General features: G+C 40.9%; 8 protein-coding genes across 18 annotated transcripts; 4 read left to right on the top strand and 4 right to left on the bottom strand.

Moving 5' to 3' along the window:
- Positions 1–13,031: 13,031 nt before the first annotated feature.
- On the bottom strand, positions 13,032–29,298 carry LOC308384757 (chondroitin sulfate proteoglycan 5-like). Of its 3 annotated transcripts, none has more exons than XM_080863340.1 (6): positions 28,640–29,298; positions 22,266–23,046; positions 21,016–21,204; positions 20,549–20,711; positions 16,591–16,755; positions 13,032–13,764 (listed from the first exon to the last, which is right to left on the bottom strand). In XM_080863340.1, exons 1-6 carry the CDS (start codon positions 28,719–28,721, stop codon positions 13,153–13,155), a joined length of 1,992 nt encoding a protein of 663 aa, XP_080719466.1. In that variant the 5' UTR covers positions 28,722–29,298; the 3' UTR covers positions 13,032–13,152. The 3 variants fall into 3 exon arrangements, with proteins under 3 accessions (XP_080719466.1, XP_080719467.1, XP_080719468.1); XM_080863341.1 differs by having other exon boundaries at positions 20,633–20,711; XM_080863342.1 differs by lacking the exon at positions 13,032–13,764 and having other exon boundaries at positions 15,832–16,755.
- Positions 29,299–38,624: 9,326 nt separating this feature from the next.
- smarcc1b (SWI/SNF related BAF chromatin remodeling complex subunit C1b) lies at positions 38,625–46,878 on the bottom strand. Its single transcript, XM_080863894.1, has 28 exons — positions 46,563–46,878; positions 46,145–46,264; positions 45,761–45,846; positions 45,587–45,668; positions 45,405–45,497; positions 45,217–45,286; positions 45,054–45,123; positions 44,908–44,983; positions 44,496–44,621; positions 44,111–44,193; positions 43,916–44,022; positions 43,756–43,815; positions 43,588–43,616; positions 43,357–43,472; positions 43,198–43,269; positions 43,001–43,114; positions 42,562–42,715; positions 42,347–42,457; positions 41,255–41,314; positions 40,860–41,118; positions 40,654–40,725; positions 40,518–40,564; positions 40,330–40,432; positions 40,092–40,234; positions 39,620–39,754; positions 39,314–39,446; positions 39,053–39,139; positions 38,625–38,965 (listed from the first exon to the last, which is right to left on the bottom strand). The coding sequence occupies exons 1-28, from the start codon at positions 46,728–46,730 to the stop codon at positions 38,898–38,900; spliced, it is 2,844 nt and encodes a 947-aa protein (XP_080720020.1). The 5' UTR covers positions 46,731–46,878; the 3' UTR covers positions 38,625–38,897.
- Positions 46,575–50,905, top strand: aste1b (asteroid homolog 1b). Of its 2 annotated transcripts, none has more exons than XM_080863895.1 (7): positions 46,575–46,712; positions 47,352–47,614; positions 48,067–48,333; positions 48,449–49,452; positions 49,549–49,780; positions 49,909–50,101; positions 50,405–50,905. In XM_080863895.1, the coding sequence occupies exons 2-7, from the start codon at positions 47,377–47,379 to the stop codon at positions 50,748–50,750; spliced, it is 2,280 nt and encodes a 759-aa protein (XP_080720021.1). In that variant the 5' UTR covers positions 46,575–46,712; positions 47,352–47,376; the 3' UTR covers positions 50,751–50,905. The 2 variants fall into 2 exon arrangements, with proteins under 2 accessions (XP_080720021.1, XP_080720022.1); XM_080863896.1 differs by lacking the exon at positions 46,575–46,712 and adding an exon at positions 46,935–47,072.
- Positions 50,906–51,057: 152 nt separating this feature from the next.
- Positions 51,058–58,435, bottom strand: klhl7 (kelch-like family member 7). Of its 2 annotated transcripts, XM_080863898.1 has the most exons (13): positions 57,959–58,435; positions 57,728–57,830; positions 57,109–57,202; positions 56,887–57,011; positions 56,631–56,806; positions 56,361–56,535; positions 55,164–55,306; positions 54,658–54,898; positions 54,233–54,434; positions 54,044–54,141; positions 53,742–53,925; positions 53,171–53,344; positions 51,058–51,898 (listed from the first exon to the last, which is right to left on the bottom strand). In XM_080863898.1, exons 1-12 carry the CDS (start codon positions 58,085–58,087, stop codon positions 53,179–53,181), a joined length of 1,836 nt encoding a protein of 611 aa, XP_080720024.1. In that variant the 5' UTR covers positions 58,088–58,435; the 3' UTR covers positions 51,058–51,898; positions 53,171–53,178. The 2 variants fall into 2 exon arrangements, with proteins under 2 accessions (XP_080720024.1, XP_080720023.1); XM_080863897.1 differs by lacking the exon at positions 51,058–51,898 and having other exon boundaries at positions 52,372–53,344.
- A 534-nt stretch (positions 58,436–58,969) lies between these two features.
- On the top strand, positions 58,970–61,461 carry LOC308384615 (uncharacterized protein). Its single transcript, XM_080863154.1, has 4 exons — positions 58,970–59,197; positions 59,541–59,622; positions 59,735–59,956; positions 60,045–61,461. Exons 1-4 carry the CDS (start codon positions 59,144–59,146, stop codon positions 60,440–60,442), a joined length of 756 nt encoding a protein of 251 aa, XP_080719280.1. The 5' UTR covers positions 58,970–59,143; the 3' UTR covers positions 60,443–61,461.
- Positions 61,462–62,378: 917 nt separating this feature from the next.
- On the top strand, positions 62,379–86,174 carry hycc1 (hyccin PI4KA lipid kinase complex subunit 1). Of its 7 annotated transcripts, none has more exons than XM_080863404.1 (13): positions 62,379–62,531; positions 70,521–70,569; positions 74,223–74,304; positions 74,961–75,062; positions 75,445–75,624; positions 76,459–76,539; positions 76,619–76,734; positions 77,386–77,481; positions 78,138–78,254; positions 78,606–78,693; positions 80,924–81,086; positions 82,385–82,728; positions 84,013–84,151. In XM_080863404.1, exons 3-12 carry the CDS (start codon positions 74,254–74,256, stop codon positions 82,681–82,683), a joined length of 1,293 nt encoding a protein of 430 aa, XP_080719530.1. In that variant the 5' UTR covers positions 62,379–62,531; positions 70,521–70,569; positions 74,223–74,253; the 3' UTR covers positions 82,684–82,728; positions 84,013–84,151. The 7 variants fall into 7 exon arrangements, with proteins under 7 accessions (XP_080719530.1, XP_080719532.1, XP_080719527.1 ...); XM_080863402.1 differs by lacking the exons at positions 62,379–62,531; positions 70,521–70,569 and adding exons at positions 62,923–65,643; positions 65,753–66,034; XM_080863403.1 differs by lacking the exons at positions 62,379–62,531; positions 70,521–70,569 and adding exons at positions 62,923–65,643; positions 65,745–66,034.
- A 961-nt stretch (positions 86,175–87,135) lies between these two features.
- Positions 87,136–95,237, top strand: tomm7 (translocase of outer mitochondrial membrane 7 homolog (yeast)). The gene is made up of 3 exons (XM_080863893.1): positions 87,136–87,293; positions 92,488–92,536; positions 94,500–95,237. Exons 1-3 carry the CDS (start codon positions 87,191–87,193, stop codon positions 94,513–94,515), a joined length of 168 nt encoding a protein of 55 aa, XP_080720019.1. The 5' UTR covers positions 87,136–87,190; the 3' UTR covers positions 94,516–95,237.
- Positions 95,238–95,509: 272 nt separating this feature from the next.
- LOC308384046 (interleukin-6-like) lies at positions 95,510–96,944 on the bottom strand (the record flags this gene model as incomplete). The annotated part of the gene is made up of 5 exons (XM_080862356.1): positions 95,510–95,759; positions 96,162–96,314; positions 96,419–96,520; positions 96,646–96,833; positions 96,929–96,944. 5 exons carry the CDS (start codon positions 96,942–96,944, stop codon positions 95,556–95,558), a joined length of 663 nt encoding a protein of 220 aa, XP_080718482.1. The 3' UTR covers positions 95,510–95,555.
- Between the last annotated feature and the right edge of the window lie 17,083 nt (positions 96,945–114,027).

Raw genomic sequence — 114,027 nt, 5'->3', positions numbered from 1 at the left:
AGGCTTTTGTTTGAAACACTGACAAGAAGCAGCGATGCTTCACAGGATCCGCTGCAACAATTGCGGATGCGCACAGCATCGATTTCTTTTTCCTAATTGCAACGCTGCACTGCCCTCCCACTGTCTGACATGTGTAACATGCAGGAGCTGGCCATCATTTAGCTATAAAACAGTACAAAGTGATGACGCAGTTTGTGGCAATAGCTATAGCATACCACGGCTTGTAGGTCTGTAAGACAGCGGCAGGTTCTTTGAAATGGTAATGATATCGTTTGAAAGTCCTGCTCTGTGGAGCCTGCACATCATCTGGCTTTTGTGGGGGTGGACAAGAGGAGAGCAGAGCGGGGAGGGAAAGAAAAAGGGTGGGGTGGTCTTTGCCTGTCAAAGCAGCAGAGCAGAAAGAGAAGACGATGAAGTCCGGCCAGGATTGGGAAGCCGCGGTCTCCCCTGACTTTCACAAGACTCTTCCTTCACCTGAGGAGGTGTGCTGGACTGTAAACTGCTTGTTTATGCAGAGCTTTGCCTGTGAAACAAGACCAGGCTGTTTTTCACATGGTAAGCAGTCCAATAAGTCAGCAACCCTATTAAAACTATATTAGAATTTATGTATTAAAAAAGACCTCCAGTATATGATTATGTATTTTGAATAGTCAATAAATATGCCCGGACTGTGTTGCAAAAAAAATAACATCCACACTATTACACCAACTCCAGCCTGAACCAGTCATACGAGGCGGGATGGATCCATGCTTTCATCCATGCTCTGACCCTAACATCTGAACATTTCAGCAGAAATCGAGACTCATCAGACCAAACAATGGTTTTCCAGTCTCCTGTTAAGTTCTGGTGAGCCCGTGTGTATTGTAGGTTCAGTTTCTTGTTCTAAGGTGACAGGAGTGACACCCAGTGTGATCTTCTGCTGCCGTAACCTGTCATCTTCAAGTCGATGTGTTGTGCATCCAGAGATGTACTTTGGCTGTAACAAGTGGTTATTTTAGTTCCAATCTGCTTGAGGTAATCTGGCCATTCTCCTCTGACTCCTGATATTAAGAGGGCATAGAACTGCCACTCGATGGGTATTTTCTCTTTCATAGATCATTCTCAAGAATTCTCACTCACAAGAAAGCACTTTAAAAATGACTTGGACCTGAATTTATTGAGATTTACTGCTAAACTACGACTTAGCATATGAGTAGAAAATGTGACCTTAAAAAAAGGCAGAGAAAAAAAGACAGCCAAGCCCTGAAAACTTGTCAGTAAATAATGCGATTGGCCTCGGGCTGCAGCGAAATAATTCCACGAGTGATATTTCTACAAGTTTGTTTGATTCATCCCAGAAAACTGTGGGAAAGTTGCACTGTTAGGTTTTGAGAGGGCATGCATAACCAAAAATCACTTGGGACCAAAAATAGTAATTCATTCAAATCAGAATAGTTTCTATAATTGACTAGCGCTGAAAGAGTCGTTGACCGTGCATGTAACTTTGACTAATGAAGAAATTGTGCTCAATTCCACTTTGCTAATCAGGACTTTTGTCTTTATTTGGACTTGATTCAAGACTTATTATTCAACGACTCTCTTAAAACAGCGTACAGGAGTGTAGCTATCGCTGGGGAGAAAAGCGCAAGTTTGCAAATGTAGATATTTAAGTGCTCTGACCAGCCACGCTCACCAGTTTTCTTGCCTGTGTAACAATCCTGAATCTGATCTCAAAATGCACTTCTATTAGTTAATTAAAGAGCTGAGTTTTGGCTGAATCTAAACATTTCGGGGAAATTACTTGGAGAGTGTGTGAGAGGTTTGGCCTGCTACTTTGACCCGGGTCTGACATGATGGATCTCCTGCTCTACTTCTGCTGGCTCAACACATGAGAGATCTGATTTCCATTAGTAAAGAGGGCACACGCACATACACACACAGCCTCTCCTTGTATACACACCTAAAGTGACCATCACTATCTCTTTTGCACAAACACACACTTTTAATGCCTCCTTAGCGAGCAAAGATTCCCTCTCCTAGACTGGTCAGCACTTATGTTGTTGCCTCCTTGCCGAGTTTACACACAAACTCCGGGTCTGACCTGCATCTTAACAACACGCACGCACAAAGGCGCATGTGTGTGGTGGCGTGCGCCGCGCAATATGAATTATTGAGTGTGTTATTTGAGGGACAGCTGGCTCTTGAGCACATTAAGTGCCTCAGTTAGACAGCCAGTTACAGCAGTCTACAGTGACAGCAGTGAAGAGTCACTAAACAGAAGTGAAGAGGGGAAAGAAAGAATGCTAATGCAATTTCACACCGGCTTGTATCAGCAGGCAATTATAAAAGTGTTTATATAAGCTCTCGCGTCAGGGATAAAACAAATGAATCTTTTAAACAGAAACGGAGCAGTAAAATCATTTTCTAATAGTCTAGCTACCATCCTAGTCTGCAAATACATGCATCTAAATGACATTTGAACTTTACAGAGGAAATCATCTGAGCAATGTATCATGGACGCCTTGGCACATTTACTGAGAGAAAACTGCACCAGTTGCTCAGCCTACATTTGGCAGCGTCGTGCAGAACTTCTAAATATAAATATTTGTATATGTGTTGTTAATTATAATTTGATCCAATAAGAATTGATGGCTAAATGTGGAAAGAGAGACGCACCCTGCTAGTAATTTCACATGCACAATTATCGCCGCACATCCCTTTAAGCCGCTCTGCTGGTGGTCCTGCTGGTGCGGGCCCCTCCCAGTTGTGCACACCTGGGTCTCAGGGGTGTGTGTGTGTGATGATTCCCACCCGTGTAGGTAAATTTGGGTTCCTTCCTTCCAGCACCACTGGGTGAGAGCAGGGTGCATCCTTTGTATCCCCGCCTTCCCTCTTCACAGGTGTTCCTATCCTGCTTTTAGATGTGATCGTGTGTGTGTGTGTGTGTGTGTTGCAGTTATGATCCCACAAAGCAGTGTTTATAACTGCCTTTCACCATTCCTTGCTTAGTTTCCCTCAATTCTTTTTAAGGATTCATGGAGGAATGATGGAGACAGAAGGGAAGAGTGGAGAGAGATTTTGGTACTCTGTGTCAACATGTAGCAAAGGGAATACGCCGACAGCCTCAGCATTTTGTGGGCCATCGGTTAAAACCTTAGCAGTGTGCTCGACCACTCAAAATGCAGTATCCTAAGAAAGTTTAAGTTGAGAAACCAGTTACATAAAAGTAAAACTTTGAATTTAATTATTAATTAGATTCTCCTTTATGCTGATTTTGTTAGTGTTCATTAAATAAATATTTACATTTACAGCTCGTCTACAGTTCTGAAACGGCAAAATGTCTTGCTACGTCTCAAGGACTGAGATAAACGCAGAACAAGAAGATGCAGTAGTTTTAACTTAAGTGGAAACTTTTGATGAAACATCAATATCCACAGATCACAGGAAAGAGATTTACAGAGGAATTAAAACCAAAGGTTCAACACAACTGCTGGAAATTATATTTGGCAAAAGATTATCTGACTATACTGCTTAAAAGCCACAAATTAAAACAATTAAATAATTATAATTCATCATTGGTTACAATATATTCTTAGATGAACATCTTTTTTACCCCCAAGGTTCTAACTAATTTTGCACAAAAACTGTAAATAAAAGATGAACACAGCCACCATGCTATCATCTGGTGACCTCTGAACTATTGCCACGCTGTTTTGTTGGGGTTTTCCCTCCCTCTTGCTCTCTCTCAGAGACACAGACTATCAACTATCAGCTAACAAAACCAGGCTGAATACTGAATTCTGTTTTCAACATTTTTTCACATTGGAGTCTGTGGGAATTGACTCACTTTTGTAGTCAGTCTCAAGTGGCCATTGGAGAAGGTGCAGATTCTGGCACTTCCATCTTGGCTTAGTTTCTCAGCTCGAGATGTTGCTGTTTGATTTTAACTGAGAACATAATATAAAGGCAAAATCCCAAAAAACAAAATACAAATAAAATAGAATTGAATAGAATTCCTTTTATTGTCACTATACACATGTACAATGAGATACAGAGCATCTCCTTCCTTCTGCAGACATGTGGGAAAAGAAAAGGGTGGGGGGGGTTGCACAGTTCTGCAGTACTATATATATATTACTACTATATACTATATTATACTATACTATACTATACTATATACATGGTATTCAAAAAATATAAGCTGCATTCAAAAAACATCAAATGTCCAAATATACAATTGGGAAAAAAAATTATGCTTCACCCATCCGGTTCTTCCTTTTACAGCAAAGTGAAAATCTAAACTCCAACATTAGGGTCACAAACTGTGAGTGGTTGCCCGGATACAGGAGATGACTTATCGTCAAAGCATTCAGCCTTTTGCCTCGCTTTTCACATATAGGTAAGTGGTTCGTTAGCCCATTCCCTGTTAAAATGTCTGACATCATCCTGTACATTTCACAGCCACTGCAGGTACCCTAAATGTGTGCACTTCTGTGGGGCTTAAATGAGCCATGTTGAGACTGGGAGGTAAATGTCAGCGGTTTTCAGCCGGAAACCTTCGCCACAAGAATGTGACCACGGGATGTCGAGTAAATCAATATGAAAGCTGAGGGAGAGGGCTGAGAGCGGGGGTAGGGACGTTACTGCAAAATTATCACTGCAAAACCAAAGAAAATGAGAAGGGGAAGCGGAGACTGATGAAGGAAGTGAAAGTTGATTTTCAGAGGTTAATTTAACTTCTTTCCTGACTTTGAGGTTAATCTGTGACATTATACTGTGCGTGTAGGTGTGTAGATGTGTAAGTGCCCTAAAGGACAAGGCTGCTGATAACTCACGACTTTGTTATCCCATGAAAAGCAAACAAACCCAGCAATATGTCAGACTATTTTCTCTGGGGACTATTTTCTGGGAACATTTTGTACATTGTGAGTATAATAGACTGTATATAAAAGGTGGATGTAGCTACTGTGATGTCACGCATTAGTCGGTCTGTGGATGCACACTTTCAATCCTTCACTTTAGCTTCATGGCCTTTGGCATCTTGTTCTTTTTCTGAAAACAAAAGTAAGCATATTCACAGAGAGAGGGTTGAGCGTTAAGTTAACAGCTAACTATAGCCTGTATATAAAAGATGGATGTAGCTTCGGGGTCTGAAAAGCCTTTTAAGCTATGGTGGAAGTGCCTTAAACAGCCATTCTTCCCAACAGCTGGCAGGGATATTTTCTCTGGTTCCAAGTCCTATGATTTATGACTTAAGTTACCAATTTACTGATATGGTGGTGCGGTGGTTAGCACAGCAGGAAAGTCCTGGTTTTATACACATTTTTGTCCAAAGACATGCATATAGGTTAACTAGTGATTCTAAATGAATGGATGATGTGTGTGTTAATTTCAAACAAGGTGATGTCATTAGAGTGAAAACAGATGACATAACAGGGTATGCATTAGTGCGGGTCTGACTTGCAAAGTCACCACCACACGGTCTGCTCTCAGTTCATCAGTCAGATCCACTCCACTGCTTGTGAGGAGCGGTTTCAAAACATCAAGATGCCGATGGCCAACCCGCTCAGCTAGAGCTTTAAAAACAGACAAATGAGGGATGCTGTGTTGGCTATGTGCATTTTTTTTTAAAATATACAGTCCATGCAGCATTACCTGTGTGCATCCATAGACTGCAGTGGTGCATGTACAGATACACAGACTAGCGAGTCACTGCCAACATAAAGTAATGAAAACAAAAACAAAACAAAACTGAGCACTGACTTCTTGGAGGGTTTGTTACAGTTCACCACACAAAAAATCCTGTTATCTGTTGTATAAATTGCATTAAAACTGCCCCCCCAGAAAAGCACCACCATATTTTAATAGTCACTTTCATCCATTTGATGATACTTCATGCCGTCAGGATTTAACTGTAATGAACGACTGTCACCCAGCGTAACAATGAAACTCATCAGCTGTGTGCGCGTGTTTGGCTTGTCCTCACGCAAAGAACACGAAAACATAATTTTATTGGCAGTTTGTGCCAATAAAAATAATTTGGCAGTTTGTGCTGCTCAGATTTCTGTCATCACCCCCTAACAGTGTGGAGATGAAGAGGATTTCATGTGTGTGTGTGTGTGTGTGTGTGTGTGTGTGTGTGTGTGTGTGTGTGTGTTGCTCAGAGCATCAAATGAACTGCATGGCTGGACACCACATGGATAGTTTAAATGGGAACTTTTTTATTTTTTTACAATTTGGATGCAATTACCCTTTATGTGGTCGTTTCTCGGAGAGTACGCACTTCTTCTCTCGCGCACACCCACGAGTACACACAAAGTGATGACATTTCTTACTCCTGAATAGAAAGCCATTTAACCTGACTCACAAGAAGCCGAAGGACACAAAAGCAATGGCACAAAGCGAGCGGGAGAAAGACTGCGAGTAGGGGGTCTCATAATACAGTGGAAGCTTAACACATTAGAAGGCATCATTTTAGAAACTTTAAAAACAGACGTGCGCCGCTTCTGTTGTGGACGGACAACACATGCAATAACTCTGTGTCTTTGTCCAGATTTGTGATTATTAATGTGCGTCAGTTTTCTGTGAAAATACAGTCACTGCATTGTACTCCTCTAATTATAAAAACCTTCATCTGCAGTGGAGGCATCTCAGGAGACCTGTGTGTGTGTGATGATTCCCACCCGTGTAGGTAAATTTGGGTTCCTTCCTTCCAGCACCACTGGGTGAGAGCAGGGTGCATCCTTTGTATCCCCGCCTTCCCTCTTCACAGGTGTTCCTATCCTGCTTTTAGATGTGATCGTGTGTGTGTGTGTGTGTGTGTGTGTTGCAGTTATGATCCCACAAAGCAGTGTTTATAACTGCCTTTCACCATTCCTTGCTTAGTTTCCCTCAATTCTTTTTAAGGATTCATGGAGGAATGATGGAGACAGAAGGGAAGAGTGGAGAGAGATTTTGGTACTCTGTGTCAACATGTAGCAAAGGGAATACGCCGACAGCCTCAGCATTTTGTGGGCCATCGGTTAAAACCTTAGCAGTGTGCTCGACCACTCAAAATGCAGTATCCTAAGAAAGTTTAAGTTGAGAAACCAGTTACATAAAAGTAAAACTTTGAATTTAATTATTAATTAGATTCTCCTTTATGCTGATTTTGTTAGTGTTCATTAAATAAATATTTACATTTACAGCTCGTCTACAGTTCTGAAACGGCAAAATGTCTTGCTGCGTCTCAAGGACTGAGATAAACGCAGAACAAGAAGATGTGTTAGTGAGTGTGTACATTACATGCAGAGGGATGAGCAGAGTGGGAGTAAGACAGAGGGACTTACATCTGTTTTGGGTCAGCAAAAATACTTTATAGCCCTACTTAAAGAGGCAGTGATGATGCTGCCAAAAAGCAATACATCCAAGTGGTTCACCCACACACACCCCCGCACACAAAAACACACAATCCACCCTCCCAGTGTGCTGACATATCAACTGATCGGCCCCGCACAGCATTAACTGCAAAGTATCCTATCCTGCACACACCCGGACACACACACACCTGTGCACTATCCTGGCCCTCATCTCCTCTCTTTGCAAAGCCGGAGATCATCAGATATCGCCCCAAAATCTACACGATAACAAGAATCAATTATCACAGCATCGTGTTGAATCAGCACACATTCCTTCGCTCGACACAGAGTGAATGCAAATGGAGATGCAGATCAGCGGTTTCAAAGTGCCAGCGGGTCTTCGGTGGCGGCGGAGCGCGTCGGATTGCGGGGCAAGGCTGCCGCTCGGTGGATCGAGCAGGAGCTGCGTGCACGCAGAGAAGTGGGGCGTGCTGGTTGAGGAGGTTGTGCAAGGTAAAATCTCAGAGGAGTTAACTGTACAGAGATGAGATGAGATGGGTCCCTCAAGTACAACCCCAGTGCTATTTTTCTAAACACGAAATGCTGACGTTTCTTTTGTGTGAGTGTGTGTGTGTGTGTAGTCGTAGGTTGTGGACGGAAAACATGAAATCAAACTCTCAGCTCAGCTTGTTACAAAAGAAAAACTGGGGAGCGCTCATGAAGGGCCTGTTGTAAATATTTTATGGACCCTCTCTGTAAGACACAGAGCAAGCTTGAGAGGTTATTTTAAAGGAGTCTTTTCAGTCTGTTCAAGCAGATTGTAATGCTCCCACATCTGGCTTTGACAGCTGACCTTTTAATAGGACAAAAACTGTATAGTGGAAAAAGGTCTCTGATCACTCTTTTGACCTGCACTCTAATCAAGTCATGCAGAGAAATCATTACCAGGCTGACCTTCAACTGTACACCCTGCTAAGATAATAGAATAAGTGTTTGCAGCCAGCCAGATACTTAAGTGTATTGCTGGATTAGAAATGAACCCAGGATTCTCCTCTGAGGTGGGAGATTTGCGGTGTGAATAACTCACACAGTGGCAGGAGGACTGTCTCCTGCACTTGTACCTTTAATAGCTTCACTTTATTATCCTGTAGTGTCTGATTCTGGGGTCATTACTTCCCTAACTCTCATTTCTTAATAAATCATCTTATAGAAGCAATGCAGCTTAAATTAAACATTAAGGAAAATAACAGTAAAATAAGAAAGTTAACTTGACCTGAAACGCAGCGCTATCTGACCTCATATGTTTAAGCCTGTTAGTGCTTGGGTGGGTTCTACCACAACTGTGACCATGCCCGGTACAGACCATACAGTGAGGCCACTAGAGGTCAGCAAAAACTTGTGAGCTTGTGCTAGGTTCAAAGGTACAGACGTTTTTTGAAGTCATTAAATAGAAAAAAATAGTATTGTACTCATAATCACACATTGATTAATGTGTAAATACGTCTTCCAATAAATTAATGCATTCTCATAAACTTAGAATTACAAACATAATACGCCAAAGGCGATGGAGAAGAGAACTCCCTGCATCTTCAGACTCAAGATATGAAGGATCATACATGTTTTATCAGCAGAGATGGGGTCCTCTTCACCAAGGGAGCAAAAACGTCAAAACAAAAGAGAGCGCGACTGGCATCTGGATGAAATTGAATCTTCTTCCTCCTCATTGCGACCCCTTATTTCCTGAACTTAAGTCAGGGGTCTAACATACAGAAACGTGCATAAACATGTTTATTTCTTCCTGATATTGTCAGAATGACTTATTGTCAGGACATTAGACGTGACCATCTCATTTTTGGACAGCTGACAGTGAACTGGCTAAACAAAAGTTTCTAAGCTAACATTATGCTAATGTAACTAATGTTAAGCGTGAATGTCTTAAAAAATATCACACTTTCTCTCCGTTAAACAGTTTGAATTCATTCATCACATCAAACATCACAATATATGAGAGTTTATTCACTAAGTTCAGCAATTTCAGTTCCACTTCAAAGTAAATTTCACTAACGCTAGCAAACAGCAGCTAACAGCACCTAACGGGGCTAACAGCAGTGCTTAGCCACAGAAAAGTTTAGGATATCCTCAACAACTCAGTATTGGTGTCACCGATCAGAAGTGAGCTTCAGTGACTCATCGACTCATATCAGACTGTTTTCAGTCTTTTACAGCCTCCTTCAAAGTAAATAAAGGTGGATGCTTCTCACCTGGCATATTGACAGCTAAGATAAACAGTGGACTGACAGTCTGTACAGATAGCAAAACTCTCCAGGGCCACTTCCGTCACTTTGCTATCTGAGTACTTTTCAGACCCGTGACTGGCGTTTTTAAGGCGACTCTGGGGTAAACACATAAAATGCGCCGAAATATTTAATTGATATAGATCTGTGTTTTATTCCTGATTGATTGCTAAGTGTCGATAGACTTATGTGTTAAAATATAATGTGTGTGTGTGGCGGGGTGCTGGGTTGTTTTTCTTAACACAAACAGCAGTAGAAATATCCTATCTAAATTTAATGTTTTGATATCTCCTGGCTGACTAAAATATGTTTTTCCTACAGCCACTGTAGCTAGGATTATGCACTAGAATTGAAAGGGGTAAGGAAAAAGACCTCAGTTGTCTGCAAAACTTACTGACATCTAGATATTTAACACACTGTAACTTTAAAGTTCTATCAACTCCAAATAAAACCATAATATCAGTTTTTTAATTCTTTCACTCATTCTGTGTTTAAATGACCCATGTTCTGAAATATGGTCCAGATCAATGTATCTGACTGTATTCACTTTTAAGGATGAAGAATTAGCCACTCGGTGTTTTATGTGGCGCTAACTTTGAACCTTCAGCATTAACATTTTGGCCCAGTTTGTTCACTTTTGGAGCCTTAAGTAAGCATATTTGGGCAAGTGGTTGCTAGTTTTCAACTAATGCTGGCAAGCTTGATGAGCAAGTCCATCTATGTGGCTGCATGTGGAGTGTATGGATACATTGCACAGATGCAGACGCCTGCTAATTAGAGCTGCTATGTGAAAAAGTAGAATTTTACTCACCATCACTGCAGCACAGACCTCTTGGACCATCTGTACCTCACAGCAATGCAAATTATTTGTCAAATTATTCAGTTAAAAATGTTCCAAACACCACAAATGAGCAGAGGTGAAACCTAGCTGACAGTTCGAGCCTTGTTTGGAACTACTTTGAAGTTCCACTTTCACATCCTTTAGCTTTAATTTATTCCTGGAGTTCAGCTGCATTTAGGCACAACAGAAAGCTATTCAGCAAGGGTTCATTTGAATTTTTCTGTAGAGTTTTCATCATATCTAAATGTAAGGGCAGCTGCTGATATTCTTAAAAGCACATGTGGATGGTTAAGGTCACTCTACTTTAAAGCTGAAATGCAGCTTGTAATAACAGCTGTCTGGCGGTTTGTGGAGGTCAGACTCTTTGGAGTAAAAGACTGCATTAAAGACAGGGAGGAACATGTGAATATGACCATGTAGTCAGTTACTTTCAACCATCCACCTGAGGTATTTCACCATAGCAAAATGCTTTTCTGTCCATGGTTTATGTGATTTTTTTGTATTAGTGTAGAAAAACATTGAAGGTTTCCTTGGTAAGAGAAATTCTTCTTATTGTATTTTCACACTCTCACCTTTTAAGTGTCCTTGTAGGAAAAACTCTCAGAAAATCCTAAATACTTCAAGAGCAAATTAAAAAGTGGAAACCGAGGACGTACAAAGGACACACTGTGGGCACCTTGGAGGCTTCTGAAAATTATTCATTCTGTGCCCATTTCTGACAAATAGAAAAAGAAGGAAGAATAACTTCTCTTTCACCTTCTCCATCTGGAACCAGAAGGTGGTCTTCATCCTTGAGAAACATCAGAGTAGAGTAAAGCTGAGTCGCTGCAGCCTGCAGCTGTTAACTGCTGCTGCAGAAGAGGTCACATTGTGGGAAATTGTAATCTGAATCACCCGAAGAAACAAAAGTACTGCTACTGGAGATGATTGGGCTTGCATCCTGAACATTACAGGGTTGTTCACTTAAACAGCTGAAGCCTGTCCCAGCCGGAAAAAGTGCAATACTAAATAAATTTCTAAATTTTAAGGGGAACATCACACTCTCTCGTTCTGTGTTTGTTTTGAAAATGATATAGACAGAATAAAAGTCTTTAAACTGCTATTTAAGTGCTTTTTTTCACTATATACATAACTGTAGTCTAAATCACAAATATGAGCTGGTTTTAATGCATATTTAGATGCATTTTAATACTCTGGTTAAACACATCTTTTTTCTTTTGTCTTTTTTTGTTGTCATTTAAACAAACTGTTCATTTATGTTTTTCTCCTAATCCTGACATAAGCTGTTCTTAATGCATAAAAAAGGCAGTGTCATTACCCTTTATATCTGCCATATGTATTGACTTTAGTTTGTATTATTTTTATTAAAAAACAACAAAAACAACCACAACTTTATTCACAGCACGAGTCTCCTTATGTAAATGTATAATATCAAGAGTGATAACAGTAACCATCCAGTGGTACAAATGCTACTAAGGCTATGTACTGGTTTGCAAACTATCTACTAACTTTCTACTCATGCAGCACCTTAAATATCAGGAAGCTTAACTGGTGTCATATAAATTTCCAGTTATATGCTCTCTTTATGAGCATGGACACCAACACACCACTTCAGAGAACTATATATCCTCTCTCACCCCGGTTTCATTTAAAATAATGTTTAAAAAGTAATATTTTGAATATTTCAAACAATTTCAAATAATTTGAAATATTTTTATACATCAAAGAAATTGTAATTTTTCTGGGGTTCATTCAAAAACATGAGATTTCCCTGACAGGATCATTTTAATTCTCAAACAAATATTTCTGTATTATACCTTCTTAGAGCTTTTTCTCACATTTATAATGTGCATATTATTTAATAATGCAAACTGCACTATTATAATGCACAATATCGGTCTTACTCTTTGAATAACCTCGTTTTATTTTTATTTTATTTTTGTTGTTTATGTAAAACATGTGGCAGTGTCTCAGTATAAGGATCTATCTAACCACTCCCAAAGACCATTCGTTGCAATGTTTGCATTGTCCACAAGGGGGCAGCAGAGTACCTCATATTTCATGAACAGCCACCACACAGAAAGTTTCTCCATCTTCAGAAAACAGTACTGCATGATTTGTTGTATCCTATTTATTAAGGATTAGAAACACTGAAAAAGACACTCAAAACACCTATGAAAACATGAAAAAATACACATCGAATAGCAAAAGATTTGTATAAACCGCTGATAACACTAAGGCTATGAAACCTTTTATTGACAATATCGTCAGCTGTCGCTGATGTTGGCACCATGCTAAGATAGTGTTGTTCACATATAAGAGTTTATTCTGTGAGCAGAAACCTGAGCCTTGAGATGTTGGGCCTTTTTTTTTATAGAGAGGTGTGAATATGCAGCTGCAGCAACCATGCAGTGATTTATTGGTGTATTTTTGGTCCATCCATGTTTCAATTTCAGTGAATGTGGTCTGTGCAGGGTTGTCCCAGTTATTTAGTTTCCTAGAACAGGTTTAGGTGCCTTCCTTATCCTAAGGGTATAAAAGTGGGGAAACAGGGTGCAAAGATGGACAGGTGGATGAAAAAACTATAAATAGCTAATTTTTAAAAAAAAAAGTTAGAGACATGATGGACACAGATCACTGGACAGAGTAAATCATGACAGATGTTTGTGCGTTTAAAGGGCTGGACTGAGCAAAGGCCTGGTCAGGAGAGTGGTGGCAGGGATCGGGTACTGACCGGGCAGTACTTCCCCCTGGATGGTGATGGAGGAGGCTGGGTAAGATGTGGTGATGATGGGAATGGGCGGATGTGTCCTCCATAGTACTCTCGCCCAGTCTCTGAGGCCTCAGCTTCCGGATCCTGAGACCGACCTCTGGGCCTGCGTAGCTGAGGGGGAGTGGGTGAGCAGGTGGGCATGCACCGGAAATGAGAGGGAGAGTGGTGGGAAGACATACGGCAGATAGGGGAAGAATAACACCCGGGAGCTGAGTGGCGACTTGGTGATGGATGGCGACCGGGTGAGCGGTGCCGGCCAGGTGAAGAGTGCCTCCCTCTCAGCGGTTCCTTGGTCTGTTTGGGGGATTTGTTTGACTTAGGAACCTTGGATGTCTTAGGTGTATTGGGTGATCTGGGAATGGGATGAGTGGTGGGGTAAGAACTGGATGAGTGAGAGGTGAGGCCTTGGCTGGGAGAGGCAGGGTCTCCATTGTTGGCAACCTTGTAGAGGAAGACATCATACTGAAGGGGCGGGTTGTTCTCTGGGTGAAGCTTGGCCTCTTTGGGGAGAAGCACTTCCAGGCCAATAGTCACTCCATCCTGATGTTGAAATATGGTAAGTGGAGAAGATTGCAACAATGCAGGAAGAGTCATGAAGGCAAAAACGTGAAATCAAATTACATTGACAAGCACAGGGGTGACAGTGGGCCCCTGGGATAGCTGAAAGCTACAGTATTGATTTTTAGATTCTTGGTGTAATTAGCTTTTGGGGGAAAATGATGAGAAATACCAAATAACAAATACTGTGCTGATTTACATGTCCGGCAACTACAGAGCAACATTCAATTAATATTCACTCTCAAACTCCTGTGGCTCTTGTTCTCGATAACTCCAGAATAAGATCAGTGTCTGTTTGCTGAAGAAGGATGTAAGAGGCAGTAGCTCCAAAGAGTTACAGACTAGCTAGCTAAGCAGCGAGCTGAGAGACGCTTTGAGCTTCGTGGAGTTAAGGGAAACTGCACAGTTAGGTAATAATTTCCATTAGATACATAATAGAAATATAATGATTATAGCTTAAACTGTAATAAAATTTGGGACTAAGTGGCTATAAATGTTGAGAATTTATTTTAAACTGTTCTGAATATCAATATTCTTTTTCATAATGATGATATATATACTCACTGGCCACTTTATACAGGTACACTGCAGCAGCTCAGTGCATTTATGCATGAAGACAAGGTCTGCTGAGTTTCAAACAGAGCATCAGAATGGGGATGAACAGAAGTTTAAGTGACTTTGAATGTGGCATTGTTTGTTGGTGAACTGGTCTGACTCTTTTACAAACTGATGATTTGCTGGGATTTTCACATACAACCATCCTTGTTGATGTTCTCGGATGTTGGAGGAGAATTGCGACACCGCTTTGAACTTACATGAAGATAAAAGTAATTCAAATAACCACCCGTTACCACCCATTATCTCTGAACTTTATGTTAAAGCTTGAAGCAGGTGGGTCAGCAGAAGACCACACTGGGTGCCACTCCTGTCACCTAAGAACAGGATACTGAAGCTACAATTCAAAGAGCTCACCATTATTGGACAACAGAAGATTAGACCAGCGTTGTCTGGTCTGATGAGTCTTTCTGGTGCGACATTCAGATTAGAGGGTCAAAATTTTGTGTAATCAACATGAAAGCATTGCTCTATCCTGCCTTGAATTAATAGCTGAGGCTGGTGGTGGTGCTGTAACAGTGTGGGAGATTTACTTTTGGTTGCTGACCATGTCCATCCTTGTTATCCTGAAGTGTAACACACCATGTCACAAAGCTCAATCATCTCTAACTGGTTTCTTGAACATGACATGAGTTCGCAAATAGTTGCCACAGTCACCAGATCTGAATACAACAGAGCACCTTAGGGATGCTGTCATTTCAATATGGACCAAAATCTCTGAGAAATGTTTCAGCACCTCGTTGAATCTATACGACGAAGAATTAAAGCAGGGGCTCCAACCTGGCACTAGCAAGGTGTACCTAAAAAACTGTCAGGTGAGTGTATATGATACTTAAAAACACTGCTGTCAGAAGAGGTGTTTAGCGTAGATGAATAAAAATAACTATGGCGAATTACATTCTCATCAGTGTAAGTACAGAGTGGAAGTTGGAATTTGGGGGGTATTCAAACAGGAACATGTGTACTTCTTAATACATGGAAAGTACAGATAAAGGAGCATACTACATCAAAAATTAAAAAAACAAAAGAAAACTCAGAAATCCTGTTTCCCTCTGCCAGTCTGGTTAAAAAGCCTGCGTTAAATTTCTTCATATTGAACAGAACATGTTTCATTTGAACCTTTTATTGCGGTTTCTATTCATTTGAGGGAGCTGTCCATGGTTCTGAATGGGCAATCACTATTGTGTGTGCAGACGGTGCAATCTGTGAGGAGCCTACTGTAGCACAAAAGCAGGGTCAGCCGAGCATTCAGTTATTATTAGCAGGAGAGCAGCTGGGCAGTAGTTAGCTTCATCATAGGCAGACATGCAGAGAAAGAAAGAAAGAAAGAGAAGAAAAAGAAAGAGCTGGACAGAGAGATACAGTCTGGAGGAAAGCTCACAACAACACACGGGGACAAGCTGGGTAAATTAAAAAGATTTATTCCAACAACCGTGAACTGCAATCCTCCATGTATACCAAAAAAAGTACAAAAGAATAGCAAGGTACATTAAAGCATTATAAATCACACTGAAAATCAAGACACAGCGTGTGTAATATATCTATTGTATATAGTATATCAACTCCGAGCAGTTACTTTGACCTCATGTAATCTAGACATATCCACTTATTAGCAAACATTAATATTTCGCAAATACAGATCCACTTAATTTCCACGTACTTCTTTTTATTTTATTTTTTGTTGCAAATATTATGTTTTCAGACACTTTTCATTGATAACACCAATGCATGCGGGCAGAGAGCGACAGTAAGGCGGGGCAAGCAGAGGTAAGGGGAAGGAGGGGCTGGGGAAATGTGAGAAAAGACAGCAAAGGATTTCATTGGCCAAAGACCAAGGCAGGGCATCAGCAGAAAGGAAAGTCAGTCAATAGTTGGTCCAAGCCAGAGGTTTTAGTCCAGCATAAGGGGCGGATATGAAAGGAAGGAGGAGGCGGCACCACTATGTGATCAGTGTTGGCATGGTAGCCTTGTAAACAAGACTATTGTGCTTTTCAAGTTGTATCTTTAATTCATGTTGTGCTTACTTTTTACATTAGGTCTCATCAGACTGCTAGAAATGCACAGTATGCACTTTGCATGGTGTAAACGATGTTAGCCTCGGCGCTATGTCGTTTGTGTGTGTGTGTGTGAGTGTGTGTGCACACTTTAACAGAAGGTGAAGCTTTATACCAGGTTGTTCTGGAGCATGTTTACCTCGGCTTTTTCCTCCGTGTTGTTAGGAGTGAGGCCGTGGTCGTGGACGGCGGAGGCCGGGCGGTTGTTCTCGTGCTTTGGGGAGTGAGAGTTGAGGATGTTCATAGACCCCTCCTCCTTGGGCTGCGGGGACTTGGCTTGGTTCTCCTGCTTCTGCGGCTCATCCTGCAGAGAAAGTTGGTTACGCTTCACAGATGCTTCATATGCAGAGAAAACGAAATTTTAATGACGAGGTACAAAACTATTCTGGGAAATACAACAACACTTCCATGGTGCCAGTCTTACAACTTACAACTCAAAGCTTTATCCATCTCACATCTGCACCTACAGGCACCTTAAAATCCCCAATTAACCTGACGCACATGTATTTGGACTGTGGGAGGACAATCCAGCATGCAAGGTGAGAACAAAAGCCTCTGGAAACTTCCAAACCAGACTTTTTCTTTGCTGTAAGAGAAAACCTTTACACCAGTGTGCAGCTAATATGCAAGACATGCACAGAGAGACTTACCAGAATGTAGTAAATGTGTTTTATCTAACTTAAATCATCAAGTAATTAGTGGAACCTTAAAAATCTACAAGTTCTTTTTATTTTGGGGGGAATTTGGTGAAACATTTGAACAATTTTGGAAGATTTGCTTTTAAAAAAGTTATGTCAAGTGGTTCCATACAACTCTTTTAGGTAGCTCCTAAGAAACTGTTTAAGTTTATCTGAGTCATTTGCTTGTGAAATACTTGTCTTATGTAGATACATTTTTTTGAGTGCACAGTATTTTGTTGAAAAATCACAAACACACTCAAGTACATTTTTTAAAAAACTATTTTGGTCAGTAAATCCAGCTAAACAGAATTCTTGTAAAATAATAATAGTGAGATTTCCTTTTTAAATTACTCTTTTTACTCTCTTAGCTGTGCAGATATGCATCTTTTACTGCTTGGGAATATAGATATGTGTACACTTTTTCCCCTGGCGAAGGTAAAGTTATGTTGAGGTCTAATAATCATCCTCAGGGGGGTCTATTTTGTGTAAGATTGCACCTTTAATTACAGAACTGAACTTTTACTGTACTGTTGTTTGCAAGAGTGTGCAATCACTTGCTCAGGCAGTCATTTAACAGGGAAAAACTGCTTAGTGTGTGCTGGGGAAAGATCTAATATAGTGGCGCATCGCTGTGCATTACGATTTTGCAGAGACAACTTAATCTGAACTGGCAGAAATACACTGCCAGACTAGGAGAGACAGACATCGCAGAGTAACTGGCCTAACTGAACTTAAAGATGACATTTATAACTGGTTAAAACAAAAAACACACAAAAAACCCTTCCAGAAAACCCTTCCCCTCTTGCTTGCTCAAGATAATCATTCTTGAAAGTCACGGAAAAACCACCACCACCACCTTCACATCCAGGCCTTTATCTAATCAGCTAATCATACCGCAGCATAAAAAAAAAAACCTGTTGGACCTATGACATTTAAAAGAAATTGCAATACAGGACATGTACCTGCAGGGGCTTTTTAACCCCCCGACCTGACATTTAGAGGATCCGGAAGATACCGAAAAGTAGCTATAATCACTACACTGAAATGCAAGCACCGCTCTCAGAGTAGCAGCTTATTTTTAAAAAAAAAAATCCTAATTTGATCACTTCAGGTAGTTCAGCTAAGTGTCGCTAATGGACTGAGAATCAGAATTCATTTCTGCAGATCAAATGTGAAGTCAGTCCCAGAGACTTGTTTTTGTGTTTCGTGTCCGTGTGTCAGGCTCGTAATTGTTCAAGCTATCCATTGATTGGCTTTTCACTAACATCTGAAGGTCAAAGTCACATCAGGCGGTAAGTAGGGCACAATCGATCAGTTTCACTGGCTACTGTTGTACGCAATTCGCCGAACGCCCTTTCACATCAAAACAGGTTCCGAAAATTTAAAGTCGTGCTGTTGCTGTTGATCTCCTACACCCCCTACGCCGTTTAAGTTATTCTCCTATTATATCCGTCTTTATTCACAAGAATCCACACTGAATTTTAAGTATGAATTTACTCATGCATCAGTAACCTTCTCTATTGCCTTAGTAACCCAGCAGGCGATTGATGGATGTAAACAGGGGAACAAACACATCTTCCTGCAAACACAACACCCCCACAACACACACGCACACACACACACACACACAAAAGAATTGTGGACAGAAATGAATGCATTACTGCATGCTACAGAATGCACAACCTGTGGAGGGGTACTGGGGAGAAAAGAGGAAACCTGCTGCAGGGGGACCCAAAATGGCTGTTTGAGCTGCATGAAGAGCAAGCAGCTGAGACAAAATGGTGGCTCAATTTCCTCAGCGAGCTTCTCAGGAAGCTGCAGAGGCGCAGGTAGGAGAGGCAGCAAATGTATGAACTCGCTGTTTCTCCACACAGCGATGCCTACATATCTGAACAACTGGCTGCAGGACGCCTGGCAGGGTGTGATTAATCATTACAGCTACATGGAATTCAGCTGATACGAGATCAGGTGCGGGAAGAGGTCGAGGAAGTGACAGCTTGCAGCGTATAAAGTGCAAAAGATTTACAGTACTGTGCAAAAGTCTTGAGCCGCATCTCTTTTCTTGATATTTTGCTGAGATAATGAGAAATAGATGTGGCGATTTATTAAAATGTGCAAGTATTCATGCATATAAGGCAAAAAAAGGAGTTTGTATAATTCTACCTTTAATCCACCTTTATTGTTCAACACAGCCTGAACTCTTTTAGTCAAGCGTTCTTGTAATTTCTTTAACTAATCTTCAGAAATAGTTCTCTAGGTTTCTTGAAGGACATTCAAAGCTTTTCTTTGGAAGAGAGTTATTTAGGGAGGCCAATCCATGACTGATAGTTCTTCACCGTGTGTTTGTCTATTTCAGGCATTTACTGCATTGGAAGTGTGGTCATTGTCATGGTAAAAAAAAAAAAAATGAAGCTGTTGCCGATCTAATGCTTTCCAGATGGTTTTGCATGATGAATTCTGTGTTTGGAATTTCATCAGTTTTGACAACAATTCCAACACCACTGGCTGAAATTAATATGCAACCCCTGACGGAGCCTCCACCATGATTTACAGATGGCTGTAGACATTGTTGTACCTCTCTCCTGACCGACTCTGTACATGCTGATGAAGGTTTGAACCCCCCCAAAAATGCAATTGATCCAACATGATGGGTTTTGTGACAGGCTGCTAGTAACAAAGTGCTCATACAGATACAATTTAAAACTGGTTCTTTGCTAATTGTCTATGTGTTGAATCAGGTGTCTTTTTTACACTTGAATGCCTCTGAAAATGGTCAGATCCAAGGACTGGACTGAAAATGGGTGAAAACGCAGCCAAATGGAAAAACTCTGAATGACCCTCACAAAGCCTGAGGAACTATTGTTCAAGAAAACTTTAAAACACATGGGAATGTCTGGCTACTTGAAACAAAATATAAAGGAGTAATGGGTGGTTCGAGATTTTTGCACAATACTGTAAGTTTCTAGCAGTTTCACAGTTGGGGACTTTAAAGCAAAGCCAGGGAGGAAGACTAATGTAGGCAATGTGGGCATCTCCTTTGTGCTTACCTGGAGCTGATTATAAGAATTTCTGGGTTTATAGTCCCAGGTAAAGCTGGCTGTTGATGGCCTCTGAGGGGAATTGGTCAGGGTGAAAAACATTAAACACAGACATACGCTACATTTTCATCTATGTCTTGATATAACAGGACAACATTATGGTGTGTTTTGGTGTGCCTGCAAACTTCAGATGGCAGTTTAATAACAAGAACAGTGCAGCAGAAACATACAGTAGACTGAATCATCAAGCGAAGCTGGCAGGGAGACAACACAGGAGAGAACACAATGAGGTGGGAAGGGGGAAAAATATATAGAAAAATGAAATAAAACCTAAGAAAAAGGGGGGAAAGGGGCCAAACATGAGGAGAGCTGGGCATACCTGACAGATAATGTTGTCATAGTACGCCAGGTTGTGAGTATGAGCTTGGGGAGCGGGCGGAGGGGTGTCACACAGTTTCCTTACGTTTGGCTGTGAGCCGTCAGCTGTTGTGGAAACTGAGAGGCCGTCCGTCTGTGGCTCGCTGCTCTGTGGGCGGTACTTACTGCAGGATGGCAGAGAGAGAGATTTGTGTGGTAAATATTTGGAGTAATATGGTTGTTTTTTGCATTCATATCTTTAAGAGCTGCATTTTTTCTCCACTACGTATACCAGCTCGCACAAAACACGTCACTTCTGTGAAAACCAAATAATTTAGCAGACTGACTATAGACTTCCTTTCACATGTGCTCTGCTTTGACTGCCATGTGCTTGTAATAAGGTTGTCACCTCGCTTTGCACCGACCAAACTGTGAGTCACAGCTCTCTTTTCAAAAATATTTTCTCACTTCCCGGTCAAACGCACACACCTGCGTTTGCGAAGGCGCTTGTTCTCGTTCTTGAGGTGGTGCAGCCTCTTGGCAAAGAATACGATGATCATAAAAAGCAGCAGGAGGACCACGGAGGACACGCCCACCACCACGCACAGCACCTGGAACTCGGTGACGGCCCAGTCGCAACGCGCACCTTTGTTCCACACGTAGTCCTGCACATTGCACCTGGATTAAGAAGGAATATAAAGAGACCATATTAATTTATTATTATTAACTTTCTGTCTTTCTTTCTATCCTCAAAATAAAAAAGCCAAATGCCCAAGAAGGTGTGTGCCTGTGTGCCAGAATTATGCCTACAATGTGTAAGTGTAAACTTGTACTCAGAGCTATTGACATGCTGTCCTGAGGTCTTTCCAGCAAAGCAGGGATTTGGCCTGCAGCCTAGCCCCTTAATGAGATCAAAGGATCAGAACACGTGTGTGTGTGTGTGTGTGTGTGTGTGTGTGTGTGTGTGTGTGTGCGTGCGTGCGTGCGTGCGTGCGTGCGTGCGTGCGTTTTCCATATTCCTGATCTTTTTCTGTCAAACTACTTACAACTTTTTCACTGCTGTTTGAGCATATGTAAGTGTGTGTGTCCATATGCATGTGTGTGTGTGTGTGTGTGCATATTACTCAGCAGGTATGATAAGATAAGCAACAGTTTGCCTCCAGGCTTACAGAGAGGCTGCAGGAGAGGGCAGATGGTGCCATCAAGGCGTGAATGAATGCTTGTGCATTTGCATGAGCAGTGTGCGAGCGCGCGAGTTTGTGTGACCTCAGTGTATTGTCATCTTTCTCGTACTTTCTATTTGTGCATGCTGTGTGTCTCTGTCAGCTGCCAGCAGCCTAACAACACACACACCCTCTTTTACGCCCTGCCTCCAAAACCCAAAACTGAGATTATCTCTTGGGGACCCTGCTGTGATCTTGACAAACCCTTGTGACACATCAGGCCAGCCTTCTGTTTCTGTGTTTGTGCGTGCGTGTGTGTGTCTGTGTTTCCAGTGTTCATGCTACATCTTTTCAATTGTGTGGGAGAACAAGCATATTGGAAATTATCCCAAGAAGACAAATTAAAAAGGGGAATATTTTAGCACCCAACGACCCTCTCGGGCACCCCTGCTGCCTTGCACATAATGTGCACACACAAATGCCAGTTGCTCACCAAAAAGTCACATCCTGCCTTTAAATTACTATGCATGATGGAAAAAGGAAGACTGTATGATCCTGTGTTTGCATAGCTCTCACCTGCAGAAGGCTCCCATTCCTGGCACTACGGTGCACACCCCTTGATTGAAGCAGAAATTGGGTTTGACGTCACACTGAGATACACACACCCCGGGCCCAGACTGCACAAAGCCCAGCCTGCAGCCACCCTCCCCCATGGCACCTCCTAAGCCTAGCCCCTCATCCTGGTCTTGCCCTGACATGGGAGGAGCTGGTAAGGGTGGCCTGCTGTCCACGTTAGGCTTGACCTTGTCAGGAACAGCAGGAGAACCAGCCAGGAGCGGATTCTCATCCTCCATTTCTGCTGGAGGTGACGGGGAGGGTTCGGGTTCTGGGGTTGTATCGACTGCCGAGGGGTCGTCATCATTGGGGGATAGATAGTCGTAAAAATCAGAAAGGGTCCATGATGTAGGGTCGCCTGCCTTCTGCTTTTGGGGCTTGGGGGCTTTCGCCCATCCCAGAGCAGCATCGGAGGGCACGACGTCGGGGGCAGGACTGTGAAACTCCACGGTGATGACGTCATCGGATAAGGGGTTCCCGGGCTGATCTGGACCCCCACCTCCTGCGGTTAGCTCCTCCGCCACAGGTGGGTCCTCCTCTACAAAATCCAAGTGGACGCGCTTATGTGAGTGGTGGTGTTTGGTGGAGCTGAGTGGGAGTTTGGCACCAAACACAAGGCCTGCTCCAATCAGATGGTCTCTCTCTGCTGAGTCATCACTTAGCACCATCCTGGTGTTCAAGGCCTCCTTGTTGACAGATGAATGGTTGTGATGATGGTGGTGTTTGCCAATTGAATGCCTCCCTGTCAATCACACACAACAAGGGTTAAGAGCTCAACTTTTGACTTTTAACTCTGGAAACTGTGAAGCATGCAGTTCATGCTTTCCATTAAAATCTGTAGCCTCTAGACCCAAGCCATCGCAGCAGCCAAAGAATACATTAAACAGCTGCTTTAAAAGCCTTTTATTGGGTGAACCTACTTTGATGTGTGAAACTGAGGAACCCTGACATATTTACAAATCATAACACCAAAGAATAACAGAAAACTGAATTGTTTTGGCTTTTATTTGCTGTGGTCTTACTCTTCACAAAAAGTACACACAAAGGTTTTTATAGATAGATTTAACCAGTCCGAAGGTGCTGAGTCTAGTTTTGTATGATAAAGACTGAGGCCCAAGGATAAAGTGTGAATGGCTTTGGTAGATCCACTGCAGTCTCCACCACAGCCTTGTGCAGAGGTGCTTTAGAGTTGTATTAGCCTGGTTTTCTAAGAGAATTCACCATCTCCCTGACTATTAACTCCTCTGAGCTTTAAAATATTATTCAATTATAAACCAAAAAATACAAAATCTATTCAATGTGAGTGAAAGTGTTACTAAAAACTTGGCTCCACTTTCCCTTTGAAAAGCCAACTGATTACTTGTCAAAGAAATGTCAACAAGAGCTGAAGACTGCATGATGTAGGATTAGCGCCTGAGTCATGTGCTCTAGTGACCGAGACCGGGTGAGGATTAGATTAGGGGTTAGAGTTGTAGGTTAGAAGCCGCCTGGCTGGAAACTTCTCTTGCTTTTAGCAGTCTACAGAGAAAGACGCACACTCATAGGCAGAAAGGCGAAGATATCACCAGAAAAGTCTTAAAATCTTCCAGCAGGCAGCAGACTGCTAATTGGCCCCTCACTGCATGCTCATTCTCGGCAGCCACACATAATTAAAACCCACAGAACTCTCTTTTAAATTCAAGCGGAGACACGTATTTCCAAAAGAATTTGGTAACACTGCAAAAAAAATGCACTTGATATCTTGACAAATTTCCACTTGGTGAAATGGTGCAGCTATAAAACGCAGAGTCTCTGTGATTTAAGCCAGCGTGAGCATTATATCACCTCAGTAAATCTGGCAAATAGTTTAAGCAAGATAAGGAAATAACAGGATACTATCAAAGGCAGTTTCAGCCTCCTACTTTTGGGCATCTAGGAATAATAAGTGGGTAAAAAGGAAGGTAGGTGTAGTAATAGCTCAGAGGTTAGGAAAGCAGGCTTTTAGTTTGAAGATTAGAGGCCAGCTGCTGGGATCTCCTCCTGCCTGTGAGATTCAGTTTGGGGTTGGGGGTTTTTTGTACATGATGTCTGACTAGACTAAGGTTATTACACAAAAACTTAATTTAGACATTACAAGATTAATTTGTTTTATTCCAAAAAAGTTGGAGTGATTTTTAGAGTGCAGTATGACTGTGTGTGGAGTCCACTTCAGAGCTGTCTTTCTAAAACACAGTGAAACTATAGGGTGGGCACTGGATGTGTGGAAGGTGGGTTGCAGGCTACCCAGTACTACTTCTTCTTTCTAAGTGATTCCCTGGCTCCTGCTAAGAAATTAGAAACAGCACGGTGCTATTTTTCCATTGGCTGAAAAAATTTCACTTTTTGATTGGGTGAGGAGCACACATGCCTGAGTGAGCTCAGCTACTCCCTGTCTGGCATATGATGCTGTGTTCATACATTTAGATTTTCTTTCTTGCCAGGACTCAAATGATACCCCTCCCACACTGAAGACACTCGGGCCAAATTTTAAGGATATCTGTTTAAACTGAAACATTTTTAAAGCATTATTTATACTAAATTGTAACGTTGTCAGCTTGGCATTCATTTGGGCACAGGGAGAGAAATCAAGCCTGACATCTAAACGCAAAAATTCCCCAAATGTGAAATTCACAAATTAGCACATAACAAGGAGGCGCTGCTGATTGCTGCTGGAAACACACCTGACCAAGAACTGTTTGAGCACTTAAAAAAAACACAACATATCGTTTTTACACATATGTTTTACTGCAATTAAACAAACGAGATACCGTAATTTGTTCCCAGAGTTCATAAATGTGTATTTTTTCTGCAGCTGAACAATAACAGGTGAGCTGATGTTTATCATTTTTGTTCTGAGTTAAACTAAAAGCTTTAGCTTTTAAGTTTTAAACAGACATAAAAGAGCACTAAACGAATCCTGAAGCATATCAGAGGATTGTGCAACAGCATTAATGATGTAGAAGTATAACTTTTACAGAATTAAAAAAAAAACACTTTTCTGGATGTAAAGCAAAAAAACTTTTTAAGTGGTTTTCCTGAGATTTTACTGGTGATCCTGTATATAAAGTTTATATGTGTTGGACACAACTAAAGTTAATGTAGATGGTGGTTCAAAGTATTTCTTTCATTAAAGAAAGAAAGAAAGAACTGGCTGCAGTGTTCCCACAGTTCACTACATTTCAAGAAGCCACTTCTTCACACTTTTCCACTGGCTCGTACATCTGCAAATGGCCAAACATGGCTGGGCTGGACAGCTTCTCTCCCACCAGCACCCTGAGATCAACGTGTCCAATGAGATCCCTGCTTTCAGTGTCTGGCACTTCATTCGGGACTAATACAAAAACCATCTGTACGTGCCTCGAGTCACGGAGACTAGCGGTGGCTGAGGAACCATGAGATTCACCTCACACACACATACACACACACACAGTGCAGTTGCCATGGTGAGATGTAAAGAGGTGCCAGGTTGAAAGGAGGAATGGAGCGAGGGAGTTGCAGTGGAAACAGAGAATCTAGTGTTGGTGCTCTCTCTTGTTTTTCGATCAATCAGCCAGGCAGTCACTCTGCGTTTTATGCCAGCTCCATCTCTGGGAAAACTCAGGTGGCAAGGATTGCAATGCCTCACACTTTGGAGGAGAGACAGGCTCCACCGGCTAAATCTGATTACAATGAATTCTGCTTTCATTTAAAGGTTCAGTCTGCCGATTTGTTCTCTGTTGAGATGCGGATGCTGCGTATCCTGTTAGCAGCTGGCAGTCTTCGTGGAGATTACAAGAGCAAAGGGGCACAGGAAGAGATTACAAGGGCAAGATGATCAAATTGAATGCACGAGCCCCAGCTTGCTTAGCAGTCTTAGAAACAGTGCGATTTGTGCCTTTAGCTGCCGCTCGGCTCTTAACCTCTGGCATCACACGGAGCATGTCACCATGGTAACAAGTTTTACCTGAGGTCACTGTGATTGGTTGGAGTGCAGACTCCCAGCGGCCTTACCATCAGGGCACAGTGGGAAGGAACCCTGCACACAAGTACATTGTAACCACCTTTGACCACCAATATAAACCTAAAAGATGCTGACTACAGCTATTATTTTCACAGTCAGCAGTCAGGTAAAGGTGCCTACTGAGCAAAACTGCAACATCCAAATGTAAGAATGTATTAATACTTGAGCCTTATTGATTTATTTTACAATCAAACATTCATTTATGATGAAAACCTGCAGCCTCCGCCCATTGATCCGTGGGCATTCAAGATTTTTTTCCTCCTCCCCATCTCTGCGAAGGAAAGAAAATCAAGGAGATGCTGATGATCTGATGTATTCTGACATATTATGAGCTTTCTGGGGCTACGGGGCAGATGGACCTCACATTATGTACTGGATACACAGAAGCACACACATACTCACATGGAGGAACGCTGGGGTTCTGGATTCAGTCCACATTGTTTTACCGGCATGGCCAACAAGAGAAATCTATTCCCGCAGGAATGTTTGTGTGTGTGTGGATTGACTAGCTTTGAGCTCAAAATGATTAGCCAATTAATCAATCAGCTGACTGCAAGAATAATCTCCAGTTTATATTTGATAATTTATTAAAATCAAGTAAAAGTGACAGATTTTTTTGGGGTGTGACTTTGTATCTTATGATGGTAACTCACCACCACATCACCGTTAGACAAAAATACCTTGACTAAAGGCAGCACTGAACTTGTGAACATTTTATAGACTAAATAAATAAAAACCAATGAAGTCAAATTACCCAGTCATGAAAAAAAACCGTATATTATAAAGACATTAGTCTGCTGAAGCAAACCTCTCTGCGTGAGTAAAAGAACGTATTAAATTTGAGCTGAAAATGACGTTATGACAGCAGGTGCTGCATGTTAAGGGACTCTGCAGGAATACTAAAGCAGTAGTGAATCACTTTACTTGTTTCTTCGTTTTATGTGATGAGCAGGTTACTGTTTAGTGAAAAGCAAAATATCTAAAAGATTTGCATCTCCCCAGGCAGCCAGTGAAATAAGAATCCCCTGTAGGCCCCTGCTACTCTTAATTAAACAAATATCCCCTGGCAAGTGGTCTGCGGGCTTTAAACATGGGGGACAGGATGCCAGGCATATATTTACCGGTCAGTAGATTAGATTAGATTAGATAGAACTTTATTAATCCCTCGGGTGGGTTCCTCTGGGTATGACATAGAGTTAACGCCTCGCTATCCACTGAGGGCGCGAGACAAGGCTGCATGGGGGGGATACAGCTGATGCGCGTGCTCGTGTGAACCCCAACGACCCTCTGCGTGCACAACCCACCCTGTTGCTGGGCAGCGACAGCAGTAGCGCTCATTTTTTATATTTCCAGGATTTTTCACATTTCCACCACTCGGGGGTAGCACGCGGGCGCGTGTCTATGCCACACAGATACACAGACAGACACACGCACAGAGCAGGAACCGTCTGTGTCAGATTTGTGTTCCCACAAATCCCAGGGGATGGACAGTAAACGAGAAGGAGGAGAGGGGAGCGGGGTTGGCCTGTCCAGTCGTCTCGCCCCCCACCCCTCCTTCTCCTCAATGTCTAGAGGAATTCAGTCCTTTCAGCACCATGAATGGGCCTCCTGTAGCCCGGCCACGGTGCACCTAATCCCGCCTTTGTCTGGGGAACGCACCGGCACGGCGGGTCGCAGCTGCAGTGCTGAACTGTAAAATGTGTCTGTCGCTGTGATCGTCCACAGACATCTCATTATTTTTCATTAAAAAAAATGTACAGCCGGGTAGTAGATCTTACATCTTTGAATTAACATAATTACAGGCAGGGGGAGGTCCCCCTCCTACCCGCCTTTCACACGCTTAATGAACCTGATACTGGCTGAACCCTGCCCACAGCCACTGGTTCAAGTGTCACTAGTGATCAGTACATATAGCAGCCAATAGGATGAGAGACAAAAAATATAAGGTTTATCTGCAGAATGTAGTGATTGGTTGGACTGAGAATCCAATTTTGTTCGTGCTATAAAAATGTGGACATTTGGGCATTTCTAATGGCGAATGGCCAAACTAATCAATGCATTGATAAATGTGTCCTCACAAAACAGAATTACCAAGCAAAGGCTTAATAATCATAATGGATAATGCCAACAGTGCCCACATTTTAAATGGCATCTATATTTCCATGGCGCATGCACGGACAATTGGATTTGTCATTATTTCTAATCTATGCCAAAGCAAGTGTGATTTGGATTCACGCACGTGCGCGTGCTTCCTTACAGAAATAATTAAAGGCAGCACGCACGCACAGGGTGGGACACGGTAGATCCGCGGACTTACCGTGAGCAGACACAGGGAGGATGACCATTGAGATGGTCAGGAGCACCTGCCAGGTCCCCAAACGGCTGTCAGCGCGCGCCATAACGTGGGCTTATTCCCTTGGATACAGTGATGCAAACTCTGGTCCTCGTTTCGCCGGTCAGACCGTGGACTGTACAATAATCCTCACAGAACTTCAGAGCTTGTCTGTTTTCGCCATGTCGCCTTTATCCTTCCAAACGCCTGATCTCTCTCTCAGCTGCAGTGTGTGCGCGCGCGTGCGTGTGTGTCAACTGTTTAACGGCTAGGGTTCGGTTCCATTGTCCCGGGCGGGTGTCCTCTTCTCCACAGCTTTTGCGCGCGTGCCACTCCGTCGACAGCTGAAGCGTCACCGCGAGGAGTTGTAGTAGTAAAATGCGCGCGACCAGCGAAGGGTCTGCAGACTAGATTCTAATGAGACTGGGTCGTCGAACTGATACGCCTTTTCCCAGCTTTTGGTTACACCGGCGAAGAACGCGCGCGCACAGTGCGCCTCGGTGTCAGAGTGCCAGGCCGCACGCGCACAGACAATCACTCGAGCAAATGCTCCCGGTGTCCAGTCTCAGCTTGCTGTCGCTCGTGCAGAATGGGGGTGAGTGGGGGATTTAAACAGCGTCTGCTGTCACTGGAAGTCAATATGCTCCAGTTTACGCCACAGCTAATGTGTGTGTGAGCTTCGGTCCAAGAGTCTCTCTCTCTCTCTCTCTCTCTCTCTCTCTCTCTCTCTCTCTCTCTCTCTCTCCCCCCGTGTGGTTTTTATATGTCACCGGGTTATTTGGGCACATAATGCCTTTGGCCAACAGACAGAGAGAGGTTTGCTCTTCTTTAAGAGTGTGCGTTTAGATAATCCTCTTAGTCTTATATTGAGATATAGACTCCAGACAATAGCAGCTGCTGGTGAACAGCCGCCCCCCCCCCCCCCCCCCCCCCAACACACACACACACTCTGACCAAGCCAACATACCCCCTTTGGATCTCCTAAAGTATGATTTTCATAATCCCTCCCCAATTGTATCGCTTTCCCCCTCTATCTTCCTAAATCAGTTGCTTCCTAAAACAGTGTAATCACTGCTCTGTCACACGAATCCCTTCTCCCATCTCTGTGTCTGCACTACAGTCACCAACAGCTCACGAAATGGCCTGCGGAGGGCAGAGTATCTGCTCTACTCCTAAATGGGATTATGTCAAATACATTATGAAATAATTAGGACCAAATGCTCTGTTCCTAGTGAACAAATTACACTTTTCCTCATTACTCATTAAATCAGGAGTGAATTGATCCCAGCCAACACTGTGCGCTCCCTCCTGCTGTTCACTATCAATTACCCTAAAAAACACTAAAATCTAAAGAGTCCAAACACAATCAGTCTACACTCCTGACAACAGAACAGTAGAGGTTTTTTTTTGTTTATTTATTTTTATTTTTTTATTTTTTTATATGAGATGGTGCTAGCAGGGTGGAGGGACAGCCACACAAGAGGATGACAGAGAGAGAGAGAGACATGAGGATTCAGGGGCTGGACAGAGATGTGTGTGCATAGAAAAGGGGTGAACCTTTGGTGGTGGAAATCGAGAAACAGAAAAATGTTCACAGATGCACTGCCAAACAGAGCAGAACAAAATTGCTTCCGCACCCAACTACTGCCCCTGCAAACACACACACACACACACACACACACACACACACACACACACACACACACACACACACACACACACACACACACACACACACAGAGAGAGAGATAGATAGATAGATAGATAGATAGATAGATAGATAGATAGATAGATAGATAGATAGATAGATAGATAGATAGATAGATAGATAGATCAAAATAAATGTACACAAGCACATGCATGTCATCTTTCAGTTGTCCCTCTTTCTTTGGTGATTGAATTCATTCGACTGTTTGGATATTTGCAGGGAGAGCTGTTTGGGGACCAAAAGGAAAGGAGTGTATTACTGTGCAGGGTGAACAGATGGATCTTACTGAGAAACAGAATGGAAGAATAACACACCTTAGTCGACGCCAAGCTCTGTGCGTGCATGTTGCGTTCGCTCCACGTTGCTTTTTCCATCCTGTTCCTGGGCTGAACAGTGAGGGGTGAACAGGATGTCCAAAACACCCTCCAAGTGCATATTCTGCGTGTCACTGTAGATGCTGCAACAACCAGTCTACACAGGGCGAAGACAAGACTGCTTTTTGAATTGCATCCACACCCATAAAGCCTTGGGCTTGGTAAGTAACAGTGTGTGGTCCTTTCAGTGAAGCAGTGTTTTTGTCCTATAGAAACTCATCTATTCAAAAAAACTGGGACCTTCATTATATTACCAACACCTTTGTCATCCATGTTATGATCTGGCTCAAAGAAGTTTCACAAAGAAGAGGTTTTATTTTAAATTACATAATAAATTTGCTAAAACTGTTGGTACCGACAAGAGCATAATGAAAAAATCTGGTGTGCCTCTCCAAAGTCAGCCTCAGACATGCATTTATCTACGCCACACCAGGTGTGGTCAGTTTAGCCCAGTAACACCTGCAGACTCTTGCACTGCCACTGCAAAGAGAATAGGGGTTTCAGAGGGTTGTAAAATCCATAATCCATTAAATTGTATCACGAAAAGAAGAAAGCTCTAACTTTTACCACATTTCCAATGTTTATTGACCTTGACACGGATAGCCAGCTAAGTCATTCAATGCGAAATCAGTAAAATCTGACAGTTCCCACCTGAACTTTGCACACGTTGTGCATTTGTATAAGGCTCACTTGTTTTATTGTACAAAAATCAGCTGACTCTGCAGGGGCTAGGAAGGAGGCACTCATTTGTTTTGCTTGGAACATCCCAGCTCTGTAACCTGAATGCACTAATAACAATGCAGAGATACAGAAACGTGTCTCATGAACACCACCGAACGGGCAGTGAAGGCTGCCCAGCGACATCCTTTAATTGGGTGGCTTTCTTGCTAAGCTGGAGTCCTGGACTTTACATTTTGGCTTGCTTTTCATTTTTTATTTCTCCTACCTTGAGAAACAGCTTATGCCAAATCAAATCACGTCGCATACCCAGGAACTCATTAGCGCCCCTCCTTTTGCTCCAACAAATTGTTCTTCTGATGCATCGTGCTGAGCGTAAGGGGAATAGGAACATGAGGTGAACAAGCTACACATTTTACAGCTCAGTATGCAAAGCTTATAATTTGTGGCCCAGCATAACCGTCACAGTGTGATGAATATTGTTTGAAGGGATAAGAGATAATAAAGGGTAACAACAGGCGTAGTAAATAAAAAAGCACTCACTGACCTGGTTTCTGTGCATAATGATTGGCTTTAAACGACTTCTTAAACAATGTTGTCAAGAATTTATTAGAGATGAGTTTGAATAATATTGGAAAAATGATTTCTATCATGGCATAAACAGTGTACAACCGCTATAACCTTATAGATTTATCAAGATCTATAAAAATATACATACAAACCACTTCTGATGCTCATACTTAGTAACACAGGCCTCTTTCCCGCTGATGCAGTGCAGGTGCCAGTTCTGCCCTGTTGCCTGGCTCTGCCCTAGACTGGTTTTCTTCCTACTTATCAGACAGGACCTTCTCTGTTAGGACTGATAGGTTCTCCTCTAACACTGCTGCCCTGACCTGTGGTGTCCCACAGGGCTCAGTTTTAGGTCCATTACTATTTTCTTTTTATATGCTTCCTTTAGCTAGTATCATTCAATCTTTTAGCAACCTGTCTTATCATTTTTATGCTGATGACATTCAGCTCCATATGTCCTTTAAGCCTCATCAGCTGGATAGGCTGTCCACCCTAGTCCAGTGCTTAACCCAGGTTTCTGATTGGCTTTCAAGCAACTACCTTGTTCTAAATACTAACAAGACCGAGACCATGATCATAGCTCCTCCTGAGCTACATTCTAAAATCAGTCAGGTTCTTGCCTCTTTCTGTCCATCTGTCAAGTCAAATATTCGAAATCTTGGAGTAATATTTGACTCTTCTCTGGGCCTTGACTCTCATGTAAAATCTTTGTCTCGTTCCTGTTTCTATCATTTAAGAAACATATCTAAACTGCGACATATGGTTTCCTCAGCTGAACTGGAAAAACTCATTCATGCATTTGTGTCATCACACTTAGATTACTGTGATTCCCTGTTTACTAGCTTGGATAAATCATCTCTCTCTCGCCTCCAGACAATACAAAACGCAGCAGCCAGATTACTAACTCGCTCTACCAAGCGTGTTCACATCACTCCCATCTTATATTCTTTACATTGGCTCCCAATAGAGTTTAGAATTCGCTTTAAAATTCTTGTTTTAACATACAGAGCACTAAATGGCCAGGCTCCAGATTACTTATCCAAGCTTCTTTTAAAATACACTGCTGCTCGTCATCTCCGCTCACAGACTCAGAGTCTCTTAGTTGTTCCCCGTACACGATTGAAGACAAAAGGGGACAGAGCCTTTCAGTCTGTTGCACCAAGGCTGTGGAACAGTTTACCACTACGTTACGTTTGCTTGACTCTGTGGATTCTTTTAAAAAACAGTTAAAAACTCTTCTGTTCAAACAAGCCTTTTGTTGATCTACATATTTTATTTTATTTTTTTTACATTATTTACATTTGATTTTTTACATTGTATATAATGTCTATTGATTTTATTGTTTATTTTAATATTTTAATATTTGTGTACAGCGCTTTGTGATTGCCTGTCTGCGAAAAGCGCTTAATAAATAAAGTTTACTTACTTACTTACTTACTTACTTCCTAATAATACATAAAGTATTTGTTCGCTTTAGTGTAAATGTTTATGATTTTGAAAGTATGTGGTTCTATGCATTATATGGGTTACATATGAAACTGATGTACAAGGTCATCCTGAGGCTTTTAATTAGGAAGATTCGGTTATACAACATTGCAGTGTTGTTGCTCATCTTGATTTTAGTAGCTTGCCATTTGTGTTGATGTGGCCTGTTTGGGTTCATTGGTGGAGTTCACTTGTTCCCTATTATTGGAATTTTTGTCCTGTATAAAATATTCAAATGAAATTTTATTTAAAAAAAAAAGGCATGAGAAAGATTTGAAAGGTTTTTGTTAACACGATCTTTTTGAAACTTTGCTCTCGGTTTCTAGTTTAAAGGGATAACACAGGTGTAGCCTAAAATGAAATTAGGACACCTGATATGTCATATGTTTACAGACTAATAAGCAGTAAGCAAACTACAACTGTCACTAGTTCATGACCAAAGCTATCTACCAAGCAGCTGAAACATTTCTCAGAATAATGCAGTCAATTCAGCTGAGAGTTCAGTCACTTACGTCACTATTGTTACTGACATGAAGCTATTCTGTGTGTGGATAATAGCCTGCTGCCACAGTCTTAAATCTTTAAATGTTTTGTTTTTACTGCCTTGTGGGATTGCAAGTCTGAATTTATTATTATCTTTTGGTTGTTTTTATGTTGTCATTTTTGGACAGTTATAGCTCTTACTTTTGGAGGCATGACTGTGGAAGTAGCATGTGAGACAGTTCCAACGTTTGAAGCTGTGGCCGTAACAGCAATAACCTCCCTGGTCTTCCTTGGTTACTGCGAGGTGACTGAAGGCATGAAGAGTGAGTCTACATCTGTACACATTTTTAACCATTTAGTTTAGTTTTTGTTTTTTCTCATTGACCCTCGTATGGGGTCAAAGGGCAGCCTCCCTCTGCCAATACCTTGCTGATCAGTTGTTATTTTCTTATTTTATAGAGTGATGACCTGATGCAGGTGTTAAACTGTAGTTTTCTTTCCCGTCTGCCTGAAAGGCCCTGTGATTTGCTTGTTATAAAATCTCCCCATGTAATCATTTTATCTTATTAGACATTTGAGTGAACATTTATTTAATTCACATAATCCCTCACTGGTGACTTTAGTATGTAGACCTCTTCAACTAATCGCCCAATGGCAGCAGCTCAGTGCATTTAGGCATGCAGACATGGTCAAGATGATCTCCTGAAGTTCAAACTGAGCATCAAAATGAGAAAGAAACTGAACTGAGTATTTCAGAAACTGCTGATCTGCTGGGATTGGGCTGATACGAAGACTATGGTCGCTCAAATAACCACTTGTTGCATACCATGCTATACAGAAGAGCAACTCTGAATGTGCAACATGTTGCACCTTGAAGCAGATGAGCTACAGCAGTAGAAAACCACACTGGGTGCTGCTGCTGTCAGCTAAAAACAGGAAACTGAGGCTATTTAATGTGGTTTATAATGCATTATAAAAACACAGATAATAGAATTTAAAATTAATTCACTTTTTTTTAAAAATTGTCATGAAATTGTTAATAAAAATCTATGACAAGAAAATCTAAAGCATTAAATTCACCACTGATCTGAGCCTCTGACTCACATTTTTTACTGGGTCATGACTCAATCAGTTAACTTGAAATGATGAACGTACTCTTTGCCACAGGACAACAATCGTGTCAGTTAACATTAAGAATATTGCTTAAAGAAAAAGGAGAAAATGAGAATATAGAATTTCTTTCTCTTGCTACTTTGTAAAAAAAAAAAGATTTAGTCTGTGTGGGTTCTCTCCAGGTACTCCAGCTTCCTCCCACATTGCAAAGACCTACAGTTAGTGGGGTTAAGTTAAGGTCTGGTATAGGCTCCAGACCCACCGCGACCCTGAATAGGATAAGTGGAAGAGGATGGATATATCCTTTATTTAACCAGATAGAAGCCTCACTGAGATTACAAAATTCATTTTTCCAAGAGAGACCTGGCAGCAGAAATTACAAGTATACCACATAACAATATAAAAAGTAAACGAACAAATACACCTGACATATATTACAAATTACAAGGCAAGTGAATGCAAACATCCGACTCCTACGCACTAACAAAACATCGCAAAAGCAGTTTCACTGATCGAGAGAATTATTTTCTCTAAATGCAAAGAGAGAAAAAAGGTCGCAGCCACTGCAGTGTTGTTAGAGAACTCCTATAGGCTGCATCATTTCTACCATGCAGATGCCTTTAATTGGAAGAGGACGTGTGCACTTTCTTTATGATACACATGAACACAGAACAGCCATCACTGACTCTCAAAGCTCTGCCAGGATTACGGGACTGTAGAATTCAGGTGATCAGGTTTAATTAATACACACATAATTTGATCCAGCTTTTTCATAATTATCAATCATATAAAAACATGTAACATATTTACATAAGGGTTCCTGAAAAGGGTATGCATTCACTGGACACTTTAATAGGCACACCTTGCTAATGCCTGGGTTGGACCCGCTTTCACCTTCAGAACTGCTTAAATTCTTCATGGCAGATTCAACAAGGGGCTGGAAACATTCCTCAGGGATTTTGGTTCATGTTTATATGACAACATCACACAGTTGCTGCAGATTTGTTTGCTGCACATCCATAATGTGAGTCTCCTGTTCCACCACATCCACAAGGTGCTCTGTTAAACTGAAATCTGGTGCCTGTGGGGGCCGGTTGAGTGAACTGAACTGATTCTAGAAACCAGCTGAATTAAACTTTGTGATCTATCATATGTACAGTGGGGCAAAAAAGTATTTAGTCAGCCACCGATTGTGCAAGTTCCCCCACCTAAAATGATGACAGAGGTCAGTAATTTGCACCAGAGGTACACTTCAACTGTGAGAGACAGAATGTGGGAAAAAATAAAAAATAAAAAAAATAAAAAAAATAAAAAGAAAATCCATGAATCCACATGGTAGGATTTGTAAAGAATTTATTCGTAAATCAGGGTGGAAAATAAGTATTTGGTCAATAACAAAAATACAACTCAATACTTTGTAACATAACCTTTGTTGGCAATAACAGAGGTCAAACGTTTACTATAGGTCTTTACCAGGTTTGCACACACAGTAGTTGGTATTTTGGCCCATTCCTCCATGCAGATCTTCTCGAGAGCAGTGATGTTTTGGGGCTGTCGCCGAGCAACACGGACTTTCAACTCCCGCCACAGATTTTCTATGGGGTTGAGGTCTGGAGACTGGCTAGGCCACTCCAGGACTTTCAAATGCTTCTTACGGAGCCACTCCTTTGTTGCCCGGGCGGTGTGTTTTGGATCATTGTCATGTTGGAAGACCCAGCCTCGTTTCATCTTCAAAGTTCTCACTGATGGAAGGAGGTTTTGGCTCAAAATCTCACGATACATGGCCCCATTCATTCTGTCCTTAACACGGATCAGTCGTCCTGTCCCCTTGGCAGAAAAACAGCCCCATAGCATGATGTTTCCACCCCCATGCTTCACAGTAGGTATGGTGTTCTTGGGATGCAACTCAGTATTCTTCTTCCTCCAAACACGACGAGTTGAGTTTATACCAAAAAGTTCTACTTTGGTTTCATCTGACCACATGACATTCTCCCAATCCTCTGCTGTATCATCCATGTGCTCTCTGGCAAACTTCAGACGGGCCTGGACATGCACTGGCTTCAGCAGCGGGACACGTCTGGCACTGCGGGATTTGATTCCCTGCCGTTGTAGTGTGTTACTGATGGTGACCTTTGTTACTTTGGTCCCAGCTCTCTGCAGGTCATTCACCAGGTCCCCCCGTGTGGTTCTGGGATCTTTGCTCACCGTTCTCATGATCATTTTGACCCCACGGGATGAGATCTTGCGTGGAGCCCCAGATCGAGGGAGATTATCAGTGGTCTTGTATGTCTTCCATTTTCTGATGATTGCTCCCACAGTTGATTTTTTCACACCAAGCTGCTTGCCTATTGTAGATTCACTCTTCCCAGTCTGGTGCAGGTCTACAATACTTTTCCTGGTGTCCTTCGAAAGCTCTTTGGTCTTGGCCATGGCGGAGTTTGGAGTCTGACTGTTTGAGGCTGTGGACAGGTGTCTTTTATACAGATGAGTTCAAACAGGTGCCATTCATACAGGTAACGAGTGGGGGACAGAAAAGCTTCTTACAGAAGACGTTACAGGTCTGTGAGAGCCAGAGATTTTCCTTGTTTGAGGTGACCAAATACTTATTTTCCACCCTAATTTACGAATAAATTCTTTACAAATCCTACCATGTGGATTCATGGATTTTTTTTCACATTCTGTCTCTCACAGTTGAAGTGTACCTCTGGTGCAAATTACTGACCTCTGTCATCATTTTAAGTGGGGGAACTTGCACAATCGGTGGCTGACTACATCCAGAAATGCATATACTATTATATATTGTACATATATTTATTAGTTTCAGATGTAGCCATTCTTGTATTTTGCTTGTTTACATTATTGTATTTTGCACAACTCTGTTGCTTGTGAAGCTCGCACACAAGAATTTCACTCACATGTGCTGTACCAATGTACCTGCACATGTGATGTGACAATAAAAGTGATTTGATTTGATTTTGATTTGACTAAATACTTTTTTGCCACACTGTAGCTTCAGTTTCCTGTTCTTGTCTGGCAGGAGTGGAACCTGGTGTGGTCTTCAGCTGCTGTATCCCCTCTGCCTCAAGATTCAACATGTGTATTCAGTGACGCTCTTCTGTATAACTTTGTTGTAGTGAGTAATTTGAGCTGCATCCTTCCTGTAAGCTTGAATCAGTCTGGCCATTTTCTTCATTATTACCTCATTATTCAAAGCAGATGAGGCGTTTCCACCCAGAGAACTGCCACTCAATGGAATTTTTTTTTTTTTAACCATTTTTTGTTAACTCTAGAGACGGCTGTGTGGGAAGACTACCGCCCCCCCCCCAAATTCACTTTAAACTTCAGCAGATCCTCTTGACGATTAGGTGTTTGCGTTAACAAGCCATACACATAATGATAATGATTTCAAAGCTCAAATCACAGGCTGTAATTTAATTTGAAATGATATTCTGGCACATGTGTACCGCCAACATGCCAATCAATGGATTGGAAGGTGGACCCCTGCACATAGCACAAAGTCACAAAGAAACCAGCTGAATGAGGATAAAAGCAACAAAACTGTTTCATAAAAAAGAACCTTTAATGAGCAGAGTTCAGTCTACAGATTTCTCAACTCTGACATCAGAGCACAAACAGTTCACAAAGAGTGGATGAGCTGCACTGTTGAACAAATACACATCAACTGTGTCTACCTGTTTGCGAATCCTTCAGTGTTGAAATGAAACTACTGAAGCGTTGCAGAGTTTAATTGTGAGCAGCTGTTCCAGATGCTTGGTTTAGATTGAAAGACGAGTGATGTATTCACACCTGCACGTGCTGTTTTCTGATTAGTTCAGCTGTGACTGGATGATGGAGGACCAGTGGGAGCTGGTGCTATCCCATCAGGTTGTGAGGGTGGGTCTGAGATAGTGACAGAAGAACTTTGTGTCAGTACACTCCGAAATAATATAAAATAATAAATCTAGGACAACAGCGGAAAACACTCACACATGCCATTTGGAGCTCCAGGGTGTCGAGGAGCCATCGTTTGGGCATTTCCTCCTGCAGGCATCATTCGGTTAGGAATGGACTGGCCTAGGGAGGAAAAGGGATTAAAATTCATTGGCAGACTAACAAACAGCACTGAACCGATTTCTGTGACAGTGGATGCACCTTACAATGTGATCATGTTATGGGTTTTATATAAAGAATTGAAGGGTTAACCATATTTATAGACTGATAGGATGCTTTCAGTGTCCATGTTCAGACCTGAATGCTGCATTGTGTAACCCGGCTGCCCCTGCTGCTCCCTCTGCTGGCGAACCTTCATCTCCACCTGCTTCAGCTGCTCAGTGTGGAAAGTCTGTCTTTCCGTCAGCAGCTGTTGCCGCTGCTGCTCTAACTGCATGGGACACGCATATGCACAGGTGTTAAATACTGTTTTTGGTTTCTATGTGGACACAAACCTTTCAGAGATCTACTGGAGTGTGGAATTATAGCTCACAAATGAGCAACAAGACATGGAGTAGTTAAGTAAAGTTTCCCTGTATAATAGAAGACATCGTTATCACTCACAGCCTCTTTCTCGCGGTCCATGATGGTTTCAAGTTCTTCGAAGTGTCTCAACTTGATCTCCAGCTTCTTCATCTGGGTCTCCACCAGCAGAGCAACCAGCGACTTGATCTTTCTCTCTTCTACTGCTGCCAAATGCTTCAAATACAGAGTAAAAAAAGCCAGTGATAGAAGACAACAGTAGTTGGTATAGTGGTTGTAATAGCTAAGAATGTAGCACAGGTAAAACAACCACAGGAAGCGGAGACAAACACTGGGAAGTATACAGTATATTCTTCATATATCCCCAATCAATTATATGCAAAGTGGGAGAGTTTCCTTCAAGTAACCTTCAAGATATTTTACATCTGTTTTGGTTGCTAGGAAACCTGTGGAATAAATGGAGAAAAAAAAAACCCCAAACCCTCCACTTAAGCATTTCTTTAGTTTATATATGCGCGATTGGTTGGATTTTAAGCCAGTGGGTGGGCTTTACCTTGGCCTTCGTGGCAGCCGAGGACAGAGCTGCTGCTGCTGCCGTGGCAACGCTGCCCTCCACCAGCTCCAGCTCCATCACTCTCCTCCCGTCGTCCCCATCCCCCTCCCGCCGGCCTGCGTTCTCGTCGCCATCTCCCCTTACTGAAGCGCACACGAGAAAATTTCGTTATTAGAGCCGCTGATGCGTATATGCATACATACGATGCAAATTCACTGTAGCGCACATATTGATGTACCATCTCTCTCCTCAGCAAGTATATTTTCAGCATTTTCTCTTTTGACTCCCTCCACTTTTGGCAAGCTGGGTTCCACCTGGAGCCCGTCAGTCCTGACAGTAACCTGAAATGCAAACACACGCTCAAGTTAAGCAGCATACTCCACCAGCACACACAATAAACTCTCTGAGCTCCTACTGGTACATTACCTGATGAAGGTTAGAATTTGGCTCCAGTTTTTCTGCATCTACCGCTTCTATAAGATACAAAGCAATGAAATGTTAGATTATGACAGCACAGTGAGAGAGTAATGTGCAATTTTGCCTTTCTATATTTCAGCATTACCATTCTTTTCTGGCTGGTTCAACATTTCAGAGGCTTTTTCCGTCGATTCCTCCTGCACTTTAGAAAACTCCTCTGAAAGCAGAAAGCAACAGTCACAACACACATTTCCCCTGTTTTGCAAACATTGTGTATACGATATACTATCTCAGAGGTACTTAAAAACTTAGATTACACAGAAATGAACCTTCTTCCCTCTGTAGTCTTACCCAATGCTGCCTTAGCTGCGGCTGATGCCACACGAGGATCCACCACAGATGCCAGAAAGGCCACGGTGCTCATAACAGGGTTCTCTGATTGGCTGAAAGGCACAGGCTGAAATGCCAGTGGACCAAGAGAGGCCGAAGAGTCTTCTAGGTAAGGGTCTTCTATCGGCAGACGGAGGAAGTGGAGGATACATTCGTCCTGCGTTCTGGAGCCCACGTGCTCTGAAACTTTGTTCCAGTCATCTCGGTAAACCTCTAAGGCCTGAGAAACGTAGAGGTGGTAATAGAGAGACCAAGACGAACAAGGCTTAAGGGCTTGGGTAAAAGATCTCATTACATAAAAGATCTCATAAATAAAAAATGCAAAATGCATGTGACGATAAAGTTACTGGTCTTACCTCTAACAGCAAAAGAGTCTCCTGCTCTGTCCACTCTCTTCCTGCGCTCGCTCCTTTAGTCTGAGACAAGTATCACAAATATGACAATAATTTAAGAATAAAGCTTGTATGACACTGTTATAAAACACATTCTGGTCTATTCTATGAGACACAGTGGAAGAGTGTCTCTTTTAAGGAATTTTGAGACTTGCTGTTAAACAAACCTCTCAAATTAAGACGTATCTTCAAGATTCATAACACTCCGCAAAAGTCTTGAGCTACACTTTAATACTTTGCTAGAAAAATGGGATGTGGATGCAGCGATTTATTAAAACATGTACACATGCATGGAAAAACTGACTTTGTACAATTATGATGAGCTTCGAAGTTTATATTCGGTATGACCACCTTTATTCTTTAACACACCCTGAACAGTGTGTGAATGTGAGAGTGAATGAATAGTGGAATTGTAAAGCACTTTGAATGTCTAGAAAAGCGCTATATAAATGCAATCCATTAACTCTCTTAGGCAGCTTTCTTGCAGTTTCTTTAAGTAGTCTTAAAGAATAATTCTCCAGGCTTCTTGAAGGACGTTTAAAGCTCTTCTTTGGATGTTTGCTGCATTTCATTCTGTTCTCTATCAGGCCTCCACTTGTCCGGTTTGCTCAATTTCTTTAAGGACACACTGCACACCATGCTTTGAAACGCCAATTCATCAGCTAAAAGCTCTTTCAGAATCACCTTGTTAGTGTAAAAACACTATTTTATGCCTGTCAAGCTGTGTTAACTTTAGCATTTTTCCCAGATTCGACTAAAGAAATGAGAACAAATTCTGTATTTTTGCGTCAGGCTGCAAGACACAAAGTGCCTGAAGATACTGGTTGTGTCAGACACAACACTGGTTCATCCCATGAATTGTTGAAAAAGTATCCACTTTCCAAAGAGAACTTTGGACAGAAAGTCTGGAGAACTATTTCTCAAGACTTGGCACCATGGAAGCACAACATAAAGAAATGAAAACTGGATCAAGACTTGTACTGAGCTGTAGTTGCTCTTTACTGTAAGCACCATTATAAACTATTTTTTTAACTTTTTGTATTAACAGTGTAAGACCTTAGGGTGTTTCTTGGCATAGATGTCAGTACGCAGACCAAAGTTTTGGCAGTCTGAAGGTTTCTCTCTGCTCTTTTCTGGGAAATACAACATGTGCTGTGAAGCTGACACCTGCGGAAATAAGTAAGAGTTTGTCAGAAGATGTTTCACATGACAAAAACTGTGTTTTAAACTTGTCTGTGCTGAGAGCTTTGCGCAACAGCATCACGACAAACCTGTAGCGGTTTGTGTTGCAGGGGGGCCAGCCCAGATGGCGTGTCAGCGAGTACGTTGAAGTGAGGGGTGGGTGGAGGTCCCATAGGGAGAGGCCTGCTCTCTGCATCCACTTGGTAGTTAATCAAACCCCACTGCTCCAAGAATGCATGAACCCTGGACACAAACATTTGTTTCATATTAATTCTAATCTGCTGTAGCTGGAACAGCCCCCATAGCTCAAACACATGTAAATACATTAACAAACTCAACATGTTTTAGACACAAATACTTATTAACTACAGAATCATTAACGACACATATACCACCTACTGCTCCTTTCCAGCATTAACAGATTTCATTTACTAACACATTCACAGATAAACACCTACACACTAAACCTAATTTAGCAGATGCAGCAGACACACATGACAGCAAACACCCACACGCACAAAGTTATACCTTATGAGGGCACAAACGTCTCCAGTCAGGTTGCGTCTACAGGATGTTGAACTGAGGTATTCCTGGGGGTTCAGCCGGTATGTGTCGATCATGAAGTTACGATATGCCAGGTAGCTGCGAAGGTGTAAAGAAAGCTATACTGAGGCCTTCTCGATCATCTGTAATAGCGGTAAAGTCTAAACATCAGCAGTACTCACATTTCAGGAGTTTTTGACTTGTTCTTCCCATTGAAGAATTCAGGGAGTGCACGTTTCTCTATCGAGTGAATGCTGGACAAGATGCACAGGGAGCTTTTAGGTCTTTTGAATAAAATTAAGAGGTTCAGCATACAGGTAAATGCAAATACATATTCTTACCAGTTGTAATTGAACCATGAGGTGTAGCTCGGTATTATTATGTGATGTGTTTGTTCTGTGATGTTTTCCTCTCCCTCTGATAGGCGTGGGATCTCTGCTCTTCCATCCTCATCTTCCTAAATAGAGATGAGCAATACACAGAGAAATATTACTTTTTGCAAATCTGGAAACTAAACCCAAAATTCCTACAATTAGAAAAGTTTTAAGTGAGAGAAATGACATCATATTTACCCGTCCTGGGAAATCATCCTCCTGGTCATCTGAAAAAAAGACAGTGGTTACAAGGATGTAAAAAAAACAAAAATCACACATAAACATACGAATGACATATTTAAAAAAATTTATTTTAATGTTTCGAGACTTCTCTGTATGCATTTACGATGGCACAAGCATGCCTACCTAGGTCAGCCATGATCCCTCCTTTCACTGGAGTGTTCTCACTGTCCTTCTTAAGGTTGACTACATAGATCGGATAAGAAAATATTAAACACATTTAAACACTTTAGAGGAAATGTACACATTTTTAATGAGTTTTGGACACTGTCTTCAAGAGTTTCACCATTCTTGGGTAGTATGACCTCCTCCATGTTAGGCACAGGAATCGGGTCTTCCATGTCTTTGGTCAGGTCCTCTTCTGGCTCCTCGTCCTGTTGTCCACGCCTTCTCCTGTGTGTGAGCACACAAATCAACAGTGATACCTTTTGTGACAACCCAAAAGCACAGCCCCGTATTAAAAGAAACACCTATGTCTTACCCTTTCTTTCCTTTCTTCCTGCCTTCAGAGGAGAGAGGGGACGGGGAGCGCCTTCTCTTTTTGGAGGGTGTAGACTTTGGATCCTGTAACAAAAAGTTAAAGGCAGATGGAGAAAAACTAAAAATGGAATAGAGACTATTTTGAAACAAAAGAGCAGGATTTGCAACTTTGTGTCTGACAGCTGTTTTTCATCTCTAGGAGAATTGTCTGAAATGGGAAAAGAAGCGTGTCTGCTTACAATTCTGAGAACAAAAGAATCACACAACAGGATCACACCTGCTTTTTGCAGTTGATTAAACTGTTAAAACGTAAGCATGCATTAATAACAGGGGAACTCCTTCCTAAGCCTACAGACCAGTGCCATTTTTTACTACTTCACACAAACCTGGTCGTCTTGGAGGTGAATACGCTGCCGGAGGATGACTGGCACATTCCTTTCGTCCACACAGTAGTCTTCCTCATTCATCCATTCGTTGAAAACATCCGTGTCCAGAATCCAACCAGCATGGACCTGGAGAACACGCACGCACACACACACACCCACACAAATTGAATATTAATGAGTGATGCATACTTCGGTATCTCATCAAGTGTAAGAAAGGAATACAGAGCATGCTAAATGAATAGGATTCAGTCAGCTGTAAAATTTCTGTAAATTTTTTAGACATTATATAAAATCATCTATTATTTATAGTACGCGTGGTTCCTTAATGTCCCCGCTGACAATCACATTCTGTCTGACAAAGAAAACTGAAGACTAACTCCTGACAGCGTGATGTATGTGGTGCCACACTAACCCTCCAGGGCCTTTCTGGATGTGGCAGCTCTTCAACCTCTCCCTCAACATCACTCGATGACAGCCAACTATCATAACTGTAAGAGACAAGAGACGTTGTCACTTCATGCTGGTCAAGTGTTGTGTGTGTGTTTGTGCTTGCTTTACCTGTCAGGGTGCATGCCCCAGTGTACCAAGACATGCTTGTCTTTCCGCATGACAGGACGCATCCATTCATCTAAAAACAGATGTGTATACAAAATGTATTTAAGCTAAGTGGTAGGCATCATAACATCAGCAAACACATATACACATACAAACTTTAACTAACCTTCCTCTGTCGAGGGAGGGCAGGGGTATATGTGATGACTGGCAAGCGTTCTGTCCTCTGTAACAGTACCCTGCAGGGGGACAAACTGTGAATCAGTAGCACTGAAATCCAACTACTGTATCAGAGCTACATACATTTAGTCTCACTCTGAGCTACAAATAATCTTCTACTTATTTGCAGTACTTTACCTGATGTTTGGTGATGATGCCAGTTAGTCTGCTGACCAGATCCTGATCCAGTGTAGGGTCCAGATATACGACAGGCAATGACATGCAGTTGTTCTGTTGTGACAAATATTCAAGTTCGTGAAGGAACAGTCCTTGGTGTGTATGTGTGTGCAGTTGTGTGTATTGAGATTTGCAGTTTTCACCTGGATCAGTGCTTTTTCAATTGTACCAAACATCTCCACGTTCCTCTCAGTCCTTGATGGATTCTGTAAGTCAAACCTTCGCCTGTGTGAAAATAGGTAGAGAACAAAGAGATATTAAGGACACAGGTGGAAGCAAATGAGATCTGTTAGGGATCATATTAGGAAACTACCCACCAGCCCTGATCAAACTTGAACTTGTAAGCTGTGCCAAGAATGTGGCAGAGTCCATCACCTGGTCGCAAGTCAAGGAAGCACTGTGCCTGTAGAGAAATCAACAAGGTTTTCTTGTGGGTTTGGGTCATGGACATGAACAACTTTCATTATTTGGGTGTTGTTGTTGTTTTTAATCCTCTTCACTATTAAGTGTCACGCATACTTAGAGGCAAGCATTTGCTTCCACAGTTTTAAACTCATCAATCAATAATCAGTCTACTACTACTTTAATAGTGAAAGTACACTACAAAGTGAGGCACTTACAGCGACTTACAAGCCAATTCTATCAGGCATTTTAAAGTCACTTGTGACGACAATTAGATAGACAGTGAGAGATAGACTCACAGGCAGCTTGGTGAGTGCAGGGCTGGTAGCTTGTCGGCCAAATGCATCCTCTTGGAACTGGAGAAGCTGCAGGGTGACTGCAGCCAGGACCTGGCAAGATGGGGCATCCGCCAGAACATACTAACAAATAGAGAGGGTTTGAAATTAGATAGGAGTAGAATTTTTATTTATCGTGCCACTCAATACTCTATTATATACACAAGCTTAGGGCTGTATTTACATGTGATACGACTGCGCTAGATTTGCACTTCACGTTTGTATATCTTTCCTTTTGTGCAGGGTCCGCTGACTTAATTTCTCTATATCTAGACAGCCAGTGTGAACACGTAACCGTATGTTTACGCTGTAACCCACTGGGCTTGCTAACAGGGAGGGGGAGCGGCTAGCATCTTGCTTAGCTTCCTGGTCGGCTAACTACCTTTTTGTAGTGCTTCCCGATCCACTGTCTCACCACTTCCAGCTGGGCTAAAGTATCCGGACTCTCCCAAAACCTAGCGGACGGGCTGCTGTCTTTTTTTCGGTGTGCAAATGCACCGGGGGTGGCTTGGCTTGTCCCGGGAATCCCGAGGTTTGTTCCTCCGGACATTGTGGTCGTAATAAAACGTAATTATTTTTCAAACGTGAGAACAAAACTGGCTAGCGCCCTCGCTAGCGTTTGCGTTCTCGTGTTCCCTCGCGAGAACGCAAACGCAATTTAGCGTAAGGTTTTTTCAAATTAATTAAAATTTAACTGTCATTATTCAGTGTTGTGGCTTTATTTGCGCGTGTTCTTTGCTGATTTTTTATATAGAGGAAAATTAGATATTATCGTGTTTACAGAGGAATACACACGTTTGTTACTAGCCGGGAACTTTATTTTGAAGTACAAGGAAGGAACTGCGCAAGACAGAAAAACACTCGAGCAAGTAAAGAGAAGAAAGTGTCATTGGTTAGTAAAACTCGTAAACATTTACTGCTCTACTAAATACGGCTGATTCTGGATGTCATTTGTCGTCAGTTACTCGTAGTTTTATGTTGCAATAACTTCCGATGAGTCTTAATTTTCCAGCCGACAGTCTCTGTGTCTCTTACTTCACATTGGAGCGAACTGTGACTCCTGTCATTTTCTGGCAGTTACCTTCCGTTTATTGCATGATTGCACAGAAACTGTCTTTCGTGCATTTTAACCATCGTGAGTACCATTATCTTATACATCATCTCACTCTAGGAACTCGTCCACGCCCTGAGATGTAATGGGTGTCCATGGTCTGACGACCTTTGTAGAGGGGAACAGACACTTCCTACAAGATGTGAAGTTTAGGGACAGTCGGCTCGTTATCGATGGCTGCAGTCTTTATTTCCGCCTGTACTTTAGCCACGGATTGGATCAGCTGCACGGAGGGGACTACGATGCCTTTGCTTCCCTGCTCGCCCAGTTCCTCACTGCACTGGCAACCTGTAACATCCAGCCATATGTGGTTCTGGATGGAGGTAAAGATGCTTTATACAAGGCCGTCAAGTTAGGATGTTTCAAGTATGTACTTTTCTAGACATTTAAAAAAGGGGACAGCTTACATTATTTCTTTTTCTTTTTATTCTTTTTCTTTTTTTTTTTTAAAGTTCTCTGTATTTGGGTACAACATCATCTAATATCTTCAATTTAAGTACTCACCTCATTTAGTAAACATTCCCCTTAATTTCAATAGGACATCTTAACTTCAGTCATCTTTATATTGCTTTTCATTGTAATAACAAATAGGTCTGCTTATTAAATCATTATATCATTGAACTATATTAGATTTTTTTATCCTTTACCTTTTCATGAATGCTTTTGTTGCTTATATCTTTAATCTGCACAAACCTAAAGCAAAAACCACTTTTCACATTAAATAATGCTATAACACCTGCAAACATCTGTTTTCCTATCTTTTTATTATTATTAGGGATGGACCCCAGTAACAAGAAGTTTGATACTCTACGCCAGCGCCTGCAGTCCAAGATAAAAGAGGCAGACAACCTCTCTCACGGCCGCAATGGCTCTGTTCTCCCCATTCTTACAAGAGACGTCTTCATTCAGGTCCTCATCCAGAGTGGAGTCCCGCTCATCCAGTGTCCAGCTGAGGCTGACTGGGAGATTGCGTGCTTGGCACAAGAGTGGAAATGCCCAGTGCTGACAAATGACAGTGACTTTTATATCTTTGACCTTCCAGGTGTGGATAGTCTCTGGACTTTAACATAGATGCAAAATAGCTCTTTGGTGGTAACAGTATTTTGCAGTATGTATTTTCTCATGTGGTATCTATCTCAATTGTTTTCTGATCTTAGGAGGTTATCTGCCATTCCGTTTTTTCCAATGGACCAACCTTAACGGTAAAGCCTCGCAACGCTACATCTTAGCTCGCTGCTACACCACTGCAGGCCTGTGTCGCATGTTCGGGGGCATGAACCCCGAGTTGCTCCCTTTATGTGCTGTTCTGACTGGAAATGACTACGGAACTCCAAAAGATACTGAAACCCTTCTTTCTCTGTTAGATGCAAGTCTGTTAAGGAGAGGTGGCGGCAGGGGTAAAGGTAGATCACCCCCTTCTCGTATTGAAGGCCTCCTTCTTTGGCTGTCCTCTTTTAAAACTGTGACTGAGGCCTTAGAAGAAGTGAGCAGCCTAATGGGGGAGGAAGCTTGTAAGGGCAAAAGAGGGCAGAAGGGTGGTCTCGCATCCAGGCTGCTGGCATGTATGCAGGAGTACCATATCAAGGCTCCGAGCTCTGTGGCCCGCTGGTTTTCTGGAGGTAAGGCATTTCAGGGAGGGCAGACCTCTGGGCCGGCACAGCTGCCGGAGTGCCTGTCGACAGCAGCACTTCAGGGTCGGCTTCCTCCCTTGGTGCTTGATGCTTTGGTGATGCGCAGGGTCCTTCTCATCCCGCAGGTGGAGAACAGTAAACTAGCTAGCAGCCACTGTAGTTCTAGAGCCATTCGGCAGGCTGTATATGGGATATTACTGCACAGATCTCAAGATAATGTAACTGAAGGAAGAGTTGGTGGTACACAGTCAATGAAGGGGCCAGGAGGTGAAATACAAGATATGAGGATGCAAGAAAACAGACAGGGAATGAGAGGTGGGAGAGGGCGAGGAGGAAGGGGGTGTGGAGGTAGGGGTCAGAGCATAAATGCAGCATTCAGCAAGGAACAAGCAGCTGGGTCATCAACAGTCCAGGCTCAGGGCGCTCCCATTTCTGTGGAAGAGTATGATCGCTTGGACCTGAACTTGAAGAAGATGGAAGTGGAGGCAGTCCCACTCAGAAACCATGTACACCTGGCTGGACTTGGTCAGGTAAACATTTTTCAGAATCAGTATTTGTTTTGCATTTGTCTGGAGTTAGAAGTTTTCCACATGATCTGATTGTATTTTTCAATATTTTTGTTCCAGGCTCCTGCAGCAGTCCGACTTGGTGCCCTGTTACAAGTTTTGGGCGTGAACCAGGCAGCCTTAGTTTCCGTTCCTTTCCACCTGCAGCTGCCTGTAGCTGTGACAGGATTCTGGTTTCGAGAGGCCACACCGACACCCTCACAGCCCCAGGTGCAAGCTTTGGTCCTAGGCATGGTTTATGGAGAGGTCTTCTTGAACACACAGCTTGGAGCTATCCACTATCAACACACTGGTTAGTTGGATTGTATCCCTCCTGGTTTCTTCGACATGGTTAAAAAGACTAATATGCCTTAGTAACATGCCAACCTTTCATTTTTCTTGCCATTACCTAAAAGCTTGTATTTGCTTTCAACACTGCAGTCCCGCAGCCAAACTGGGCTCTGGAACATAAAGTGTGTGCAGGGCTGGATCGACAACGTGTGAGACCAGGTGAGAGACGGGGAGTAGATATTGGAATAGCTCACAGTTTCAGCCAATGGCAGGCCTGCCTTTGGAGTGCACTTTGTCTAAATCAGCTACTGCTGCTGCCGCTGCCAGAACCTCATCTCTCATGGTAAGTACTGTATGTCAGGGACATACAGTAAAAGAAAATGGTACTCTGTATGCATTAGAACTAGAGGTGCAACCAACAAACAGGAGCTGGCAAGGAAAAAGAGAATTATCTCTAGATTTACATGTAGAAAGCTTTAATTACATTTGAAGTGAGTTTGGGGTTTTTCTGCTAAGCTTACACAAATGGGATGATAATAATTATATGTGATATCTGTCCACAGTTATACCACGATGGTAAAGAGTATTTTTTTAGAGTACATTTTTGCATCTTTGTTGCCTTGTTCTCACTCCCTCTGTCTCTCAGGTTGTTCAGTGGTACGCTGGTGCACGGCCTCGTCAGGTATCTGAAAGGAGGCCGAAATGCTGAGTCTCTGCTGCCTGGGGGATCTTTGTCTGCGCAGCTCTACTCCTCCCTGCTGAATGCTATGAGGAACTGCAGTTCCAAAGCCACTCACTCATCCTCAGAATCAGGAAGGAGGGGGAGAGGCAGAGGGCAGGGAGGGAGAGGAAGAGGAAGAAGAGGGAGAGGTGGAAGAGGTGGAAGAGGAAGAGGAGCTCAGGGAGGGGGGAGAGATGCTAATGAGATAAACAACCGGTTTGCTCTCCTTATGAGCGAGGAAGAGTCTGATGATGACGATGAGGATTATTGATAGGGAGACAGAAAAATTAACAGATGGATAAAAAACACTTGCTCGGGGGCCAAATTAAGGAAGGCCAGTCAGTGGTTTACAACAGTTGCTCAGGGAAAAATGACAGCTCTTAATGTTTACCACTGTGTATGTTGCACTAATTTAACTTCCTCTAGTCATAATGTTTAATTGTGCATTGCCATCTTGAGTAATGTCTGTAAAGACATACGTTCATATCAGAACATCAGTTTTTCCACAAATTACACAATTTTAGCATCATTATGCATCATGAGCTTTTATCAAAGTAATCTTACTCTAATGAATGCACTTGTTTTCAGCTTCCCAGTTTTATTTACATATTCGAGCACAACATTTAAACAGTTGTCAGTAACATGAGCAGAAAGTTGTATGGCAGCTAATGAAAAAGTCTGGAGCATTTTATAAAATCTTACATTTTCTTCATTTCATTGCAGCTGCCTTATGTTTCACTAACTTGGTGCTCTTATATTTTTAATCATATTTGTATTTGAAAAGGAATGGAAACGTGTTTTGTAAACCATCACATTGAGCTATGTGTTTTAATTGTAACTGCTTATAGCTAAGAATAAAATGTTAACGCTTTCTCTTTAAAGGCACAACACAAAGCTACTGAACAGTAAGATGCTACACTAGTGTTAAATCAGCACACAGCCAAGAGTTAAGTACTTACAGATGCTGTATCTACACTTTGACACAGAATATTTTACAGCCTATAAAAAAATCTAATTTTACAGTGTTTTGTATAAGGACCAAACCAAATAAAATAAAATATAAACCCAGCCAATATTTGACTGGTTTTTCTTTCACAAACTGATTTACACACATTAAATTCAAACAGCAAAGAAGTTACATCGTAACAAGAAAATGACATGTGAATATACAATATGAAATGCTCACACAGCAGTTCAATGGCTTCTTCACAGCAAGAAGGTCCTGGGTTTGAATTGACAGGACCTTCCTGTAAGCAGACAAACTACAGAAGTGATAAAAAGATAAGCGAACAGAGTAAACCACATAAACTAAGAAAAACATTAAAAAGCATAAGAACTTTTTTTTTCGATGAATTTGGGAAAACTTCCCGCTGGCCCTTGAAAATTTGCACATGTCCCTCAAATGCTATTTTCTGAGCACTGAAAAAGAAAGAAAAGTGTTTAAAATTACAGTTAGGTCCATAATTTGTTGGATAAAGAAACAATTTATGTACTTTTGCTCCTGCACACCACTACCACCACATAAATCAAATAATCAAGATGTGACTGAGGCTCAAGCCTTCAGGTTTAATTCAGGGGGTTTAACAAAAAGTTTGCATTAACTATTGCATTTTTTTTTTTTTTTTGCGCAGTCCCCCATTTTTTTAGAGGTTCAAAAAGTAATTGGACAATTGGCGATCATCTAGTTTCATCACTAGATGAGCCCTGTTCCATTTCAATTTCATGACATGTGACACAGTCATTATATCTAAAGTTGATTCAAAGTCTCAACATTTGTATTTTATAACTCTTCACTGTTTTTACATAATGAGGCCCAAAGAGATGTTCATACTAGTGAAGTATCCAGAAACACCAAAATACACCTATCAGAGAGATGGCAGAAACTTTAGGAGTAAAGTTTCTGCCATCTGCCATTTACGGTAACTAGCATTTGTTGCTGCTGTCACACCTGAAAAAGCATCACTAAAAGACGTTAATTACTTAGGCTGCCATTTTCAGAGGCTCCAATGTATGAAAATGTAAACCCCTCTGAATTATAGCTGCCAGTCTGATCATCTTGATTGTCTAATTCAAAAAATACTGGAGTTATGTACGGAGGCACGGTTACAGTTTGTCCAATGAATTACTGGATCCATCCATCCATACAACATCAAACAAAAATGACCTTACATAAACCCACGTATTTCAGCTACGTTTATATGTCAATTAAAACATTCAAAGACCAAAGTTAGAAGCAACATTTCTCTCATCCAGAACACAGAGCCTGTCTGGGCAACAAGATGCAAACAAAAACTACCCACAGCTCATCACCGAGTCCTGCTGCTCTCTCACTGTTGCTGCCATTCACTGAGCAGTAGGTAGAGACAGGTCAACAGTGTGACAGCAGTAGAGTTGTTGGCAGGCTTTTTAACAGGCCTTCAGATGAATATCTAAATCCCAAATTTTAAATCCTACTACCTATCCAGAGAATGGATAGATGAAACTAGTGTCCAGCCCAAAGAATTAGGACATAAAATTTTGGAGTAGCCAAAAGGAAACTGCCTACTTCACTGGTTAAAGAACATAACCACTTTACAGCCTAACCCTTACTATGAGCTCCTTTCTGAAAAACAAGCCCACAGAAATCAGTTGACTGGCTGTCAGAACTGTCGACAAGCATCACAACTCAATATACGAGTACGCTTAAACTACCTCTACTGCTATGAGGATGATGAGGCTGAGGAAGATGATGCGGCAGTGGCTGCAGCATGTGGCTGAGAGTCTATGAGGTCCATGTCTTCGTCTTCGTTGACTCCGCAGGTGTCGACCACACAAATCAGGCAGCTTGTGACGGGAAACGCTCGCACCTTGTTGCAAGTCACCCACCTGAGCGAAGAAGAAAATCAGAATATTTCGATTCAGCGTTTAAACAAGTTACTACTTAACTGTATAGATTTACAGCCTGCGTTGCCCAGGTGACTGAATTGAACAATGTTTTGTGAAGAAATGCAACTCAAATGGTTTGACAGCATGTTTATGAGTATTTTTTTACTAGTATGATTATTAGCTAATACGCTATTACACCTATTAGCAATATATACCCAGCTACAGTAACCACCAAAAACAACTAAGGAATTAATGAATGAAATAGCCAGACCTGAAAATTTAATGAAAATGTCAATGAAGAAGGTGGTCATGCGGTGTTCACATACTACTGATAAAGACTCTTCAGCAGTATCAATCAAATTGTATTATTTGGGTAGTATTCAGTTAATAACCCAACCTGTCAGTATCAGTGTGGTATTCCAGGGCGTGTCCAAGGCGTCCCACTCCTTGGAATCCTGCCAGCACATAGATGATATCACCAACTGCCGCACACTTCACAGTTACACCTCGCCACGGCATAGGTGAAGCGCCACGCCACTCGTTAGTTGCAATATCATAGTATTCAACCGAGTCCAGTCCACCTAGAAACACACACACAGACAGTTGTGCATATGATTGCATATTAGGGCCACTGAAGGTAGGAAAAAAATGACGGGGAGTGGATGGGCGGTATAAAAATCTGGGGGGACGATGAATTACCTATTGCTCCCTGCCCTCCAACAGCATATATCCTGTTGTTTACAACCACCAGTCCGTGGTTCTTCCTGGCCTCTCTCATCCCACATAACTCCCTCCATCTGTGAAAGGCAAAAATTGAGTGGAACAGGCCAATGGCACTTTAAATGGGCACATTAAGAAGCGTTGTATGTTAAATGTTTGTTGACTCACTGTTGCGTGTTGGGGTCGTAGACCTCACAGTTGTTGAGCACTCTGCCAGAGACATTGTTCCCCACCGTTCCTCCACAAACATAAATGAGCCCGTTGGCCTCCACGGATCCATGGCTGCAGCGCGCCATCAGCATACTTGTTTTAATCTGCCATGACTCTGTCCTGGTGTCGTAGCATTCGAAAAGGTCCAGGGCTGAGCTGCCTGTAGGCACATGTTGGTGGTCGGTCAACCGTGAAGAAATCATTATCTATGCTTTAACAAGACATCTTTACTATTTAAATGTTCCTACTTTTTTAGAGAATGTAATAATAGTAGCACAAACCAGCTTACGTTCCCCATCACATGTCTGCATCTCTTTGGGTAGTTGCACAAGATCCCAGAGTCTCTCATTTTTAAATCTTTTCTCCCCTCACTTCATGCTTACCTACTTCTGATCCCCCAGATGTATAGATCTTTCCCTGGGCAGCGCAGGCAGCCAGACTGTCGCGAGGTGTGGGTGGACCCAGCTTGGAGTACCAGCTGTCCTTCAGGACGTTGTAGCAGTCCATACGCTTGATGGGAAAGAGCTGTGAGCCACCCAAAATGTAAACCACATTGTCCCAGAAGATAGCTGTGGCGTCACGGCGCTTTTCAAAGGGGCAGCGGATGTCAGTCCAGCTAGAGTCCTGTATGGAAAACCATTGTAAACATTCCCAAATATGATTTCAACAGACCTGACTAAACTCAAGTCTCATAGAGTGTTTTGTGAACCAAAGAACAGATTAGGTGCCTGTAAAATTAAAACCTTAAAAAAAACAAAAACAAACAATCTTATCTTTAGCTTATTAATTATACTGTAATACTCAAGAGCACATATCTGCACTCCCTTTAATTGTTCTTTGGTGTGATTGCCCCTGTGACTATAACTCATTAGCATTTGCAGCCCGGTACCTTCGGGTTAAAGTAGCGGCAGGACTGAGGCTGTGAGCCGCCAAACAGAGCAATGCGGTAGTCGTGCTTCTTGCGTCGTGGCCGACTGCTCTCTCCCAGGTCTTCACGGTCTTCCAGGGAGAGCAAGTGGTAACGCATCCCACCTTGGAGAAAAGCACTGGTTATTTTGTTTTGTGTGCGTGCTCAAGTAAAGCGAGCAGCCCTTTGAGGTAATGAAATACCCAATATATGTTATACATCTATCTTTTGCTATCATAATAATGTCGAATGTAGATCATTTAGATTAAGATTCAGCACTTCTACGACTCCAGGGCAAGTCTTTCAAGTATTTCACATTTTGTTTTAGAGGGTGTTAGACTTGGATAAAATTGGAGTGAATTTATTTTCCACAATTAATCAAAATGCAATAATCCACAATGACAAAGTAAAAGGAAAGAGTTACGAAATTTCCCATTTACCGAAGTATTCAGATCCCGTATTATGAGCTCTGGTGCAATCTACCTGTTAGTGGTTTATACAGTTTAACTCGTCCCTCTACAACCAATATAATAATTGGACTGGACACAATTACTAAAGACTCACACCCGTCTGAAAACAAAGAGGTGAAGTTGAGTTGAACTTTCCGCAGACCTGTGAGACAGGACTGTGCCAAAGTATAGATCTGGGGATGGATTACAAATATTTTTAAAGCACTAAAAGCAGCCTCAGCCATGCTTAAATTGAAGAAATTTGGAATAACTAACAGGCTTCCTGAGTAATGTGAAACAGAGCGTCTTAGTTAAACAGGTGGCTAAGACCTCAAGAGTAGGCCTGCAGGGAGTTCACCAAAAAGCACCAGATACAGTAAGTGCAGTGTTTTGGGGAAAGAAGTCACTGAGCAACTAACCTTCTGAACAATTCTGCTGAGAAAAATTAGAGAAACTTCCAAAAGCAAGGGCTCTAGGATAATTCCAAGTAGACTGGACCCAAGGGTGCCGCACGAGAAGTCTAAATACTTACATATAAATGAGATATTACTCCTTTAATGCATTTATAAAACATCCTTAAAACCTTTTTTTTGCCAGTGTGAACTGCTTGTGCTTTTTTTGTCCATCGACATGAACGAGACAGTTACCGGTAACTTTGTCTGCTCATTTTGTTCACTTGAAATGTAGAATTTGTACATGCGTGCACGTGTTTTTGACTCTTCCTGCTCACCGATGACCATCTTGAGGCACTGTGGATTGTCCTGGATGAGGGGCTCGGCCTGGACAGTCTTGGAGAGGAATGTTTTGGAAACCAGTGGAAAGCGAACACACCCCAACACCTCCACCATGTACTGCTTTCTGTTACACACATCATACTTCAGCCAGCGCACTGCAGCATCATAAATCTGAGCACAACGCAACAGAAGAACATGTTAACAAATTTTTGGTGACAGACGTCTTCTTTGGCACAAATATATTTAAAGGATGTATACACGCGTACCTGGGCCTCAGCACGGACGGTGAGTTTGTCCTGGTGCAGCAGATGTGTGAGCTGCGCAACATCCAGTTGCAGAAATTCATCCAATTTATAGACTTCAGTGAAGTGAATCTGAAAAAAATCATCTGCAGCCACCTTCAGCTCTGGACAGTCCATGCAGTCTGCAAGGGCTGAAATGCCTACAGGAGAACAGAACAAGAGTAAGTAAATATCATGTGTAACACAAATGGAAGGTCTGTATTTGTATTTGTGCAATCACCTAGGCAGTTTGTTGCATCAATCTGTCCTTTAAGGAATTCCACACACATCCTCTTCACAGGTTCAATCTGATACTGATTGGCTGCATCCAGCAGTGACTGGACATTACTGCTGTTCACGGAGATTCTGACACACACACAAACAAAAAACAAACATGCCTCTCTCAATAAAAATGCTTCTGTTTTTTTTATCTGTAATAATTAATTTGATACACAATTCTTACCTTGCAGTGTAGATAAATTCAATCAGCAGCTCAATAATCTCAGGCTCAGCACTCCTGAGCTCCACCTCGTGGGACATTGACTCCATCATTCTGGCTAGAAGTGAAGAAAATATAACAAACACAAATATAACAAGTGTACTAGCACTATATGACAACATCACTGTCGGTGTGTCAAGATGGGAAGCAGTAATAAATAGATTATGCATAAAAATACATAGTAATCGTTATAGGGGTGGTTATAAACTTTCAGCTTTTGTGCCATCTTTATTGAGAAACACACAATCAATGTAATTACTTAAATAGACTAATTCCTATGTTTGCCTTTATTAGATTAGGAGTGGGCAGATGACACTAAGTAAAATATTCAGTTTTTCTGCAGTGAGGACACAGCCTTTGGGGTGTGGAGATGCAGTACATGCTCGCCTGGCATATACTTTTACATTTAAATTTCTTTCCTTTTGCTCATTCAACTTTTAAAAGCCAAAAACAGGAATCCACAATTCTCATTATTTATGCAACATACATCTGCATCTACTACCTTCTAAAATATAATAAGAAATCACACTCTTGCTCCCCCAATATGCCGCCATTGGTCTTGATTTGTGTTTGTCAGACTTACTGGTGAACATGAGGCTAAAGAAGTGGCTGGCAGCAGCAAGCACCACTCGGTGGGCTGGGAAGTGCTTTCCCTGAACCACCAGGGTCACATCACAGAGAGTACCCTGCAAATCACACGCAGTAATCAGGTGTCAGAACAGAGGAAATGCCTAATGTAAAGCCCTCTTAAAGATATTCAGCCTGGTACTTTTGGTTCGTGTTCCCTCTCTCTCTCCCGCACACACACTCACACCTGTTTTCTCAAATTGTTCATGACTCCCATGATGCTGGACAGTTGCCTGTACTCCTCTTTGGTGGCACACTTTCTCTCGCCCTTCTTTTTTGAGCTTGACGCCTTCTCTGGAGAAGCCATCCCCGTCATGTCAGTCTGACTACTTGACGGAAAACGAAGGAAAAAATGAAGGATTTTGGCACCAACGCTAACAGTATGACTACAGCGTACAGCTGTAGTCTCTTTGTTGTCGCTTAGCTACAGGCAGTTTGCCTGCAAACCCCGACAGCAGCTTGTTGTGAATGTATGAATTTAAAGGCCGACAACTTCACGGCGGCTTCTACATATGGATAAATTAATTTGTCTGCCAGGGGTTAAAAAACAAAACAAATAAGCACAACGTGTTAGCTTAATTGTTCATTCGTGTAGCTAGAACTCAATTTTTTTCTGGTTGTTGTGATGCTCTTCTTCTGCTTCTTCTTTTTCCGTCTTTTTCGCCTTCTTCTGTGGTCTGCACAGAATGTCGTAATGCTGCCCCCTGTAGCCTGGACATAAATTGTATTACAACTCTGAGACCAAGAAGAGTTGTGAAATAAGCCCAGCAGTTCCCTTTGGTTTTCATAAACAGCAGGTGTGAATAAAACATAAAAGTTTCTCTATAGCTCTATAGTACAGTTGGGATACAGCTAATTTCACCTGGATGAATAATATGTCAGTGTCTCCGAGTGACTGTAGAAAAGGCTGTTTCTTACAGTTATCGGTGTCTCCAGAATAGGTGGGACGATATATATAGGTTATAATAGGTTGTGGACTAATTATAATATAGGGGTTTTTTTTTTTAGTCAGGGTGTTTGTTTACTGCACTAGTTATTGCTCTGGTTGGACTTTAGCTGTATATTAACTGTATATTTCTGCGAACTCTGTTATTCAGAACAAAACTGTAGTTTTATATCCTATTGGACAGGCATATCAAAGCTGCTTCAGCTTTGCGGCATGCAAAGCACCGCAAAGCGCATGCGCTGTAGTAGCTCACCTGTCGTTGCACCTGTTGAATTCTTATCTGTACAACAATGTAAAATACAAAACCAGGAAGCTTTTCTTTCCTCGACTCTCATGACGCTGACGTCACGGAGAATGCGGACTACAATTGCCTTGTTAGAAATAAGTGACCTGAAAACAAACTGAGAGGCCACAGAGCCGCAGAAAATGTTCCGTTTATGCTGTTGCTGCTTCTCTGGCGATAACTCCAACAACAATGAGGTATGTGTTTATGCGCTGCACTGGGTTTTATGGTGTCTTTATAAGAGCGTAAAGTGGCTTCCTTAGAGTTTAGCAAGGAAACTATACAGCTTCGCTTCGCTCGATTTTTCCATTGCAAGTAAAATGATGGGATCCTCTTAACTGCTGTAATGTAGCATTACTGGGTCTTCACCTAATAATCTACTTTTGTTGGGGATTTGAAACATAATTATTATAATATTGAAGCTGAGTTTATGATCACATCGTTGCACTGGTACACGTGATCAAATATGCCTAATATTTGTGGCACAAGAAGAAGAAAAGAAAAACACTATGTAAATAAAACCAACTTTCGCTGTTTCAGAGACGGCCTCTCCTGGATTCCCGACGCTCTGAAGTCAATAGTGCTGAATCCGCCAGGCTGAGCCGTTCATCAGCGGACAGCGGCAAGTCATCTCAGACTTTTTTTTAATACTTATAAAAATGACAGATGAATTTGATCCACCTGTTTTTCTTGCTGTGTTACTCGTGCTTTCTTTTTTCTTTTTTTCTACTCAGATGCACAGACTGTGAGACGGATTGGACGGCTGGTGATGAGGCGAGTGTGCGTGCCTGAGCTGGATCAGAGGTTTTTGGAGATGGCTGAGACCTTCAACAAGCAGCAGGAAGGCTACGAGGCCATGGTGCAGCATATAAGAAACCTCCAGCAGAGCTGTGACTGTTCCCATGATGACACCCTTGCTTTTGTTCAGTGTTTGGGGAAGATTAGAGAGGAGCAGGGTGAGTGACACATACTTTTTAACACACGCTTCATGGTAGCTGATGCCTCACTCCCTCCCCCATTTTTTAAAAACTCATGTACTTCCAGAACCAACATACCAGGTCTCTCTTAAGATGAAGGGCTACGACTTCTTCCTCAGTGCGGTTCCTGTGTGGTCTGAGGGCGCAGGTGAGGGGAAACCGCTTCCTCCACGTCTGCAGAGGGCTCAGAACGAACTGAAGGGTGCTTCTGACAGCACCAGGATGACCATTTCAAAGGGGACCACCCTTCAAGAGCTTATCGGCTGGTTGCTCCGTAGCCATGATAAAATGGCTGAGCAAGTGAAGAAGGCAGCAGAAACTTACCAAGAACAAGGGAGACTTAGTGAGAACCTGGAGGAGAACATGAGGGAAGTGAGGAGGGCCAAAGAGTTGTCTCAAGGATACAGACAACAGGCCACGGCAGTTCTCACTGAGGCTGCACAGATAGCAGGGGCTCAACTGTAGTGCACATATCTTTCTAAAAGTTTTGTTTTAACCGACAGCAATGCGGAAGTACAGCATTTCCATGGGTTATCTCCATAAATATCCCCACCAATCGTATCAAGACTGTCATATCTCCTTTTATTATTTGATTATAATAGAAACGTATTCTAACACTTTAAATAGGTTTAAAGTGGTTTTTTTTATTTTGCGTCATTACATTCTGTCATATGTATTGTAGAGTGGTAGATGCTCATACTTAACCTGGTTTAAGGTTCTAATAATGAACTCTCAATGTGTGTAACTGTGTAAAAGCCAAAAGCTCAAGCTTCAAACTGTGTTAAATATTCCATTTTAGAATTTTTTTTCTTTTAGATTTAGCTTTGATGATGTTCTTCAATGTAAATTGTGAAGACTTTGAATATATCTGTGTATCTACAGTGCATAATGCCATCAAAGGTTTCAGAGAATCTGGACAAATCTCTGTGCACAAGAGACAAGGCTGAAAATCTGAATGCACGGGATTAAACGCACAGTCCTGTCATGGAAATCACTACATGGGCTCATGAAACACTTCTAGAAATTATTGTCTGTAAACATGCGTTGCCATGTCATTCACAAATTTAAGTTAAAGGCGTATCATGCAAAGAAGAAGCCATATGTGAACATGATCAAAAAACCCTGCTGTCTTCCCTGAGGCACTTAACCTGGACTGAGGCAATGTGGTCAGACAAATCAAATCAAAAACAGGAAAGCTCCATCCTCTGGACTAAAGAGACAATTGTTACCAGTGCTCAGTTCAAAAGTCTGCATCTCTGGTGGTATGAGGATGTATGAGTGCTGTGGAATTGGCAACTTGTGCAGTTGAAAATGAGCACTGCAGGTCCCCTTTTCTCGAATACATGTAATTTCCCTAGCCAACATTAGGGGGCAATGCCGCTTCACTTTTATCTAACAACCGCTCATCGTTTCATCCTCATCAGACTTTTAGAAATAGCACCGCAATGACAAAGCTTGTCTGAACTCCAGAATTAAATTTATAAACGTGCCACTACTTTGTGTGTGTGTGTGACTTTTACCAGAATAGGTTCACTGATTTCTGCGAAGCTTTCCCACAACTCTGCCTGGACTCTGCTTTAACAGATTGCGAACTTCATGGCTGGTATGTTTCCCAGACATGACAGAGCTGACATGATATGACATGAAAGCTCACTGCAACAGCAGCTGAAAACTAAACTGGAGGTTTGTCGTGATTGTGCGTGGGATGTTTTACTGTTTCAATATACAGACTTCTATTAACTGATTAAAAACCGCAACTTTCCCACTGTTATTAACCTAAAAGCCCACCAACACATGGTCATATGCCATGTTGATAATTAATTTCCAAAAATCCATTGTTCTAAAGGCTATTGTCACATGGTCATTTATTGTTTACCAGAGAGGGACAGTTTTGGAGCAGTGTTTCTGTCTTTGGCTTTGGATTAATTAGGTGTAAAGTGTGATGTAAAAGAGAAGCAACACCAACACTTCCTTTTTATGAAAATACTCGGCAAATAAAAAGAACGAGGATCAAATAGAGCAAAATCTTGAATATAGGCCGTGGACCCAATTTTAGTGAAATATAATGGTTAAAAATGGTAACTGGATATTTTTATAGTTTACTCATTAACATTCATATATTTAGTAAATAATCAAAATCGATAATTAATATCCTGCAAACTGTATGTTTTCTTATACATACAAATCTTCATTAATAGCAGATTTGACAAATCACTTGGCTGTCAGAGAGCGGCGACTGACTGGGACAACCTACCGTGATCGTGGAAATTATTAACTTGCGGTCCTCGTGTCTAATTTGATTGGATGGTTTAGTTGGGCGTGCGGCAATTGGATTATATACTTCTCTCTTATTGGCTGAGAAGCCTGGCATTCAGTGTAGAGCGCGTCCTCTTCTCTAAAAGGTAGTCTGAGTGGAGAAAGTAATGAAGATGGAAGGAGGTGATGTTGTTGAATTATTGAGGAGATTTATGGAGTAGCGAAGTGATAGCCGTTTACTCGTCCTAGCGGAACGACGGAGGACGGTGATAGCAGGAAGCTGACAGATAGCATGCCAGTAAGTAAACAGCAACTTCCTCAGTTTGCCTAGAGTCGCCCCTTAGCTGAGCCAGCTAACTAGCTAATCTGTAAGCAACCGTAGTGACAGCTCGAAGTCATTCAGCAAGGCGATATAGAGAGAGTGTGACGGCTCGGGATTAATTTTAGGTCTCTGGCTCATACGGGCTAAAAAATGCTCTGAAGTGAACGGCGGGAGAAAGCTAATGTAATTTTTCCATTGCGCTAACAGTTCACCGGGACAGAAATTCTCGGGTTTTTTTTGTTTTGTTTTTTAAAAAAAAGGTGTATAACCAGTATTGAGGGTGTGAGACTAGCTGGTTAGCAGCGCCCAGGAACAGGTAGGATCCTACTTAAATCAACTAAATAATATGATATGACACAGCAGGCGGGGGGGGGCTTTCCAACTTATCATAGTAACGACATATTCTTTGCTACCATTTTGCTTCTGTCCCATCAGTCGTGGAGGCAGACTTTGTACCTGTCTTTATCCTGTTTGGTAGCAGGTGTGTGCACTTGTTATTCCTCAGGTGATTTGTGTTCGTGACAGGGGAAGAGAAACCACCACAGACGGGCATATTGGATAATGCGTTGTTGGGATTTTTCTAATAGCTGTCATGTGATGCAGCTTTTCTCCACACCACTCGTCCTGTTCTGGGGCTTCCTGTATAGGGAGGGGGGGCTGGTGTGAAGCCACAGAGCCTTGCGAGTACGTGCTCGAAGTACTCGAAGTTTAAAGCTGCTCGTTTTACTTCTCTGTGACCTTCGCAAAAAAAGGCTTCTGCTGTTGTGGCAGTTTTTTGTTTTAGCGTTTAATTCGTTGTTGTCCTTTGCTTACCATATGTGTGTGTGTGTTTACCTTTGACCTTAGGCGGAGGCTGTGCCTAGGGTTTGTTGGTTGGGTGCCCTGTCAGTGTAATGTCGTGTGTGTGTGTGTGTGTGTGTGTGTGTGTGCGCGCGCGCAGACACAAGTTTAGGCTTGTTGATGTGTGGCACCCATGGCTGCAAGTGTCTTAGGGCTCTTAATGCTTTTTGACAATGAAGCACAGCAGGTCATGGAGCAGAAAGATCGTGCAGGCTCTGCTGTCATCTGGCATCATGGACAGTCGTTTGTGCCAGAGGGCTCATGAAATTTCCTGGCAATTTGAGTGGTGAAAACTGTTGCAGTCTCTTCCATTTTTTTTTTATTCTGTATCTTTTGCACACACAGGCATGGCATGGGTTAAGCTGTATTTTGTACTTATAAATGCCATTATATGTAGCACTTTAACTCCACAAGAAACCTTGAAAATCAAGCTAATTGTATGCAGGAGGCTACAAGTGAGTTGCCTAACTGTAACAGGATGAGCTGAAACAAAGCATGTGGTGGGGAAAGAAAAGGAAGTGTTAAAAATGGAAGGAAAAACAAAACCCTTATTTTAATCACTTGCTGCGGGAGGATGGAGAATTGGAGGGGCAAGATGAGGGATACATCACTAGCTTAGAGGCAAGAGAGGAGAGCGTAGGCTGCTATAAGAGGATTCCTCGCTGTTGGGTCTCTCTCTCTCCCTCAGCAGTGAAAACCACACACTCTGTTGTCATTTCTACTTAGCTATATGTTTGCATGGATGAAAGAAAATAGAAGCAGAAAAACAGACCTCCGCCTATCCCCTTTCCCCCAAAGCTACACGAAACCTCCTATTGAAGAAGACTTTAGGGGGAGAGCAAGGTGGGAGTCAGTGATGCAACAGAGTTAAGGTAGTCCAAATAAAGAAGATGCCAACAGACAGTGTAAAAGAGAAGTGATATAAACTGAAGAGAGATGTCAAAATAAAATGTTAAAGTCTTCTGAATGGTGTAAATTACTCTTAGCGGGAGGTGGGGTCAAACTGTGAGCTCTGGGCATGATGGAGGCTCTTTCCTGTCTTCCCCTTTTTTGACCACAGTTGCACAACCCTGCCTTTAACTTTGCTTTTACAAACCACAGTGTAGATTAAAGTAGTTCCTTAATAACTTCTGTTTCTGTTCTTGTTTTTTAGTTCCTCTTTTTGATACTAGTTGCTTAGTATAACAGTTAAAGTGTATCTGAAGTCAGGTGTGGGTAATTTGCTACTGTAGGTTTTATTTTACTTTATTACATTCATTTTTATAGTTGTCTTTCATTCCTTTAGCTTTTCTTCCTTGGTGTAGCAGTGTAAGTAGGATTCTCATTGTTTTGCTAAGCAGCAGTTTCTGTAACTAAACCCTGTACCACAGGAAAAAGCAGCTGGGGCAGCTCAGTCACTCTTAAAACCACCCGCTTCGTCATTCTCTTTTCTTCTCCCTTCCATTTAAACGTCCACTCCCATTGGCCTAAACAACTTCCGCCAAAAAAAAAGAAAAAAAAAAGGAGGTTCCGATTCCGAAGTGTGTGTGTAATGGGAAATGATGTAATCAACAGGCAGATATGTATACACGTGTGTGGGTGTCAGCCTAATTCATTCTCACACTTGGACATGCTTCATCTCTCTCACTCTCTCTGCTCCAGCTCTCCCAGACTGTGTGTGTGTGTGTGTGTGTGTGTGTGTGTGTGTGTGTGTGTGTGTGTGTGTGTGTGTGTGTGTGTGTGTGTGTGTTCGTTCCTTTTCTTTTAAATGTGGCTTTTGTATGAAACCATGTGAAGGAAATACTGGGCTATTGTATGTCTGCCTCAGGTGTTGTGCATCAACGCTGTAAGATCATCAAGCTCACAGCAAGGATTAGAAATGTAAACTCAAAGCCTTTGTTTTGAAAGAAGTCCTTGGAAGGAGGAGTCACAAATAAGCTCATAGCTAGGTTTCATTTGACGTAGACGTGACGTCGACGTAAAGCGCGAAATTTGACTGGCGGTCGGAAGTGAAAAAGATAAGCGCAAAATCACAGACAGACAGTACGCAAAATGCCTATGTCCTGTTGTGTTTACGGATGCTCCAGTAGGTCGACCAGAGAAACTGATAAACGGTATTTTAGGGTACCAAAAATAGCCCAACGAAGAGGAGAAAAATGGAAAATTCTAACCGAAAAACGTAGGAAAAAATGGATTTTAAATTTACGTTTACAGTCGGGAGGAGCAGAGTCTGCCAATGCCCGTGTCTGCAGCGACCACTTCGTCAGAGGTAATGTTATGTTTGCAAACGAACTTATTAGCATTAGGTTGTCGTTAAATTCTCGTTTACTTAGTGCTTTTAAGTTAGTAGTCTAATATTGACTTGATTAGGACTATAGGCTGCCCAAGTGCTTTGGATGACGAAGAGTCGGAGGACTGGGCTCCAACGGTCAATCTCGGCTACGAACGAAAACCCAGATCGGAATCAGTTCTCAAACGAGAGAAAAGAATGAAGCTTAAGGCAGAACAGCATCGATGTGCAGAGGCGATTTTGGATATGCAACAGACGGCTGAGAGCCCGGATTTGAGCCTAGTGACAGTGGAGAACCCCGAACTGCAGCTTCCAGCTGAGAATCCACAACCAGAAGACTTCAGTGTGAATGAGACATTCACTTATCCAGGTAAGATATTGTGCTGAGATGTAAAACAAACAAGAATCATGTCAAAGACTCTTGAAAGCTTTCATTTGCTGCCTAGTGTAGTAAGAAGTCTGGAGGACCAAGTAGTTGGTGATATCCACAGCCTCGATAGTAGGCAAATCCTTTACTTCTGTGGTGTATTCGGACATTTTCAAAGAATACGGATCACGTCCGATATATTTTTTAACTATCTGTTTATATCTCTCCCGAGAAACGGGGTCTAAAGTTGCACAATAGCTGCTCTCCTGACTCTCCACAGTGTCCTCCATGTTTACTTCCGCCCTCCACTCAAAAATCGCGCTGCCTCCGCACGTCATCAGAACCACGTGACCGCAACCCAACTATTTAGACTGGCAGCCCAGTGTGTGTCCGTGTGTGTGTTTGTTAGTTCAAGACAGTAGTGTAGGTGTAAAAATCACAGGGAATGAGCTGTCAACTTCTGCTAGCTCACAGGAACAGGTTTTGTCAAACCAGACTTTGAATAAACACACTTGCACAGGCACACTTGTACAATCCATGACACATCCTCTGCTGCTTTCTGCCATGTAGCTGGCTCTGTCAGCTTTTTGCATTTCTATGGTTAAACTACTTAACATGTAGGATATTCCTTGAGCTCGTCTAGGTCACAGGGACATAGCTGTGTATGTACCGTATGTGTGACAGTATCCTTCCTTATCTCATGTGTTTCTCAGAGGCTGAGAGGTTGCCAGGGGCAACAAACATCGACCCCTGATGAAATCTCTGCTTTTATAACCCCCACCAAGGAAGTTTGGCAGTTGGCATGACTGAGTAAAATCTAGCTGTTTCTTATGAAGCTTAGTGAGAAAACTTTAACTGGGTATATTATTTTTAGTTAGTCAGTTTGCAAATAATCCATTGCTGTGCCTCCACATTTCCATGTGAGAAAGTATTGTAATGTTGTAATGAGCATTGTTGTCACAGAGTAATATTTTAAATTACTAATGTTAGATCAGAGGTGTCTGCTCTCTGAATGTGCTTCTAGTGCACCCTGGTGTCGCACTTGTCTTGAGTTATTCACCCCTTGAGATTTCTTTCATACCAAATCACAGATGTCACTATCCCGCTTTTAATTTAGTCATTGATTTCTGCTCTATTTATCTTCCTGGACTGCCCATCTGCAACTCTTCTCCCTTTATCTCACATCTACTTCTTTAGCACATCATCGATTTGTTGCTGTTGCTTGTCAAGCCTGCTCTGCCGCCTTATCTTTGACGCTGGTTTATTCATGTGTTTACTGGTCAGCGTGATTGAGTTGCACAGAGAAAACTCATCAGCTACTGCATCATTTTTGTTCAAGGGTGCTCCCTCCAGTTTGTATTGATTTCTGTCTTGATTAGGGAGCCTGTAATGACACAGAGACCACTAACAAGTTAGCCAGACCTAGATGGAAGGTAAACACCTGCTTAATGACATAATTATGCTCAATAGTGTACTCCCAAGACAATTGCATTTCTATTTTCCTCCACCAGTTGATTGAGTCTGCCTGCAGTTTGTCAATAGAGGCTAGAAGTCTTTGAAACAGGTTATTATTTGCTGTGTGCATCTCTGTCTCTTGTGGTTTTAACGTAGTTTCAGATTGAGTTATCATTATATCTGTGTGTGTGCGTCGCTATAGCATAATATTATATGTTGCTTTGCAATATTATATCAATAAAGGGACATCAAATATCAATATTTTATAAAATAAATAAAATTACTCTAAAAATACCCATCTCATGCCAACCATCCTGAGATAACATTAGCCAAGCAAAGTTGCATTAAGTCAGCTCAGCTGAAAAGCCAACACACTTAACTTGACAAAGCTACCTCCTAATTCAGAGCAAGGTAATAGCTGAGTCACATGAGCAAAAGATAAGATGGCAACCTCTTTGCATCTAGAAAAACAATCTTGTCTTTGTTTTTGTTTTTCCCTATATTCTCCGACCTGTTGCAGTTTGTGTTAAGTAAACGGTTACCCAGAGCTTATGAGCGTTTCACATCCACTACCACTTATGATCGCAACTAGGGCAGGGCAATATGGCCAAAAATATTTATCACTATATATATTTGAAAATTTGCGATAATGATATAATTGATGCAAGACAAAATACTTTACAACTCCACAACTTTATTAGTGCAAAAAAAAACCCCATTAATTTATTTTCACTTAAACAAGCAGCTGTTTTTATGTGCATTAAAGCTGTATAAAAATGTAATGGTACAAATACAAATTCCTTGCTGACAGTTTAACCAAAAGGCATTTCCAGTGGAAATGGGCTGACATATCCTGAGCCTAACCATGTATAACAGGGGTGTCAAACTCAAATACACAGTGGGCCAAAATTCAAAACTAGAACAAGGTCGCGGGCTAACATTAATATTTATTGAAAAATATCTTCCTCCAGATTTAAGAATGAATCTCTTCTTATGGACTCAAACAAGTTTTGCTGAAAAACTGAATGTGGAACAAGCAAAGCTTAATACTAAACAATGTATATATTAGCTGTATAATACCAGTAGGCCAGCTCTAATAGTAATTTGGTATGGCTTCGCGGGCCAAATGTAATTAGGCTGCGGGCCAAATTTGGCCCGCGGGCCAGAGTTTGACACCTATGATGTATAATATCCACAAAAGTTAAAAAGAGGTGCTTTGCAACATGAAACTCCACAGTGCCAAATAAATAAGTCAAATACATATCTTTCGGACCATAAGGTGCACGGGATTATAAGGCGCATTAAGCAAAATAAAGCAGTCAGATAAGTCTACCTTTACTCAACTCATTCTTCTTGCTTCCTCCACTTCTGTACCATTGACTCATTAATGCTGAATTCTCTCACAGCTGCTCTCTTCCCATGTTCTACTGCGTGACTGACTGATAGCCTTGTGTTTAAAATCGGCTTCATACGCATGTCTCTTAACAGGTGCCATTTTGGAGTCCTTATACACATACAATACGGTTATATTATGTTGAAGCGCAGTACGTATTACTCTGTGAGGCTCTTGACTATGGTAGCCGTAATGCTCCGACAATCCATCAAGCGGTGCAGCATTGTAGCTTACCAAAGTTGTACTAAAACATTTTTTGACAGATTTCTGAGCGCTGTGTACCACATAAAATCGGTTTGAGGTCAGTAAGCAAAACAGAATTCATACATAAAGCCCACCAGATTATAAGGTGCACTGTCAATTTTTGAGAAAATTAAAGGCTTTTAAGAGTGCCGTATAGTCCGGAAAATACGGTAATAGCGACGGTCCACTTGCATGTTCTACAAAAAAAATGTGCTTTGGTGGCTATCTGACGGACAAAAACCAAACCAGTTCCACGTATCTGAAGTTGCACGTTTTTACAAACCAATTCTGGTTCATCCGTTTCATTCACTGATCCGCTTTTTCACTTCTCATTCTCCGTAGCCGCTATGCTTTTTCCACCATGTGCGTACCAAAACAAAAGCACTGCGCATGTGCATTTTACCCATATTCTATCGTGATATTTAATTTTCTTGTCATTGTAGCTTGGCTGATAGGAGGCAACCTTTCTGCAAACAGTTGCTGTCTGACTTGGATTGACTAAAATCACTCTGAGAGATTGTTTAAGGTTTGAAAATAATTGCTGTCTAATGTATAAATGCAGATGGATATCCAACATGTTGTCATTAGTCTGAATGAGTCTTTGTTAGTGAGCACAACTTGAAGGGACTTGACGCAACAGGCTGTCAGCTGGTTGCATTCTGATTGTATTCCTATAGAACATTAAGGTTGTTGAGCACAAATGTAATCGTTAAATATCAATGTCTGCCTACGCAGACAGCAACATATGTCTGATTTCTGATGATTTATCATAATTAATTGTTACATTATCAGAGAAATTGCATGTAATTGCCATCTTGACGCCATTTATTTGCATGATGATATCAGATTGATTTAGTGAAATGTTGGTATTCCTGGCAATCTCATTATATCGTGATAAATATTTTTGGTCATATCGCCCTGCTCTACTGATAGGTCAGTACTGTAGATTTCTGGATCACTGTTATAAAATGGCAAGAAATAATAAGCCATGTTGTGAACATGACCCATGTTCACGTTTGTGCATGAAGATGAGAGAAGCACAGGGTTTTAATAAAAATTAAAAAAAAACAGACAAAGGGAGCTTGAAAAGGTCTTTCATATACAGTTTATGAAATAACTGAATTAAAAGCCTGTCACGTCTTCATCACACTGGTTAAATGACACAGACGCAACAGAAAAATGGTGATCAACAAGGCCGATATCGGCTGATGCCAATGTTCACCTGGCGCGTCCATGAGTCCTTGGTATGCTGATCCTATCTTGAACTACGTGAGTCATAAAGTTGAAAAGATTAACAATGTATGACTGATGCGTCATTTGACTGGAAAAAAAATTGACCTGAGTGTTGATTTGAACATGTTATTCATTCATGTTTTGTTTTGTTTTGTTTTTTTCCAGCCTCCTGTTTTGTAACAGTTTCTGTCACATGTTTCTGCGAAGGCTACTTGTAAGTTGAGCTGGCTACTTCCTTATTTGGCTCTTTGGAAATTATAAATGGCCTCTGTTCTCCATTTCTAACTGGTTATTAGACATATTTATTGATGTGGTTTCAATGACAAGAATAATCTGCATATTAAGGGTGGTCTGACTTCTTCCTCTTAGTATTACTTAATTGCGTGTATCCTTCAATGTTGAGCTGATTTGACTCTTAACCCTTTTCCATTGTCTCTACATTATTATTCTTTCTGTGTATCTTGTTACTGACCATGCATCAAACTTTGTCACTGCAGTTTCTTCCTGCTGCTGGGATTGAAGGCAAATATATCACATAGATAGGCGGCAAGGCTGGCAGCTGGTGATTGTAGCTTTCACGTGTCTTTTCTGGAGCCATATGATGCAGATGACATGCCCCAGACGCCAGTGTGGACACAGTAGTTGGGTTAAAAGTGATTCTGTAGGAGGAGGAAGAAGTCCTCTGACAAGTCTGACTCATCCTCAGTGTAATCACACTCTTTATTTTGTTACTCAAGTTAGTCTGCCATTAAACAGCATATGCTGGCTGTCCTCGTTGTCCTCATCAGTGTTAAAGAGCAGAACAACAGGCTACCACAAAGGACTAATTTCTGTAAATGGAGGCTATTCTGCGTTATAATCCTTCCACATTTTATGAGTCACTGGCTCCCCTCCCCCCTCGTCATTCCTGTCATTGGTGGAGTCCATAAATAGACACCTGGCTGCCATGAAGGGACCAAGCACTGAAGTAATACAAAAAGAAGCATTTGAATGGATGAAAAAGGCATCTGGAGGCAGAGAGCATGAGGAAAGAGAAATGATGTGTGGGAGGATAAGTGGATGGGTAAAAGAGGGACAGGGAAAGGAAGGCACAAAAATCAAATAACTATTTTTTTTTTAATTACCATTTTATGCTATTTGTGCTTGTTGGGAGATTTTCTGATTAATATCTGTCCAATAATCTATAGAATGTGGGTTTTGTATTTATTTTAAAGAGTATTTTCTTTAACAGAATATGTTGCGTAATGTTACCTTTCAAAGCCAGCCTTCTACCTGAGGTGAAAGTAAAGACATTTTTAATAACCGCTTGTGTATCTTTTAATCTAAGAAGTGAAACATTGGAGTAGTGTTAAATTGAAAATATGCCATCTTCCCTGCACCAAATTTTAGCACATTTTTCTGTGTGACGGGTATGAGCATAAAAGGACTCTTTCCTTCCCTGTTTTTCTTTTTCCTCAGCCTCTTTCACCAGACATACCAAACATGGAATTTGAGTCTGCATTCAACAGTCAATTTAGCCTTGTACTTGCAGTCTCAGAGTGCGCACACAACACAGGCACCATTCACTGAAAACACAGGATTCATCAGAGAGGCACAGAGGTGGTATCTGGCCTGCCATGGTCTTACAGTGATAGTCACACTGTAGATTTGGTTAAGGGGTCGTCAACATGTACATATGTGTTGCTCCAGTGATACAAAAAAAATGTGACATTTAAGAAGTAAATATTTAAATGTGATTTATGCAGATGCCTCTAAAGAGGATGGTGTTAGGCAGACTCTCACTATTGGTTCATTAGAAAACTGCTGCAGGGATTTCCATCACATTAATGGTCATTGTTAAAATTGAGTTTTTCCTTCCCACTGTCACCAAGTGCTTGCTCAATGAGGCTATCTCATTGTTGGGGTTTCCTCTATTATTGGAGGGTCTTGAAGCAACTGACTGTTGAATTGAAGTCCATGATTTTCACTTACAATGCCCTACAGATATATCAGCAAATATTATGTATTTGTTGATAATAGGGCATCAGCATTTAGAACAGCCAATAAATGAAAATTCAAAGTAAAGAAGACGCATGTAATTAACAATGTTTTGAGTGCTTATGTTGAATAGTTTGTCCACCAAAGGGCATTCGGTGACTTCCCTGTTTGGCAGCACACGTTTGGAATGCCACAAACCTGCTGATCTGAACAGAGTTGGGCAGAGGCTAGACAAATTTGTGACACTAAAAGAAGTTTATTTTTTTAAACTTCATTCTCATGTTTTGTTTTGTTTTTTCACACAGACTCTTAAATAGCAGCACATAACAAATGTTTTTATGGTTCATGTGTAAAGAGGAAAAAATATCTGCTGATTTATCAAATTTTTAATTGGCAGATATTGATTTTAGTCTTCTATTAGTCAGGGTCTACTTGCATAGATTGTGTGTTTGTTTGTGTGAACAACGATGCCAGTGATTTTAAAAAACAAACAAACAAAAAAAATCTAATTTATAGTAAAACTAACAATTAACCAGTTCCTACTGTATAAGCATGCACATGTGACTTTATTTATATAAAAAGTGAATTAAAACTGGTAATAGGATGTAGTTAGTTTGTGACAGTTCTCATTACTCTGACCTAAATTTACTTCTCTTGTATTGAAGCTTGTGTCTTTTGCATATGATTAGGTAGAGTGAAGATTTAAGATTGGATGGGCCCCATGGGATTTTCTGGTCTTTAAGTGGGCTGCAGTACTCTTGATTTTGGGGGTGGTTGTACTAAACTATTAATAGAACAACACAATCGGACTCACATGTACCTATGGAAGCATTAACATCTAGCATTCATAGTTAAATAGAGGTGTTTCTCCATAGAGACGTGTGTGTGTGTGTGTGTGTGTGTGTGTGTGTGTGTGTGTGTGTGTGTGTGTGTTAGACACACACACTGATGTAGATATGATCCTTGAGGAGTCTTATACACTTTTACTTTTCTTTTTTTTTTTTTTAAATTAAACTTAATTAAAATTTGTGAAATTGAGTGAACAAATACTACTGCGTTTTAATTACACCCAAACTGCAGTAGATTTAGAATTGTGGTTAAACTGTCTTTTTAATTTTTCTACAAGTGACTGCAGGTCTTATAGGATGAAAAGGCCATAAATAGGAGTGTGCAGTAGGAGCCATCTGCTACTGTTTCTCAACAAAGTGAGAATTAAAATGACAACAAAGGAAGCAATAAGTGAAGAAAGAAAAGGTGCCATTGGAGTTTCAATAGAAAAGAAGCCACATGCATGGCGTACAGGGTGCTCAGAGTGTGAATACTGTGATGGACTGGAACCGATATCAAAAATAACAAACAGGAATGGAGGAAGCAGAGATTTCATTGCATCATGAAAATGTCAGCTGAAGTAGGAGAGGAACCTGTCTGTCTGTTTATGGACATATAAACTGTAGCGCCTGTTCAGCAAGTATCTGCATTCAGCCATGCCATATTTCTTATTCTCGTCAGTGCTTGAAAAGAGAAGCCAGCCAGGTTTCTCTGTGTGGGTGATTTATGATTTTTATTTTTTATTTTTTTTCGATTTGTAAGCCTAAGTTGAGAAGGCGGCGCCTGCAGAGGTGTGCGTCTGGAGAGCAGTGAGCGGGAAGGAGAGACTTACTGTTTGATGTGTAACAGAATTTTTCTTTTTTTTTTTTCTTTTTTTTTCTGAAAGTTACCAAAAATAAAAAAGAAGGCTGATAGATTTAGTGGAGCTTTGTTCAAGTGTGGACTGTTTGTATGTGTTCTGTATATTTGCGGTCATAAATGTTAACATTTATTATGCAGAGTGTGTGTTTTTGTTTTAATCAGGGTTTCTTTTTCCTTTTTATTTTATTTTATTTTTTTTAGGTAGAGGTAACTCCACTGCAGATGAAGGAACATGTTGGCTATGGACCAAGGAGTGGTGGAGGAATGGCTGTCAGAATTTAAGGTAAAGCTTCATTTTCTGTATGAAAGTGTTTGTTTGGGCAGGGAAAAAAATACTAAAAAAGTCATTTACCTGTGATCTGTATACAGTACATACTCTGCTTCTTATTATTGACAGGATTTATTTCACACATAAACAAACACACTTTGAAGTGCTTCGCTACCAGAAAATTGCACGCTCCTACTCAAATATGAGCATTTGCTGTTAGGTGACCAGTACTAGAGCTGCGGCTTAGTGACGAATATTAATGAAGGAGCAGATGAGATTTTTTTTTTTTTTTTTTTTTTTCTCTCCTGTGTGAATGTGTGAGGACCAATCTGCTGTCATGTCTGTAAAGTTGACCTAATATAACCAGCTCAGTGTGACAGACAGTGATTGTGGTTAAAGAAGCTGTCAGGGTCTCTGCAGGATTTCACTGCTATTAAAACGTCATTTCAGAAGCAGCAAAACCAGACTATCAGTCTGCTTTGCTGCTAAATGGCAGATTTTATTAATAAAAATAAAAAAAGCAATGATATATATATTTTCTTTTTTTTGCAAATCAGTGTAAATAATATGAATTTTTGTTTGTCTTTTCAGTGTTTGCTTTTCAAACTGAAATGCTGTAAGACCTAAATGTGTAGCATGTTAAACTTCAGCTGGTTACATATGTGTTTCAGACCCTTCCTGACAGTGCCGTCTCCACCTATGCTGCCTCACTAAAAGACAAAGGTGCCCTGGTCCCTGCACTTTACAAGGTCATCAGAGAGAACTACAGTGACGTATGTAGATATAAATCTTTTATTAACTTGAAAATTAGATTGTAAAAGTTTGACCACCCAACCTTTAACCAGTACTTAGTATTTAGTCATGTGTTCAGTCCGACCATTTACCTGCTTTGTTTTTGTTATTGTTATATTTTTGCTCAGGCTTGATAATCTTGTGTTTATGGATGTGTCAGATTTGCAAACACACTGCGTCCCTCAAGCAGTGCTGTGTTTATACCCTGATCTTATCGTTGAACCGTAGATGCTAGTTGCAAAATTTGTTGCAAATGAGTTGGCAGTTCTTGTCTCGTGATTTTTACTTTGTTTTTTATTTTAAATGTTGTGGCCTAATTGTATGCCATGTGTTTTTTCTCTTTTGGATATGTGTCCCATGCAGTTACTAGAGCCAGTGTGTCACCAGTTGTTTGAGTTTTACCGGAGCGGTGAGCCGCAGCTGCAGCGTTTCACGCTACAGTTCCTGCCAGAGCTCCTGTGGAGCCTCCTGTCCGTCAGCGCAGCCAGAGACCCCCACACCTCCGGCTGCATCGAGGCCCTGCTGCTAGGCATTTACAACCTGGTGAGGGAGAGGGTGAAGCACTTGTTGCAGTTGTTTTCTAGTTGCAGAGATGAAGATCACGGGTGATCGGTTTTATTTATTTTTTACTAGAGGTGAGCTGCTCTGGTTGACGGCAATAAAATGTATCTAGTGTTTTAAGTGCACAGTAAGGAAAAACACTAGAAAAGTCCTTGATCCTTACCAAGTGGAAATTATCATGCAATTTGCCAACAAAGAGGACTTAACTGCTCAACTATTTCAGGGATCTGCGTCATGAGTTTTGAAAGATTACTTTCTGCCCTTTCTGCCATGTTAGACAGCCGTGACAGGAAATACGGGGGAGGAGTGGTGGAAACAGTGACTTTGCACATATACACTGATGGACAGCACCTTGCAAATGCCTTTTTTCATTTGCAGATAGATGGGAGTATTAGAAGTGATTAAAGTTTGAGTTGTATTTCATCCTTTTCAGCTCCGAGTGATCTATCAGCAAAGTCCACTGTCTCCTCACTTCCTCTCTGAATACCAGAATAGGTCAGCTGTCACTCAACATACTGGCTGGTTCCCATTAATCTGTTTGACATTAACATGCACATAGAGGGGCACCAAAACCCCGCGGTTTGTGCCTGTGTGAGCACGCATGCATACATATGAGTGCACACCAACAAAGTGTCAGTAGGGAAATGAGACCCTCAGGTTTATACACAGCCACCCACACATGACGGATGACTGTGCTCGAAGAGATCAGCACACGCTCTTTAGAGGTTTGAGGGCAGACGCAGATGGAAAAAGGGCTTTTTTATTTTTGCTTTCGCCCACATAAGTTTTCCCTCTTCCTGTCTTTCTCTTTTACAGGAAATAGTTGATAAGGATGGACAGAGTAAGGTGTTATCTTTTACCGTCCCTTCCCTCTCCAAACCCTCAGTTTACCATGAGGTGAGTGTGTCCTTCATTCAAAGTTGTGCCAGGGTTGTTTCTGCAGAAATGTACTTACATAAACTGTATCCACCTCTAGCCTTCAACTATTGGCTCCATGGCCCTTACCGAAGGAGCTTTGGCTAACCATGGGCTGAGCAGAGTGGTGTACAGCGGGCCTCACCTCCAGAGAGAAACCTTCACAGCACAGAACAGGTAAGACAGTCATGTTGGTTTTAAAATGTGCTTTACCTGTAGCAGGATGTCAGTCTGTTCGTTTTCAAAGTGGCAGCAAACACCAGCTAATTAACAAAATAAGAATGCACATAAAGGAAGATGGAAAATCTGATCAAAAAAGGTACTTTTACTTATTCATTTGTGAATGCATGCTTTGTATTATAGCCTAAAAAGGACATATTACCTTTAATAACAAACTGGCTAAAACAGATTCATGATGACTTGTGTACTGATGGGGAATTAAGCTGCTGCCATGGTTTTTATTTTAGGGTAGCTTCAGCTGTGGCCTGTGGCAGTTGTCTCTGCCTTGTTACATTTAAACTTGTTATATTGCCATTAGGGTTTCTTAAATTATTCTAACTGAGATGAAAGACTGGCGGCCATGTTGGCCTGAACTGAACGTCCTCTGCCTTAACCATTTTTAATTTTAACAAATCGCTTGTTTTCCAGTAGGAGAATTCTTATTAGACAAAAAAGTGGTGCATTTAAAGATCCCACACAAATATTATGAATGTTTTGGTTCTTGTTATCCTAATCCTATCATATCCTGTACAGATGGAATTTCAGGTTTTAAGATTTTGGTGTGTCTTGCGTAACGTGCCATTTCAAGGGTTTGTTTGTGTTATTGAGATTTGAGGTGCTGACCTTCCTCCTGCTTTGCTACAACGCCGCTCTCAGCTACATGTCCTCCACCTCCCTGCAGTCCCTCTGCCAGCTCAGCTCCAGGTAAAATATATAAACACACACACGCCCACGAGCATTAGCATTTGTGGGTCACTACAGCTGGGTCAGACGCACACAAACTGCTTTCCAACTTTATAGCTTGTGTTGCTGAAGTTCTAGGTAATATTTTATGGAGGCAACTTACAAACACACACCCACACACGCATGCGCGCACACGCGCGCACACACATACACACACGTTTGCAAGTTGCTGCTTATCTGATCCTCTTATAGACTTTGCTGCCAGAGAGAGCCAAGATATCGCTATTTGGCAAAGAGCTGCAGTGTACACACATCCCAGCTCAGTAATCTGAGCATTGGTCTGCTGAGCTAAAGAGAAGTCATCGGCCTCGATTTCTGCCTAACTGTTTGCTGTGTTAGCAGCGCTGTACAATGCATAAAGCTTCTAATATACGGTACAGGTGTTACCTCATGCTTTTTGACTCCTCTGAAGCTTGTTAGATGCATGGTGTGTGGGGGTGTGGGTGTGGTTTAACTTAGAATCTTGCTTGGTGAGTTTCACATCAGCTCAGCTCGCCACACAGTTAAGTAAATGGCTTTAATGGTGCTGCAGCTAAGTGGCCCACTGGAGTGGTTTCTCTGCTTCCATTCTTACTCATCTAAACCTCTCTAATGTGTTTTTATTGGTTATCTACCAGGGTGTGTATTTGTGGTTACCCACGGCAACAGATGCGGCGGTACAAAGGCATTAACGCACGGCTCACAGTCACATCAGAGTTCCTGGTTCAGCTCATCACAGGGATCCACTACGCCTTGTGAGTACAAACGCACACGCCAGCACACAGTGAAAGTTCTCATGGCGTCACAATGTCAAAGTTGCGTTGTTAAAAAGATTCCACAGAGATTGGGTACAGGAAGCTCCTGATACTCGTTAAGATAATTAGTGCAGACAGTTTATGTTCCAAGCTTACATTTTATAAGTGATGTGAAAACGTAATTACAATCTTTTCTGTTGTCTCAGCTAATTTCTTTAAATTGTACTTATTTCAGCATGTCAGATTAAAATAAAATGATAATAACAATAATCCCTTAATCTGTTTTAGACTAACAAACTGTGTGTGTGTGTGCGTGTGCGCATGTGTGCGCACATTTCTGCTCCTGTGTAGGTGTAATGGTGAAGTTGACCTGGGATCCAAAGCACTGGATGACGTTCTGTATCGAGCCCAGCTAGAGTTGTTCCCCGAAGCCCTGTTGGTGGGTGCAATGATATTTTTCTGCCACTATCACACCTCCTCTAAGTGTGTGTCTGTGTCTTTAAGTGTAAGAGAGAGGGGAGAGCATGTGATGGTTGTGCACATGCTGGGTTCTGGTTTTGTTTCATGCACGGCACAGTATATGGCATTGTCTTGGTGTGTGTGTGTGTGTGTGTGTGTGTGTGTGTGTGTGTCAGTCAGAGTGCAATCCCACGAGATTATTTACATGCTTTCCACTCTGCTCCGTTAAGCTATAATCCTTGCGGCCCAGGGAGTAGAGGATTGAACCCGCACTTACAGTATTACTACACAGTTCAAGGTGTGCTCCTTCACAACAATCAAAACAAACAGCATTTACACTCATATTAGTAACAGTGGTGATGGTTTATTTTATTTTTTTCCCGTGTAAAGGAGTTGCACATGTGATACTGTGGAAAGTTTAAAATGTCAATTTTGTGTTGTCGGTTTCTGTGTTGCAAGTGGAATACACCAGGTGGCTGCTAGCTTAGCGTGCCGTGGTGGCGTGTCCCTCATGAGACCAGTGTGCCGAAGCCTCACAGACAAAAGACATGTTGTGTTGTGATTATGAGTCTTTCTGCCGTGTGTTACGTGCTCGGCTGTTAGGAGATTATTAGTGCAAGTGCCCCGTGAGGAGCACTAGGAACAAAGATTATTGTATAAAGACTTGTGAAATCCATTTCAGTGTGACACACAAGTCTTTGTTTTCCTTCTTTTTATTTTGCTTCTTCCATTACTTAATTCCTGCATGTCTACTATGTGCAAGTGAAATTATTGATGAGATGTTGTTGGATTAGCCACTTGACAGAACATCAGCGTGTACTTCATGTCCATCCTGTGCTTGGTTGATGGGGTCAATTTTCTAATGTGGTTGAAGCAGGGATGCTCTGACATAGTGTCTGAATATCATATGTTGGCTGATATTGGTCACCAGGAGCAGAGCTTCTCCTGTTTCACATCAGGTTTTTGTTGGCTAAGTGAAATACTTAAAACTGATTTATTATTATTATTATTATTATTATTATTATTATTATCATTATTATTACTATTATTATTATGTTAAGTAGAATAAGTTAGTATCAACATCAGCTATCAGCCCAATTGAAGGCTCGGTGTGTATACATCCTAAGTTGTGCTTGCTATACATTGGTACTGTTTTATTTTTTTGGTTGTTGTTGTTGTTGTTGTTGTTGTTGTTGTTGTGTTTTTTTTTGTGTGTGTGTTTTTTTGTTTTTTGTTTTTTGTTCCCAATAAGGGAAAAAAGATATGGAAATGAAAGTAGAAACTTTCTGTAATTTTTGGAGCTGTAAAATGGCATACACTTATAATATCGACAGCTTTGTAACTTAGCTTAAAAACTCTAAATTTGGCAGTGCACAGTAAATCCTCGGCACTTGATCTTGCATAAAAACATAATTATAGTAAACACTTTTAAAATGGTAAAAATTCTGCTTATGTTATTTTTGCACTAATGCAAATTCGCACTAGCTTTCGATAACAGTTAGTTGTAGTAAAGCTGCTTCAGAGTTTTATGCCACCTGAGCCTGAATGCAACATGAGACTGCTGTATTCTTCCATCAGTCTCAGTTCACTTCATACTAAGATTAGTGTGTGTAAAGATGTTGGGGCATAAATCCTTTTTTTTTTTTTTTTTTTTTTTTTTTTTAAATATAAAAAAATGTCTGAATACAGCTGGTGTTAAGTGTAACAGGTGTCTGACTAATGGTTAACCATGACCTGGGACATAAATTTACCATTGCCTTCATAAACCATAACTCTCTTTAAACCCAGAAATTTTAAACATTACCTAAAAATAAAACTTGAACTTTGAAACCTAAAAGAGCAAACATAGACAACAGGCTGTAGTTTGTCTATGAACTTTATTACATTGTTAGATGATTGTAATAATATAACGACATCTGCTGTGCAGCTAAGGAAGCTTTCTGGCAGAATTGGAATCAATTGAACTATAATTAAATTTAAATTTAAAATCTATAATAAAATTATTGGTTTTTGGGTTATTTTTCCATCTTGATGGGTGCATAATTTCAGTGTGGCCTTCATCTGTGTGCTGGCTTCTTGAACTATGCACTCAGTCATCAGAACTTTGAGAACCCCCATGATCTAAGGCTCAATGTCTTTCTCCTAAAATGTGTTACAGAGTAATAGACTGAACTGTGAAGCAGTAAATGTGTGATTCTTGTTATCTCCAGGTGGGTAACGCCATTAAGTCATCACTGCACAGTGCAGCACTGAAAAGCAACAATAAGGAGGGTGCGCGGAGTATTCAGGTGGAGATCACACCTACCTCCTCGAGGATCTCCCGCAACGCTGTTACCTCCCTCTCGATCAGGGGACACCGCTGGAAGAGACATGGTGAGACGCATACACAGGCCTAACGCAAACTTGCCAAACAAGAGTTCCTACACGCTTCTCTCATGTTTTAAAAGAAAAAGGTAAAACCAACAAATGAATTTAACACCAAAGGAGAGAGCAAGAGGTTTAGATCTCATCATGCGCTTTCCCCTTTTTCACTGTGTGACAGTCGACGTGTTGTTGTCATCCCTCATGGAGCCCCTCAATATCATAGATTGCCCATCCTCAGCTTTCTAACTAGTGCCGTCCCTCTCCGTCTTAGAATCTGCTCATTGAAAACCACCGCTTCCTGTCTGATTTCTGAGAATACTCTTGAGATGCTGGCAGCACAGGGACAGAACAGCCTGCCAGGCAGACAGATTCAGCATGCCACATAAATCAGATCAGACAGAGTGCAGGTAGTGTTTTTAAAGTAGGATACTGGTGGAAAATTTGTGTGTGCTTATCTTTTGTGCAGTTTCAGCCTTGTGCCGAAGACTTTTATTAATATTATAATGACCACAGAACAAATGAATCAGACTTCCATTACCCTCTAGAGTAAATGATGGCAGCCTCTTTGTGGTGCAGAATTAGGAGAGGGCTGTTCTCTTTTCCCAGTGTAGCTACGTCTGGGTAAATTACAGCCTTGAGCTAGTTTAATAAGTAGGTTTCACATTGAGTCTAACGCCTGCTTTTTCTGTCACAGATCGTACTTTTGTGAGTGTGTATGTATGTATGTATGTATGTATGTATGTATATATGTGTGTGTATATATATATATATATATATATATATATATATATATATATATATATATATATATATATATATATATATATATATATATATATATATATATATATATATATATATATATATATATATATATATATATATATATATATATATATATATATATATATATATATATATAAAAATAAAAGCTTTTGTTATGAGCAGATGGAGGAAAACGGTATTAAGTATTCATTTATTTGCGAGGATGCACAGTGATCTATGAACAGTATTATTTCATTTAAGTGCTGTGTTCGTATTCACTCCCATTTAGCATGTACGTTGACCATGTGTTATGTTCTGATCACTATGATTTGTTTTTTATTTTTCTGCCATTACATTGATTACCTGTTTGTCTCTGTGTTTTTTCTGTTGTCTGTGATCTTTTTTTTTTTTTTTTTTTTTTTTTTTTTTTTTTGCAACCTTTTTTGTTTTTCATGTACCTCTGCATGAAATGTGCATGTGCGTGCGTGTGTCTATATGTTTGTGTATTGTTTCACTACCCCGTCCATGCACCCACCCACCAGCAGAGAACCAGGAGGTGTGTGTAGACGGTGAAGCTGCGGTGGGGGGCGTGGCCATCCCAGAGATCAATGTAACGGGCGTGAGCGGTGATCGAATGCCCAACGGGGACTCCCTGCGGCCACGCCCCGATGGCCGTTCCCCGGCAGACGGCGACATGATGGGTGCCACCTCTGAGGTCAGCATGGACCCCCGAGGTCATGACTCCAGCATACGTCTGGAGGTCAGGAGGCAGAAGTCTGTGAGGCGAATGGTGGAGAATGAGGGGTCTGGGTCAGCCTCCACAGGGAGGAACCAGTACTAAGGTCCTACCCCTCCTTCCCCTTGCCCCACTCATGGGGTAACCTAGGTAACCAATTGTGGGGTCGTGGTCTAAAAAAGCTGCATGATCTTTTTTTTTTCTTTTCCCCCCCTTTGTACCTGTTTGCGTTGGGTTCTACCCTCCTCTCACTGTGCTGCTCCTCTCATCTGTCTATTAAGCATCATTCATTTTTACTCTCTCCTTTGTGGCTAAAGCTTCTTCATAAAGATCTCCTGCTGGAATTTCTAAAGGGCAAATGAATTATTTAAGATGCCACTGAATAACAGATCGATAACCTAATAAAAAATGCATTAAAGTCAAAGGAATGACATGTGCTTATGATGAGCGAGTTGATGACATTAAAAGCAGAGCATTAATCAGAGAGGGGAATAGTAACGGTGTTAAAATGAGACTTTCCTGATCAGTGAAGGTCACCCCAAAAGCCTATACTCACTGTTAAGTCATGATGACCTTGAATAAAAAGACCTAGATATCTTTGTTAGCATATCGAGGAAACTCCTGTGTTTTCGCCGCAGTTATCAGAGACCTTCTTGGTCTGTTTGCCTCGACACATTACCCCAGGTTGCACCTGGTCACAGATTACTTCCTTCTGACTGGTAGGTAGGAACTGAGAAACGATACGTTGGTCTTGAATTATGTGCTTTCGCCATATTTAAATTTAGAATCCAATGAGTGCATATTTGTTTTGAAGAGGTTAAATCTGAGCACGAAAGTAAGTGTAACAAGACCTGCTTATCTGTTTTTCAGCTGTTCTGGTGTTTGTGTCACAGTGGTAGCATCAGATTAGAAATGTGTGTTTGTGAATGTGAAGGTGGTTGGAAGCTCACACACAGTTGTGGATGCATGAATTCAAGAAAACAGGAAAAGTTTTCTTGTGTATTTAGAGTTAGTGAAGAGAGAAAAAATATTTAGGGTGTGCCTTGGTTTGCTTCCCTTACTTTCCCTTCATGGTCTTTCATAGGTTTTGCTCTTAGATGCTGTCCTTTCCTGCTTTTGGGATCAAACATGCACTCCTCTGCCACTAAATTACTGACCGTTGTCTCACAGAGCTGCTGGGTCTCTCAACCTGTGTACTGTACCCGGACTTACTGTTTCTGGTCAGGTGGTGAAAGATTGCAGTGTGAGGTCGCCACCTGCTGGACAGTGATGGACCTCCTCTGTCATCCAGCAGCATGATATTGCGCAAAATTCAAACAAGCCTCTAAAGGATTGAATGGATTAGACTGGATGACAGATGAGGTTCTTCACTTTTGACACGTGTGCCGTTTTCTCATGTTTCTCTTGTTTCCTCTCCCCTTGTCTATCTCACAGACGCAGTGGATCTGGGTTCCCCGGATGAGCTGATGGATATTTCGGAGGTGGATGAAGGGGTTTGGCCAGGTGGCGCGGGGCCTGACATGACCCCACCCACCATCACTATCAGCAACAGTGTCACAACATTGAACCTGGGGGCCAAAGCCATGAAGAAGTGTCGGCTTGGCGGGCGGACCAGCAAGGACAAGGACAAGGAGGCGGGCCCTCTGATGCCAGGCCGGGCCGCCAGCGAGAACGCAGAGCTGTCTGTTAAGCGGCTAACGCTCACTTCCAGCCAATCGGTGCCCAAAGCGGGAGCCCTCACCAGCCTGACGCGCACCGCCAGCGCCGTTTTCTCACGCTCCTTTGAGCACGTGGCCAGCGGCAATGCCCCTCCCTCAAGCAACCACACCACCTCCGAAGCCGGCCGCTACTCCTGCAGCCTGCAGGAGGAAGGCTTGGCGTACTTGAGTCCAGCGCCAAATCACACACAGCGCTCCCCCAGCATTAGCGTTCATCTCGGCTCTGACCTTTGAACTCAAGTGTGACTCTTGACTCGTCTCTGATCCTGTGACCCCATACCTGTGACCTGGAACTCCAAGCCATGCTAACTGCAGTTGACTGCAAAAGAAACACTCCAGCTGTTTCCCCCTTGTCACTCCATTTCTTTTTTTTTTTTTTTTTTTATCCCCCCCCCCCCCCCCCCCCCCCGTGTCTTTAACTCTGTGCTGTGAAATGCCGAGCGCAGTCAGAGGCACGAGGACGCCGCTTACAGCTTTGTCTGACTTTTAGCAGTGCGCTCATGACCTGAACATAACTGTGGTCGTAAACGAGCGTGCTTAAAATTCAAAATCACTAAGAAACTATGTGGAAAAGTACTTCAAAAGTGATCTAATCTGTATTTGTTGCCCTCTGCATGGCTTTTCCATACATCCATCCTTACCGCCCAGGTTTGTTAAAGGGCACATGTTGAGTGCGCGAGCATGTTTGTGAGTGAGTGAGTGTGTGTGCGTTGACTTTATCTGTACGTACAACTGTTTTTAGATAAAAAGGCTGCTGATTGATGAAGTGAAATAGTTGATTCTCCTAGTTGGAACACTGTTTCTACTACTTTTATAAAAAAAATAATGATTATAATAATGGATTCCTTCCCATAGCAATACAAAACTGTTCTATTCAGTGGGGTTTTTTTTTTTTGGTTTTTTTTTTTTTAATATTTTGGGCTGTTTACTGAATCTTCCTTCTGTTGGCACTTATCAGAAGTTATGCCTGTGCTTTATTCGTCCTAAAGAGAAACAAAAAACCTACAACTAAAACATTAAAAATCAACCAGTATGATAAGAATCTGGTCTTTATGTTTACAATCACACAGTATTCTCATTAAAGATGGAGAAGCAATATTACCCCTGCCCCACCAACCCCCCCACCCCCCTCGCTCCTTCCTGAACTGCTGTGTATTTGATGGCAAAAATTTAAAACGAAGACAAAGAGGATTTGGGTTTTTAATGGATGATGGCTGTGTGTGCGTGCGTGTGTGATTTAAGTATTAAATTTTGCACATGGAAGAACAAATGAGTTGTGTTTTTTCAGCGCTGGTATTTTCTTATTCATGAGAAAGTTTTGACTCTCAAACATCGTCTTTCCCTGTAAGAGAAAAATGCTTTGGAACCTTTAAAAAAAGAGCAACAAAGTGATTAAAGAATTTGGTACTTCACAGTGAAGTTCCACTGACTCTACCTTAAATGTGGAAGATCGTCTGAAGCAACAGGGCATCTTTCCCGTCCTGTGATCCACTCACCATTCCAGCTGTTTGTAGTGCTTTAGTGACGTGTTTCCTGTGTCTCCTCTTGTCGTTCATCACTGCACAAGACATGGTGATATTCTCTTGTACCAGCAAACAAATAAAAACTCCAACCATCAGCTAATTTTGATGTCTTAAATCAAGCGTTCATGCTGCTCGACCCCCAAGCAAACTTGTAGTCTGTTGTCTGTATACTAGAGCTGTGTGTCTGTAGCGTGGTGGGACAATAATCATGTTTTTCTGTGTGTGGTTTAACAGAATGTGAACGGGTAAGCTGTTGTTGTACATCATACTGTTGTACTCAAGACCGGTTATATTGGCCTTTCTACGTCTGAAAATAACTCACTGCTACAACTTCTGGGAATAAAGTGTTTCTATATTTCACTTTTCTGCTCTTGTGTTTGTTTTTTCTGCTCATCACTAAACATCACACTAAAGTCACCTGAAACCCTTTCAAATTTTTATATAAAGCATGCACATACAGGACTGTGACAAGTCTGGAGTCACCCCTCACTTCTTATTTTTAAAGTGATCTTGAGCAGTAGCTCTCTAGCCATGCAGGGAGAAGGCATGCTGAGGTACACAAGAACTGGACTGAAAATCAGTAGATACTGATGACCCCAAACACACTGCCAGTGCAGTGGAAACATACCTGAATAGAAAAAGACACAACACAATGCTGCCAGTGATGGATTACTAAAGCAGTGTGGGATCATTTTGACAGCGAGCAGAACAAAATGTAGCCAACATCTGGAGAAGAGCTTTGAATGTTCTTCAAGAATCCTTAAGACTACTTCAAGAAAGGACAAGTAAGCTTGCCTCAGTGTCTAGGCTGTGTTAAAGAATAAAGGTCCTAGTACAAGATATTGACTTTCAAGCTCTGTTTGCCTGTCTTACTGTATTTCAGTGTGTCTTTAGGATTTTGTGCATCTGTCAATAAATAACTGCTCCCATTTTTTTTCTAGCAAAACTGCTCCATAGGTACAGTATATAAGTTTAAACCATGTGTGTGATGTGATTTGCTTTCTGCTGATCTTTATGGTTGTCTACATCCACAGTGGAGAAGAACATTGCTCCAAACTATTGACTCTGGGAGGGCCTAATGTTAGTTAAACGGTCTTATTGACTTAATAAAGTTTTGGCTTTAATTAAAGCCAAATCCGCTTAAAGAAAACTGGCATAATCAGTAAAATCATCTCATCGAGAACATGCTATCTGTTTCTAAACTTAAAGTGTGGCAGTTTAGCATGTAAACTCCAACCAGCCGCCGCCACACGCCCATCCACAAGGAGGCGTCCTATGACAGCTGGAGAAGGTAAGTGTTTAGCTCTTCAACGTCACTTCCTTTTTCCTGCCCTTGGAAGCAGCACGAGACTGTCTGTTCGGGATCATAACATGGCTAAACTGAGCAAAGAGAGCAAACAGCGGCTGCAGCAGCTGTTCCAGTGCGGCCAGTTTGTCATCCGATGGGGTTTTATTCCAACCGTGCTGTACCTCGGTCAGTATCCGAATAGGAGTGAGGGGTATGCGGCGAGATGATGCTAATGCTAACCGGTTAGCGCAGCTTCTTAGCATTAAACTGTATTTTCTTCTGTCCCGGTGAGGTTGACGTGTTGTATTGGGGCCCTCGTTAAAACAGCATATCAAACATAACATGATTAATAAAATGTTGCGAGCCCCAGTTTTATTTTTAAAAAACTGAAGTGTCTCTAGTCTATCAGCTATGGCTTTGCTGTACGTTGTAGAGGAACTCCTGTAGCATGAACTCATGCTATGGATTTGTATGGCTAATCAGTTTTGCCTCAGATAGACAGAAATATTATAATTCTGATCATTTATCAGTACTGATACATGTGAGACTTTATCAGAGGCGTGAGCATTAAAGCAGATACCTTTGTGTCAAAGTAACTGAGAATAAAACAGAAAAACATGAAGGAGATTTTCCTGGCCTGGATTTTTATAGCAGATAACCTTTAAAATATTCTGCAATATTACATAATTATAAAAAAATATGTCTCTCTTCAGTATTGAACATCAGAAATTAGGCTTTCTGGTACGAGGTGGGTAATAAGCAAATGAATAATGCCGAAAACAGAGATTTGAGATGGGAAGCTGTTCTTGAAGTACAGAGAGAGATTTTTATCGTGGTGGAAGCCAAATAGCAAAAGTCAGAGGAAATTAATGACGACATTTATCAAATTTGAAGCGTAGTTTAGTTTAATACTCAATTCCGATTTTTTTTATCAAATCCGATTTTTTTTTAGTCTGGTTGTTCACACTACAAATAAAATGTGACAGAAAACGTGCTCTAGTGTGAACCCTCAAGCGGCCCGCATGCGCAAAAGAAGACGTCACACACAACACGCTCTGTTTAGACCCAGACCAAACAGTATTGTTTGACTGATGGCCCTAAATATAAAGACTTGTTTCGGACTTTATGTTTCCTAATTTTGCTTTAAATTATAAAGTTATTTACATATGGCCTAATAATTATCCCTATTGCTGTTTTAGTGAGGAGCGGTGCTTCAAAGGATAGTTGCAGATTTCTGTCAGAATCTGCAGATTATACAGTACAAATAAAACAACGTTTCTCCAATGTTGTCTTCCCAACAGTTTCACTAACATCTACACTAGATGGTCAGGAAGTGTTCGGGCGCTTCTCCGGCGCCGATAATTGGCGTCTGTCTTGTGTCAGTGACGTAAAAGACGGATGTAATGTGACACGACCATTCAAGCAGCAGTCACTTTCTAAAACATCAGATATGTATCGGATTCAGTACCACACACGAAAGTGACCTAGGTCGGATTTGAAAATATCAGATTTGTGCTGTTCAAACTATTATACCATGATCAGATATGGGTCCCATAGGGTCAAAAAGTCGAATTTGATGCGCTTTCGCCTGCAGTGTGAACGTAGCCTTTGGTGGGTTTTTTTGGGTTTTTTTTAAACCAATGCTGATAAGGCAGGAAAAGTAGGTATGGAGATGTAGAGCTGCTCTAAACACGTGTAACATATATTCACATAGGCCGTATATAAATATAAATATAAATGTCTCTTCTGAATTTTAAAGCAAAGCAGGCCAAGAAAATATGAGCGATTTTTTTTTTTTTTTTTTTTTTTTTTTTAAAACAACAACCCAAAAGCCCTCAAGCAGTCAGCAACAAAACGGGGTCTGAATTTTAAAGGCGAAAGGTTATCTCTTTATCTTACAAGAAGACCCAAAACACATCGCTTGTCTGTATGTAAATCAATAAGATTTCAAAATTGCCCAAAACGGCAAGTTTACTGATATTGATATATCTGGTATAGGCCAATATTGGCTCTTATTTGTTGCCCACTCGCAAACATAACGCCAGCGGTGGAACCCTACTTGAGGTTTTTAGAAAAAGGGAAGGATGATGGTTTATCATGGCATTTACCACACATAGAGTTGATTGGGTGGCCTGCCCAAGTAAATTAACAGACCCCTGGTATATTTTCTGACTCATATTTTTTTTTAATTTTTATTCTTTTAAATTTGTGGACAGTCCCTTCACTCTTATTTTGAAAGTTAAGTTTATGCTAACATGCTAGGATTCCCATGTTGTGCCCCCACCTCCGCCACAAATGCATATCATTCTGTTTGCAGCACTTTGCTGACTATGCGAGTTGAGTTCCCTTCTGCTTTAGTGATGTAAACTGTGACCTTGTGTGCCTTACGGGTAACACGTCCCTGTGGTAGTAGATTCAAAACAGTTTTTCTTCAGACATTTCTGTGATCCTGAAATAGCTGGCTGTGGTTTGAAGGAGTGTTGGGGAAGACCTGTGCATCACTGTATTTGGGAGCTTTGATGGGGAAGTTGAAACTTTTGCATGGCTGTGGTTTGGATTATGTGGGGGAAGTTGAGACTTGTGCATGTGTGACCATACGCCTTAAGAGATTCCTCTCAGTATATTGGAAACACCAACAGTGATGTCACACTTTCTCTCATTTCCCTCTTGCTGAGCCTTTTCTGCATGTGCAACTCATTTACTTGAGGAAGAATAGTTTTAAATTAAATACATGCTGCTGTTGGGTTACCACCATTTTCTATATATTTCAAGCAAGTTAAAAAACTAGTATATTAAATGATGAATGTTTTCACGCTATGGCTATACCACATATATTGTGTCAGATAATATTACGCAAGAGCAAGAGTTGTGTGTCAGCCTCTGATGACAATTTGGTGCCTAAACATGGGGCTACTTCAACAGCCTCCAACATCTTTGCAAAAGATACAAGAAAACTGAAAGAGGCAAACGTGTTTCACCACTTGAGGCAAAAACATAGTCGATATGCACTACGAGGCTACAAAGGAGATACTAGCAGCTGGTGATGTACCACCCAAATGGAAAACCATTTACAGCACTGCTGGAGCGATCACTAGTTAAGACAGGAAGAGCAAGTGGTGTTGTGAAACAAACTGAAGTAGTTACATGGTGGAAAAGCAGGACTTGACAGTGGGGGAGTCTGGCTAGGCCACTCCATGACCTTAATATGCGTCTTTAGCCCCTCCTTTGTTGCCTTGACAGAATGTTTTGGGTCATTGTCATGCTGGAAGACCCACCCACGACTCATCTTCAGTGTCCTGGCTGAGGGAAGGTGGTTCTTTTCCATGATTTTACAGTACATGGCCTTGTTCATTGGACCATCAATGAAGTGAAGTTGTCCTGTACCCTTGGCAGAAAAACATCCCCAAGCATAATGTTTCCACCTCTGTGCCTGACTGTGGGGATGGTGTTCTTTGCTTCATACTCAACATTTTTCTTCCTCCAAACACAGCAGGTCGAGTTGACGACCACACCACTTTCTCCTAAACCTTCTCTGAATAATTTAGATGTTCACTGGCAAACCTTAGACTGACCTTTAGATGTGGCCTCTTGATGCCAGGAGCGTCTGTAATTGATTGGCTGTGTGGCATACAGAAGACATTCTGTGGGAGCCCGAATTCTGGATGGGTTGTAGGGGATCAGCATCACGGGCTGCTTTTGTGCTTACATTTAACTTAGGCTGTGTCACTGGTGTTGCACCATAATACTGCTGCGGATGCTATCGGCACCTTCTTTTAATAAATTCACACTTCAGATTAGGAAGTGTGTCATCAATGACAGCTCAGTGGGAAATGTCTATCATTTGCTTCCACTTGTGATTGCTGCTGCCTGCAAGCTGCAAGTGGAGCAAAAAAAAATTTTTCTACATTTCAGAAATCTTGTTACGGAAAACTTTCTTGAAATATCGTGATGTAATTTGAAGGCTACGTGGCCCATCCCGGTTTCACACACGAATGAATACCTTCCTGCACTTAGCTCAAATCAGGACACTCTGGATCAGAAACATTGGTTAAGGCGAGGGTGCTGAAGGGGTCGAAGCATACAGGAGCTGTAAAGTTGGTGACGATTTCACCGGACACCTACGTGTTCTGTTATCACATGGAAACAATCACTCTGACTTTGCACTGGATAAATGGCCTGTATTTGTATAGCGCTTTACTAGTCCCTAAGGACCCAAAAGCGCTTTACACATCCAGTCATCCACCCATTCACACACACTCACACACTGGTGTTGGCAAGCTACGTTGTAGCCACAGCCACCTTGGGGCGCACTGACAGAGGCGAGGCTGCCGGACACTGGCGCCACCGGGCCCTCTGACCACCACCGGGCAACGGGTGAAGTGTCTTGCCCAAGGACACAACGACCGAAACTGTCCAAGCCGGGGCTCGAACCGGCAACCTTCCGATTACAAGGCGAACTCCCAACTCTTGAGCCACGATCGCCCCACGATAGATTCTGATACACCCGTATGTAATTAAACTTAGACACAGTGATCACCTGACGGGTCTAAACAAAACAGCCAAAGAAATCAGGTTTTACCCTTGATATTAGGAGAGTGGTAACAGGAGGCTATTTTTCGCCTTCTGGGATCCTCTTATCTTTTTTTTGGAGAATGTCTTGCGTCAGGCTCAACTACTTCCTTGACTTTAAATGAAGGCAGAAGTATTGATATCAGGGGATATGAATTTGTAGTCTTCTGCTGCTTGTGGAATGATCTGATCTAAGCTAGTTTAATGAAAGCAGGATGTTTTGCTGGGTCTGTTTGCATTCTGCTGACACACTGTAATCACTGAAGTAGCAAATGATTTGCTTCATTAGTTCTCAACAGGACAGTATTTTTACTCACTGTGGCTCGAAACTAGTTATAAACCACAATATGAGTAAAACCGGTGCTCAAATTCATATCTCCAAATTTGAGGGACCACCCCCACCCCCAAAAAAATGCTTTCAATAAGGGGGATTTATGTTTAGATCTTGCCATCATCGTATTTCTTTTCTCATCTTTAAAGTTTCGGTATATTCTCTTTTCCTCTGTCATGTGTGCACCAGCGCTTCAGCACTAATCGAGCCCCACTCATTTGAGCTTTAACATTCAAGTGAAAATAAACCTAAATGGTATGGAGCTGAGCAGTAGAATAGTGCACTTTACATGAGTTATTTACACATTATAAAGTGTACAAAAGAAGTTATGTTCAAGGGGTACAATGTGGTTTTGTGTGGGGAAAAATATTGCACACGAGGACTGCACTGAAATTCAAAACTGTTAGTTGGTGTCTTGTACATTTGAGCGTGCCTTACAAGAATCACCTCGTAATTCTTATTTATGGTTTTGACTTACAGGTTTCAAACGAGGAGCAGATCCAGGGATGCCTGAACCTACTTTCTTAAGGTAAGACGAATCGGTCTGAGATATGTGTAATAAAATAAAGCACCACCTGCACTCATGTATATATCTTTCTACGTAGCACTCATAATTCTTATTCTCATGTATATATCTCATGTATATCTCATGCACATATCTTTCTTTCTACATAGCACTTTAATTCTTATTGTCTGCACTGAAGCACTGCAGCAATTTCCTAATGTTGTAAACCTCAACATCTGGCAATAAACCCATTCTGATTCTGATTCTGATTCTGATCCTACTCCTAGATCCAAAGTCAAATAATACATCGGGTTTTTTTGGGGGGGGGGACTCCTGACCAACAAGATTTATGTCCAGTCTCATGAAGTAGGGTCATTGTAGGGATTATTCATGTACACTTAGACCATGTACATAAGGATGAAAATACATTATATGTCAAAACAGTTCATTCTTTAAGTAAAACTGCCCATTTAACAAAGTTGAATGATAGCTTGAAGAGAAAAGGATGTGTGATGTCTTAATACCCGCCTTGGAATACTGATGTGAGGCTATTTTTAGTCCTGTAAGAATCTCTTATCTTTTTTATTTCTGTTTTTTTAATTTCTTTTTTTTTTTTTTAAGAACCTATTGCATCATGTACGGCTTGTCTGTTATCTCAGTATAGATAAACAGGAAAAAAGGTAACCTATATTTACCAGAAACTGAGCTGCTTGTTGCGCCTCCTCCGCCTCCCCAGTCTCAACAGCCCGTTGCTAATAATATCAGTGTGTTTGTTTTTACTTTATATAGAGATTTGATTTTGTTTAAATATGAGAACAAGCAAATAATTCAATATGAAATTATGACTTTAGTTAAGCTGTGGTCATTGTTTTCAATATTTTAGAAATTAACATGTACATTTAGTGTCTTTTTTAGCATGTATGACGATGCTGGTCAGGTACAGGGATGGCACTGAGAATAAGTGAAAAAAGCAACCTATGTCCAAGGAAGACTTTAAAAGACTTTCAAAAAACTTGGAGAACTGTTGCTCTACACCACTTAAAAAAGTTACAAGAAAGTCTGGCTGCTTGGAAGCAAAATATAAAGAAATGAGAGTCGGCACAAGACTTTTGCACCGTTCTGCAAAGCATTTAAACATGATGTACAAGTGGTATGATAGCAAAATTCTCTATTTTGCATTTTAGTGGATTATCTTAAAATCATGAGATGTAAATTTTTTTTGTTTGTTTTCCAGGACTTTAAAGCCCCTTTTCCATCAGTACCTACTCGGATCGACTCGGCACCATTCGCCATGGTTTACAGGGTTTTCCATTAGGTCATAATACCTGGGTTTTTTTTAAGTACCTGCTTGGCCCGGGTTCCAACGATCCAAACACATATTAAAATGTGACATCATCAGACTGTATACCACCGATTGGCTGGTCAGCAGCGTCACTCGATGGAAACAACTGTGTTCCCCGAGTCTGACAAAAAGCCACGGACCGAGCAGTAGGTTTATTCTTGCCTCGACATCCACCTTTTAAATAGCCTTTGTTTTGCATGTTAATTACATCGCGGGACGCTTTGATGCGTTGCTGTGATGACAACCACACACGCTGCGTAGTACTGAATATAAAGGAAAACCAGTCAAGTCGTGGCCGATCCATGGCGAGTCGATCCAAGTATGTACTAATGGAAAAGGGGGTTAACTGTTTCATCCCATGGGGGGATGTGGGGTTTTTTTTTGTTTGTTTGTTTGTTTTTTAAATGCACTGCATTCTGCTGAGCTGCGCTAAACAACATCCTGTACAACTCAAAATTGTTGTACAGGCCCATGTAACATAGTTACATAGTGATAGTTGTGATAACGTTTGTAAGCATGTTTTTTTTTTATACATATATATATATTTTGGCAATGCTGTTAATACATCACACTATTATTTCCTCACTATGTCAGTAACATATTTCCAAGGATGTTTTAATATTGATTTTCTTTGTTGTCTTCTAGCTTGCTCTGGGGCTGAGGAACATCTTCACACGACCAATCCCTAACCATCAACCAAACCATGTGACCCACCTGTGACTGGACGAAATGGACTTCTTTTGCTTTCCCCTCTAAAAATAATAATGATCAGATGATATTTGTACATTGTTTCTCACTATCTGTAAAGTATTGATTGGATGTTATCCATTTCCATGTAGTCTGTAACTATGGTACATGTACAGAGATGTGTGAACAGGTTTGTCCCTTGAAATACACGCTGATTGGACTATCAGTTGGAGGGTTATTTTTTGTTAATGCGAAGCACTGATGTTTGTTTCCTGTTTTTTTCTTAGTTTTTATTTGTAATTTAACATTTCTGAAAATAAATCCTCAAAGAAACGACTCTTTTCTTCCTTAATATAAACAATCCAGTCGCTTTCATGCAGAAGAAACTGATAGCAAATATTTTACTAAGCAATTATAAAGTTTTGATATATCAAATGTATCAATCTTACATGGTAATGATGAGTCATAGTCATAGATTAACGGGAACATTTTCCGTCCACCTTTAAATGTGTGTGTATAAATGTGTTGAGTTGACTGATCTAAATCTAAGTGTCAAGATTCATGCATTTGCAGAATGCGCTGCTGCGTTGAAATGTGTGAAAAGTTGGGGAAAGAATAAGTCCTTGCTTTTTATGCAAATGATTTTTTTTTTATTTCAGCATATGCAAAAAATAAAGTCAGTTGTGTTACATAAGAGATCACTGTACTGTAAAATTCTTTAACAATAAATAGTAATCAGCACCAGAAATGCTAATTACAAGTACAGTGCAAATTGTATTTACACTGCATTTCTCCTGCACAATAGATTTTTCTCTAATAAATAATCTCTACCAATGATAAATAAGATAAATAAGAATAGCACAGCAGGTGATTCTACATACACAGTATGTTGCTGTGGGGCCTGCTGTACCCAGAGGAGGTTATGATCTTGAGAAAGTAGGAGTGTCAAAACCATCCAGTTTTCCCTGAGTTATTATTTCATAACTGAATGTAATTTGAGCATTATTCGTCTTTTTAACAACTGGTATCTGCTGATTGGTTCAGTTGCTTTTCCATTCTACAAACAGCTCTTTTCCCCTCACTCAGGAAGGCTTTGAGGGCTCTCAGGATGCTGTAGGCGTTCAACTTGCTGTGGTAAGGATCAGGGCTGTTGACCTCCTTGAGAAGCTGCTCCTCCTCACTGCTGGTCAGCGGTGTGACTTGATTGCTGTTTTTCATCTGTGGGTCAGAAGAGATGGTAGAATGAGGTGTTATTTAGGAACAGGACGCAGAAGTGAAAATGTGACAGTACTAAGACAACAGGCATTCTGGTGAAACAGTGATGTAGTATGAGAGGTGATGTATTTAATTGAGATTTTGTGCTACCTATCACTTCTGCTCCTCTCACATTTACAATAGAAATGTTGTTACTGGGCTTTGTGACAGCTAAAGGTAGAGAAGTCACCTTTTATTGTGAATTTTACTTTTAATATCTGTATGTAGTGGATTGTTTTTTTTTTCTGAAGTAAATCTACTTTATCTGTCTTCCTAACATTACTGACAGGAAATACCCAAGAGACTGCTGAAAAGTCAAATTTGACTTTTCCTCGGAGGATAGTTAAAGACGCGTGTCAAACCCACCTTTCCTTTGACCATGCCGGCCAGGTCGATCAGAGTGCCGATGTTTGACGGAGCGTCGGAGAAGTTCAAACTGCCGCGGTACTCCTTCTCTACGTGCTTGAGTAAAACCGAATAGATGAGCAGACCCTTGGCCAGCGTCTGGAGACAAGTCTCCTGCACAAAGGAGAGAAGAACAGCCCGAGTTATCGAACTAACCCCAACCCCTCCTTCCGACCTTTGTTAGTGACAGCATTAGAAAAAGAGAAAGGAGCTCTCACCTTTCTGAACTTGGTAATATTGCAGTGCTTCGGGATAGAGGCGGGGGTGTGGGAGTCCAAAGCTTGATCGCGATTCTCCAGAGTCTGGAAATGGTGCTCAAACTAATAGAAAAGAATTAAAATACAACTTAAATAGGCTGGAAGTATTTTAGAATCCCAGGGGTCCGAGGGAACCCCAATCGGACTTGATGACACCTGTTAATCATAGTTAATGAGCAGGCCCTTACCGCTTTCTCGTATTCTTGAGCTGAGTCAAAGAGTGACCTCCATATATTAAAAGGCTTGACAGTGGACATCTGCGCCTCCTCCGTCTCTTCACCTGAGAAGTCACCGGCCACACTTCCGTCTTCAATCGGAGCGCCGGAAGCGCAGAGAAGTAGAGCGGCCAGCATCACCGCAGAGAAAACGTGCACATCTGCTTGGGGAGACAGAACAAGAATGAACGAATGAATGAACGAAAAGAGGAAGATACGCAGGAAACTCGCGCACCACAGCCTGCAAATTACTTACTGAATATAGAGGGCATGGTGCGCTGCTGGGAAGCACTTGTCAAGTTTCCGCTGATGCTGAAGGCTGCCAGGGCCAGAAGGATTTGGCTTGTATCTGAGATGCGCTGTTTTTATACATTCCTCAGACGAATGGGATTTTCCAATCCCGACTTGCAAAACGGAATTAACAGTAACTGCGTCATGAAGATTTGATGAAGATTATGAGTGTCTTCAACAGGACCAGTTGATCCTTATTATTATCATTATTATTATTATAATTTTTTTTTATAAATTACTGTTGTTATTATTATTACTGTTGTTGGTGGTGTGTGATTGCTATTATAATGTTGTGAGAATTTTTTTTATGTATTATATATTTTATATATACCGGTTAAATGGCACTTTTATAAATAATAATAAATACACAATAAATTACATATATATGTATGTATATATATATATATACACACACACATATATATATATACATATATATATATATATATATATATATATATATATATATATATATATATATATATATATATAGATACATATATATATATGTAATTTATTGTGTATTTGAATGTGAGAGTGAATGAATAATGGCATTGTAAAGTGCTTTGGGTGCCTTGAAAAGCACTATATAAATCCAATCCATTATTATTATTATTATTATTATTTAAGTAATTTTTTTAGCAAAGATTGGAGAAGTTATAAAGCACAGAGAATCATCATGTAAAAAAAATCCCTATGATATTTTCAGCTCAAGAATTTAAAGGGAAAATCCTTCTAAAACCAAACATTTGCATAGCAGCATTCCAGTGCATTTAGCTTGTAGCAACTTTATATATCAAATGATATAATGAATAAATAAATAAATGAATAAACAATGCATAATTACATACACACATACATAAATACACTGCACAAGCAGATGAAATGATCAATAGATGTAACCCCATTCATTATCATGTACAGGAATTATACATTTATTTGCATCACATGAAAATGAGTCTAAACATATAAATGTACCGTTGTAACCAATGTAATGGGAGTTATCTGAAAAAAATACACACTCTCTTGTGTTAGATGTGTGAAAGCAAAAGGAAAGATTAGAGATTCACGAGGTAAAGCTATGATTTGGCAACTACTTAAGTACATTTTGACAATTGGTGTGACAAAACTGGGGTGTCACTGAACATAGTATTTATCAGACAATCAACTGAGTACTAACATGCATTTGAAGTTAAAAGGCGTTCTGCCTTATTTTCCCTATAGAATAATTGTGCCCTATATATCTGATAATATCATGCGTCATAATAAATCAGACAATTTACAGAACAGCAATTTTTCATACCTTTAATACAGTTTGCTTTACATGCTTTCAGCCATAATAATTTTAGCAAGACTTTAAACATTAGTAGTTTGCCATCTTTCATATGTACACATGTAGACTAATAAAATTGGTATTTATTTATTTCAAACATTAACATTTTATTTTGTATTACTATAAAATGGGGATTTCACATTTTCAGTGAAAATACACAGTAAAAATCCTGCGAAATAAAATTGCTTTCTGTCTCTAAGGAAGCTGTGCTAAGTCTAGAAATTTCAATAGAGTGACCTCAGTGAAGCAGCTCGTTAAAGGAAGAACTGCTGAGAGATTTTACTGTTATCACGGACAAGTGTGTAACTAGCATATCCTGAAAATGCAATGATAAAGCATGATGACCTAAATATCACAAATATTTCCCATCAGCAGAATATAAAGGTTGGAAAGTTTAAAACCCATTAAATCATTTAGTGCTTTGATAAGACATGTCATTGCTCAGTGATGTTCAAAAACGACAGCTTTTCAAGAAAGCCAAACCTTTTGAAGATAGTGGTGGGAAAGATTTGTAGCTATGCATCGAGTAGATTAGGCTGTGACTTCACAAAAGGCCACTCAGAGGTTATTAATGTTACATTAGACTCACATCCAAACTTTTAGGAAACCTTTTGATTTCAGCTTCTGCGGTAGAAACAGCAATCCAAGATAAATCTACTTCAAATTAAATATAAGCCTTATTTTACCGTCATATTGATATTACACTTTTATTAACTTTACCGAGTAAACAGTACTGTGGAGTGAAGAGAGAGTGTGGACCCAAATGCAGACACTGGCAATGGACTTAACTGAAACGTGCCTTTAATTGTGGCAGAATCAAAACACAAACAAAAGCGAAGAAAGACAAAGACTAAACTGTCAAAGCCTAAACTGGGAGGAAACTAGAAGCAAGTATAAAGAAACTAAAGACATGAGACATGTGACATGAGACATAGGAAATGCAGCGGTTGCAGAAGATCTGGCAACAAGCAGAGGATGACATGGGTTTATATACGCACAGGGAGGACTAGGAAATGAGACACAGGAGGAGAGCACAGCTGGGAGAAATCACATACAATGAGACTAAAAACACTATCATAGCACGAGACCGTCAAAATAAAACAGGAAACATGAGACAGACTTGACACTGAAACCAGGAGAAGCACAGACATAAAATGATAACTAGATGAGACGTGACACAAGGAACACAGGGGAAGCACAGAGACAGAAATCAAGAGATGGAGTGATGAATCCAATTAAGAACTTTTTTGGATCAAATATTCATCAATATATATAATAGTACAATGAGGTACAATAGTGAATGTCTACAGCCATCTGTAAAACATGGAGGCTCTGTCATGGTTTGGTACATATCAGACAGTAATGTTGGAGATTTTGTCAAAATTGATGATAAGAATGGATAAAAGTACCATCAGAGTTTGCATAACTGAACAGAAAACACACAGTGGAGCACTATCAGTCATGGATTAGCCTCCCCAGAACCAAGACCTTAACATCACTGAAGTAGTGTGCGATCATCTTTACTGAGAATAGAATAAAAGGCAGCAGGCATCCAAAGAAGAGCTTTGAATGTCCTTCAACAAGCCCAAAGACCACTTAAAGAAATTACAAGAAAGCTTGCCTCAGTGTCCAGTCTGTGTTGAAGAATAAAGGGGTTCAAGGCAAATGCTGACTTTCAAGCTCATTAGAATTGTACAAACTCTACTGTTGCCTTACATAATGAATTCCCATTTTTCAAAAAAACCACTGCAACTATTTTCCAGTTTCCTCACAAATAATAAAGAAATGACCAATGGTTCAACTGTCTTCCACAGTACTGCATGAGCCTGTACTTACATCTTCACTTCAGAGCTTTGCTGGAGCAAAGTGCTCTAATGGGGTGATACAGTACTATAAGGTCATTAAAATAAGATGGGGCCTGATTATTCAGAACCTTGCATGTGATGAGAAGGATTTCAAATTTAATTCTGGATGTAACAGGAGCCATTGAAGAGATCGCAATATGCTCTCACTTTCTACTCCCTGTCAGTATTCTTTCTGTAGCATTTTGGATCAGCTGAAGTATTGTCAGGGAGGTTTCTTTTTTTAGGACATCCTAATAAGAAGTAATAAATGCATGAACTAGTTTTTCAGTGTCACTCTGAGCCAGGATATTTCTAAATTTTGAGATATTGTGGAAATGAAAAAAAGAAGCCCTACATATTTGTCTAATATGCAATTTGAAGGACATATCCTTAAAAAACAATGGCTCAAAGATTCCTCACACTGTTACTCGAGGACAAGGTAATGCTATCCAGAGTAAGCATCTGGTTAAATACCATATTCCCAAGGTTTTATGGCCAAGTACAATAACCTCAGTTTTATCAAAATTTAGAGACAGAAAATTAGAAGTCATAGAGGTCTTTATGTCTTTAAGACCTTCCTGCAGTTTACCTAATTGGTGTGCATTATCTGGGTTCATGGATAGATAGAGTTGGGTGTCATCTGCATAGCAGTGAAAATTACTTGTAATGATGCTGCCCAAGAAAAGCATATTACGTAAACAGAATTGGTCCCAGCATGGAACCCTGTGGAACTCCATAATTAACCTTAGTGTAGAGGACTCTCCATTTACAAGAACAAACTCTAATCGCTGTAATAAAATATTAGGTAATAAAATAAAATACTAGTATATAAAACACTGTTAAGAAGATCATTTGTAACCTTCACTGAAACTGTTTCTGTACAGTGATTCGCTCATAAACCTGACTGAAGCTCTTGAAGATAATTAAGTTGTTAATTAGCTGTTTTACAACTACCCTATCACGAATTTTTGAGTTAAAATGAAGGTTGGAGATTGCCCTATAACTAGCTAAGACAGCTGAGTCAAGTGATGGCTATTTAAGTAGTGGTTTAACGACTACCAGCTTGAAGCCCTGTGGTACATAGCTGATTAACAGAGAAAGATTGATCATATTTAAGATTGAAGCATTATTTAATTGTTGGACTTCTTTGAGCAGCCTTTGTCACGGTTCTGGGTCTGTTCGACCCAGCATTCTGAGTTTATTATGTTTTGGTTTATTCTTGGATGATCGTTTTGTTACCTTTGTGATTTGTTGGTTATTATTTGAATTCTATGTTTCTGTTTATTCATGTTTAAGGATTTGTTGTGTCTCACGTTTCGTGTAGTTCAGGTTACATGTGTTATTTTCTGTCTGCCTCTCAGTGTTGAGTCTGTGTCTTTGTGTAGTGATTTCGTGTTTCCTGTTTTATTGTGAAGGTCTGCGTCTCATGTGAGTGTATTCAGTTTTACCTCCCTTGTCTCGTCTTGTTAATTACTCCCAGCTGTGTCACCCACCTGTGTGTAATCTCCCACTCGCCATGACAGCCTTGTAGCAGTGGGGTCTAAAAGACACGTTCATGGTTTGGAGGAAATAATGGAGAATAATAGAGTCTATATAAATAATTGTGTTATTGAAAGTAACTGTACATAATGTTACACCAGCCTAAAATATGAGACTCATCATCTTATCAGTAGTTCTAATGTTTTTTTAGTTGAAATTCTGTTTGTTTTAACACTTTGTTACCTTTTTTCCCACAGATGGATATCTGTTTAGCTGTGCCTTATAATAACATGAAAAACAGGACGTCTCTCTTTGAGGCCTCTGTAATATTTATCTTTCTTCACTTTCTCTCGTTGAGGTTCAATACAATTGAAAGATTTACTCTTTGTCGCAACAAGCTTACAACAACAGTTACCACTGTTCTCTGTGTTCAAATAAATTAATGTCAGAAAAATTGGTGAATTTTACATTTTTTGTATGTGAGTGTGTTTTATCCTTTGTTCTCTGTTCTTCGAGAATTTGGCCTGGAAGACAAAAGATTTTCAAATCTGTTCAGTACATTGAAACCTGGCTGGAATATGATGCTCATAACCCCAATCTAGACATGAGCTTTGTTCTTTACATGGAATGTGTGTCAAAATCAAAGATTTAATATTGGCCATATATGTCATTTCCTTTAAAGATCCCAACTTCCTCCACCAGCGTTTGGTTTGTTTTTACAACTTTCTTGCTTTCTTAATCTTCTCTTTTCAAGGACCAATTACATGCAGATACATTTCTTGCATTCACCTCAGCAAGCTGTCTGGAGCGCTTCAGTTCACCAGCTCAGTGTGAGGTTTATAGTCAAAATATGTCATTCTTTCTAATTTTCCCCTGTTACTATATTTGGAATGAAACTTTCCCTCTGTCTGCTAGGATTACTCAGTGGAGAATCAAATGAGAGAACTCCTGAACTGGCTTAAAACCAAACAAACCTAAACAACAGAGTACATGTAACATGCCGCTACATGTTTTTGGCCAGAGATGTTGTAAGAATGGGTTTATTTCCACTTTTGATTTTGGTACTTTCAGTGGACATTCTGAGGCTTTATAATAGCTCAGTGGTTGTGGGGTCGTGGGTGTAGTTATTGGGAATTGCCAGTCTTGACATTTGCATCCCTAATTTCAAGACACGATTTCAGATTTAAATCTGTAAGGTTTGGGGAAAATATAACTGCCACAATTCTCAGATGCATTCACCGGGTTTAGTTTACATGTGATTATCCTGGTTGGTTTTCTCTGGAAAGAAAGTCTTGCAAGCTATTTCTCTCGTTTCTGCTTTTTTGTAGTTGTGACCAAAGTCACTTATTTTCTACCACAAAAGTCCACAGCACACCACAGACATCTTCTACTTGGGAAATAAAAAAATCTACATTTTATTTTATCCTTTATCTAAATATTAAACAAGCGCTTATAATGCCACTTCTTGCTGTGTTGTAGCTGCCCAGTACGTATTGAGATGATTTGTTTAGGATGTGTGTGTGTGTGTGTGTGTGTGTGTGTGTGTGTGTGTGTGTGTGTGTGTGTGTGTGTGTGTGTGCGCATTTGGAAGTTCTGTACCTTGTTACTTTGCATTTTATAAGGAGTTTACCATCTGCTACACTAAGCACCTTGGAGTACATTATGATTTAATGCATGCTTTTCCTGCTGCTCCAAGACAACCATTTCTTATATTTTCTTAGTTTGGCAGTCTAAATCTTATATCTATATATATAGATATATATATATCTATATATATAGATATATCATATATCTCTATATATCTCTATGTGCTAAATAAGGTAGTAGTTTTGAAGTAGTGTATGTCACGTTCAAGCTAAAGACATAGGGACTTCCTGTGTGGTTTGTACTGATTTACATGGAAAGAAAAACTACATCAGCAAAAAACAGGTAAGCATTGTGAGCTAAATTTAATTTAATGAAACAATCTTTGTATAAAACCTGCCGACTAAACCAACCAGGTGTCTGCTTTGAAGAAAAAAACTAAAACTAGAATCATATGTACATAAATTATAAGAAAATAGCAGAGAGCAAGTCTCGTGTAAAGGGAAGTGAAACTGTTAAATAATTTGAGACGCTGACTCAATGTTCGACATTCATGATTAAAAAAAAAAGAAAAAAAGTCGGTCCTGGGGTCAAGTGGCCCATGGGTCATGCAACTGATGATGCAGTTGTACCTCCTCTTTACATCGTTAAGTCACATGTCATACGTCTAGTTTATGACAGAGGACAGAGGTTGCTAATCCTTGTCAGATTCTCAAAAAACAAAAACAAAAGTAAAAACAAAACAAACAAAAAAAATTTATTATCCAGAATATTTGCTGGCCATCATCTGCAAGAATCCTTTGGAAGTTTCCTGTCTCTGTCACACTTTGTCTAAAATCTAAAAAGATCAATAAAATGAAAGCAAGGAGTAATGAAATTGGTTGCAGCAAGCACTTTTTTTAACTTCCCATTTTTTCATTACAAAAAATAACAAGAAAGGATGTGACAACACAAAAGGAAATGAGCTTTCCTTCTCTCGAGTGCATCAATCTGTAAATGCGAAAATAAAATGAGTCAAATAAGCTGATCTTGGGAAAACTATGGCAGTGGAATGATTTAACTTGAAAATGATTTAACTTGAAAATTACTCATTCACACTCATAGTGGTTGCCAGATTTTCTTTCTTTTGACTAGTCTTAAACCTGCAGCTCCTTCTACTGAAACCACTTTGAGTCAATGCTGAGGTGAAGACTCAAGCTGAAGCTAATTACTAATTATGACGAAAAGAAACATGCATGGCTTATCGTAACATTTACAGTTAGGGACATAACCTTTTGAACTCTGCATCACCAAAGTGGATACTATTACGCTGTAACTGAAGTGCAGGCTTTAGTTCTTTAATAAAAGTACTGCATCAAATGAAGATGCAGCTATTTTTTTTATATACAATCTGCCATTTTCAGAGGCCAAGTGAGGGCTGTTCCCTTTTATGTCATGGCTAATAAAGATCTGGAGTTGATTCCAAGTGTTAAAGATCCAAATGGTAGCTGAACGAAGTCCCAAGACATGACGGTGTAAATCATGGGAGCCATCAGTAAGCTAAAAAAAAAAAGAAGGAAAAAAAGAAAAACAAATTTTACCTATCAGAGAGAAACAAAACAACAACAAAGAAACAAAAAACTTCAGGAGCGACAAAATCAATCATCTGCTTCATCCATAAAAAGAATAAATGCACTGGCCAACTCAGCAACTCTAAAGGACCTGAATAACCACTGAAGATCACTTAGTTTAGTGATCTTCAGTGGTTATTGAGTGATGGCAGAATTATTTCCTTGACAAGAAACCCCCCACAGCAAGTCAACCCCCCCCAAAAAACTAACTGTTGAGAAGGCAGCTGTATCATTGTCAAAGTCTGAAAGAAAAACAAATCACAAATGGAAATACGGAGGGTTCAGAATAACATGCAAACCTCTGGTTACACTGAAGAATACTTGAGAACAAGAAGGCCAGATTAGACAGAAAAAATCCAAATAAGCCTACACAGGTCTGGGAAAAAACCAAGATGAACATGAGCTAGAGTCATAGTAGAGGAAAATGTGCAGAACCAGGGAATGGTGAAGCAGCAGGATGATTTGTGAAGTGTACAGGGCTATACTCTGCTCAGATTCAGTCAAATGCTGCAAAACTGATCTTACAGCACTTCACAGTGAAAACTGATAATGACCTGAAACAAAAACTGAAAAAAGCAAAAACCAAGAGTTTCTCAAGGCAAAGAAATTGGATTTTCTTCAATGGCCAAGTCGCCTGATCTCAACCCAACAGAGTGTGCTTTTCAGTAACTCAAAACAAAACTGGAAATAGAAACAAGCAGCAACTAAAGCTGTCTCCAGTAAAGGCCTGGCTGATCGTTTCGAGTGAAGGAACACAACATTTGATGATGTCTATTCGTTCTAGATTTCAAACAGTCAATGACTCCAAAAAAATATTTGTTCGAGTATTAAAAAAGATCTTTATGTTTGGAAATATGTTGCAATATGCAATATTTTTAACACTGTGAATTGAAGTTGAAACCCTTCATGTCGATCACATCATAGTTGCTCGATTACAAAAACTGCAGCATTGTGGAAATACTTGGATCTAACTATATAACATCCAGTATCTGTTCAGACAAGTCTATCCATGTTCCATAGAAATAAAATGTGTCTAAATTAGTAAGATCCCCTTTTTTTCCTTTCATTATCAATGAAACTTACATTCAGGGAAATTCAGTTCACTTTTCTTTTGCATTGGTTGTATTGGTTGTATGTGTAAAAAAGTCAAACTAGCAGTAATCTTTAAACAGAGGGGAATATCTGTTTTTGACTAATAATGTAATAGTGAGACTGCATCGACACTGAAATTCCAACATTACGGATCCTGTTCATTTTGATTGCCTCACAGTATACAGTATATGGTTGTATTGCCTTACAATAAACATAAAAGTAAGAGCTATGATTCTTTCTCTGCCTGTGAGTCGTGGCTTATTCACAGTAAATATGCCACAAATCTCATGGGTGTATTGGGACTAGTTCTAGCCCTCGAAAGTGCTCAGGAGATGAAAGAATCTAAATAAAAATATACAAAATACAGTTGTGGTCAAGTTTACGTGCACTCATCATGGGCATGAATGTTAAGGTAATTTGGAGCTGTTAACTCTTTGAACTGTGCTTTTTCCAGGGTTGAATGATTGTACACCATACATCTTTAATGACTTTCAAAAACAGGAATGGGGTGCACAAGACTGAAGTTTTATTAGGTAAAAAAGAAATTATACATGTAGGCTTAAATGTCTCTTAGGAATTTGCATCTCAAAAATATGCAATCAGCTGCCATAATTCTGCCTGGATATTTGACCAGTGTTCTTGGCATAATTGGCAGAATTTAGAGTTAATTCACATTGTTTGGTTTCATGGCATAGACCCAGGTTTTAAGGTTCACACTCCCTTGCTACCTACCAGAGTCCTCAAAGAGACAAAAGACTCTTCCTGTGGAGTTGTCTGCTTCCCCCAACTTCCTTACTACACCCCCACCATTTGTCTTACTGTATGAGTGTGAGACATGTTAAAATCCAGTGGCACCAAGGTATCATACAATAAAATAATGTGATTAAGCGTAGCCCATACATTTTCAATAGGGTTGATGTCAATGCTTTTGCAAACCCAGTTTTGATGTGTGTTTTGGATCATTATCCTGTTGTAACATCTAGCTTTGTTCAAGTTTCAGTTTGCTAGCTGCTGATTTGAAGTTGAGTTATGAGATTTTGGAGTCCTCCTCCTTCATTATTCCATCCACTTTGTGCAGCGTACCAGTGCCACTGTCAGCAAAACTGCTCAAGAACATGATACTACCACCACCATGCTTGACATCTGGTACAGTGTTCTTAGGTTTGAAAGCTCCACCTTTACTCCTCTTGTCATTGTGGTCAAATATATTAGTCTTTGTCTTGTCCATTGACCATCATGTGAGCAGCTGGAAAATTCAGTCTAGTTTGAAGGTGTTGAATTTGGAGCAAAGAAGCAGGGAAGCACGAAGTAAAGGCTGAGCTATGCCAAATTGCACAAGAAATGCAAATCAGCGGCAGCAGGGCTTATGGAGTGTTGAATTCAGTTAGGAAATTGTTGGGTCAAATCATTATCAGTATTTACAACAGTCATAGATTGGCCTCCCTGGATCTCAACATTATTGAAGCATTGTGGGATTATCTATGCTGAGAACAGAGAAATGACAAGAAAGCTTGCCTCAAAGAGTTGAGACTGTTGTAGAATAAAGGTGGTCATACCAAATATTGTCCTTTAAGCTATTTAGAATTGTACAAACTATATTGATGCCTTATGTAATGATTGCACGTTTCAACAAATCACTGCACCTTTTCACCATTTTTGTTCTTTGTAGGTTGGCACTCTCTCAGACCATGGTCATGTACATCTGGCTTCCCTGTGGATAGTGATGCTAGTGTGCTTTTAACACTGTGTAGATTCCAGAAAATCCAAACAGTTTTTGTTCCTTAAAGTCACTAAAGATGCATGGTGTACAATTATTCCACGCCAACATTGTTATAAACACAGTAGGTGGGAACAGTATAAAGTAAACTCATCAAACCCTCCAAAGTTTGACCCAGGGCTCTAAGGAGATGAATTATTTATACAGACAAGTTCATTACAGCTGGCCGAATGTGGAAATTAAGATAACAGATGTAACTGACATTCAGTGGTTGTAATTACTAAGTAATTATTATCTAATGCAAATCATGAAAAGAACAAAAAATTTGGTCTTGTCATGATTTATAACATAGCTATAAATGGTCATTTTTAATAAATACATTTTTTTTGTTGGTTTACATTTTCACGCTTTGACTGCAGTGTAGAAATGCAGCCTGAAGTATCCTGCTCTTAAAAGCTAGACATTATTACATGCATACCTCTCAGATAAAACATTCTGGGCACGATATGTGAGTCCTGGTCAGGGTCAGGGTTTATACAGTACAGTACATGATGGCTGAGCCTGTAAGACTGAACTCTTTACTGCAGTACACTGGGGCTGCTGCTAGATGGCAATCATGTGTAGCTCTAAGGATTCACGCTCTGATCAGCTCTCTCTTGAAAGCTGACTTTCCTGAGGCTGAAGGTATGCAACGGACTGTTTGTTTTGTTATTTGCCCACGCTAATACTGCAGCAATATATGACCAAGCTTGAAATTATGTATATGTGAATCTGTTGTACATGTGTTATGTGTACAATGCTTTCTGCTTCACTAAAATGTTCATGTAAGTGTTTCCTATGCATAAAACCATTCTAGTGTACATTACCTTTAGGAGATCTTGCTGTATTACTAAGTAGGATAATCTTGCCTCTCTAGATATTAACTACATAGTGCTTTGATATTTAAATTATAGAGATGGAGCCGACTAACTAAAAGGAGATCTGGGAATCTGTGGTCAGTTGTTGTTGTTGTTCTTTTTCTTCTTCTTCTTCTCCTTCTGCAAAGTGAAAGTCGAAGAATCTTCCATGGGGATCATACACAGTTTCAGAGCACCTGGATTGAATTCACTTTTACATTGATTAAAATTCTATTCCAAAAGAATGCATTTAATTTTAATATGATTTGTTTTATTGTAATTAATTACTGTAAGTTGGACAGTTCAAACATTGACAATTCACATAAGTGTTTCCTAGCATCAAAAAAATGCCCAATCACAATGTAGGATGAGGATGTTAGGTTGCTCAGTGACACGCCCCATTCTTGTAAAATTATATTGTTACGATATGGAGAAACATCTTTGTGTTTTCCTTTAAAATACTGCTTAAAATGACTTAAAATATTTTTTTAATCTTTTGTTGTTAACCAAAAAAAACCTGAATTTACTCACTACTTGAAAATACCATTATTATTTGCTTCTCCTTTTCCTTATATCTTCAGCTATTATCATCTTGCTCTACTGCACATCACACTTTAAATTCAGTAAACTTATATGGTAAACTTTGGGAAATGCCACCGTAAGTTAACGGCTGTTTTATGAGGTTCTACCCAAACTTCAGGGGAAATCTGTCTCACAGTCTTTGAGCTGTTTCACTCAGTTAGGCAGCAGAGTCAGAATTCCTGTTACATCTGTCATGCTGTAAAGGTCAGTGCAGTAACCAGAATGAAAGAACCAGTCTTTCAGGGTCCAAGCTTTGCTTCTGTTCTTGTATACATGACCTTGTCTGTCATTTTGTGTTTAGCTCAATGTAACAGTTCTCCCCTCACTCTCCTTTCCTTTGTGATTCTGCTCCATCCTCCATCTTCTCCTTTCCTGTCATTTTTTTTGTAATCGCAACCTTGTTGGCTCTTCTCCCTTTTCCCACCTCTCATCCTTTCCTCTCTCCCTTCCTCTTCCCTTTGTGCCTTTTCCTCATGCCGCTCTGTTCTTCCTTTGACTTTTTCTTCTTCCCTGGACGGAGAGCTCCACGAGAGACAGCAGAAATTGTATCTCTGCTCAGTTCGCCACAGGCCCTCTTCAATATTTAATCAAGAGTGCATTTGTTTGAAGAGAGCTCTGAATATGTGTGTGAGTGAGTGATAAAGAGAGCTGTCTATCCAGTGTGTGTAGACACTGCATTTGTATGCATGGAAGGTGGAGTAGAGATAGAAGTTGTATATTTTTGTGTGGTGACAGAGTTGGAATGAAAGGTTTTCTCCGGTCTTGGAGTAATTGGTTTACTATCTCTCCCTGCTCTCTCCCCCTCTTTCTTTTCCCCATCTCCTCCTTTACTCACCTTCCCCTCCCCCTATAATCCATTCTCCCCCTACTGCATCATCACATTATCATGTGCTGTGTAGTACAGTATATACACTACTGTGTGTGTTTTTCTAACACTATATAATCATTTGTATTTGATTTTGCTGCGTGTGCATATATGACCGCGTGCATGCATCAGTGGCTGGTCCCGGTGGTGTCCCCGAGGACGACAGAGAAGCATATTTCATCAGTCTTACCACGAGAAATCCCAAAGTCCTCTTTTCTTCTTTTTGCTTCCTCAGCACATTGAGCAAGCACAGAGTGTTTTCCTTATTTCCTTTTTTGTTGTTGTTTTTGTTTTGTTTTTTTACTTTTAGAGGAGAGCACGCTGATTAGCATGCTGTCACTGTGAAACGTACACTGTGGGATGCCACTCTGCAGGAATTTTTTTTTGTTTTTTGTTGTGGAAGGTTTTGATTTGATTGAGCGCAGGCTATTTCTTCCTATCAACTGTAATATCATCTTCTCGGAAACTGTAGTTTCAGAGCCTCTGTTTCAGTGTCCACAAAATGTCAGAAGGCAGCTATCTGAACAATGATCTAAACATGACTGATGGCTTTTCAGTAATTCTGTTTCGCTCGGCTTCTCAGCTTTTGGCTCATTGTGGCGCTCACAAGGCCCCTGATGAGGCGTTTCTTCTTCATTTCGAATCAGCGTTCTTTGTCCACGGAGAAGGGGATTTTACTAACAGATGTCGAAGCTGCTTTCCATTTTCAAGCTGTACTGTATGTTTATCTACAGACGGCAGCCTCTCCACAGAGTTCTCATGCAGCAGCCATGTGTTTTATCAAGCCTGTGTGAAAACGTGATATAGAGACTCCATCCTGTTCCTCAGTTTTCCTCAGGTCAAAGGTAACGCTTGATGCTAAAATTATTGCAGGCACAGCAGATTGAGTCGCATTAAACTTCTGAATTAAACTTCTGATGGTGAGCTCATACATGAACATTTTCTGCCAGAACTGACTGTCCATAAAGTCTGACATTAATTCACATTAGTTTTTTTTTGCCATGTATTATTCTCATTACTTTATAGTGGAAAATTTCATTTAAAAAGACGATGTTCGTTTTCATGTATCCATTAGGATACCCTGTAAAAGAAGTGTGATGGTAAGTGTACTCTATCTGAGCATTCAAAGTGCTTTCTGCTATGAGACACATTCGCCCATTCACACACGCATTCATACAGCTCTTTATTCTATGCCCTAAAGCACTTTCTAACAGTCACAGACACACTAACAGTCTGATGGATGAATGGTGAGGGGGAAATTTAGGATTTGGTATTTTGTCCAGGACATGTGGACCAGAGGAGCCAGGGGCCGACTCAATGGGCTTTAAGTGCTACGTAGAAATAATGTGTCCTTTTCCATCCTTTGGCCCTGACATTATCACAGTAGCATGGTGGATATCATATACATGTCTTGATTATTTCTAGCAGGGTACAGGCCTATTGTCGTTATTAGTGTTCCTTGCTATTCCTACTGTTAAACACCTGCACTTGGGTCTATTGGTTTTAATTGACATGCAGTCATAAAGTAAAAGAAATTGTGACCAACATGCAAAAGTGAAAAGGTCTGTGTGGAGTTTACAGTTCATCATTTGCAAGTACGACGAGTGATGGAGACAGTTGATATACAGCATGTCATGACTGTGCGTCTGTAGGTTTGACATGTGAAGGACTGAAATGCTCCAGCGGGCTTTTGATCAAAAATAAAAATAGTTTTGATGTCTTTTTTTCTTTTTTCTCTGTGTGTGCTATTCAGCTGCCAAACATTATACACTGTCCCATTACCTCTAACAGCCATGGTGGTGGTATAATCTGAGTCCCAGAAAGGGGCCAATTATCCCAGATTACACGTTCTATCAAGAAGCAGCCTCGACATCTGAGTTGTACAACTGAAGCCGCAGCACTCGAGCTGAACTCTGCTTGGCTTTATGTCGTGTGGAGCATCGGGCTCAGATCCTCTCCTATCTGCTGTATTAATAAATTCATTCTCTTTCATGTCATGTTCAGTTGAATTTTTTAATCAGGTCATTGAACATTAAACAACTTCCCGAGAAGGCTGCACTTTTTAAATACATATAGTGAATTTACTCTTTTCCCCCATGACTCATAAACCCACAAAGAATATCCAGAAAGAAATGCATGGTGTGTAGTGCAAGTAGCAAAAACACATCCTTCTTATTATGATGCAAGTGGACAGCAAACAATATTTTACTGCTGGAATTATGAATAAGAAAAGCTTTATTGCCCCATATAATACCAATGAATTTTAAAATGTGTTGAATACATTACAGAGGGTATTACAGCCTTGTTGCTTAGGCCACTGCGCTCCTGTGCAGGCCAAGCCCCAGGCTTTGTTTCTCATGTGCATGCCACAGAGCCAAACATATTTTCTTCAGAGATTAATACGCCTTACAATTCATAGTCTATTACAGTACTAGAAGGTACTGTCACCTGCTTACTTATTTCCCAAGGGGTCACCACAGTGGATGGATCCGCATGACTGATTTGGCACAGGTTTTATGCCGGATGTCCTTCCTGATGCAACCATCCCCCAAGTTTGGGTTTGTGTCTCCTCCCAGTCTCGAACTGCCGATCTTTTCCTGATTGTAGATCATGTGTGTGTATTTATGTATGTATAAAAGAAAATAAATAAGCATAATAAAATGTTATAGAAACAAACAGAGCGAGAGATCTTTCATTCATTCCTTGGATCTGAAATCGTACTGTTCCAGCAGTTCCGGAAATGTGTCAAAATCCTGTTTAATCCAGAAGCAGGCCGGATATTTCTTTAATCTGGATTTTGGTAAGAGTCTGTGACCCTCAGAGCAGCAGCTAATGTTGCAACCTCCTGGGTTAGGTCATAAACTCAGTGTAGTGTTCACCCTCTTGATTGGTGGATTGCTGAGCCCATTATTGTTACAATGGCATCCGGTTGATATAAGTCTACTGGCTCATGCTCTTTGTTTTTGGAGCCAAATGACACACAAAAAACTAACAAACAAACTGTAAAGAACAGTGATTATCATGTTCACATTTGAACGTATAACTCATTGGTGCTCTCTCCTGGTAAAACTATGTAATAACAAGCAGTAACTCATCGGGATAATATGGGGTGAGTGTCGCTACAGCTCACAATGTTTGTCTATTAAGACCTCAACAGTAAAACAGCCTCTGCACATCCATAATGTGAATTTTCCACAGTCACCAGATCTCAAGGATACTCTACTGTATTGAGATCTGGTGACTTCGGATGCCATTTGAGTACAATGAGTTCATTGTCATGTTCAAGATGATCTGAACTTTGTGGCATCACTTCAAAAGATGGGTACGCTGTGGTTATAAAGAGGTGGACATGGTCAGCAACAGTACTCAGTTAACACTGTGCCAGATGGGCACAAGAAAATATCCCCCACACCATTACACCAGTATCACCAGCCTGAACCATTGACACAAAGCAGGACTGATCCATGCCTTCATGATGTTTACACCAAAATCTGATCCCACAATCTGAATGTTACAGCAGAAATCTGATCCGATTGACAATGTTTTTCCAGTCTTCTACTGTCCAGTTTATGTGAGCTCCTGTGAATTGTAGTCTCGGCTTCCTGTTTTTAGCTGACAGGATTGGCACCTGCTGTGCTCCTCTGGTGCTGTAGCCCATCTGCTTCAAGGTTCAACATGTTGTGCGTTCAGAGATGCTCTTTTGCATACCTTGGTTGTAACAAGAGATTATATGAGTTATTGTTGCCTTATCAGCTCAAAGCAGTCTGGCTATTCTCTGTTGACCTCTGGTATCAGAAAGACATCTTTTGCTGCTCACTGGCTATTTTTTCTTTTTCAGACTGTTCTCCGTAAACACTAGAGTTGGCTATGTGGGAAAATCCCAGCAGATCAGCAGTTTCTGAACACTCAGACCAGGCGGTCTAGCACTAACAACCATGCCACATTCAAAGTCACTTAAATCACCTTTCTTCCCCATTCTGATGTTTAGTTTGAACTTCAGCAGGTCACATTGACCAGATCTATATGACTAAATGCACTGAGTTGTTGACACGTGATTGATTT

This window comes from Rhamphochromis sp. 'chilingali', assembly GCF_963969265.1.
Source record: "Rhamphochromis sp. 'chilingali' genome assembly, chromosome: 17".
NCBI lineage: Eukaryota > Metazoa > Chordata > Actinopteri > Cichliformes > Cichlidae > Rhamphochromis > Rhamphochromis sp. 'chilingali'.
The sequence above is the reverse complement of the archived record's forward strand: the minus strand, read 5'-3'. Positions and strand labels throughout refer to the sequence as shown.

Excerpts from the sequence above, each read along its gene's own strand:
- LOC308384757 (XM_080863340.1), bottom strand. The coding sequence starts at position 28,721 with ATGGCGCGCGCTGACAGCCGTTTGGGGACCTGGCAGGTGCTCCTGACC. Across the intron at positions 20,712-21,015 it reads AAGCGCCTTCGCAAACGCAG|TAAGTACCGCCCACAGAGCA; the intron begins GTGTGTGCGTTT and ends GCCATCCTGCAG. Across the intron at positions 16,756-20,548 it reads ATGACAACATTATCTGTCAG|GATGAGCCGCAGAAGCAGGA; the intron begins GTATGCCCAGCT and ends CTTTCTCTGCAG.
- smarcc1b (XM_080863894.1), bottom strand. The coding sequence starts at position 46,730 with ATGTCCGGAGGAACAAACCTCGGGATTCCCGGGACAAGCCAAGCCACC. Across the intron at positions 43,270-43,356 it reads TCATGGTTCAATTACAACTG|CATTCACTCGATAGAGAAAC; the intron begins GTAAGAATATGT and ends CATCTTGTCCAG. Across the intron at positions 39,140-39,313 it reads TTACACAATGCAGCATTCAG|GCCAGTCCATTCCTAACCGA; the intron begins GTCTGAACATGG and ends TTTCCTCCCTAG.
- aste1b (XM_080863895.1), top strand. The coding sequence starts at position 47,377 with ATGGGTGTCCATGGTCTGACGACCTTTGTAGAGGGGAACAGACACTTC. Across the intron at positions 48,334-48,448 it reads TTATATCTTTGACCTTCCAG|GAGGTTATCTGCCATTCCGT; the intron begins GTGTGGATAGTC and ends TTCTGATCTTAG. Across the intron at positions 50,102-50,404 it reads CCAGAACCTCATCTCTCATG|GTTGTTCAGTGGTACGCTGG; the intron begins GTAAGTACTGTA and ends TCTGTCTCTCAG.
- klhl7 (XM_080863898.1), bottom strand. The coding sequence starts at position 58,087 with ATGACGGGGATGGCTTCTCCAGAGAAGGCGTCAAGCTCAAAAAAGAAG. Across the intron at positions 56,807-56,886 it reads TGATGCAACAAACTGCCTAG|GCATTTCAGCCCTTGCAGAC; the intron begins GTGATTGCACAA and ends GTTCTCCTGTAG. Across the intron at positions 53,345-53,741 it reads TACCACACTGATACTGACAG|GTGGGTGACTTGCAACAAGG; the intron begins GTTGGGTTATTA and ends TTCTTCGCTCAG.
- LOC308384615 (XM_080863154.1), top strand. The coding sequence starts at position 59,144 with ATGTTCCGTTTATGCTGTTGCTGCTTCTCTGGCGATAACTCCAACAAC. Across the intron at positions 59,623-59,734 it reads CCGTTCATCAGCGGACAGCG|ATGCACAGACTGTGAGACGG; the intron begins GCAAGTCATCTC and ends TTTTCTACTCAG. Across the intron at positions 59,957-60,044 it reads GAAGATTAGAGAGGAGCAGG|AACCAACATACCAGGTCTCT; the intron begins GTGAGTGACACA and ends ATGTACTTCCAG.
- hycc1 (XM_080863407.1), top strand. The coding sequence starts at position 74,254 with ATGTTGGCTATGGACCAAGGAGTGGTGGAGGAATGGCTGTCAGAATTT. Across the intron at positions 75,063-75,444 it reads TCAGAGAGAACTACAGTGAC|TTACTAGAGCCAGTGTGTCA; the intron begins GTATGTAGATAT and ends TGTCCCATGCAG. Across the intron at positions 75,625-76,458 it reads TGCTAGGCATTTACAACCTG|GAAATAGTTGATAAGGATGG; the intron begins GTGAGGGAGAGG and ends TCTCTTTTACAG.
- tomm7 (XM_080863893.1), top strand. The coding sequence starts at position 87,191 with ATGGCTAAACTGAGCAAAGAGAGCAAACAGCGGCTGCAGCAGCTGTTC. Across the intron at positions 87,294-92,487 it reads TCCAACCGTGCTGTACCTCG|GTTTCAAACGAGGAGCAGAT; the intron begins GTCAGTATCCGA and ends TTTGACTTACAG.